This window comes from Felis catus, chromosome X (assembly GCF_018350175.1).
Source record: "Felis catus isolate Fca126 chromosome X, F.catus_Fca126_mat1.0, whole genome shotgun sequence".
NCBI lineage: Eukaryota > Metazoa > Chordata > Mammalia > Carnivora > Felidae > Felis > Felis catus.
Window position 1 is genome coordinate 94,304,728 of NC_058386.1, and position 144,179 is coordinate 94,448,906.

General features: G+C 42.6%; 1 protein-coding gene across 4 annotated transcripts; it reads left to right on the forward strand.

Annotated features, from left to right (window-relative positions):
• The first annotated feature begins 3,165 nt into the window (after positions 1-3,165).
• On the forward strand, positions 3,166-96,497 carry PLS3 (plastin 3). 4 transcript variants are annotated; one of them, XM_006943944.4, is made up of 17 exons: positions 3,166-3,297; positions 48,905-48,989; positions 51,265-51,345; positions 64,666-64,829; positions 71,267-71,396; positions 71,870-72,002; positions 75,281-75,362; positions 76,708-76,873; positions 79,722-79,864; positions 82,506-82,601; positions 86,911-87,106; positions 88,409-88,487; positions 89,857-89,971; positions 90,195-90,328; positions 91,796-91,919; positions 92,141-92,265; positions 95,300-96,497. In XM_006943944.4, exons 3-17 carry the CDS (start codon positions 51,273-51,275, stop codon positions 95,430-95,432), a joined length of 1,893 nt encoding a protein of 630 aa, XP_006944006.1. In that variant the 5' UTR covers positions 3,166-3,297; positions 48,905-48,989; positions 51,265-51,272; the 3' UTR covers positions 95,433-96,497. The 4 variants fall into 4 exon arrangements, with proteins under 4 accessions (XP_006944006.1, XP_044906359.1, XP_044906358.1 ...); XM_045050423.1 differs by lacking the exon at positions 3,166-3,297 and adding an exon at positions 3,820-3,950; XM_045050422.1 differs by lacking the exon at positions 3,166-3,297 and adding an exon at positions 34,016-34,062.
• The last annotated feature ends 47,682 nt before the right edge of the window (positions 96,498-144,179 follow it).

Genomic DNA, 144,179 nt, shown 5'->3' on the forward strand with positions numbered 1-144,179 from the left:
CCTTTCTTAGGGAAGACGCTTGGCTTTGAAGAGACTTTTAAATTTGGGGCAACACAAAGGTAGCTTAGTTACATCGAAATGCCTATTTTAATAATATTGATTAAAATGCACTTCTACTCGGATTATACTATTGAGTTAGGGATCTTAATTAGCATCCAAATAGGTGCTACTGTGTTTAAGGCATCTTTTTTCTGGGGGAGACTTCTGAGACCCTGACTAGTGCCACTGCGTGGGCAACCTTGAGGCTTTGAAACTGTAGACCACTACACTTCTATTAAAGTGACATTTCTCGGGGCGCCTGGGTGGCGCAGTCGGTTAAGCGTCCGACTTCAGCCAGGTCACGATCTCGCGGTCCGGGAGTTCGAGCCCCGCGTCGGGCTCTGTGCTGATGATGGCTCAGAGCCTGGAGCCTGTTTCCGATTCTGTGTCTCCCTCTCTCTCTGCCCCTCCCCCGTTCATGCTCTGTCTCTCTGTCCCAAAAATAAATAAACGTTGAAAAAAAAAAAAGTGACATTTCTCAGGGGTGCCTGGGTGGCTCAGTCGGTTGGGCTTCCGACTTCCTCCACTCAGGTCATGATCTCACCGTAATTTGGTTCAAGCCCCAGGCGGGGAGGGGGGTGCTCTGTGCTGACAGCTTAGAGCCTGGAGCCTAGCCTGCTTCAGCAGGCTCCCTGTCTCTCTGCCCCTCCCCTGATTGCGCTCTCTCTCTCTCTCTCTCTCAAAAATAAATAAACATTAAAAAATTTTAAAAATAAAGTGACATTTCTTGGCAACAAACTCTTGCTGAATTCTGACAACCTCATTGTTAATTAGTGGTGAACAAAGACCTTTATTAAAGTTTCCGATGTAAGCTTTTCTGATTAAGAAACAGGAAAGCAAAAATAGCATATGCATAGGGTTCTTAATATTTTCCCTTACTCCAAATTCTAAAACTTGAGAAGTAAACGGAAGCAGAAAATTAAGTGAAGTAATTGAGACAAATATATCCATACTGGAAAACTTAGCTTGCAGAGTCCCCTCAAGCTATGGCTAAGTCTGTACGTTTAAGTCTAAAAGCACATGGGGGGAGGGGGGGGACACCTGGGTGGCTCAGTCGGCTAAGCGGCCAACTTCGGCTCAGGTCATGATCTCACAGTTCGTGAGTTCAAGCCCCGCGACGGGCTCTGTGCTGACAAGCTCAGAGCCTGGAGCCCGCTTCGGATTCTGTGTCTCCCTCTCTCTGTGCCCCTCCCCCACTCACACTCTGTTCTCTCTCTCTCTCTCTCAAATAAACATTAAAAATAAATCGGGGCGCCTGGGTGGCGCAGTCGGTTAAGCGTCCGACTTCAGCCAGGTCACGATCTTGCGGTTCGTGAGTTCGAGCCCCGCTTCGGGCTCTGGGCTGATGGCTCAGAGCCTGGAGCCTGCTTCCGATTCTGTGTCTCCCTCTCTCTCTGCCCCTCCCCCGTTCATGCTCTGTCTCTCTCTGTCCCAAAAATAAATAAACGTTGAAAAAAAATTAAAAATAAATAAATAAATAAATAAATAAATAAATAAATAAATAAAAGCAGGTGGAAGCTTTTCCGTGGTGACTGACGCAAGGTGGACAACTGAAGTACCATATTCAGTGTGTCTAGAGATTTTGTGCAAAGAATTATAGAAACCATACCAAACCTTGGGCCAATTATTGGAAGCCAGGATTCTCCTTCTGGAGCCTGTTGTAAATGTGTGTGGCATGGTCAATGTAACGGCAACATACTGAAACCAGTATTTTCGTGCTGACCCAAACCTGACCCAGTAAGAAATCTCTCAACAGAAGCTCAAGGTTTCTGAAGGCACGATTGCCCTCTCGTTTCTTTTTCACCTTCCCGTGCCTTTCATAAGTCCTTCTAGTTGGTTAATCATTAATCCCCTTCCAGGTTCCCTCCTCCCCCCTCTCCGTGTCAAGTCCTTCTCTGGTTATGTAGCTTTTAGGGAGTCTATGGACCCCCGTACCTCTTCCCATCTAAGAAGTCCGGGCACTCACTACAGGTTAATTTCTCTAAGCAAATTCATAATAGCAGATCAAGCGGGGGCTTCTTTACAGGAGCATTCAATTTTTGAGGCCACTCCTAATTTAGCATTTTTCCTAAAATGCGTGTAAAATGGGATGCAATTGAACCCATTTTAAATTCGCCAAAAAAAAAAAAAAAAATTCCAAGCACACATTTCCGGAACAAAATGGTTACGACTGGAACGGGAAAGGGCTTAGACTTTCTCCTCCGCAGCTGTCCCACAAGCCAATCCCTTGACCTGACCCTGGAGAATCCCTCCAACTCTGGCCCTCGGAGCTGATTTTGGACCTGCAGCGAGCCAAAGGATTGGAATGCAGATCCGGAGGGGAAACCTCCGCGTCTGTTCTTGCGAGAAGCCAGCTGTGGTAACCTGGCGGCAATCTGCTGGGCAAAGAATAAAGGGTACTCTGGGTAACAGAGAAGGTATTCCGGGAAGCGCGTCTCCCAAGTTTTCTCTGGTGGAAAGAGACGGATGAGAGTTGACATCCATTTCCAGCCAACCGAGCGGAACGAGGTTACTTGCACCATGCCTTCCCACCTCGACTTCTCACCCCTTGCCGCTTGGACAAAGCGGCCACACAAGGTGACTGGGGTCAACGATGTACTTGGCATGAAACCAAAGACCCGAGAGCCGGTCCCGTCCATATTCTGCCCCTTGCACCTCGGAAGGTTAAAGGGGAGATTGCTGAGGTTTCCCCTCTGCGTTGTTTCGCACCTGGGCTGATCCGCACAGGCGAAACTACTAGAAATGTCCCTTTCCGCGCCCAGGCTCTCTTCACCATTCAGGGGAAAAAACTGTACCCTCAGACTTAAGTAGGGGCTTAGTGACTTTCAAACTCCCATTCCCGACATTCACATCTTTACATTGTTTCCACTTTTTTTTTTTTTTTTTTCCTTTTTGCACATTACGCCGAGTCAGGCACTGTGGACTTCTAATCTCTTTTTAGCCGGGGAGGGGGAGAAGCCGGAGCGAGGGACCGGTCTCCGCTCCCCGCCGCAGAGTTAGAGTCCCCATCCCACCGGGGTGTCCACCCAGGCGACTCTTCTCCCAGTTCCCCACCCAGTTGATGTGACAGGCTCGTGGCCCAATCCCCTTCCAGGTTCCCAGGCCGAGGGCTAGCACCACCCGAGCCAATGGCGGCGGCCGAGGGGCGGAGGGAGCGCTGGCTTTAGAACCACTGCCGCAAAGATTCCGAGAGGCAGAAGTTGTCCGGGCGCGTCGGTCGGAGGCTGTCGGGCCAGATCCGGGACTCTGCGACTTTATGTAAGTGCTTTGTGGGCACGGGAGGGCACGACGGGAGCGAGTACCCGGGGCGTGGGCAGGCGCGGGTCCCGGGGAGAGCATCTCCGGGCACCTCTGCCGGAACGTGCCCCGCGCGCGGGGACGCGGGGCGGAGAGGGGGCTGCAAAAATTCCAGTCCCAGCCCTCGGGCGCCAAAGCGATCGTTGGCAACCGCGATGGGTGGGAGTGACAGCGGGCCCCACGACCACCCGCCGCAAACACGTTTTCTGCTCTTAACCGCAGGGATGGTGCTTTCTCGCTAGTTGCTCTTAACTTGTTGCCTACCTGCGGCTGCAGTCCTGGACGCCAACCCTTGCCCTTCTCCCCTTCCGTGGCGGCCGCCCCGAAGTGGAAACCGAGCGCCTAACTTCCCTCCGTCGTCCTTCCCCGGCTACTGCCATCCCCCGCCCCCCGCCCCCTCCCGCCCCGGACTCAGGAAATCCCGGAGCCGGCCGCCTGCGACGCCTCCAGCCCCGGCTCGCCCGCCTCGGCTGACCTCGCGGGCTCACGCCAGTTCCGGGGCGCTGAGCGGCTGCCTTGGCCCAGGGAAATTAGCGGGGCTCCGACTGCCGGCCTCCCGCTCGTTTCCCTGGCCATTCGCGAGAGCGCCGCGATCGCACCGCATCTCCCTATGAGTAAGCACTTTTTTCCTTTCAGTAGCACAACAGCTCCGGGCCAGTAGGGCAGAACCTTTCGGCTCTCGTCTCCCCCGACTCCGCGCCCTCGGGCTGCTCCCTGCTCGGCTCCTCGGGCTCTGTAGCCCCGAGCGCGCGGTCGGGGCAGCGGCAGCCCGGGACCTCCCGGGGCTCCCTGAGAGGCTGAGCGGCGGGGGCAGTGGGAGGGGGTGATGTGCCCTCCCCGCCTCCCCCCCCCCCCCCCCCACAGCTGCACTTGCCGCTGTTTACTTTTTTCCACCCGCGGTACTTAAGCGCTCTAATAAGAGGCCGGGGGACGCTGACCACCCCCTCCCTGGCTTCTTGCCAGTCCCAAAGTTGCCGCCGCCGCTGCTACCGCTCTAGCGTGCTGGCGGCTCCGACGGCCCGGCTCCAGCACCGGAGACGATCCCAGGCTGGGAGGTGGAATGAGGTTAATGCTTTCTGACACTTGCCCGACGCGCTGCCTCTTGCTCCTCACCAGTTCTGCACACCATCCCTAGTGGTGCAGGTTGGGCTTAGAACTAACTGCGTTGGAGAGCCTCGCCGTATAGGATCACCCCGACGGGATGCTGGGGGTGCCTGGCCTGTTTCGAGGGAGGGGGTGGAGTGGGGGCACAGAGCCTGGCTGGCCGCACTGTAGGTAGAAAACGTAAAGCGAAATGACAGACTCCTGAGAGGTAAGCACTTAAACTCGACTTTACCGATGTCACACTGTGTTTGGGAGCCTCAACGTGATCCCGGAGATGCAATTTACAGTGAATTCCACCGAAGCGACCGATGTCCCACACTTGCTGATTGGCATCACGTGCCGCAAATCTCTGATGCCCCTAGGGTAATGGTCACATGACTTCTTTTGCCTTTAAAACTGGAATGTAATGGCTGAAGCCCATTTTCCAAAAACAACCGCGACAAAAAAGCAGAGGGGGAGTGTGAGCTGGCCCGTACTCCAGGGAATTCTGCTTGGATTTGGATGAGGGGAACAGAAAGGGAATTTGGTGCTCAGATTTTACCCAAAATAAAGACAGGAGCTGTTTTTGAAATAAGGGCTTGAACTGTGTTTGTGCTGGGACGTATACCTCCCCAGGGGCCTTTCAATCTACTTAAGGCTTTCCTGAATTCAAAGCATATCTTACTGATTATTTTCTAGGAAAATCGTCCTTCTAATTTACACCCACCTCGTGCCTAAATGATACTTTTGAAGCTGTATTCTGTAAGATGGTGTTAAAAAAAAATTAGCATTTACCCATTTTCCCGGTTCTGGCCTATATTCTGATTGAACTGTTCTCTTTATTAGGCATCTACTTGAAGGTGGTGGATCATTTCTTGACTAAAATTAACCACCAGTTATTTGTGGTTTGGAATTAATTGGATCAGAAATCAGGCACAAAAACTGTGGATTCTAAATTTGATAAGTTGAGCTGGTTGCGACTTTGCCTGTCAGAATCTGTTTTTTAAAAAAGTGTCTCTTTTTTAAAATGATTATTTATTTATTTTGAGAGACAGGGCGCAGGCTCCTACAAGCAGGGAGGGGCAGAGAGAGAGGGAGAAAATCCCAAGCAGGCTCTGCACGGTCGGACCAGAGCCCAAGGCTGAGGCTCAATGTCACCACCAGGAGATCATGACCTGAGCCAAAATCAAGAGTGGGAGGCTTGGGGCGCCCGGGTGGCTCAGTTGGTTGAGCTTCAGACTTTGGCTCAGGTCATGATCTCCGGGTTCGTGAGTGGGAGGGACCTCCTCGTCGGCTGGCTGCTGTCAGCCAAGAGCCCGCTTCTGATCCTCTGTCCCCCTTTTTCTGCCCCTCCCCCGCTTGTGCTCTCTCAAAAATAAAACATTAAAAAAAAAAGTGGGAGGCTCAACCAACTGAGCCACTCGGTATCTTTAGCCGTCAGATTCTTGATGCAGTAATGAGAGGACCCTGAAACGACTCCCATAATGACCATTACCTGCCCAGGTGGCCCAAGTTAAGGTTGCTGTTGGAAAAACGTGGCAGGGCTGATAGAGAATATACCCCAGAGTACTGAAACGGGCAGAGGAAAAAAAAAATAAAAGCGGGCAGTGGGCAGAGGAATCTCTGAGGTCAGGAGTTTAAAAGCTTTCCTTATTTACAAAAATGGATCCAGTTGATACATATTCAGCCTTGAAACTAGGGCAGCTATAAATGAAACTGGGAACAGTTAAGACATTTTGGCTTTGTATGCATTAGCCAAAATAACCCTTCGTCCACTGCAGCAACCTCGGAGCGACTTGAGCACTCTTTTTTTTTTTTTTTTTTGTGCTGTGCTTGGGTTCCTGAGCCTAAAAACAAGAACTCCTCTAAAGCATGTAGTTCTGACCCCAAGGCTAGCCTTGCGGCACAGATTAGCTCAAAGTGGATTTAAGCTACACCTGGGTTATCGGAGTTAACTATGCTGGTTGATAGAACCCCCTAGTGGAGGTGAGGTGATAATAACATTTTAGATTGAACTCCTAATAAATATTTAACCTCAAAAAGAGAGTACAACTATCCAATGAGGTTGAAGTGGAAGGGAGATGAGCCCTTTTCAAAATATTATTAAACCCAAGGCTCCTGGGGGGCTCAGTCAGTTAAGTGTTCGATCCTTGATTTCAGCTCAGGTCATGATCTCGCGGTGGGATCCACCTGCTGACAGCTGGGTTGGGGGCGGTGCGCACACAGTCTCTCAGAATAAATAAATGAACGTAAAAAAACTCATAAAAAATATTATTAACTCATGTCAAAACGGGATCATCTCTAGGCTCTCAGCCTACACAGCATGTCATTTGTCTTCAGATGTGCACTCATTTAAAACCACTGACTTTGTTACTGACTTCATTTGGCGGGTATCGTTTAGTGAACTCAGGTTTTACCATCAGGGGGTTGTGAGTCTCATTCTGAATCTCTGTTAGATCTAGCAAGTTATCAACCTCTTTCTTTATTTGGGGTAGGGAGCCAAATTATGTTCTGCCTTGACTTAGTACAGACACTCCACACTGAAGTCCAGGGTCTCTAGTCTGATACCATCATTTAGATACTATTGCTGAAAATGTCTTGGCTTACGGCATTTTGGGTGGAAGGATTAATTATAATTGGTAAGTAATATTTTGGTTGAGATTACATCTCTTCTACAAATGGTTACATGCACATTAGACCCAACTGTTTATACTGGCAGAACGTCAGTATCCAGAGCACTATCGGCACCAAATGAAATTTTGCTCCTTGGCAAACCACATGAGTGTTACTGAAAAGAAGGGGTAGCTTGGCCATGGTGCCGGAGAACGAAAGTGATTTCTTTTTGGGGAAACTGACCGGGAAATAGGAAGAAAGACCACTTTCCATGATTCCATATTCTGTTTTAGGCATTACTTCCACTTGCCTTTCCAAGAAATTTACTGACATGATATTCTTACCACATATGATAAAGTCATGAATTTCTTACTGTATTTCATGTAGCCCAATCTAGGTGAAACATGACTGCTAAACTCTTTTTTGCTGTTTAGGACAGATTCCAAAAGATGCTGGTATAAAATTGAAAATGAACATCTATCAGTACATGACAACTTGGGTATCTGGTTTTAGAATCATTTCATGTTTGCTCATATAATAAGTTTTCTTTTGGGTAAGAGTAATCCAGAGCGGGAAAAATTTGATCTGTGAAACTAATAAAACACAGTTTAGAAGAAAACAGCCAGATCATGTTTTGAGTCTGTGTGATTATCCTAGAGAATGATATACCCTAGAATGTACCTTCACTGTGTTGGAGGTTTCAAAAGCTTTTCGGATACATTACACTGCTGGAAGCTATTTTAGATACGAATGGTCAGCCCTAGCTGTTTTTAGTTATGATACAGCTTTGGTTATAGTTATGGCTTAAAAATATAAACTGTCTAATCCTGAAATGTCAGTCTTCGAAGGTCATAAAAATTCAATATGCTTAATAATATGTAATTTACCTTCATCTTAGCACTCAAAAGGCAACTGTCAGTATGAAATGTTTTAGGGAGGAAAAAACAATGCCTTTAAGTGAAAATTAAAATACTAGAGGAAAAGTATGTTGGACTTAGCTTCAGAAGAACTCGATTCTAGACATGGCTCTGCTATTGACTCCTACTTTGACCTTGAGAAAGTCACTTAAGCTTATGTTGCTAACTAACATTGAATACATTTTGCATTTTCTCATTTATACGGCTGAGAGCATGACTCCAGGTTTTTGTTTTGCTTGGATTTTTTTTTTTTTTCAGATAGTTATAGTCTGGCTTATTTCAGTTACATTAGTTGATTTAAAAATTTTTAATGCACCTGTATGGAACCAAGCTAAATACCTTGTTGGCAGACCGGTAGCTTCAGGAAAGGTAAGGAGGTAGTGTCGTTTATTGGAAAAGGCACTGAGCATGGAAGGCAGCGGCTTTTCGCTCTCTACGGTTGGGACACACAGGCCAGTGTAGGTAAATCACACAAGTTCTCGGTGTTCATGTTTGGATCTTTATTAAGCCATCTGTTTCCAATCTATGTATTTCCCAGGCATGCTGAAAGGATAAGTGAGATATGGATAAGTGAGCCTTGGTTCTTCAGCAGACAGGTGCTATATAAAATCAAAGTACTGGAACAGTATGTCACTGAAACGCTAAAACGTCAACAAAGTTTTACGGAAATGGTAGAAATCTCATCACTGAGGTCTCGCCCCATTTTAACTTGTCTGTAAATATTCTCCAGCCCTCCAGTTTTACAAGCAAAGGAGAAATAAAGGCAGACCTAATAAAATGAAAACTAAGAGAAATGGTTAATGACAAGAGAATAAAAACCTATATGTAATACTTTCTTATATGTTTTTTTTTTTCCTCTCAAATATTATGCCAGGCAGCCTGGTAAAGCCATTAATGTGATGGGGTTTTTTCCCCCCCTCCTTCTCAAGTAACTACTGAGCAGTATTTTAGTGTTTGTTGGTAATCATTACAGAATCTTTTGGCTTATCCTACTTCATTCTTAGTTTTGTGACTGCCCACAATGGGAGGTCTTGTGTAAAACTGCCCACAGAGAAAGCCAAGTGCTTCTCCCTAAGCAAGTACCCTTTAAAGGAGTGCAGGTTTGGAAAAGTCCTAATGGAGGAGATAATCTGTATATTTAAGTGGAGTGCCATCATTAACACTGAAAAGATGAGAAGTTAGGTAGATCTGTGTCTGAAAAGCAAGTTGGATAGCTGGCTTCTGAGGTGTCCTTTTTACCTCCCACCCTTAAAACGGTTAACACGGAATTAATTTTCAGTGTTTATGGCCACCTTGCCAATTATATGCTGGGGCATTAACCATTGTCATTCCTTGCATTATCATGCATTTTTACTTGGTTGGTTAAAATTATGTTTTTATCTATTAAATGCCAGTATAAGCAAAATACAGTGTTTATATTAGTTTCGGCTGTACGATAATAGCGATTCAACAGTTCTGTACATTTCTCAGTGCTCAGCACCAGAAATGAGCTCTTAATCCCTTTTGCCTATTTCACCCATCCCCCATCTACCACCCCTCTAGCAACCACCAGTCTCTACATTTAAGAGACTTTTTTTTTCTTTGTTCATTTGTTTTGTTTCTTACATTGCACACGAGTGGAATCATACGGTATTCGATAGCATTTGTCAAAATATCATTTGTAAAGTGATAGTACTTAATTAAAATGAAATAAGCGAAAGGCCAGGAGTTAAAGGACTTTTGAAATAACCTGGTACCATGTGACTACTTCTGAAGAGTGGGCTCTTTTTGCTAATAGAAGTCAATGTCTTTTATAAAATCTCATCTCTTATTTCTACTATCTCTGCTTTAAAAGACTGAATAGTGGGGTGCCTGGGTGGCTCAGTCGGTGAAGCGTCGGACTTCAGCTCAGGTGGTGATCTCATTGTTTGTGGGTTCGAGCCCCTCGGGGGCCTCTGTGCTGACAGCTCAGAGCCTGGAACCTGTTTCGGATTCTGTGTCTCCCTCTCTATGTACCCCTCCCCTGCTCACACTCTGTCTCTGTCTCAAAAATAAATAAACGTTAAAAAGTTTTTTTAAGATTCAATAGCAAATTATTTTTTGTAATCTTGTAACCCATTTATTGAAAATCCAACTCTGATTCTTTTAAGCTGTGTATATATGTGTATCTATATATATGTGTGTGTATACACACACACACACACACGTATTATATACATACATTTATATACATTATAGATATAATTTACATATAGCATATATAAAGTTTTTATCTTCTATGAAATAAATTTGTAAAGTCAGTGTAATAGCTTTGAATATTTATTATTGCATTCTTCATTGTATGCTGATTACATAGTATTGCATGCAGATTAACATTCTGTAATTGACACTGAATCTGTAATTGACACTATCTTTCATAGACTAGTGTAATTTTTCAGCATTTTTTTTTCTGTATTTCATAACTAGCTTGTGTATTCCCATTTTTGTCATTTCTTTTTATTCTTTTTGGCATTTTGGGGCTTGTATTTCAGGTGAGAGAGAATTACTATTATAGACTGCAAAGTGTTTTCTAGAACTGCGAATGATGGGAAATGCTATAATAATCCACATGTATGATTTAACTTACTGAAAAAGTATCTTAAGTAGTGCATACTTAAAATTTTTTTAATCACTTTGCGTTAAAAAATACAAAGTCACTGTAAAAATGTTAGAAGAAACTATGAAAGGATTTATAAAAAAGAAAATGAAAATTACTCATAATCGAACCACCTGTTCATATTTTTTATCTTTTTCCAGTGTAGAAAGAAAGTTAGGTATTTTTTTTTCTTTTTAAATTTTTTATTTAAATTCTAGTTAGTTAACATACAGTGCAACGTTGGTTTCAGGAGTAGGATTCGGTGATTCATCACGTACATGCAACACCCAGTGCTCATCGCAAGTGCCCTCAGTACCCATCACCCAGCTAGCCCATCCCTCACCGAGAAAGTTAGATATTTTAAAAATTGGGATCATACTGTGTATACAGTTTGTATTCCACTCTTTCCACTCACTACGTTATGAACATGTTTTCACGTAATCAAATATTTTTGAAAAATTTTTAAATCGCTGTGATCTTCCACATAATGAGCGTCTCATCATTTCTTTTCACTAATTCCAGGTTGCTGCAAGTTTATGTTGCTTCCATTTCTTATAGATAGTGCTTCAGTGAACATCCTTGGGCCAAAACCATTTTTGCAACTCAGATTGTTTCTTTGAGATAAATGTTTAGAAGAGAAATGGCAAAGATTTTTGTTTTTAAAGATGAAGTCCTTTGACAATCTCTGAAATTTAAACATTGGCTTAAGCAAAAAAGAGCTTTGATTGCAAACAGTGTATTCCAAAAACAAAAACAAAAAAGGCTGTTCTTTATATAGTATATGGTATTTGACTCTAAACTGAAGCTGGTTTAGGTAAAGTATATGTCTCGGAAATATTTTGGTTTCCTCTGATCTACTTCACAGGTGCGAAGCAGGATGAAGGAGAATCATGTGGGGTATATACAATCATAGGAAGTTCTATTTTTTAAAACGGAACTGTTAATGGGGGAGGGGAGACAGGTTTATTTTTAAGTTGCCTTTAGATTTCAGGTTGTTCTAAAACTCAGTTCAAGTATACAGAGCTTATTTGTGACCATGTACCTTCCATATCCTAAAGGAACTTTTAATCTTGGAGTTGGTAACATGACTGTGTTTGTCGATAGGCTTTTTTTTTTTTTTTTTTTTTTTTTTTTTTTTTTTTTTTTTTTTTTTTGTCTCAGGCTGTTGGTCCCTTAAATTACCATGATGTCACTCAACAAATTCAAAGTTTTATATTTCATTCATAAGCAGAGTTCCAACCGTGGTAGGAATTCTGATGCTGCCACTTGATTTGTGCCTAGTTTCAGTGTGTGGTGACTCCCCAAATTACAAACACTAGATTTAACAAGTATTTTGTATATTTGCTCTCTCAAAAATAAACAAACATTGGGGCGCCTGGGTGGCTCAGTTGGTTAAGCGTCCGACTTCAGCTCAGGTCATGATCTCACAGTTGGTGAGTTTGAGCCCCGCGTCCAGCTCTGTGCTGACAGCTCGGAGCCTGGAGCCTGCTTCGGATTCTGTGTCTCCCTCTCTCTCTGCCTCTCCCCCGCTCACTGTTTGTCTCTCTCTGTCTCTCTCTCAAAAAGAAATAAAACATTAAAAAATTTTTGTAAGTAAAATACAATTAAAAAATAAATACTAAAAAAAAAAAAGTTTTGAAGGCGGTGGAGTGGGGGGCGCCTGGGTGGCTCAGTCGGTTAAGTATCTGACTTCAGCTCAGGTCACGAACTCATGGCTCCTGAGTTTGAGCCCCGCATTGGGCTCTCTGCGCTTGGGATCCTCTGTTTCTCTCTCTGCCCCTACCCCACGTGTTCTCTTTCTCTCAAAAATAAATAAACATTAAAAAATGGGAAAACACCCAAATATTTTGTATATTTGAATGGCTCATAGTACATACACTGCATGTCCCTCTCTAAATGTATCCCGTGCTGATACACAGACTCTCCCCTGATGTTTCTCTCCTGTCTCCCAGTTCAGCAGTCTCACTAAGTGCCATGCCGGTCTGGACATAGCACGATGACCCAGAAGTAACGTGGAAGATGGGTCTGACCTGACAGCTCAGTCCTACCACCTCCTTGTGTTTTCTTTCCAGAGGGATCATCTCCAACTGTGTTTTATAGTCAGGATGTGTTTTAGCCTTAAATGTGAGTTCCAAGGGCTCTGCTAATTTATATCTCTGTGACACTGGGGAAGTTCTAGTTTCACCATTTACAAAATGGGGCTAATACGACTTGTTTTCAGTGTTGTCCATAAAATCGAATGAGAACATTTATAAAGAAACTAGCGGATAGTAGGTGCTCCATAAATATTTCCCTTTTACAGGTCAATGAATGTTGCCTTAGATGATCTTGTCAGGTGTCTATATATCTACCTGGTCATTTGCCTCAAATTCAAACTGTTTTTCCTTACGTATCACCATTCAGGGTAAATCAGGGAGTTGATTTTTTCTGCTTTACTTAATGGCATTGTGAAAATATTGCTTCCCATTGCTTTTTATTGTACATAGGGAAGATTTTTAACAATGATGTAGGTTGAAGAAGCTTCTTGACTTAAGCTAGGAAAACTGTTTACCATTTAGTGTATCCTTTTGTGAAGTTATGCCATCCAACGGTTTAAAGAGTCTGCCCTCAAAGGACCATTGGAAACACGACTCTATTCATACATTAGAGAGACCATTATGAACTTATTACTACTAACAAATATAATTAGATCAGGAGAAAAGGTAATAATAGGTAATGTTGATGCTTGACCGGGGGAAGAGGGGAAAAAAAGCTTCAAAATCTTCAGTGTTACTACCGTAGGATAAATAGACACGCGAATGTTAAAAAGTTTACCTTGGTAAAAATGCGAGAAAAGAGAAAATAAACTAGTAAAAAAATTCAAGTGCTGGGGAAGGCAGAGGGTTATAAACGAAATCAACTTCTTTCCAAGACGACAGACGTGTGGCCTTTAGAAATGGTTGAATCCAAAAGGTATTAATCTTAGATTTATGATGCCCGTTATTTCCTGTAATGGAAGTTTTCAAAAGCAAAAACCAGGAAATGATGAAGGACACTGACACATTCAACAAATATTTTGAGCAGTTTGTGGGTCTCCAGTTTAAAGCTACAGTTGAATCATTTTTACAAGTGGCTACGTAGAATGAAAAGTGTGTTATTTCGTCTTAGGATAATTAAAAAACAAGTACAGCCAAATGGTCATGACTGTAGATAAGCAAAAAGTAATATTGACAGGTTTACATGTTTAAAAATATAAGCTGACCCATACGTTGGGTGTCTGACCCTGAATCAAAGTGTTCCGGGATTTGTTGGCCCACTGACAAAAAAAAAAAAAAAAGCAAACTAGAGTATATTTATAGGTGCAAGCCAAAGATGGGAAACTTCCCTAACCAGAGATTTGTGTTAAGAGGAAGGGAAGGATGGGGCGCCTGGGTGGCTCAGTTGGTTAAGCATCTGACTCTTGGTTCAGGTTGTGATCTCATAGTTCATGGGCTGGAGCCCTGCATCTCTCTCTCTCTCTCTCTCTCTCTCTCTCTCTCTCTGCCCCTCCCCCACTCGCTCTCTCTGTCTCTCAGATAAATAAATAATCTTTAGAAAAGAAAAGGGGACACAGACAATTCCTCAATTAGCCTGTGGGGTGGTTTCATCATTCAACTAAAATGTTCAATGAAGACTGTTAGGTGCCACGGCCACCGAGGTGGATAAGATACACCTGCAGTCTAGTAGACGAGAAAAAACACAAAATACTGCATTTCATGAAGCCTAAAAATATTCTGACATGCAGAAAATGGGGGCACCGGGGTGGCTCAGTCAGTGGAGTGTCCGACTCTCGGTTTCGGCTCAGGTCAGGATCTCACCGTTCACGGCATCGAGCCCCGCGGCTGGCTCTGCGCTGACCGTTCGGAGCCTGCTTGGGATTCCCTCTCTCCCCCTCTCTCCCTGCCCCTCCCTCGCACTCGCTCTGCCTCAAAATAAATAAATAAACATTAAAAAAAAAAAAAAAGGGAAAATGAACTTAAATATGGCCCTTACTCTCAACGTAAAATATTCCTAAATTTAAACCTTGTGTGAACAAAGACATTCGTTTATAACCCAATGTAATCAAATCTAAACTAAGAACAAATCAAATTTAAACATTGTTATTTCTTTGCAATAATTACTGCATCCTAAAAAAAGTGCCCACTATGAGTTAATTTGACTTAAATAGAACATTGCTCAGCCTATAAATGAAGGTCAGCAGACAGCAGTGTCTTGGAATAAAATAGCCCTTTGGCAAGAAAATGAGCCACACCCCATTTCGTTTTTGCAAAAATAAAATTCTTTCCAGCTTCGCTAAATTGTAGATGTGTGCATGTAGTTCTGCAGTAGATGGTCCTGCAGCTGTGGAAACAGCCATGTGTGCAGAAGCCCTAAGAAACATCGATAAGCCATTATTCATACGTGCAGTTCTCATACTTTCTGGGGTATAGCGTTCTGGTCAGTCTTCTCTGACTCCAGGAAGGTAACAGGTAACTACTCCTTCATTTCCTGCCTTAAACTTCTTGATTGCCACAGGCTTTAAGTTGAGCAGGAGAAGCCAGGATTCGAAGTCTCGTCGTTGTTTCATTTTGGTGGGAGAGCATCGAATGCTCTCTGTACTGTGGACGCACCATGAAAAGAACCGTACTTCTAGGGAGAAAGGAAAAGAAACCCCGAGGGGCAAGCCCCATTCTCCTGGTTCTTTCACCGTACCTGGTACAAGGCAGGTCTCCATATATACATTTGAAAGAGTGAAAAAAATAAACGGCTATGAGTGGCCTTTGCTGATAACGATAAAATTGTGAAAACCTAATCAGCAAATTAGTAACTTATGAAGCACACTTAATAAACTACATAATGATGTGAATCTATAAGAAGACTAAGCAAATGGGTTCCTTGGTTTTCTTTCTCTTTCAGTTGTTTTAAACAAATGGTCAGGAGTGAATGTTATGGATGGCACCTGCATGGTGATAACTGATTAATTTTAGAACCAAAGAGGAAAGTGTGTGTGTGTATATATATATACACACACACACACACTTTTTTATTACATGTTTTTATTTATTTTTGAGACAGAGAGAGACAGAGCATGAGCGGGAGAGGAGCAGAGAGAGAGGGAGACCTAGAATTTGAAGCAGGCTCCAGGCTCTAAGCTGTCAGCACAGAGCCCGATGCGGGGCTCGAACTCACAAACTGTGAGATCGTGACCTGAGCCAAAGTCGGACGCTTAACCGACTGAGCCATCCAGGTGCCCATACACACACACACACACACACACACACACACACATATATACTTTTTGAAGCAGTTTTATTGAGTAAAGTATACAGTTTCAGTGGATTTTAATGTATTGAGATACATATAACCATCACCACAGTCAATTTTCAAACATTTTCATTACCTCAGAAAGAAACCTCATACTCTTTTTTTTTTTTTAAGAGAGAGAGGGAGAGAGAACAGAGAGAGAATCTTAATCAGGCTCCATGCTCAACGCAGAGCCTGACTCTGGGTCTCAATCTCATGAACCATGAGATCATGACTTGGGCCAAAATCAAGAGTCAGACCTTTAACCAACAGAGCCACCCAGGTGCCCCTAAAGATTTTATTTTTGTTTTTTTGTTTTTTAATGTTTATTTATTTATTTTGAGAGAGAGAGAATCCCAAGCAGGTTCTGCGCTGTCAGCCCTATTTGGGGCTCGAACTGACAAACCATGAGATCGCGACCTGAGCCAAAATCGAGAATCGGACTCGTGACCAACTGAGCCACCCAGGTGCCCCATTTTTCTTTTTCTTTTTTTAAAATCAGTTATTTCTTCTTCTTTTTTTTTTTTTTTTATTTTAGAAAGAGGGAGAACGGGGGAGAGGGACAGAGGGAGAGAGGATCTTAAACAGGCTCCATGCTGAGCGTGGGGCTCGATCCTACAACCGTGGGATCATGACCTGAGCCAAAATCAAGCTCAACCGACTAAGCCACCCAGGCATCCCAGGAACCTCATACTCTTAAGCTCTCATTCTCGCCAACCGCCTACCTCCTCAACCTCCCACCTCTCCAACCTTAAGTAACTGTCTTTATAAGTTTCCTCGTTCTGGACTTTCATATAAATGGAACATATAGCCATGTGGTCTTCTGTGACTGGCTTCTTTCACTTAGGATAGTATTTTCAAGGTTCAAGATACATGGTAGCATGTACTTCATTCCTTTTTATGGCCGAATAATATTCCATTGTACCACATTTTATTTGTCCATTTATCTGTTGAGAGACATGTGGATTGTTCCCGCTTTTTGGCTATTAGGAATAATGGGCAATGTTAATATTAAATGTCAGGGCACCTGGGTGGCTCAGTCGGTTAAGCGTCCGACTTCGGCTCAGGTCATGATCTCGCAGTCTGTAGGTTCAAGCCCCACGTCGGACTCTGTACTGACAGCTCGGAGCCTGGAGCCTGCTTCAGATTCTGTCTCCTCCCTCTCAGCCCCTCACCTGCTCCTGCTCTGTCTCTCTCTCGCTCAAAATTAAATAAATATTACAAAATTTTTTTTTAATTTTTTTTAACGTTTATTTATTTTTGAGACAGAGAGAGACAGAGCATGAACAGGGGAGGGTCAGAGAGAGAGGGAGACACAGAATCGGAAGCAGGCCCCAGGCTCTGAGCCATCAGCCCAGAGCCCGACGCGGGGCTTGAACTCGCGGACCGCGAGATCGTGACCTGAGTTGAAGTCGAACGCTTAACCGACTGAGCCACCCAGGCGCCCCACAAAATTTTTTTTTTAATATTAAATGTCTAACCACAGGTCAGCTAATGAGGTTGAGGTGGTATTGACAAGATGACATTTCATTTATTCCAATTCTGCTGTTATTGTAAATCTTTGCTTTGATTGACTCTGAGCAATACTGATTTCTGTGTCTAAATGTAGCTCATTTTTAGTTTCCTAATGTTTAGTAGCTTATTATCAACTTGTTCTTAATTCTTTTTTCCTTAGTAATATGTTTTAAGTTTATTTTGAGAAAGAGAGAGTGCATGCATGAGTGGGGGGGGGGGGTGTGCAGAGAGAGAGGGAGAGAGAGAGAATCCCAAGCAGGCTCCATGTTGTCAACCGTGGAGACCAGCCCGGGGCTCAGCTCCACGAACCATGAGATCATGACCTGAGCCGAAACCAAGAGTGGGACACTTAATTGACTGAGCCACCCAGGTCCCCCTCCTTAGTAATATTTGTACTTGAATAATTGAAAGCCTACAAAAATTGTGTAATCACCTTTGCTAAAAGTTACTATAGTAATATATCTGTACAAAATTTCTTATTTATTCACATTTATTGAACACCTACTATTAAGTATTAAATATTAAGTAGTGCACAACTAAATGTTAAATGCTTTGAAACATAATGGTTTCAGTTGACCTGGAGCATTATTGAGCACATCTAATATTTTTACTTTTTATTTATTTTGGAAGTTTATTTATTTTGAGAGAGAGAGAGCGCACAGCACAAGCAGAGGAAGGGCAGAGAGGGAAGAGAGAATCGCAAGCAGGCTCCCCGCTGTCAGTGCCCAACTTGGAGCTCCATCTCACAAACCGTGAGATCATGACCTGAGCCGAAATCAAGAGTACGATGCTTAACCGACTAAGCCGCCTAGGTGCCCCTAATGTATTTGTTTTTTAATTTACTTCTCAAACATGAAACGTATTCACAGAATCAAATTCAAAAGCTATAAAGGGACGTAAAGAAAAGAAAATGAGTCTCCTGCCCCCGACCCCAATCTCCGATTTCCTTTTCCAGGAGGTGACCATTAGAACTAGTTTCTTGTGTATCCATCCAGAAATAATGTGGAGTACATTTTATTTATTTACTTATGTATGTATTTATTTATATATTTATTTATTTTGAGAGAGAGAGACAGAAAGAGGCAGAAGGGAGGAGAGAATCCCAAGCAGGCTTTGCATGGTCAGTGAAGAGCCCATCACAGGACTCAAACTCACAAACCGTGAGATCATGAGCTGAGCAGAAACCAAGGGTTGGAACACTTAACCTACCGAGCCACCCAGGCACCCCAATATCGAGTACATTTAACGCTTGACATGTTCAGAAGAGCTTGGTGTTTTACATTTAGGAAGTGTGATGTTACGGTTGAGGGATTCTTTACCTTTTGACTTAACTGTGAGAATGAGACATTATCAAAGGAGAATGAAAAGAATCACCTTCAGTTTCAGATCAGAGATTTTCTTTCTAGCACCCTTGACCACCCCAGATTCACCTGCATGGCATCGGGTCAAAATAGCTAATGATACCTAGAAACCACCTCTGCCATTATGTCCTCTAGTCAACCCACAGAGAAGTTCTTGGACCCAGCCTCCTTACTCTTAGGGGCACTGAGTAAGACTAGGCATCCCTGAAGAGGAGGGTTGTAGTTCAGTCAGAAAAGATATTCATTTCCAGGAGAGCCATTTGGAACTTCCTGTATAATTACTTACTTGATTTAACAGGCCTTTATGAATCGTCAACATTGTGCCAGGCAGTGGTATCACCAAGATAAATAAAGCAATGCGCCATATTTGAAGAGCTCAGCGTCTAGTCTGGCCACGGAGTTTTACAGATGAGGTGACCGAATTTGTGCGGTCTTCTCGCTTTAAATGTAAACACCACAGCCAGAAGCCCACTTTGTTTACTAGGAAAACCAATTCCTCTCTGAATTAGCTTATGTTAAATGGTGTTTTCTTTCAGATGTTAACAAAATGGCAGGTGTCAAGTCATTAGTGTTGACATGAACTCTCTGAGACATGCTTCACCTGTAACTTCAGCAGCTTGGTTTAACTGGACCAGATCTTCCGTCGCTAATGGGAATTCATTAGCAATAGCTTTCGAGTGGTAAATTATTTTTCTAGGCCATATATTCAGTCCGGGTGACTCTTAGGCTAACAAAGGTGCAGTTTTAATTACCAGTCTTAAAGAGTTTCTTACACTGTAATGCATGCAGAAGATTTTGAAAACTCTAATGCCAATATATATTGGATATACATTATAGGATTTATCACTCTTGATTTCTTTGAAACTGGATTTTATCAATCTTGGGGAGCCAGTATTTCCTCTTTGTTTTACTCCACACACACACACACGCACACACACGCACACACACACACACACACAAATCCATTTCATTTATTTACTCAAAGATTCACTGAGTGCCTTCTACAGATCAGGTACTACACTGAGACAGACAAAAATTACCACCCTTATGAGGTTTACATCCTACTCGGGAGAGATAAAAAGTAAACAATGGTATAGTGTATTCAATGGTAATGTGTTGTGAAGAAAATTACAGCAAGATTAAGGTTATAGGGACGGGGAAGAGGGCCCCACATTAGGCTCTTCACTTACAGCGCTATAAAATAAATGAACTTTCAAAAAAGACACGAAGGAGACCCAACGAGTGAGCCACATGAATATCTGGGGAGAAGTGGCACTTAAGTAAAAAATTCCAATAACAGATACCTAACTTATCATGCATTGATGTGTTTTAGCCCTGAAATTCTCCTTTATTTCAGCTTTTTATTTTGGTATTGAAGAGGGGAAAAAAAGTATCTTTTACCCAGATCAGATACTCTAATGGAGTCATGGATTGACCATCTATGCTAAGGCTACTATGTTAATGGTTATATCAATAATGTTTTGGAAAGATTAGTGGGAATAATGCTGAAAACAGAATATGGGGGGGCGCCTGGGTGGCTCAGTCATTTAGCATCAGACTCTTTTTAACAATTTTTTTTAGTGTTTCTTTATTTTTATTTTTTTTATTTAAAAAAAAAATTTTTTTAACCTTTATTTATTTTTGAGACAGAGAGAGACAGAGCACGAACGGGGTAGGGTCAGAGAGAGGGAGACACAGAATCTGAAACAGGCTCCAGGCTCCCAGCGGTCAGCACAGAGTCCGGTGCGGGGCTCGAACTCCCGGACCGCAAGATCGTGACCTGAGCCGAAGTCGGACGCTTAACCAACTGAGCCACCCAGGCGCCCCAAGTGTTTCTTTATTTTTAATAGAGAGAGACAGAGCGTGAGCAGGAGAGGGGCAAGAGAAAGAGAGAGAGGGACACACAGAATCCGAAGCAGGCTGCAGGCTCTGAGCTGACAGCACAGAGGCCGTGAGATCGTGGCCTGAGCTGAAGTTGCAACGCTTAACCAACTGAGCCATCCAGGCTCCCCATTGGACTCTTGATTGCAGCTCAGGTCATGACCTCAGGGTCTTGAGATCGATGCTCAAGTCGGGTTACATGCTGACAGCATGGAGCCTGCTTGGAATTCTCGCTCTCCCTCTTTTCTCTGCCCCTCCCCCGCTCTCTCTCTTTCAAAACAAATAAATTTTTTTTTTAATTAGAAAAACAGAATATGGAATTATTGAGAGTAGATTTTCTTCTCTTTTCCTTATCAGTTTAGTTGTACTATAGTCTGTGTTTAAGTCTTAATTAGATTTTTTAAATTTTACTTTGCCATGACCATAGTGCAGTTATCAAAGCCAAGGTGTTGATGCTGATTTAGGCCAAGATGCAGAACAGTCCCATCACTGCCAGACTCCCTTTTGTTACCCTTCTATAACAACACATACCTCCTCCCCCCTCTGCCGTCTCTACCCCTGAGAACCATTAATCTGTTCTGCATTTCTATGATTCTGTCATTTCAAAAATATGATATAAATGAAATCACAGAGTATATAACATCTTGGGTTTTTTTTTTTTTTTTTTCAGTCCGCACAAATTCTCCAGAGACTCATCCAAGCTGTGTATATCAACACTCGCTTCCTTTTTCTTGCTGAGTCGTGTTCCATGGTGTAGATGTTTGGGCCATTTCCGTTTGGAGCTATTACAAATGAAGCCACTGTAAACATTTGTGTATAGGTTTTTGTGTGAATGTAAGCTTTTGTTTCTCTAGGATTAATGCCCAAAGAATGCAGTTTCTGGGTTGTAGGAGAGTTGCATGTTTAGTTTTGTAAGAAACTGCCAAGCTGTTTTTCCAGAATGACGGTGCCATGTATTCTCCCACCAGCAGTTTTTACACATCCTTGCCAGCATTTGGTATCGTCACTGTTTTTTTTATTTTAGCTCTTCTGATAGGTGTGTAGGGATATCTCATTGTGTTTTCATTTTGCTCTTCCCGGTGGTTAATGATGTTGAGCATCTTTTTATGTGTTTATTTCCTATCTGTGTATCCCCGTTGGCATAATATCGGTTCGTGTCTTTAGCTTATTTTTCTAACTGTATATTTTAAATGTTGAGTTTTCAAAAGTCTTTATATATTCTGGATAATAGCCCTTTGTCTAATATGTGGTATACAACTATTTTCTCTTAATCCATCACTTCTCTTTCCATCCTCTGAACCAAGGTCTTTCACGGAACAAAGGTATTTATTTTGACGAGGCCAAATTCATCACTCTTTCTTTTTAGGGATTGTCTTTTTGATGTCCCATCTAACACCTCCTCACCAAACATGGTTCCTGAAGAGTTCTTCAAATTTGTGTTCTAAGGTTCTGTGATGTTATGTTTCACATTTAAGCATGTGTCCCATTTTGAGTTATTATTTTTTTTTTTTATTTGAGGGAGAGCGAGAGTGCCTGTGTGCTTGTGCTCCAGCCGTGGCGGGGGGGGGGGGGTGGGGGTGGGGCGTGAGCAGTGGAGGGGCAGAGAGAGAGAGAGAGGGAGGGAGGGAGAGAGAATCTTAAGCAGGCTCCATGCTCAGTGTGGATGCCCGATGCAGGGCTAGATCCCACGACCCTGGGATTGTGACCTGAGCTGAAATCAAGAGTCGGACGCTGAATCAACCGAGCCACCCAGGCGCCCCTTGAGTTAATTTTTGTATAAAAGTGTGAGGCTCAGGGTAGAGTTCTGTTTTTTTGTGGTTGTCCACTTGCCCCAGCACCACTCGTTCACTGAAGTACTTCCTCACCCTTGTCACAGACCGGTTGAGCATATTCGCGTAAGTCTGGTTCTGGGTTCTGTTGACTATTCCATCGTTCTGCATCTGTTGCTCTATCTTGGTTCCTGCAGCCACGAGGCAGGACTTAACACCAGGCAGAATGATCCCACCCACTTTACTTTTCAAGGTATTTTCCCTACGCTAAGACCTGTTTCTTTCCACATAAATTTTTAGAACAAGCCGGTCTGTGACTCCACAAAACCGTGCTAGGGTGTTGCTAGAAATTCTAATGCCTTAGAATTTTGTGATGGCGTATGTGATGTTAAAGAAGTTAAAAAAGGGTAATTCTAATAAGGAAGACAATTTATTTTCCTCTGTGGTGTCTTGCTGGGTCTCATTTTCTACAGGGATCCCAATTTTTATGGTTTTCATTTCTTATTTGTTCTGTTAAAGATTTATTTATTTATTTATTTATTTATTTATTTATTTATTTATTTACACAATCTCTACACCCAGAGTGGGACTCGAACTCATGGCCGGGAGGTCAAGAGCCACATGCTCCACCGACTGAGCCAGCCAGGCCCCCCAACTGCTATGATTTTTAAAACACTGAATGACTATTAATTGGTCATTTCGCTTCAGATATAACTTGGGTGTCTTTTTTAATTGCGAAAATTACCTTTTTTTCCCCAAAGGATTGCCACATTCTTGATTTACATATATAACTTGCAGGTTCGAAATTATTGATCTATTTTTAAATTTAAAACTTTCTTGAAGGCTTACTTCCAGAATTTTTAAGACCCCCTCCCCCCCGCATCAGATTTTTATGTACAAGATTCCTAAACCTATTGTTCTGCCTTAAGGAAGTTATGGTTTACCTCTCCCGTTGTTTTAAACAAATACATTTCCTCAGCGCAAAAGAGGATATGCCACTAAAGCATCGGGATTTAGGGTATTGCAGTTTGGGATGTGCTTATTATTCTCATGCTTTGATCTTTGATTCTGCAAAAGAAAAACTTAAAAATTACAAAAAGAATCTGGTAAACCTCTTAGTTTAAGTAGGACACTTGGAAACTTACCCGTAGGTGTTAAAAAAAAGGAGGGGGGGGGGACTGTTAAATTGATTAGGGCTTAAGAAGAATGGAAGAGAAAGTGTCACCTTGTTGCTTTTGGGTGAGGGAAAGTGAATGAGGTCATGCTTTCATTTCTGTCTTGCTTTCTCAAGATAAAACTTTTCCACGCTTCTTTCTGCTAAATGATTTAGGGTGGAGGCACCCCCCCCCCAACAACAACAAAAAAACACCCAAACCTCTGGATACCTTTCCTGTCCTGTTTATATTCTAGATTGGCTTTTATTGCTTTAACAAAATATATCGCTGGTGGCCTATAACATTATGAATGTGGTATTAAGTGGTTAGGCTTAGAAAGCAGGAGTTTGAAAAACACAGTCCAATTCTACTACCTTAAATACAGTTAGCAGAATTACTTCTCAATAATGAAAACTTCCCTGGGTTAGAGCCAATGGCTCATCGTTTCAGTGCAATCATTACAGTGAGGATTACTACCGCTAATATCAACCGTAGTTTCTTCCCGCAACAACACCTAACTTTGCCTTCGGTGATGGTCGCAGCTGCACCATAACCTTCCCCATAATTGAACAAAAAAAAAAAAGTGTGATTTAAGGAAGAATGCAGTGTAATGGTACTCATCATAAACAGATATTCCAATTTCTTTTTTCACACATAGGTGATCTGCACTTTTTGGTATTTATTTGGTCTAATGAGGGACTTAATAGTTCATTCTTTAAGGCAGTGAGTTCTCAGAATCAGTAAGCCTATGACAGTCTACCCCATCAAAAGAACACTGCTGATGGCTTTAGCCAGTTTTCAAGGTAGCATAGTACCAGGCAGAGGGATAAACAGGGAGGAAAGAAGTTATCCTTGCGTGGATGACTTTTTGCTAACAATATGATTTTTAGCAAGTGAAGGCCACACAAGCCATTTGATTTGTGGCGGAATTATAATGAGACTTTTTAGCTGTACCAGGTAACAGGTTGCCAAATAAAATATTGAGCGAGCAACACTGGTCAGTTACAATTCAGTCTCTAAAAATGTGAGCCAGCTAAGTATAATGTTTATGGATCCAACTTCATTCTCAAGGAAATAAAAACCGGGGCATCTCAGCAAAAATATAATTAGTAACATTTATGGGGCATCTCCCATATGTTTGAAGAGTAAGGCCCTGTAACACTTTATGACGCCCCAGTATTTTTGTGGCCAATCGTAGGGATAACCCTACATTGTGCTCAGGATTCTGTGTTGGGCTAAATTTAACAAATGACCATTATGCGTGGAAAATAGCAGCCATTGTTGTTGAATTAAACTCTCTCTGGAGATCAAAAAAATCTTTTCATGAAGCTAATAAAAATTAATGGCAACATAACCAAAGAAATTAACATAATCATAAAAGAATGGATAGGAGCTGAAAACCTAGTGCAATTGTGGAATTATACCTAGTAAAGGAACCCTAAGCTGTGTAAAGCTGGGGACTGTTTGTCTAAAGAATTCCAAACGTATACATGCACAAAAAATTGGATTTTTCAGCTAGACCTTTAAGCCAGCTGTTCATGACAAACTCCCAGTGAAATGGAATTAAGTTGTGTTGTGTTCTGAAAACATATATATGTGCTTGCAAGAATTACAGGGAAGAATTAGGCTCCTATGGAGTACTTGGTGATTCTTAAAGTGAATATTGGCAATCTTAGAGACGTTTTATTAGACAACGAGGCAACAATTTTTCTCTGGGAACATGTCTCCACAATAATAGAGGAAGTCAGAAACTATTTCATATGCAAATACATCTGAACCTCTTCATGAATGCATTTAACACTTTGAGGTGATGGCGACATCTGGTAACAAGTAGAAACCAGCGGCTTATAAACTATGGTTTCATGTTACCACTTCATCTGAATTAGTCATTTAAAGGGGTTTTCTATGTCTTCCTAAGAACTGACAAGGTTAATCTTGGACTAGGGCAGGCAGGCAGGCAGGAAATGCAAAAGCCGCTCTTTCTTTTGAAGGTTTCAGCATTCCTCGTGAGGTCCAAAAGTGCTCGTTTTAAAGTTTAGAAAACTAAAGCAGTGGTGTCTTGACAGCTAAGTGAGATTTCTCTTTCTTTGTGTGGTAAGTTTGAGGGAAAACTCGATAGAATTCAGAGTTCTTTATACTTTCCACTCTCCTTCTTTTCTCTGAAGTGCCTTCATTTTCTCAAAGTGGATTCGGGGCCACTGGAAAGACGTAACCTATCATTTGTTTTCCAAATTAGCTCTCAGGAATCATCTTGTTTTGTAGAGTTACCCAATGTGACAAGAGTAGATGCCTTTTACGTTTGTATTTGTTTGGTTTGCATTAAAAGAGCTGTGTTTGCTCTTCGTTATGTAATAAACCACGATAGCAGGTGACTTTCATTCCTTTGATACAATGTCATTAGCATATATTCATTTAACAGATACTTACTGAGTCCCTACTGTGTGCCAGACAGTGTTCTAGATGCTTGAGATACATTGGCAAACGAAGCAGACAAATCACTGCCTTCATGGAGCTTAATAAATATTAAATATTAAAGCAGTAGAGCGATCTTAAATTATTTAATGCCCTCAACTTTTAAAGACTTCCAGGGCATGAGTTTTGAGAACAGTGTTCTACATTTTATCTGAAGTTTGAATAGGGAAAAATTGACAATTTGTTTGGAATATATGGCAATAAACTGGAAACTGATAAGTAAATATTTGACTTTTGGGCTGTCACTTTCGCTTTTCATTAACGAGTGTTCTCATTAGACCCCTTGGGTGACCGAGGAAGGGTACTAGTTTAGCATGGGGATTTATTCTTTAGGATGGGCTTCGTTTGTGTGCAGGGAGGTGCTGAAAAGACTCACTAGCCCTAGAAATTAATGCTAACATGTGGCATTTGTAAATGTTGCCTTCGGTCCTCTGAAGAATTCTAGCATACTTCGTGTTCCCCATGGAAAATGAATGTATTGCTCAGTTATTTTTGCAAGAGCTGACTCAAAGGAGATGACATGATGGTTCCTGTCCTGCAGTGAAATAAGATGATGGCTTGGGGTGGAAAACTGACGAGGTCATGCCCATATTTGCTCACATCCCTTGTTCGTTTCCTTTTATAGAGGAACACCAACGAGACTTTCGTTTCCTAGTTTTTACGTTTCCTCTTCGCATTTTCTTTTCATGCCGGTTTTCCTCTCCCTTTTCTGAAAATTGCATTGATGATTTGGAATTCCATCGGCTCCCACTGTGCTTTGCAGTAGTGTGGGTACCACTTATGGTGGCCATGGCAGAGGCATGATACCCATTTTAGGCAGTCCTTTACATATATGGGCACAGACGCTCTGACTGAGGGGTGTGGAAGGCATGTTTCATAACTTTTATATTTCCTGATGCCATCTAATACACTGCCTTTTACACTGTTTGTCTAAGTGAGTGAATACGAGCCAGGAATTTTGTTTTTGCTTGCCAGTATACTGAATACTTTCTCATAAGCACACGGAATTTTTTAAAACTTATTTTCATGGAAATTTTCAAACATGCAAAGTAAAAATAACGTCATGAACCACCCCCCCCCGCTTCAACAATTATCAATATTTACCGTTCTTATTTCATCTTTTCTCTCCCCTTCCTTTATATTTGTTGTTGGGGTTTGCTCTAAAATACCCCATATGTCGGGGCGCCTGGGTGGCGCAGTCGGTTAAGCGTCCGACTTCAGCCAGGTCACGATCTCGCGGTCCGGGAGTTCGAGCCCCGCGTCGGGCTCTGGGCTGATGGCTCAGAGCCTGGAGCCTGTTTCCGATTCTGTGTCTCCCTCTCTCTCTGCCCCACCCCCGTTCATGCTCTGTCTCTCTCTGTCCCAAAAATAAATAAACGTTGAAAAAAAAATTAAAATACCCCATATGTTACCCATGAATACTACAGCGCACCTGATTTTTAATGTTTCTTTTTCTTTTTCTTTTTTTAAGTAACCTCCAGGCCTAATGTGGGGCTTGAACTCATGACCCCAAGGTCAAGAGTCACATGGTCCACCGACCTAGCCAGCCAGGCACCCCTAGTTTTTAATATTTTAAAATAGTAATAATTTCTGCATTTCACACAGACTTTAGCTTTCAAACCCTTTCTGTTTTAGTTGATGTCAGAGCAACGCGTACTGTTTATCAGAAGGAAAATGGTTTGCCACCTAGGAGCTGGGTATTTTGAAACAACTTTGTAAGAAATATATCGCCATTCTTCATCCTTTAAAAAAATTTATTGGAAGTTTCTAAACTATACCGTCATGATAAATTCACGTCTTACGGGCATTAACCTGATTCTGCAAAATGTGCTATGTCATGGTCCCCTCAGAATTGATACTAATGCATTAATTTTTCTTTTCCTAATTCAACAGCCACAGAACTCCCATTAAAACCTAGAAGTGCACTTTTGGCCATTATATTTTCAGTTTTGAAATTTCTCGTCAAGCCCTACACACCGTACGTGTTTTGTCTCTCTAAAATTTGATGACTCCGTGATACATGTTGCTAAATAAAGCACCAGTTCTCAAAAAAAGTGTTGGCATACAGGCCCTTGGGGATCAAAATTACTTGCATACCGACACTAAGATGTTACCTGCTTCTTCATCCGTGTTAACATTTGCAAGGACGGTTGGGAAAGCAAGGATGGTAAAACTACCGACGCTTTAGCATTTCATTTATGAATGTCCTCAAGGAAGCAAGAAAAATCAATTTTATTAAATCTGAACTCTTGGGCATACGTCTTTTTTTTCTTTTTTTCTTTTTTTTTAAGTAAGCTGCATGCCCAGCATGGAGCCCGACATGGGGCTTGAACTCACGACCCTGAGATCAAGGCCTGAGCTGAGATCTAGAGTCGGTCGCTTAACCGACTTGAGCCACCCAGGCACCCCTGGGCATACATCTTTCACTATAGTGAAAGCTTTCTCACCGGAAAAGTACCTGTGCGGTTGTTAGAGTTGCGAGCTAAATTAGCCGCATTTTTTTTAAAAAAATAGAAAACTTTTTACTTGAAAGATTGAATGGCACGTTAACTGATTATGCAGACCTGAGTATCTGGCAGATACTTTATCAAAAAGGAACCAAGTGAAGGGCGCCCGGCCGGCTCAATCGGAAGAGACTGGTCACTCTTGATCTCGGGGTCGTGATTTTGAGCCCCACGTTGGGTACAGCAATTACTTAAAAACTTTCAAAAATGAACCAGGTGTGCCTGTTACTGCAAGGTAAACAACTGAGCGTATTTGTTGCCAATGGTAAAATGAGAGCTTTCAAGCAAAAATTCAAATTTTTGAAAACTTGCATCAAGTGTCAGTACTTAGATTTTTCTGAGCTCGGTGGTATTTTTAGTTTTTATTTATTTATTTTTTTTGTTTTTTTTAATTTAACTTTCTTTTGCATTTTTTTAAAATTCACATCCAAATTAGTTCGTATATAGTGAAGCCATGATTTCAGTAGATTCCTTAATGCCCCTGACCCATTTAGCCCATCCCCCCTCCCACAACCCCTCCAGCAACCCTCAGTCTGTTCTCCATATTTATGAGTCTCTTCTGTTTTGTCCCCTTCCGTGTTTTTATATGATTTTTGTTTCCCTTCCCTTATGTTCATCTGTTTTGTCTCTCAAAGTCCTCATGTGAGTGAAGTCAGAGTGGTGGTATTTTTAATGAAAGTGGTTGGTTGGGTATTGTAAAATGAAGTGAGACAACATTTGGAAGAGGTGCATTAGTCACACAATATTGTTCCAAATGACCGGTGCATGATGTTACAAAATCAAGCATGGGTAAAAGGTCCATTTAATGTGCAAGGTAGACCAATGGATTTTAATGTAACGGAGTATGAAAAATTCATAGGTTTGGTATCAGATTCCACACTGCAAGTAACATTTACAAAACTCCCACTTCTCAAGTTTTGCTGTAGCATTATAAGGAAGAATATCCATAATTATCTGAAAGGGCTCTTAAAACACTTCTTTCAACAATGTATCTATATGAGGCCGTATTTTCTTCCTTACACTTGAACCTAAAACAACATTGAAGGCAGAAGCATACATGGAAATCCAGCTGTTTTTGTATTTAGTTAAATGATAAAGCAGTTTGCAAAAATGTAAACAATACACTTTTCACTCATATTGGGGGGAATATAGTGATTTGCATTAAAAATGTTATTCGTGTTAACACATAATAGTTTATTGTTATTTTTAAGTAAATATCTTAAGATTTCCCAGTTGTAGTTTCTTTTTTTTTGTAATGTTTATTTATTTTTGAGAGAGACAGAGACAGAGAGAGAGAGAGAGAGAGAGTGCGAGTGGGGGAAGGACAGAGAGAGGGGGAGACACAGAATCCGAAGCAGGATCCAGACCGAGCTGTCAGCACAGAGCCCGATGCAGGGGCTCGAACTCACAGACCGCGAGATCATGATCTGAGCCGAAGTCAGATGCTTAACCGACTGAGCCACTCAAGCACCCCCCAGTTGTAGTTTCTAATATGATAAACGCATTGATAGATCAAACCTACATATGAAAGACCTCTTTGGGGTCCTCAGGTCCTGAGGCCAAAACTTCAGGAAACTCTGAGTTGAGTTTTTGTTGTTTCCAGTCTTTATCTTTCTCCTCTCCCATTTCCTTCTTCTTTTTTTTTTTTTGAGTGAGAGACCCTCAGGATAGAAAAGTGTGAGATGTCTGAGTTGTTCCTTTATATGGTTTTATTAGCTATGAACAGAACACAGATGGCTTCTTTTCCAGTGTTACTGAGATGTAATTGACATTAACATAGCATTAGTTTCAGGCGTACCGCATAATGATTGCATATTTATATACATTGTGAAATGACAACCACAAAAAGGCTGGTTAACCTCCAGCTCCTCACACAGGTAGGCATTTTCTTAGGATGAGACGTTCTGGGTTTACTCTCTTAGCAAACTTCAAATACACAATTCGGTATTGTTAACTGTAGTCCCAACAGATGGCTTTTCAGTCGGCTCCTCGCCCTGTCTGTAGTTCTGCTGACTAGTTTTGGAGGACTCCTACTTATATCTACCTTCTATTTATTTCCATTTTTTTGTTTCAGTGCATTAGGGCAAAGTGTATAATTTAACGTGTAACAAGACACCGCACTTTAAAACCTTGATTACTTTCTGACACAAATGCAGAGCTAATGAATACTACTGAGGAGACATCCCTTGGACTACTGGAATAATTAAGATATATTTGTGGCTTATTTCCCCCTCAGGTATGAAAAGAATGATAACACAAACCAGACACACTTGGTTGTTAAAACGGACACATCCGTGCCGCGGGAAGGTGGCGTGCCTAATACTCCTCCCGGTATAAATTGCCTATACTTTGCAATATAGTCCAAAATACGGTAGCAGTTCCCAGCATGTTAATTGACGTAAGGTCCCTTGGCTTCAATCCTTCACTCACTGTGGGTGTTCTTATTTGTTTGTTTGCTTTGTAAGTCATGAAGATGGGTAAAATCCAATTTCATTAGAGGACAATAGGTCAGTGTTCCTGAGGTGCGTCACCGAGCACAGTGGGAGAGGCCTCCAGCGTGTATGTCACACATGGAAAGAATATACCTGGTACTGGGCGGGGTGGAAAGCATGACGTTTGAATGAAAGTTACCCTTATACGTCTGTGAAAGGCTCAGGCAACTTTGGGTGTGCCTCCTTCCTTCCTTTCCGCCCTTCGGGGTGTGTGTGTGCTCAGAGGTGCATGTGTGTGTGAACTTTTAACTTTATGGATTTGTTTGTACCATCTGAGAGAGAGAGAGAGAGAGAGAGAGAGCTTTACGCGTGCAGATAAAACAGGTTGGTTTCCATTGGCTTTCCTCAGCACTCATCGTGGTGAATTTGGAATGCAGTGTAAAAGTGGTTTTCATTCCGTGGCCTGCTTAGAAACACGTGAAGCGTCTTACACAACCCTTGCCACCGTCTTCTGTTCCCAAACCAGCTTTTGTTGCCCACCGTAAAATCCGAGATGCTGCTCGCAAATAGTCTCAGACGTGCACACGCACAAACGCACTCCACCTCCCCACCCCGACCGTGCACACCCACACATACCCGATGATGAGACATTTAGGTTACCAAATGGGCCACAGACTAAAACTGGCTGAACTACTGATGTGATAGGACAGTCTTTAAGAAAATGTCCTTGTACTGAGGCGCCTGGGTGGTTCAGGCAGTGAAGCGTCCGACTTTGGCTCAGGTCATGGTCTTGTGGTTTGTGAGCTCACAGCCCCGCATCAAGCCTGCCTGGGATTCTCTCTCTCTCTCTCTCTCTCTCTCTCTCTGCCCCTTCTCTACTTGTGTTCTCTCTCTCTCTCAAAATAAATAAGCTTAAAAAAAAAAAAGCCATAGCGTTCAGAAAGCTAGAAAGCATTTGCATTCAATCCAGACGGCCACGGAAGGGAAAGTCCAGGAATCTGATTCCAGGTAGCGTTATCATTGAAGAGGTTAACAGTGCTTGAGACAGACCCATCTGAGTGGTCTGAAGGGACAAGTATGGCACAGCAAAGGTAACACTGGGAAAACCCAACATTTCTGATCCAGCGCTGATACAGTCCTCTTACCTTAGGCAGTTGTCTGCGCCCCCGTTTTCTGTCGGTAAAACGCGTGATAAGGCATGCGTGTGCCTCCTTCCTACCAGTCAGCTCGAAGTGTTGGCGAGTTGCTTTTACAAATGGAGAAACTGAGACTCCAGAAAGTGGAACAGGCTTCACCTAGTGAGTCAGCAACGGAGACGGATGGAAACACACAGCCTCTGGTTCCTTCTGTTCTGCATTTGTTGCCTTTTGATACTTGACGCAGTTTTTGTGACTGATGGAAGGAAGCGCTTCCGTGAAGGAGGCAAATCGTAATCGACTGGTGGCTCGTGGCGGTTCCCGATGAGGACAGGAGAGCACTCTGCCTCGTAGCGTGGACCATCCTGAACCTTGTCACGAGTGAGCGCAGGTTCGAGCTGCCTCCTTGTTTTCGAGAATTCAGGATGTCAGAAAACGCTTCGGGTTGCTTTACATTATTTCAAAAGGACTGGAGTATCCGTTACGCCCCTTTGATTCCTATTAGGTAGATAGGGCAGATGGTATTCTCTGGCTGTTGCATCTCATCGCATCTTTAGAGTAACCCTGTGAAGCATGTGGAATTAGCTCCATTGATACAGGTATGACCCTAGGGCTCAGAGAAGCTAAGGAATTGTTCAAGGTCACACGGAATTCAAGGCTGGCTCGCTCCCGAGACCCTGATGCTTGCACCGTGCTCCATTTCCTTCCAGACGATCCACTTGCCCCGTGTCAGTATTAGAAGTGGTCTCTTGAGCACAGTACCCCTATTGATTTTCTGTTCTCTCCCCTAATGGGCATCCTCAGATACCTGGTGGCTTAATTCAGCAGTTTACTGATTAGATACCGCTTGATTGGCTCTAAAGCAAATTTCAGTAACCAGAATAGCAGGTGTCACATAACCTAACGCCTACCATGCGCCAGGACGTGATCTAAATTTTGAACGTGTCTTAAGGGATTCTTAGGGGAAGTTGTTACTATGACCATCCCTGGAGGAGAAAATAGAGACACAGTAGCTTAAGCAACTTACCCAAGGACTCACATAGCCCTTAACTGCTGGGTGACACTGCCTCTGAATACAAAATTATTCCGTTCAGCCGAGTATTGGCTGTATTCCTTTGTGCTATGCTGGTAGAAGGTATAATCCCTATACTTAATAGCTTACATTTTCGAAAGAAAACAAGACACAGATACTTGGCAATCAATGCCTACAACGCCTATCATAAGGAGCATAAATGTTGTATGAAGGCATGATTAGGTATAGATTGAAACGAACAATGGAGAACATAAGTGGTCTGAGACCGTTCATTGGCCTTTCTGAGTATTGTACTTTCCTATGGACGAGTGACTGGGGCACTGGGGAAAAGCTGGTTCCATGTGGTTCTAAAATAAGCAGGTTACTTGGCTAATGTTCAAGCTCTAAATAGGTATGTGGGTTGTAGCTATTTGACCTGAACCAACTTTTAAATTCCCCGATGCTCTTGCAAGATTTGAGTGAAGCTGGAATTTTAAAAATTAACCTTTCACTGGGGCGCCTGGGTGGCTCAATCGGTTGAGCATCCGACCTTGGCTCGGGCCGTGATCTCACGGTTCGTGAGTTCGAGCCCCACGTCGGGCTCTGTGCTGCCAGCTCAGAGCCCACTTTGGATCCTCTGCCCCGCCCCTACTTACACTGTCTCAAAACTCAATAAAACATTTTTTAAAAAATTACCTTTTTGCCTAATGTCGTAAAGTTAGAGTTTACTAATACTTGGCAAAATACCAGGAGGCTGTCAGGAAGGGGATTCGTAAGTATTGTATCACTCTTTTGTCAGGGTGTTCTCCTTTTCTAGCAGGAAGTGTTATGACTTGCTCTCTAAAGTTGCAATTGTAAGAAGAATGTTGGGTTTCCAGATTGGCGTTTCTGGGCGTGGGAGGTTCCTTCTATTAGTGCTGCCAGAGAGAAAGAAACAGGTTTGCTCTCGCCGTGGTGGAAGGGTAACTATTTTCATATTATTTTGGTAGGCTCTAACTTTTAGATGACTGGATATTTAAGCAGAAATTTCCTTTTAAAAAGTTCGAAATTCTTCCTCTGTGTTTGGGTGGTTCAACATTTGGAGATGCATTTGAAACCTTACTTATTCAAGTAGAATCAACTCGAAGAGAAACATGTTTGAAGTTTGAGAGTCTCCAAATGTCTCTTTATATTCTGTCTTGTCTTCATTTGGGGCATAGTCTAGGGACGTTGTGCTTTTTTAAAAATTGGTCTTGAAATCTTCATTATATCCCCGTATCTGTCAAGTGAGAGGCCCAAAGGCTTAAATGACAGAAACTATTACTTTGTATCTTGTGTGTGTGTATGAGGGGGATGGAATTTCAAATGTCTTTGATGCCTTTGATCCATACATGGTGTTTCAGAATTCTGTGAAGGAGATGAGGTAGCTGTCATGATTAGACCAGTATTCTACTCTTATAAAATGACTTATGACAAACGTTGTGAGAGTATTTGCTTATACTCTACAAGGTACCTGAAAATCAGTGGTGGTGGAATTTTGTGCTGTTACTGTATCGTGGTAGTAATAGAGATTTCGGTGCCCACGTATTCGTCACGGATTTCCATCAGGTGGGGATCGTGTAAGTTTTGTTTCTCCTTATTTCAACAAAGCTAAACCTCTGACTCCGATACCCGTCTGAAGTAAAAAGTGTTTTCTCGGTTAACAAGTACTATATCTGAGAACGTATAAGCAGGGTATGTAACAATGCAGGAGACACGTCCAGTGACGAATAGATAGGCTTTCAGTTTAGCTCAAAGTCAAAGCTAAAATTGTATCGCTTGTGATTTTTGAGTTGTAACATCATAATATTTTGCTTTGAATTGAAGCATGTTAATTAACTAGTCTGATCTTGTGATGTGTGTGTACGTGTGTATATGTGTGTGTATATATATATATATATATATATATATTGCCTCTATGTGTGTGTATATGTGTGTGTGTATATACACACACACATACACACACACACACACACACACACACACACACACACACACACACACCTGAAGGTTGCCCTTGGCTTCAGTGTTAATTTTCACAGGAAAGGACAATGGGAATACCCCTCAGAGGTCAATTAATTTCATCAGCAGCAGAGACATTTTGTCATGAATTATTCAGATATTTTGGGAGTGTTGATGTTTACTTAGGAAATATGGACGGGCTTAGACCTTTGAAAAGGAGAGAAGGCAGTTTCAATCCAAGGAATTAATACAACCTTAGCTTTGTAAAGATGGGAGAAGGAGAGGGGTCACTGTGATGTTTTATCTTTGGCTTTGATAGTATTCTCCGTCACAGGGAAAGGGGCTTTTTGACTATGATAAGGACATATATTAAATATCTGTGGAACCCTTGCCTGGTAAGAATTTAAAGAATGTCTTCAATCTGACTAAATTGAAGTGAATGTTTCCATTATTGGAAAGGTTACTAACCTATTTTTAAATAGCCATTACTTCAAGATCTTATCCCTTTTTTTTTTTTTTTATTAAGTACAAAAAGAAGACAGGCAACGTTTACTTTAAATGGAAGTATTTGATATTCCTCCAGGAAATGACACAGGATTAGCCACCCTTTGGGGTTTAAGTGACTCCTAGATATTGGTACTTGAAAAAAAAGATCAATTCGAATCTAGCCGATGCTAGATTCTAGAATAGAATAGAGGTGTTTCCAGAAAATGAACTCGTTTCTTAAGAGAGCTATGTAGGGCAAAATCATGAGATGTCTGGAGTGATGGGTTCATGGGTGTTTATTGCACTGTTTCCTCTTTTGTGTATATTGAAAAGTTTTCATAATAAGATATTTGAGCATAGCTTTAGTTTGGGGGCAATTGACATTTATTTCCAAACATTAGTTTTACCTAGGAATTGCAGATCTGTCGAAACATGATTTGCCGCATGATGTGTGTCATTGTAAAGGTGAACTGTGCTGCCTGATTGTCAAAATTGTAGCAAGTACAAACGTGTGTGTTGGGGGGGGGGGAACAAAACTTTCTGTTTGACTTTCAGCTCAATTCAAAGGACAGGCTGCAAACATCTTGAGTAGTTTCGTAGTATCTTGAAGCATTAAACAAGAGGAGATAGTTAAAGCATGCTAATAAGGCAATTGCATGTGAAGAATGTGGGAACATTATTATGTCTTGACTACTTTGTTCACAGCTTTTTCTAACAGACTGCATTTTTTAAAACCACAGGAGACAACTATATAGGCTACTTAAGTATGTTCACTTTCCCTACTTGCCTCCATCAAAGTTTATTCAACACACATTTAGTAGGTGCTTATTGTGGGCCAAGATACAAAGTCAAATAAGATACTAACCCTGCTTTCAAGGAGCTCACAGACTAGTGGAAGAAATAGAGAAGGAGATGTTCATACTGAAAGGGGCGAGGCTACGGGAATTGGGGAAGGGGAGTTAGTAGCTAGCAGCTAGAACTCCATGGTGTGCCTCCTTTAAAATTTTTTTTAACGTTTATTTATTATTGAGAGACAGAGAGACACAGAGTGTGAGTAGGGGAGGGGTAGAGAGAGGGGGAAGACACAGAATCTGAAGTAGGCTCCAGGCTCTGAGCGGTCAGCACAGAGCCCAACGTGGGGCTCGAACTCACGAACCGTGAGATCACGACCTGAGCCGAAGTCAGTCGCCTAACCAACCGAGCCACCCAGGCGCCCCAGTGGTGTGCCTCCTTTAAAACAATGCAAACAGGGGCACCTGGGTGGCTGAGTCCTTTGAGCGTCCGACTTTGGCTCAGGTCATGACCTCGCGGTTCGTGGGTTCGAGCCCCGCGTCGGGCTCTGTGCTGACCGCTCAGAGCCTGAAGCCTAGAGGCTGCTTGGGATTCTGTGTCTCCCTCTCTCTCGTCCCTTGCCCCACTCATGCTCTCTCTCTCTCAAAAATAAACACTCATTTAAAAACATTTTTAAAAAGATCAGAGTTAGCCTTGAGTCACTGATGAGCTTTCTACAGGCCATTTCTCAATTGACTTGGAATTTGAAACCTATTTTGTCATGGAGGCAGTAGTTAAGGTTTTTCAGGTCACTTCACAAATGTCCCTGAAATGATATACTGTGTTACCTGAAGTAATATAATTATCTTTTAGGTTTACTTATTTATTTTGAGAGGGAGAGAGAGAGAGAGAGAGCGAGCGAGCACAAGCGGGGGAGGAGTCGAGAGAGAGGGAGAGAGAGAGAGAGAGAGAGAGAGAGAGAGAGAATCCCAAGCAGGCTCCGCGCTGGCTGCACAGAGCCCAGCGCGGGGCTTGAACCCACAAACGGGGAGATCGTGACCTGAGCTGAAACCGGATGCTCAACCAACTGAACCACCCAGGCGCCACAGAAGCAATATATTTTTGTGTTCACACTGTTTTAATCCAAGTGCATTATAGTTCCGTCAGCCAGATTCTTTATTCTCTGTAGTCCTCAGTACTGGATAACCTAACAGAATACACAACAGTGCCTCATGGGAAAATGCTGTCAGTTTCATTTGGGGTCACCTAGCCATGTCCTCTGTTAAGTTTTCCCAATTTGTGGCTGCAATGTCAAGTAGAATTAGCAGAAGATCTAGGCTTGAAAAACAGCTTCACTAAATAAAGTATGCGGTACAAATGCATCGGCATCAGAAGCCGTTTGTAATAATGCTGAAGTGCTGGAGTAGTCGACAGCAAAATCCGTCACCACTTCTTCGTGCTTGAACCTTTCCTGAACTTTCAGATCTAGGAACCTGAGACGTCTGGGGGGCATTTAGAGTTTGGCTCAGTTGTTTTGACTTTCAGAGCAACAAATCCTTAAAGTTTTCTAAAAGTAACTGCAGACAACTTGCTTGCTCCTTGAGAAAAATCAGCTGTTACGTTTAAGAACTAATCGCTAAAACCAAACCAAACGAAACCAAACCAAACAAAACAAAACAAGAAAACAGGGGCTCCTGGGTGGCTCAGTCGGTTGGGCTTTTGACTCTTGGTTTTGGCTCAGGTCATGATCTCCCGGTTCGCAGGTTCGAGCCCTGAATCGGGGAGCCCAGCTTGGGATTCTCTCTCTCCTTCTCTCTCTGCCCCTCCCTTGCTCTCTCAAAAATAAATAAACACTAAAAAAAAAAACCCACAAAAAACTATGGGTGCCATAGTGATGGCTTACGTATGAAAAGAATCCTTAAAAAGTAAATCACACAGATACTTGAGTGTTTGGTTATGTTTGTACTAAGTTATTAGCACCCACCCAGTGGGAGTGGTTCTTCACTGTACTTAGCATTTAAGAGGCTGAAATTAAGTAATATTAAATACGGTGAGGCACAAGCCTGTCACATAGGGGAAACGAATGTGCCACAAGGCGTGGTAAGCAGTTGTGTCCTGATTTTTCAAAAGTACAGCCTGTTTGGGGTGCCTGGGTGGCTCAGTCGGTCGAGCGTCCGACTGTTGATCTCAGCTCAGGCCCTGATCTCAGGGTCGTGAGTTCGAGCCTTGCGTTGGAGCGTGGAGCCTACTTAAAAGAATTTACAGCCTGTTTTAACATTAATGTTTTGAAGAAAGAACTTTTAGAATTCTATAATATACAGTCTTCTGAACCTGTTACCTGTGTTCTGTATATTTTACACAATCCGTTTTAGTGGTTTCAATACAAGAATTAGTGAATCCCTTATCCTTGAAGTAATGAGAACAAGTTAGTATTGGCTACAGGGGACACTATCTACATTTTCTGATAACTGTGCATACTTCTCAATGCCATGGTCACTTTTGTTAGGAGCTTTTCAATGATCTTCCATACGCTCTAATAGGCATGGGCCTTCTTTCCACAAAGCAGTGTTTTTGCTTTTACAGTAAGAGTACTTAATTACCTCCACTCACACACACGCTTTTTTTTTTTTTTCTTCAGTTTATTTCTTTTTGAGAGAGAGCGAGAGCATGAGCGGGGGAGAGGCAGACAGAGAGAATCCCAAGCAGGCTCCACACTGTCAGTGCAGAACCCAGTGCAGGGCTCGAACCCACAAACTGAGATCATGACCCGAGCCAAAGTCGGAGGCTTCACCAACTGAGCCACCCAGGTGCCCCCCCCCCCCACGCTTTAAATTTTACATTTGCTGCACAGCTTTGTGTCTTGGGCGAAATCCTGTAACTACCCTAGGCTCTTGTTTCTTCCCTAATACAGCTTCCATAGTCATTGGATATTGGGCTTGCTGGGAATTAGCACTACCCTCAAAACATTGAGTCGTGCCTCTGCCCGGGACCCGACAACGGATTATAATGGCGGGAGTATAGAAGGGGAAGGCAGAGTTGGAACTCTGTTCTTGAGATACGGACAATCTTGAAACGAGTCTAGCAGAGCAAGTAGCCGGGCAAGTTAACAAGCGTGCTGTTAAGAAAAGAACGAATCTCGGGGTGCCTGGGTGGCGCAGTCGGTTAAGCGTCCGACTTCAGCCAGGTCACGATCTCGCGGTCCGGGAGTTCGAGCCCCGCGTCGGGCTCTGGGCTGATGGCTCGGAGCCTGGAGCCTGTTTCCGATTCTGTGTCTCCCTCTCCCTCTGCCCCTCCCCCGTTCATGCTCTGTCTCTCTCTGTCCCAAAAAATAAATAAACGTTGAAAAAAAAATTTTTAAAGAAAAGAACGAATCTCTTTTATTGGGGAAGATTATTCTCGAACCAAGTGAGGGGCCCCAAGTGAGGGGCTGTGTGGAGGAGGCCAGAATGAAATGCTTTGGTTACGAGAGTCTAAATCCTGCATTAGGAGAGAGTGAGGCTTCTGCTGAACCTTGAAGGGCTAGTAGGATTTGGATAGGGAGAGAAGAAAAAATAGAGGAGAGCGTTATACGCGTGAGAGGTGGATACAGAGAGGAGTCCTTAGTGGGAGAGAGGGAAAGAGGAACGGGGCCGGATAGAACGAAAAGTAGTGATGTGAAGTTAACAGGACATGTTCAGGAGGATGGTTGTGATCCAAAAGCTAATTTTGGGAGTGCCTCAATGGCTCAGTCGGTTAAGCGTCCCACTCTTGATTTCAGCTCAGGTCATGATCTCCGGTTTGTGAGGTCAAGCCCCGCATCGGGCTCTGCGCTGACAGCCTAGAGCCTGCCTGGGATTCTGTCTCTTCCCCCTCCCTTGCTCTCTCACTCTCTCTCTCAAAATAACTAAAAATAAACTTTAAAAAAAAGCCAAGTTTGAGTGTTTGGAAGTGGAAAACTGGTTAGTGTGCCTAGTAGGACCGCTCTAGAGGACATAAATATCAGGCAGAGATTTAGACAAGCCGTTTTAGGCATAAGCAATGATAGCTTCCTTAAAGGGCGACCAACGTGATCGAAATGGTTGTGGGCACTAGCTGTGGGCCACTTTTGACTCAGAAAATATGTATTGAAAATGCACTGTGTGCATTATTCTACGTGCTGTGGCGAGTACAGAGGTAAGTGAGCTGTACCTCCAGTCTGATAAAGGTTATGGTCCTGCTGGGGGGCAAGAAATTCACTCAATAAGCTGTCGTGGAGGAGTCTACAATAGCAAAATGGTTGAGAATCCTGACGGTAGTGGCAGGCAGACCTGGGTTTGAGACCTGGCTCTACCTCTCAATAGCTGTGTGACTTTGGGAAAGTTACACAACTTCTCTGAGCTTACTTGCTCTTCTGTAAAGTGGGAATAACAGTATCACCCAGTTTAGAGACTTTTTTTTCTAAAAACGTCTCTAGAGAGATGTAACTTACATAATATATATATATATACACACACACAGCATTTAGCAGAATGCACGTAAATAATAAGCCTTCTGTAAATGTCAGCTGTAATGTAAGCTTACAATGATATGTTATTACATTATCTTAATGATTATTATTACCTACTCTGTAGGCACTGCGATCGGGGCTGGGAATATGAAGATGAAAATGGGATATGGCCCTTTCCATCAAAGAGCTCTCTTATAAATGCTGTCCTTGTGGTGACAGTATTTTCCCATCCAGACATTGGTACATAGGCTGTGACAGTAAAACAAAATATTTAAAATTGGAGCTGTCCGGGGGTGCCTGGGCAGGCTCAGTGGGTTTAAGCATCCGACTTTGGCCCAGGTCACGATCTCGCGGTTCGTGAGTTCGAGCCCCGCGTCGGGCTCTGTGCTGACAGCTGGGAGCCTGGAGCCGGCTTCGGCTGCTGGGTCTCCCTCTCTCTCTGCCCCTCCCCCACTCGTGCTCTGTCTCTCAAAAATAAATAAACATTTTACAAAATAATAACAAAATAAAACTGGAGCTGTCTGAAAGAAGAAAACACAGCCAGGACCGGGCAGAGGGGCTTGTTACTCTCAGGTGGGCTCAATCTGAAGAGACTCCCTTCAAGGTGCTTTTTGAAGGGCAGATGGGAGATGGGTGGAGAACATTCCACCGGAGAGAAGCACAGAGGAGAAGGAATGGGAACGGGAAGCTCCGTGGCCTGCTTGGGAAACGGTATCTTTCTCGAGTGAGTCGAGGGTGCCGGGCACGTGATGGGAAGTGACATCGCAAAGACACGCAGGGATCGGTACAGAAGCGTGTGGGGCCTTGAGTGTCGTGCATAAACGGTGGGACTTTGTTTCGTGTAGAACAGGTCGTAGATCATCTCTCCAGGGAGCCGGCAGTGTAAAGATGGCATTGGAGGGACACGAGGGGCGATAGACCAGCTAAAAGGCTTTTGGAACGGGCCGGACCTGAGGTAATAAAGGGGGTATGCTGGGAGAACCCGGACCGCTTAATTATTTACTTCACCCTCCCTCTGTTTCTTGTGGCCCAACTTCGGCCTCAGATTTGGAACCCTGGAGACGGAGGAAAGTGGGCAACTTGAAAGGGAAAGCTGAGGCGGCAGGAGAGGTGGTTGAAGAGGAACTAAGGGGGCAGCGAATTCAACGTAGACGCTTTGGCTTTCCTGACTGGGATCCTCCTCACTGACCTTCCTTCTCCCCTGGCTAGAGGGTCAAGTCCATGTTTTGAGCGGAGCCCTTCTAAAGTGGACCCTGACCTTTTTCTGCTCCCAGTTGTGTCTGTCATAATCCCCAGGCACTGTGCTCCGACCACACTGTCTCCAGCTCCAGCGTATAATCTTCTCTTTATGTCTGTGTGTCTAGAATGCCTTCACCAGTGATGTGTCGCTGGGGAATTCTACGCCACAGTTCCCAAGTCGTCTTTGGGGGTGCCTGGGTGGCTCAGCCGGTCGAGCGGCCGACTCTCGGTTTCCGCTCAGGTCATGATCTCGTGGTTCGTGGGTTCGAGCCCCCCATCGGGCTCCTGGCTGACAGTGCGGAGCCTGCTTCGGATTCTCTCTCTCTCTGCCCCTCCCCTGTTCATGCTCGCTCGCTCACTCTCAAAAATAAATAAATAAAGAAACTTAGAAAATCAAAGGTCTTCTTTGGAAAACCTTTCCTGACCCTCCCCACTCAGGAAATACTAATAGCATGGTAGCACCAATATCATGTGTCTGTTTTTCTATTTCTGCCACTAGACAGTAAGCCCTTCAAGAGAAGGGGACTTGGGGTCCTAATTCTCTTCATATGCAGCACCCAACCCAAGCCTGGTGCCTGCCAAGCCTTCAATGAAGGCTGGGATGTGAACGGAGGAGTGAGTGACTGTGGTGGACGGACAGTCAAGTTGAAATCTAGAAAGCCACTGGGAAATACAGGTTTGGAGCTTGAGTAATCCTAGTAAGAGCAGCGGGGCTTTTAGCTCAGGGTCGAGCACCCGCGTGACCTGGAGACCGGTGCTGTTGACTTGCCCAACTCGGGAGGAGGCAGGGCGGCGGTTTCTGTGGGCACAGGTATGTGAAGTGTGGGTGTCCCAAAGCGCTGCCTGGTGTGGACAAAGGAAGGTGACCGCTCTCGGATTATTCCTACATCGCAGAGGCCCTGGAGGTTTCTTCCCTTCACTTATTGTGAAATAGTGTCTCCTTCCATGTTTTCTGGCCACCCTTTGTTGCCTCGCCTTCCCAGTTGTGTTTCCCTGGCACGCTAGTGTGGCCGAGTCTAGGGTTGAATCGCCTCCCCCCACCCCCCCAGCCCCCACTTTTATCCCGTAGTTCCCTTTCGGCTTCGAGAAAAAGAAATCCAGAGTTCATCAGCGACTCCTGATTATCCACGGGTGAGTTTCCCAGTGCGGGCGCCGGGCCTCCTGCCCCACGTGGTCCCGGATGACCAAGATCAGTAAATAGATTATTCCGTCAGCTGCATTCCTCCAGTGAATCGCTTTAGGGAATGAAAACAGGCACCCCTCCTCATCTCCGCCACATACCTTTCAGAATTTGAGTAATAGTTTCAGGTAGCTCCTGGTCGGTACGCCTTTCTCAGCAAAGATTTGTGTTCAGGGTTGAAGTGTAGTTAAACGAGCCAGTGGAGTGGTTTCATAATTGCCGCATTGTTAGTCAAACTCTGTAATTAGGGATGACTTCATAGGCCTAAGATTCCTCTATGGGTGACGCCCTGAATTCAGGCCCGGTTGTACACCATATCCTTTTATGAAAAACACAAACAAACAAGGTTTTGTTTGCTTTTTCTTTTATTCCCCTTTTTGAAAATCTGTTGTCCTTTGTCTCAGATGTTTAGGGAGAGAGAGGATTTGTTTTTGCTTTGTTGTTGTTTTGGGTTTGTTTGTGTTTGTGTTTTTGTTTTGTTTTGTGTGTTTTTTTGGTCCCAGGGGAGGCAGGCATAGGAGCAAGGGAGGAGACAGAATTTGGGACAGTGAGAGAACTCAGAAAAATGCAGAGACCCTGGGAGCCTTTACTTTTGATTGGGATTTCATTTGGCTACATTTAAATGGAAGGAAAATATAGATCTTTTTTTTTTAAACAGCACACTCTCTCTCTCTCTCTCTCTCTCTCTCTCTCTCTCTCTCTCTCTCTCTCGCTCACTCACTCTCTCCCTCCCTTGTAAAATAAAGTTCAGTTCGTTGGTAAGATAGACTCGGGAGGAAGACCTGTTTCAAAAGTCACCCTTTTCTTTTGGCCTGGCAACCGCATACCGAGAACCTCAGGTTAAAGTTCAGCAAGTAAATTTACTTTTTACCTCTTGACCTTTCATTTTTCAGTGTTGATGGGGGGGGGGGGGCGCGGAAATGGGCAGATTGGGAGGAAAATGGCAATATTGACAAGCTCTTAGGTGTCTTTTAAAGTGGTCCTGAGGGGCGCCTGGGTGGCTCAGTCGGTTGAGCCTCCGGCTTCGGCTCAGGTCATGATCTCACGGTTCGTGAGTTCAAGCCCCGCGTCGGGCTCTGGGCTGACAGCTCAGAGCCTGGAGCCTGTTTCAGATTCTGTCTCCCTCTCGCTCTGCCCTGACCCTGCTTGTGCTCTGTCTCTCTGTCTCTAAAATAAATAAACATTAAAAAAAAATTTAAAAAAAATAATAATAAATAAATAAATAAAGTGGTCCTGAAATACTTAAAGTAAAATTTGCATTTTTTAAAAATGTCTCCTGGCCACTCTTCAAGTTGTATTTGGAAACTGGCCTTAATGAAGGAGTTAAATTGAGTCATGGGTGAAAAGTGGCTGACGGGTTTTCTTTAGGCCCCTCCTTCTGAAATGATATTGACTAAAGGCTTAGAATTTTTAGGTATGAAGGACATCTTTAGACGCTGTAGACAATACTTATTAGGGAAAATGGAATAACTTTTCATAGATCCCATTTAAAAGGTTCTTACTGGAACTTAGGCCTATTTTTATATAGCCTCTCACAATGATCTAGATATTTATTCCCTGTTTTCTTTCATCAAGGATCTGAAGTTACTGTAGAATAATTTATATATTACAGTGTGTCTTCACATATGCCCTCCTTTTTCTTTTTTTTTTTTTTGTATTTTTTAAGTTTATTTTGAGAGAGCGAGAGAACCCCAAGCAGGCTCTGCACTAACTGATGTAGGGCTTGAACTCACGAACCATGAGATTAACCGCCTGACCCACCCAGGCGCCCCCTACATATGCCATTCTTAATCTTCATGAGGACCTGAGGGAAGTAGGTATTATTATCGCTGTCTTCAAATGAGGAGACTGAGGGTCCGATTAAATAATCTTGCTCATGGACACACTGCTAGGAAACAGCAGAACTGGGACACTGACCTTTTCGGATTCCACATCCAAGTCTTCCCGTATTTCAAGGAATGCCCCGTGAAGAGAAACGGAGCTGCTGTCATTTTAATTTGTAAGATTTTAATTTTTAAAACCTTAATGTTAAATACCTACCTGGCAGCCCCCCTCTCTCTCTCTCAATTTCTCAGAATAAATAAATAAACTGGAAAGAAAGATACCATCAGGGGCAGCTGGGTGGCTCAGTCGGTTAGGTGGCCGACATCAGCTCAGGTCATGATCTCACAGTTCATGAGTTCGAGCCTCACGTCAGGCTCTGGGCTGACAGCTCGGAGCCTGGAACCTGCTTCAGACTGAGTGTCTCCCTTTCTCTCTGTCCCTCCCCTGCTCGCTCATGCGGGCTCTCTCTCTCTCTCTCTCAAAAATAAATAAACATTTAAAAAAATAAAATAAAAATTGTGACTTTTATCGGGCGCCTGGGTGGCTCGGTTGGTTAAGCATCAGACTCTCGGTTTCAGCTCAGGTCACGATCTCACGGTTTCGTGGGTTCGAGCCCTGCGTCGGGTTCTGTGCTGGCAGTTCAGAGCCTGCTTGAGATGACCTTTCTCTCCCACTCCTTCTGCCCCTCCCCTGCTCACACTATCTCTGTCTCTCACAAAAGTAAATAAATAAAAATTATTTTAAAAATTGTGACTTTTATCAACTAAAGCATATATGGCAAGGCTTTTAAATTTGACTTTGTATTTAGTAGTAGCTCGGGTGCCTCAGGGTAGCAGTTATTTCATGTAATTATAAATAAACGAAACTGAGTTCATTTAAGCGAGAAACTCCTAAACTATTCTGTTTTCCTGGACCATCTTGCCTGGAAATGTTGTTTTGGGGACATTTGCATGTTCCAATTCTTTTCATTCTTATTCAGATGTGCCTCCCGACGTCTCCTGTGAGCTGTAGGTGTTGTTGGGGAGAAAAAAAAGTCTTCTTCCGCCCTTCTAGGTTCTTTGGCTGGTCTAATTAAATTGACATGATAAAGATCAACAGGAGACATATAGAAGTTTAATAACATAGGGGCGCTGGGTGGCTCAGTCGCTTGAGCATCCAGCTGCGGCTCAGGTCATGATGTCACGGTTGGTGGGTTCGAGCCCCTTGTCGGGCTCTGCGCCGACAGCTCAGAGCCTGGAGGCTGCTTTGGATTCTGTGTCTCCCTCTCTGTCTGCCCCTCCCCCGCTCATGCTCTGTCTCTCTGTCTCTCAAAAATAAATAAACATTTAAAAAAATTTTTTAAATAAAAAAAAGAAGTTTAATAACATATATACCTCCTGCATCCATGGGAGAGACCCTGGAAAACTGAGCACCTCTCTGAAATGGCTGCAGCTACCACCTGAAATACCACTTCTAGGCTAAACACAAAAGAAGCTGCTGGGGGTGGGGAGTCAGTCATGGGAGGTAACCAGGAAAAGCGCAGTAAACAACCGTAAGCTTGTCATGCGGATTTAAGACTGTGCCTTCCTCCATTAATAAGAGTTTCTAGAGATTTCAATATTCTCTTCCTGTTACAGCCGGGAGATGCCAGGACACATGGAGAGTTCCCTTACGAATGTAAATATTTTGTACAAAAGGTTAACTTCTCAGTTTCCAGAGCCCCACCAGTGTTCGCTATTAAAAATAACCAGCTGAAAATAATATGCCAAAGAGGCATATTTTGGGGTGGTATATTTGCTCCCCTACAGTGTAAAAGAAATCACTTTAGGCTTTCATTGAGATAATGAGACAAGAATAAGAAATTAGAGGGGCGCCTGGGTGGCGCAGTCGGTTGAGTGTCCGACTTCAGCCAGGTCACGATCTCGCGGTCCGTGAGTTTGAGTCCCGCGTCAGGCTCTGGGCTGATGGCTCGGAGCCTGGAGCCTGTTTCCGATTCTGTGTCTCCCTCTCTCTCTGCCCCTCCCCCGTTCATGCTCTGTCTCTCTCTGTCCCACAAATAAATAAACGTTAAAAAAAAAATTAAAAAGACAAGAATAAGAAATTAGAAAACCTGAAAGTAGGGGTGCCTGGGTAGCTTAGCTGGTTAAGCACCTGACTTCAGCTCGGGTCGTGATCTCACAGTTCATGAGTTCAAGCCCCGAGTCGGGATCTGTGCTGACAGCTCAGAGCCTGGAGCCTGCTTCGGATTCTGTGTCTCCCTCTCTTGCTGTCCCTCCCCTGCTCACGCTCTGTCACTCTCTCTCAAAAATAATATTAAAAAAAATTAAAACCTGAAAATATATTCTGGTGTCTTTTTTTAATGCTGAGTCATATTGATTTTTTAAAATTTTTATTATTGAAGTGTAGTTGACATAATGATTCATTTCAGGTAGATTGCTTAGTGATTCAACAATTCTATACATTGCTCAATGCTCACCACCGTAAGTGTAGTTTCCAACTGTATTAATATTTTCATAAAATTTACCCATTTTATTTCTGAGAGAGAGCGAGCACATGTAAGGGAGAAGCAGAGAAAGAGAGAGGAATCCCAAGCAGGCTTCGTGCTATCAATGCAGAGCCTGCTGCGGGGCTCAAACCCAAGAACTGAGAGATCATGACCTGAACCAAAATCAAGAGTCAGGCGCTGAACTGAACTGAGCCACCCAGGCACCCCTCTGTTAATATTCGTTTGTAAGTAAATGGTTGCCTTGAAGTCCTTTCTGTGAGATCTAAGTATTTCCTAATTTTGCAGGAAGAACAAAACTACCTCTTTCCTGGCCTATCTGAAAAGAAATGAATATTCTTCCAAGTCTCCAGAGCCTTTTCCCTTCTATCTCTTTATTGCAGCCACTAATTTCCTTTGTGTCCAATTATAATTATTTATATGTTGCCCTCCCCAGACTGTAAATTCCTTGAGGGCAGGAACTAGACATACAACTGATGCCTGAAATGTTGGTAAAAGTGTGTGAGGATAGATGTGTTTGCGTTGGGGAGGAGCGTGAAGGAGAGGGAAAGAGATTTCTGCCCTGTTCAGCCTTGCGGACCCGCAAAGGGGAGAAACCATGGGGGTGGGGGAGAAGGGTTTAGTCAGCAGGGATGAAGCGTGGGGCAGGAGAGGGAGCTATGTCTAGAACCCTCTTTATCTAATGTTCCCTTTCGTAAGGGAGTGATAGGGTAGTATGAGAATAAATCACTTGTCTTTGTTTCTTTAACTCAAATACTTTAGATCATTACTGATGCCCAAACTGCCCAAACTGGAAAGGACCTTCAGAGATAAGGAGAAGCCGCGTGTTTTGGATTTCCTGAGACAGTCTCACTTTCAAACTTTCTGTGCCCTTGTTCTACATGGTGAAGTTCACGGAGATGGTTAATGATTTCGTATTGAAAACTTGACTGTGTAAAACTTGTGTAAAGAAACTTGGAGGGCGCCTGGGTCGTTCAGTTGGGTGAGCGCCATACTCTTGGTTTCAGCTCAGGTCACGATCTCACGGTTTGTGCGTTCGAGCCCCACATCGGGCTCTGTGCCGACAGCGCGGAACCTGCTTGGGATTCTCTCTCTCTCTCTCTCTCTCTCTCTCTCTCTCTCTCACTCTACTTGTGCTCTCTCTCTCTCTCTCAAAATAAATAAATAACCTTATTTTTAAACAGAAAAGAAAATTGGAGTAAATCCTATATAGTATTTTTGTAATCAGAAGTGTTAAATATCATAATAGTAAAATAAAGGATACTTTTTAAAAGTACCGTCATTTCGTTATAGCTTAACATGAAAAATCGCTGTTTACTCTTAACTTTTTAAAATGCCTACCTCATCTCTAACTGAAGATCTTTCTTTACCTTATAGAGCCTCAGACTACTCTGAAAGGTGTTTTTACCCAACTTATCTACTGAGACATTTGTCCCTCTTTCGTGACATTTTAACATCCTAGGTAAGAAAAGTTTATAAAGAAGCAAGTTCTGTTTTCTGTTTTTTAAAAGTCTGTTTTTCTAACAAAGGAGCCACCTGTGGTGGGGGATGTTGATAATGGTGTTGGCTGTGCATGTGACTGCTGAAGGATTGCACGAGGCCTGAAATCTCTGTGCTCCCTGTTCAATTTTGCTACGAACCTAAAAGTCTGCTATAAAAATAAAGTCCTTAAAAAAGACTGAGAAAAAATAAATCCCCCTCCCCCCCCCAAATAAACAAACCCAGAGCAAGACATAATTATTTTTATTCCTCTCTGTCCAAAAATTGTGGACAGGTTTGTATTTGGGGATTACCCATTGTGATACAGACCTCCTTCCTCTGTTGCGGAGCTCGAGAAGATTTTTCTATAAAGGTCCAGATCATAAGTGTTATGGGCCAAGAGGCAAAATCAAAAATATTATGTTATTAATATCAAGGATGTAATAATATTATTTCCATGAATTTTTGCTGACAAAATTCAAACTATACTACTACTACTAATAATAGAGTACTATTTTGTAATACACATCTACTGCTGAGAAAAATAGAATTCGCTCTTGGAGGGGGATAACCTTTCCCTTAATTAGGGCTCAAAGTTAACGTGCCTTATCAAAACTGACTGCAAATGTTTTTCTTTCTTCACAAACCATATTTAGCTTGGGGGAAGTGCAGAAATAGGCAGTAGTCCAGATGTGGCCCACAGGCCACAGTTTGTCAACCCCCAGCTCTGTTGGTTAAGTAGGTAAAATCAGGCCCAGTCAGAACGCAAATTATGTATTTGGAACCCAATTATGTATTAAACCCAAATAATGTAAGTTATATGAACGCTCCTTTAATGGGAGTGATTGATAGGTGTTAGTATCCTATATGAAAACCAGTGTTTTCACAAGGAATGATTTTATTTATTCATTTATTTATTTTAAATGCTTATTTATTTTTGAGAGCAAGAGAGAGACAGTGCAAGGGGGGGGGGGCAGAGAGAGAGGGAGACACAGAATCCGAAGCAGGCCCCAGGTTCCCAGCTGTCAGCACAGAGCCCGACGCGGGGCTCGAACTCACAAACGGCGAGATCGTGACCCGAGCAGAAGCTGGACTCTCAACGAACTGAGCCACCCAGGCGCCCTTATTTATTTATTTATTTTTAATGTTTATCTATTTTGAGAGAAAGAGCACGAGTGAGGGAGGGGCAGAGAGAGAGGGAGAGAGGGAGAATCCCAAGCAGGCTCCGTGCTGTCAGCCCAGAGCCCGACGCAGGGCTTCATCCCGCAAACTGTGGGATTACGATCTTAGCTGACACCAAGAGCCGGATGCTTAACCAGCTAAGACACCCAGATGCCCCCGCAATGAATGATTTTAAAGTGACTTAATGGAAAAAATGGTAACTGTGTGAGGTGCTGGATGTGCTAATTAACCTTGTTGTAGTAATCATTTCACAGTATGTTAGTATATCCAATCATCGTGGTATACACCTGAAACGTACACGATATTACATGCCAGTTATCTCTCAATAAAGCCGGAAAAAAATGTAAAGAGCCAGTAAGAAAGAAAGAGAGATAAAGGCTTAATCGAACAGTTACATTGTATGTGAGTCTTTGGTCAGGCGATTTTGACTTTTAGTTTTGGCATGAATAACCAAGAATTTCTAGGATGTATCTCTTTCCTGTCATTGCTGGGTACCTTGGCCCTTCCTTACACTTAGGAGCGTAAGATTTTGTTCTTGAAAGGAAGATTCAGAGACTTTTTTGGTCTGAATAACTTTTGGTAAATCATGACTTCTCATGTGTTTGTTTTCTTCATGATGGCTTTAGCTATAAATATGGGAACGCATTCAGATGCTTTTAGCAGTTGGCAATTCTGTTTAAATTCTAAGATGAGGGGCGCCTGGGTGGCGCAGTCGGTTAAGCGTCGGACTTCAGCCAGGTCACGATCTCGCGGTCCGTGAGTTTGAGCCCCGCGTCAGGCTCTGGGCTGATGGCTCGGAGCCTGGAGCCTGTTTCCGGTTCTGTGTCTCCCTCTCTCTCTGCCCCTCCCCCGTTCATGCTCTGTCTCTCTCTGTCCCCAAAATAAATAAACGTTGAAAAAATAAATAAATAAATAAATATTATTTCCTCCGCCTCTTTGTAAATTAGAACCCTCACCTTATTCTTAAAAAAAAAAAAATAAATAAATAAATTCTAAGATGAGAATTTCACAGGAATGCTTATCATATATTCATCACAAACATCGCTCAGTCGTAAACCTTTCTGGTTTCTCTTTAGACCTTTAAATGGACGAGATGGCTACCACTCAGATTTCCAAAGATGAGCTTGATGAACTGAAAGAGGCCTTTGCAAAAGTTGGTGAGTAGTTTTTACAGCGTTACCTATAGTAAAGCAATAATTATGTGGCCCTGATAAAAGTTATTTCTCTAAAAAATTATATGAATGGTTAATCGTGAACCGTAGGGCAAGGTAGTTAAAACCAACGGGATAAAGTTTTAGGAGCAACACGTTAAACTATTATTTCTAATTACGTCTATTATCTAATATGGTCAAGGGCCGGCTGAATGGCTCCGTTAGTAGAGCGTGTGACTCTTGATCTTGGGGTCATGAGTTCAAGCACCATGTTGTACGCAGAGATTACTTAACAATAAATAAATAAATAACAAACAGGGTGATGTACTTCTTTGTAAAAAAAAAAAAAAAGTGGTCCTATGAAATAAATTCCACAGCATACCAATAAGAAAAATAAAAAAGGTAGATTATCTAATATGGTCAAAGGTTTTTAGTCCTGGGTACCAGTCCTTCGCTGGGGGCCACTGTGGCTCCTGAAATTCTTAGACAAATCTTTGGTTGTTAACCGTATTATATAGCATATATTTCTTAGGAGAGTATTGGAGCCTTCATATTCTCAGAGGGACGTGTGACCCCTGAAAACATTAGGTGATTCCTTCAATTAGCTGATGCTTTGCCTTTCCCTGATGAGCTTGGCTTTGTGGCCTTTTTCATGGAGCTTCTGTGCCTTTGGATAACACAGTCTGTTCAACCTTCTCACGTTAAGCTGTAGTATCAGCATAAGATGGGAAGACGTAGCATGCCATTCGGTTTTTCCTTAAACATCACAGAACATGTCTTAGAATTTCGCAGCTCTGGAAGCAGTTGATAGTATTTACATTCCAAATTTCAGTGCTCATGTCCTATCAGTAGAAGATAGTGAGAAAACAGGGTAAGAACTGATGATTGATGTATGTACTCACGTGAGTCAACATGGGCCTAAAGAGGTAAGCTACTAGTATGTGGTATCTCCTTGATCAAAGGGTGTCAAGTTAGATCATAATGATTTGTTATTTAAATCAGAACTGACTCGGGGCGCCTGGGTGGCGCAGTCGGTTAAGCGTCCGACTTCAGCCAGGTCACGATCTCGCGGTCCGTGAGTTCGAGCCCCGCGTCGGGCTCTGGGCTGATGGCTCAGAGCCTGGAGCCTGTTTCCGATTCTGTGTCTCCCTCTCTCTCTGCCCCTCCCCCGTTCATGCTCTGTCTCTCTCTGTCCCAAAAATAAATAAACATTGAAAAAAAAATTGTTTAAAAAAAATCAGAACTGACTCTCTGACCTATGTTACAAACCTCATTAATGAAAAGCCAGGACATGTACATCTCTATTTCCGTACATTTCGGAACAGCATTTTCTGCGAAGGCGTTTAAGGCTAACAGCAGGCCTTGGGAAGAATAATGATGCCTCACCAGGGTGACTATTCATAATCTCCTCAGAATTCTAAGCAGAGGTGCCCCTCTGCTCAGTCTGTTAAGCTTCCGACTCTTGTTTTCTGCTCAGGTGATTTCGGCTCTCGAGCTCATGGTTCGTGGGATCGAGCCCCGCTTCGGGCTCTGCTCTGACAGTGTGGAGCCTGCTTGGGATTCTCTCTGTCCCTCTCTCTCTGTCCCTCCCCAACTCACGTGTGTGCACACGCTTTCTCTGTCTCAAAATAAGCATTAAAAAAAATAACTCTTAAGTGGAAAAAATTGGGTAGGCCTGAATCGAACATAATTTTCTGGGTGTCTATGAGAAAAAAAAAAAAGGAGTCTGTTAACTGGCCATAGTTACTACTTACCGTAAGGAGAGTATTATCTGGTACTCTCCTGATGTTCGACTGATTGCAAGAAAATGACAGGTGAATTCCTGGCTGCAAGATTTTTTAAATCTCATTATTCTATAGAAATATCCTTGTCATAATTGTTTTAGCATTGCATATCCTTTGAACCTTCTTTTTTTTCTTATGTTCGTCTTTCAGTTTGAGGGACGGCCTAATTTCTGTCTTTATGAATAGAATCTTGGGGTAAGGACCATGACTTATTATTGCCATTATTGAATCTTAAAGGCCTCGTTTCCTCAAATACATGTTTATTGTTTAATACAGGCCTTGTTCTCGTGTGCAGCACCTTGGAAACAATTGTGTGCAATTTCGTTTTAAAATTAAAGCTCTTCAAATATGTTTTACTTGAGGGCACTGAAATACTCTCATCCGTAAAAGAGCTTAACTGCTCCTCGAAAGCTTTAAAGACACAAAGAGGGTTGACCAGTTATCTCCACATAGGAACCAGGGTTAAGTACAAAACAAGAGGGATCAGTTAGAGCTTAGACTGAAGGAAAGAGTCACTGTAGAACTACCGTCTATTTTAAATCCTGCACCTTGGGGCGCCTGGGTGGCTCAGTCGGTTGAGCGTCTGACTTCGGCTCGGGTCATGATCTCACAGCTTGTGAGTTCGAGCCCCGCGTCGGGCTCTGTGCTGACAGCTCAGAACCTGGAGCCTGCTTTGGATTCTGTGTCTCACTCTCTCTCTGTCCCTAACCCACTCGCATTGTCTCTGTCTCTCTCAAAAATAAATAAATATTTAAAATCAATCAATCAATCAATCAGTCAATCCTGCAGGGGTTAGGGTGGACGAGGAGTTTCCCAAAGACAGCAGATTGGATCATACGTCCTACTGATGTCCCTAATAGACATATATTTATTTCGAATAGGGGTGCCTGGGTGGCTCAGTCGGTTAAGCATCTGACTTTGGTTCGGGTCATGATCTCACGGTTCATAGGTTCGAGCCCCTTGTCGGGCTCCGTGCTGACAGCTCCGAGCCTGGAGCCTGCTTTGGATCCTGTGTCTCCCTCTCTCCCTGCCCCTCCCCCACTCACACTCTGTCTCTCTCTGTCTCTTTCTCTCTCTCCAAAATAAACACCAAAAAAAAATTTTTTTTAATTCCTAAGATACGCAGACCCTTATTACTCTATGTGCTGTAAATGGAAGTTCCGGAGTCCACAATTCCTGCCTCTTCTGCATATTATTCTTTTGCATTCCCCGCTCTGTATCTAGCTCAGTGTTGCATACACGTCAGGTTCTCAATAAATATTTAATTGACTGAATCCCAAGGAATTATACATAATCTTTTCTTGCCCTGAGATTTTGTCACTATCAACTGTAAACTAAAAGGGCCTTTGTTACGAAGATTTTCATCATGGTGGAATTCATTACTAAAGGTTTTGGCCATCACATTGTAGCATGTAAAATTTATATATTTTTTTCAGCATAATAAAGGCTTGTAAGTAGTGTGTCTTTTAGAATAGTGTTTAAAGACCCAGCTGAATCGTTTGATTTTCCTTTAAAACCTCTGTAGTTTTTAGTTATTAGTTACGGAGCCCTCAGGCAACTGTCAAAGGTGTTATGGAAATCTTTTTTTTTTGTTTGTTTTTCATTCAGGGAAACGTGATTTGAAATTTTTTTTAATATTTATTTTTATTTTTGAGAGAGAGAGAGAGAGAGAGAGAGAGAGAGAGCAGAGCAGGGGCAGAGAGAGAGAGGGAGACACAGAATCCAAAGCAGGCTCCAGGCTCTTGCCTGTGGGCACAGAGCCCGATGCGGGGCTTGAACTCACAAACCTCAAGATAATGACCTGGGCTGGAGTGGGACACTTAACCGACCGAGCCAACCAGGTGCCCCAGGGAAACGTGATTTTAAAAACAAGCTCTAGAACTGATTTTCCTGTCAAGCACAATTTTTCTTATTGGTGGGGGGACGGCAGGGAGGACTACTCTGTTCGGTTGTGACAAAATATGGAAATCATTATGTGATTTTTTTCCCCCATCTATTAACAATAATAGCCTTGATTATCTCTTTAGAAATTCAGCAAAATCATAGTGTGTGAAGAAACGCTCTGTAATTACTGCTAATCGTAGGTTTTGTCCAATCAATTAATAGTGCTTTGAAATTCTCTTTACTAGCAATACATTGCGTATTAAGATTTAAAGTCCTTCTTTCATTTTCTGCACCTGCTTAGTGTTACACTCCAAGCAGTACATTTTCATTTAATTATTTCAATTTTCTCAACGTTTGTTTCCAGGATTTCCCACTGGGATAGCAGAAGCCGTGGTGCTGGTTGTTTTTGTTTTGTTTTTTTCCTACTTCATAATGTTTCCGTTTTAATTTAAACGCCTAGAAGTTCTTTCTAAAAAAAAAAAAAAAACACAAGAATAAATAAAACTTTCAGAGCTAGAAGTCCTTTGGGTGATTAGTTGTCATAAAGATAAATGTGCATAATGTGAATCTTTTCAGATTGGCTTTACCTTGCAAACACTGACATCTGACTTCTTTCTCTCCTAAGCACGCTACTGAGCTTAAAAAAAACACACAAATTCAGCATTTTTGCAATAAAAGAATAACGGGGTTTTGTAAATGACTAGGAATACTGTGGGTATATTCCCTTGTGGCTGCCCACCACACTAAGTCAAAAAATTTTGGTTATGGTGATTTTCTCCTCCCAGGAAGCTGAGTTGTTTCAAGTTACTCGGTTTTCTGTAGTACATAAAAACCACATCACGATGATGACTTAAAAAATAAAAACTATAGCCCAACCCCCCCCCCCCCAGAAAATAAACTTAACCTGGGCTGTTTCCCTGAGCCATCTGGTTAATTATCGGGGGAATATTAGAAATGAAGGTCTTGGGAGAGGCTGCAAACCATGTTTCGATGGTGTGGAAGGTAGACGCACAAATATGTGGACGGGCAAGGTGAGGAGCAAGAGCACACGTGCGTGAGAACGTGCTCTGGGAGCATGGGTGGAGGCGCATATGTGTTTTTAAAGTGGGAGAGTGGCGGCAGGTGGCAAATGATGGCCAAACCGCTGGAAATTTTGAGGTGGAAAAGGATCAATAGACAACATTTTTGATCGCTTGGTCTCAGCCTTCTAATCTTGCCCAGCCTTCAGCTATACTTGACCTCCACCTTTGAGGATCCACTATTAGGATGAACTCTTAGGTAGCGACCTCTCTTCTGCCCTTAGCTGGGACTCATTAAACTGCCTCTTCTATTTGCTGGACTGAGCTACCTCAATAGATAAAAGCTGTGAGAGGCAAAACTCACGTTTAGTTAAGCATCTGGAGATGTTTAGCAGCTGCCTTTTCTAAAGTTTTAATGCCTAATGAAAGCTCGACTTTACTGCTTAGATCCGAGGATGGAATATAATCTAAATTCTTCGGCACAAGCCTTTTGGCCAAGTCTTTTAAATCAACATTGCATGTGCTTCCATGGGCATTCAGGATCGCGCGTGTGTGCGCGCGCACGTGTGCAAATGCGTTATCGTTAGACACATAGGTTCCTTTTATCATTTTGTTAGTGCGAAAAATTTTGTGGCATATGTTGGCTCAACTAAATGGAACTTTTAAACCCAGCTTTTCTGAAAGGATGTGCATCTGTACTTGATTGGTTTTTCTTCTTCAAGTCCTAATGAGCACTGTCCGGGAAGGGTTAGTTGGTAAAGACGTTGAATATGTGTTGCAGATGAGGACACACATATGCAACCTCTTTATAGAGAAAGACACTAGATTTAGACGGATTCAAGGATGGTTAAAGCAACACACACACACACACACACACACACACACACAACCTGGGGGTCAAAGGAAATCCCACTCTTTCTTACTGTCAGATTTATAAGACGACGTAGCACCACAAAAGATGCGTTTGAAGTGATAAATTGCACCACATAGCACCTGGACATGGGCAGTGTAAAACAGCAGCTAAAATCAAAACCACTTGAATTCTGGCTCAGCTTTCTCCAGACAAGTACTTAAAATAGCTTAAATAACAGGATGCAAGGGGAGGGAAAACATTTCCTTTTAAGGATATGCATTCTTGGTGTGATTCAAACTTCTGCAGGAACATGGCCGTATAATAAGTTTATTTACTTTAAGGTTGCTTGGGGGAGGGCGTTGAGTTAACGGGCCTTTAAGATAATACATAGTACGAGAGCGTAAGGGGGTTTCTATTAAAGCAGACTGCAGATGTGAACCTACATGTGTCATCAGAGAGAGAGAGAGAGACAGAGAGAGAGCGACAGACAGAATCTGTTGTTACAAACAGTTGGTTCCTGTCTGATGAACTCAGCAGCATTGGGAACCTGTTAGTGATTTCCTTTAAGTATAGTGATCTTTCTTTAAAAATAGGAACACTTTGTCAATTTATTGAGATTTAGCTGCTCGCTTTCTGCAAGAACTTTGTTCAGCGGGTAGATGCGTAGGTTTTTTTTTCCCTGCCATTCATTAATGTCAACTCGCACCGATCATATTTTCTGAACCCAAAAGTTGAGACTTGCTTGCAGAAACATTAAGAATGTTCTGGATAGGGGCGCCTGGGTGGCTCAGTCGGTTAAGCGTCCAACTTCGGCTCAGGTCACAATCTCACGGTCATGGGTTCAAGCCCCGTGTCGGACTCTATGCTGACAAGCTCAGAGCCTGGAGCCTGCTTCAGATTCTGTGTCTCCTTTTCCCTCTGCCCCACCCCAACTCCTTCTCTCTCTGACTCTCTCTCTCTTTCTCAAAAATAAATCAAAATAAATCTCTCTCAAAAATTAAATTTTAATTTAAAGAATTAAAAAAAAAGAAAAAAAAGGGGGCGCCTGGGTGGCGCAGTCGGTTAAGCGTCCAACATCAGCCAGGTCACGATCTCGTGGTCCGGGAGTTCGAGCCCGCGTCGGGCTCTGGGCTGATGGCTCAGAGCCTGGAGCCTGTTTCCGATTCTGTGTCTCCCTCTCTCTCTGCCCCTCCCCCGTTCATGCTCTGTCTCTCTCTGTCCCAAAAATAAATAAACGTTGAAAAAAAAAATTAAAAAAAAAAAAAAAAAAAAAAAGAATGCTCCAGGGACACCTGGGTGGCTCAGTCAGTTGAGCATCCAACTCTTGATTTTGGCTCAGGTCATGATTTCACAGTTTGTGAGTTTGAGCCCTGCATCAGGCTCTGCACTGACAGTGTGGAGCCTGCTTAGGATTCTCTTCTGTCCCTCTCTCTCTCTGTCTGCCCCTCTTTGCCTCTTTCTCTCTCTCAAAATAAACAAATAAACTTAAATTAAAAAAATAAAAAGAATGTTCTGGATAATATAGGCTGTATGATAGTATCTACCTTATCAGATGGTTGAAAATAGGGTGCTAGGGGCTCCCGGGTGGCTCAGTCGGTTAAGCATCCGACTTTGGCTCAGGTCACGATCTCACAGTCCGTGAGTTCAAGCCCCGTGTCAGGCTCTGTGCTGACAGCTCAGAGCCTGGAGCCTGCTTCGGATTCTGTGTGTCCCTCTCTCTCTGCCCCTCCCCTGCTCATGCTCTGTCTCTCTCTGTCTCAAAAACAAATAAAAACATTAACAAAAATTAAAAAAAAAAAAAAAAAAGAAAACAGGGTGCTAGAACAGAAGAGTCTTCTAAGTGCAGAACCTGGCCAACTCCATGCCAATGTGTAGGTAATGAGGAAGTGACAAATGAGCCAGAAAGGGGTTCCAGAATATCGGCAGCTTTAATGAGAAAATAAAGGGCCACCATTATGCCAGCAGGTTGTGATGTTAGTTTCCAGTTGTTAAAACTGTTTCTGATCTAGGTCTCTGTTTTGGGGGGTCAGTTTATTATTAAATTCTCATGTTTGTATCAAAATGCAGAATAGAAAAAGTTCGCTATCAAACATAGTTTTGAGATCCTGATTAATAATGTCACTAATGAGATAGAAGCTTTCTAAAATGCTATTGTGTGATCTCATTTTGTGGCTTTCTAAAGCACAGCATATTAGTTAGATCTCTGATAATAGTTTAAGGGTGTGTGTGTGTGTGCATGCATGTGCGTGTGCGTGTGTGTGTGTGTGTGTGTTGGCAAGGGATTGGAAATAAAATTAGCATAAAACTCTTTAAAAATAATTGCACCCTATTTTGTCTTTCAAGTACTTTTCCAGCTGGGAGATTTTGTAAAATTAATTGCAAGCTGCCTTTTTATTGAAATTGAAATTGTTGTCTTCAAAAGATATGATTTAGGACTTCTAAGAAAGGCTTGCGATAATTTACTAGTACTAACACTAAAATGTCTTTGATTACGGGAGGTAGTAAAAGCTAGATCTGCTGATAAAATATGGAAAGATAGCAGAGTAGGTTAAACTTTTAAAATATGTCAAACTAGATGCATATGTTCAATGATTCTTTTCCCATCTCCGGAAAGATAAAGGATAGCTAGATATTCCAAGTACTTCGTATTTTCACAAGGATTTTTTTTTAACTTTTTTAATGTTTACTTATTTACTTTGAGAGAGAGAGAGAGAGAGAGAGAGAGAGAGAGAGAGAATCCCAAGCAGGCACCACACTGTCAGTGCAGAGCCCGATGGGGGGCTCAGACTCACGAACTGTGAGATCATGACCTGAGCGGAAATCAAGAGTCGGAAGCTTAACCGACTGAGCCACCCAGGCGCCCCTTCACAAGGATTTTAAAGGCACAGTTTCAAGTAAGAGCCAAAGAGATTCTGTCGGATTAATTTCTGTATCTTTGGTATCTAGCTCAGTGCCTGCCACAGAGTAGGTACTCAGCTTTCTCTGGAGGTCGACTTCTGCCCAAACAAGTTCACATGGTATTTCTTAATACAGCCAAAGCAGGTTTCTACATTTAGAACAGGAGAAGTCCCAACCTGACAACCATCACTGGTTGTCTACTTGGGTACTCGTTGGTGGGTGTGTTCACTTAGAAAACCAAATTACAGATCTGAAGGCTGCCGGGTGGGGACAGGATTAGAACAAAGGGAATGAGACTGAATGTTATTTAAGAGATATTTCTGTCGTTATGGTTTCCTGGTGAATTGCCATTCAGTCTTCTAGTGCTATTTCTGTATTTTTTTGTTATTGTTTAATTCTGTTGTTAAAATGCTCATTAGATTAGAGCATTATTTTCCTAGTTAACACTTGAGAATCAACAGTTCTACAAAAACTAGTTTTCACATTGCTTGTCATGTGCAAGGTACTGTGCTACATATTGGGGTGGAGATAAAAAGATTCAAAAGAATTTTACCCAAGAGGTTTGCAACCTAATAAGGAAGATGGCTCCGGAATGACCAAGTCGTATTCCTCCAACCCCCTTTTCAAATGCTCCTGTCAGTTACTAACAGCATCTGTTATTACTACTGTTACTTCAAAATGGAGTTTCTGCATGTGGTTATTGTATGTTAGTTATATTTCAGGGTGAGTACGCTTCCTCGCATCTTTTAATCACATCAGTGAGCTGTCTTCTAATTAATGCCCGACAGAGGTTATTTCACAGAGGGCTCTCGCGCAAATGCTCATTCTCCGCATTGCCTACACCTCGAGTCTACCTAAGGCCAATAAACCGCCAGGTAGATCAGACTCTCCGGGCTTTGGTCAGTTTCCTGTAGTTTTGCATTTACAGTTCTCTGATATTTATTTTAAAACCTCTCTACCTTCTGCTTCTATTGCACCACTGAGAACACAAAGGGAACAATGAAGCGCCTGTTGTATGCTAGGTCGGAACTGGAATCAATCACAGGTTAAATTATGCTCAGATACGTCCTTTCAGAAGTCAAGGTAAAGGCGAATACATTTAAAAATACTTCTCGCTCAGAAATTGCCAAGTGGACTTTTTGATAGTTGCAAGGAATAAGCTATCTCTTTCTAAAAGATCGAAAAACGAAGGAGTGTTGTATTTAGATAATGTGATATAGTAGTGATCAGAATGTTTATTACTGTAGGGGCACTTGGGTGGCTCAGTGGCTTAAGCGTCTGGCTCTGGATTTCTGCTCAAGTCATGATCTTGCAGTTGATGAGATAGAGCCCCATGTCAGGCGCTGCGCTGACAGCACAGAGCCTGCTTGGGATCCCCCCCCCCGCCCCTCCCCTACCTCTCTCAAAATAATAAACATTTTAAATAAGAATGTTATTACTGTATATTTGTTTTTAAGAGGCATTATGATTTTACCTCCAATATCTTTTTAAAGTGTGTGTGTGTGTGTGTGTGTGTGTGGTTTGTGAAGTCTTAGCTACTCAAATTTAGAATCAGAGTGTTAGTGGGGCGCCTGGGTGGCTCAGTCGGTTAAGCGTCCGACTTCAACTCAGGTCACCATCTCGTGGTCCGTGAGTTCGAGCCCCGCGTCGGGCTCTGGGCTGACGGCTCAGAGCCTGGAGCCTGCTTCAGATTCTGTGTCTCCCTCTCTCTCTGCCCCTCCTCCGTTCATGCTCTGTCTCTCTCTGTCTCAAAAAAATAAACGTTAAAAAAAAATTTAGAATCAGAGCGTTAGAGTCAGCAAGGGACCTTGGAGGTCATTTGATCCAAAGGACTCCTTTACACATGGGTAAACAAAGACCTACAGAGGTGACTTATGCAAATCCTATGTCACAATACTCCCACTTGTCCTTCAACTATGCTGTATATCTTTCACTGTGCCACACTTACACCCTAGAACTGAGCTCTATTTGTTTTTAATTTTTCTATTTTAACATTTTTTAAAGTTTATTTGTTTATTATGAGAGAGGGAGAGAGAGAGAGCAGGGGAGGGGCAGAGAAAGAGGGAGAAGGAGAGAGAATCCCAAGCAGGCTCTGCACTGTCAGCGCGGAGCCCGATGCGGGGCTCGAACCCACGAACCGTGAGATCACGACCTGAGCCGAAACCAAGAATCAGACATTTAACTGACTCAGCTACCCAGGTCTCCCTCTATTTTAACTTTTTAAAGAAAATGGGAGAAAGAGATTGATATATGCATGGGAGGAGGTCTATTTAAACTCAAGAATTTCATTCATCAAAAATTGCTAAAACCCTGCCACAAAGTACCATGTGGATTACTTTGTTCTTCTTAGCAACTGCAGATGTTGCTGCTGGACTGACTTCTACATATAAACACTTTACTAATAAAGTGTTGGATGTATGGCCTTTCATCAATTCAAAGCAAAGAACGTAAAGATGTGCCCTAGGGACATTGAGTGCCCTTTGTGGAAGGAAATAATCACGATTTTCAGAAGTTTTGGGTAGTTTGAGGATGACGTTTCGGAAGTATACATACTCTCGGTGATGGATTTAAACGTACTAGTTATGTTTAAGAGTCATTTGCTTACTCTAGAAGTACACTTCATTAAAATGCTCAACTCACACTGGATCCTCACTGTTCTCTCAACATACCAGACATTCTTCCGCATCACCGATGTCGCATGTGCTCTTTCCTCTGCCTGAAATCTCTTCCCCCAGATACCCACGTGATGCGCTCCCTTACCTCACAGAGGTCTTCATCCAGATGTAACCTCAGCAAAGTGGCTGTCCTTGACCACTGACCTTTTGAGCTGCATAATTCTGGATCGTGAGTGGGGGTCATGGGCATTGTAGGATATTTGGCGGCTGTGTACACTGGATGCCAGGAGCACCCTCACACTACCCCTCCCCCTGCCCCCCAACCCCCCCGCGTTGTAGCAACCAAAAACGTCTCCAGACATTTCTCAAGTTTCCCCGAGGGGCAAAATAGCCCCCAGTCTGCGACCCCTTACCCTGCTTTATTTACATTGCGTGATTTTACAGTTCTACCTCACGATATATGTTATTTGCTGTTTAGTTGCCATTAGAATGTGAGCCCTTGGACAGCAGGACTTTCTTTCATTGGTGGTGATGGCCCCAATTCCCAGAACTGTACCTGGTACAGGTTTTTTTTTTTTTTTTTTAATTTTTTTTTTTAACGTTTATTTATTTCTGGGACAGAGAGAGACAGAGCATGAACGGGGGAGGGGCAGAGAGAGAGGGAGACACAGAATCGGAAACAGGCTCCAGGCTCCGAGCCATCAGCCCAGAGCCCGACGCGGGGCTCGAACTCACGGACTGCGAGATCGTGACCTGGTTGAAGTCGGACGCTTAACCGACTGCGCCACCCAGGCGCCCCATGTACCTGGTACAGTTTTAAAGTGACGTGTCAGATAGAGGGGCGCCTGGGTGGCTCAGATGGTTAAGCGTCCGACTTTGGCTCAGGTCATGATCTCATGGTTTGAGAGTTCGAGCCCCGCTAACGGCATAGAGCCTGCTTCTGATCCTCTGTCTCCCTCTCTCTGCCCCTCCCCTGCTCTCCCTCTCTTGCTCTCTCAAACATCAATAAGCATTAACAAAATTTTTTAATAAAGTCACATATCAAGTAAATTAACTGCCCAATATATTTTCTTGAACAGTGCTGTGGTCATCTTGAGTCATTTCTCTATTGAGATCGTATCCTTTTATTAGAATAATTAAATTTACATATGAAATTCAATGGGGACCTAAGGAATAAGAAGGATTGTTGAACAGGAGGTGTTTGAAATTGCTGGTGAAAGTCCAATTTTTTTTTTAGTTAAAAAAAAATATGCCCGAGTGATTACAACACCCAGGACATTAGCCCTCTTTCCCAGCAAATTAACTTTTGGTCATTCATCAGTCCTCCCCCCCACTCCCTTTTTTTTTTTTTTTTTTTTTGAGAGAGAGAGAGAGTATGAGCTGGGGAGAGGGGCAGAGGGAGAGAGAGAGAGGGAGAATCTCAAGCAAGCTCCTTGCTCAGCACAGAGCCCCATGTGGGACTCAATCCCACAACCCTGGGATCATGATGCAAGCGGAAATCAAGTGTTGGACACTCAACCGACTGAGCCACCCAGGCACCTCAGGTTTTTTTTTTCACATTTTTAACAGTTTCAGACTAAAGATACATATTTTCGGCACTGAAGATATATACTGTTAGAATTGTCCTAGCACAAAGATAAAAAGATTATTTCTAGAATCGTGGTAAATACTTGCATTACTTTAGGACTGCATTTATTTTTATGAGCTCTATATTTGTCTTGGATTAATGTTTATTTACATTAACTCTTGAAAAAAAATTGGCACTGGAGAGGGTAGCTGAATTTCAGGTGTGCTGTGTAAGTAATATAATCAGCATCAATTCATAAAAAATTCTATTGGACCGATGGAAGAATGAGGGGCATAAAAGTTTTAAGTAGGTACCGTAGAAATTGTTTTATGCCATGGCAGCGTTTTCTTGGTGTAGAGTCTATTAATTTTTTTTGTAAGTCCTGTCAGCTTCATGATTTAAAAATAAGTTTATGAGACAACTATGCTTTGTTAATATTAGGGCTACTATTTGTAAGTGAAGCTACTTATACACTGTTTAAAATACAGGAAACATGATGTAAACCCATGCCCTTTGAGTTAAAAGTTGCATTTCCCTTTTAAACAACCGTAGATAACAAACAGTAACGAGAACAAACACTATATTTAGGCAAGCTTGTGAACCAAGTCTCAAATGAAGAAAAACACTCTGATCGTAAAAATACTCACAGATTAATTTATTTCTCCTAATTTTTCTCCTTCCTCGCCTGCCCTCCCTTCGTCCAAAGATCTCAACAGCAACGGATTCATCTGTGACTATGAACTTCATGAACTTTTCAAGGAAGCCAATATGCCGTTACCGGGATACAAAGTGAGAGAAATAATTCAAAAACTCATGCTGGATGGTGACAGGAATAAAGATGGGAAGATAAGTTTTGATGAATTTGTTTATGTAAGTATGTGAAAATTCCCCATTATTCAGAGTACTGATTGTTCCTTTGTCTAGAGGGATTTTCTGGTAATAAGTCCTCCCAAGTCCCTAAATATACCGTATTCGTCTTGTTACAACTAATGCAATTTCTCTCACCCCACCAAATCGAGTTAGTTCTTTTAGCCATCGGAGTTATCTTAAACCGATCGAGAAGAAGAACACGGACAGAATCAAAGGCAGAACTCACGACTCGCTGTGAAATGCGAACCGTTTCCTTTGGGGGCATCATTAAAGGGCATTTTCCAAGGTGCTACGTGCCACCCTTGAGATGCTCCGTCTCCCGTGGGGAACGGTGTGCTCCCAAATCTTAACGCTACACCCTGACTCACAGTCTTGGAAGCTTCCTGAGTTGAACTTTCTGATTAAAAAGATGTTTCGTTCTCTTGCGGTGGTAGTATTTAAGCGTGCCATTTTCTCGAGGATGATAATTTGGCTAATTAAAAGTTAGAAGCGTATCTTTTGAGTCCCAAGCACGTAGTTTCTAGCTCTGTACTCCGTGCTTGGAGAGTGTATGCGTAGCTCTTCTGATGTGGGCGAGGTTACCCAGGCCATTTTCCATCCATATTCATTGGCAGAGTATTTGAGATGTATATTAAAGAATAGCGGTTGCCTCTTCCCTCAATTAAGAACGCCATTAAGATTTTATTGGTTTTAGGGGCGCCTGGGTGGCTCAGTCGGTTGAACGTCCGTCCGACTGGCTCAGGTCATGATCTCATGATTCGTGGGTTCGAGCCCCGCATCGGGCTCTGTGCTGACAGCTCAGAGCCTGGAGTCTGCTTCAGACTCTCTCTCTTGGTCTCTCTCTCTGCTCCTCCCCCACTCACACACTGCGTCTCTCTCTCAAAAATAAATAAGCATAAAAAAAATTTTTTTTAAGATTTTATTGGTTTTATTTATTATTACTTGAAGGCTGAGTTTGACTAGACCTAATTAGGCATTCTTTTCACTGTATCACAAACAGGGAATTCGTGCCTCCTGGTTATCACAAAACTTCCTAGCACTCTTATCCTCTTACCATGGTAACTGAGGCTCAGTGTAGCCAGTGAAATTCTGGTATATTTTCTCCCATTAGAACGAACCCCTTTAGAACACTGTCAGTGTTCCAGAAGGAAATTGACTAAGTAATGATGTCTACTGAGCTGATAGCATTTTGTGGGGGTGCTGCTGTTTTAAAAATGTAGACGTGCGTCATAATTATAATGGTATGGTTCGTGCAGACTTCTTTTGAAATGCTGATTTCCTCCCCACTGTTTTTGTCCTCAGTTATTGCCAAAGCCTTTTGTTTTGAATTCTGTGTTCAATAGTAAGTTGCATGTCCTCTGATGTGTAACGTGCTCCCCTTACAACTGCATGTTGAATTGTGAATTTAAAGCAGCATAGAGCAGTAGTAGTTAACTGTGATCGGTTATTTTCTGATAGAATTTACTGCTTAGAATTTTGATCTACTAGAAAGAGCAGACCTAAATCATTAAGATTTGCAGCGTGCCGGTATTATTAAGGATAGAATTATGAAAGTGTCTTTGAAAAAAATGACCTCGGGGAAATATTTAATTTTGTATATTTTGAAATGTGGCAGATTCTGCACAGCTGTTTGAGGCTTTTAAAGTGAGGAGGTTTGATTACCTTACTATATCCTTAAAAAGTAAATGATATGCATCATAATTCTGGCATCACTAGGAATTTTTTAAAAATATTAATGAGCGCATTTTATGTTCGTATGTACATTTTAAAATTGGAAGGAATCAATATGCTTATACGCCTTCATTTTTCAAATTAAAAACCAAAGCCTGGATTCCTGAAAAAAAGGAAGTAGCTTCCCGGACTTTACACAGGGGACCAATGCTTTTTCCAGTTAGCTCCCTTCTGTTGAAGAAATTTGAAATATGAAGGACAGTAAAATAACTTGCCCGAAGTTTCAGAATGATACCAGCATGACCGTACTGAAAGATCGATGTCCCATCCAATATCTATCCATTTCCATCTGCTTTGTCACCAGTGAGACATCTTAAAAATTGTCAAAATATGGGTAGATCTTAGTTCTCCATGAAAAAGGAGGCGAGTTATTCCTGGCAGGTATTAACATAAAGCAGTAGAAATAAACATGTTCGTGCATCTTAGGGTGTTTTTAAATTACTGCATAAGAGGTATTAATTGCAAACCAGCCTACAGATAAAATCAGTTTATGTTAATTTCAGAGAAGAATATGCAGAAAAGAGTCCCTAGATTATATGTAAACTTCACACATTCAAGTTAAATTTAATACTCTGATTTTGTTTCTTCTAAGTATTTCAAAACTAAGTTACTGGATTTTTATACCTACAAGGTTATAGTGGGGTTTTTCCCTGCATCTTTAAAAAGACTGGCATGGCAGTTTCTTTCAGCAGAGATGTCTGCATTAGACTCTTATTTTCACAGTGAGAAACTTGGTCTTGCATAATGGTAATAAGTTGTTGACCTGTTTTAGGACTTTTGCTAATAGCGCTGACCTCGCCAGATTAAATAACTTTACCTAAGTGCTTAGAACAGTGCCAGGCATATAGCAAATGTTATGTAGGTATTACTTGTTGGGGGTTGCTATTTCTATTTTAAAAAAAAACAAAAAACAACCAGTGTTCTTTTCCTATTATTACTAAGTTTAGGCTTACAACAGATCCCCGCCCCCCCCCCCCCCCACACACACACACACAAAGGGGAAAATTCAAACGTATTACTTTGGAAACACTTTGGAAGCAAGCCTCAAACCCTGGAAGCCAGTCAATATTTTGCAATTCTTTCTGAAATCTTTCCTTCCGCTTCAGTCATTATGCCTCTGGATTGCTTTCGTCTGGCCACTCACTAGTCCCGCACTGAGCTAGAAAGGTGACGAAACTTTTAAAAAGGAATCAGACACAGTTATACAGTCCATAAGAGACCCGCAAAGACGGATAGGAGCAGAGCAGGCAGCTTATACCCAGAGCTTCTGCGCGCATGACAAAGCCCATCCCTCCTCAGCAAGGGAAAACAGCTCGAAACAGTGAGCTCATTAGTATCACAACAGGCAGCTTTGAAAAGATTCATTGAGAAGACAGTAGCTGGCCTTGTGTTATCTCTGATTTCTGAGATTCTTGTTAAACCAGGGCTTCTACTCAAATAGCGTTATCACCTCCTGCAGTGAAGCAGTGTAAGATACGTAAATCTTCAATTATCCCTTTAAAGTTTTTTGTTTTTTTTTTTTTCTCGAAGGCACAGAAGAAAATACCGTGAACCTGAAAATTTGAGCTTGGCTAGGATAATTTATTTAAAAATATTTAGAAGATGAAGGTCATATAACCTTTGTAAGGCAATTAGAAAGTTTAATTTTTAATCGCAGCTTTGCTTTCATTCCCAAGCGTGAGCTTAACTAGAGCTAAAGCAGGCATTCTTTTTGTTAACTCATTATTTATATTATTCCTCTTTTCCGCGATGTATATAAATTCGGATTTATTTATTTTTCAGCTGCAAGTGTGATCATGGAAATCAGCCTAATTTTTATATTTATTTTTTATTGTTTTATTTTAGAGAGAGTGCGAGTGGGAGAGTGGGGCAGAGAGAGAATCTTAAGCAGGCTCCGTGCACGGGGCTTGATCCCACAACCCTGAGATCCCACAACCTGAGCTGAAATCAAGAGTCAGACACTCAAACGACTGAGCCACCCAGGCGCCCCTCAACCGAATTTTTAGAAGCAGATGATCCTTGAGGCAAAAATAGTTACAATAAAAAAAATAAATAACTCTTCGACGGTCATTTCTGAGGCAGTACCATTTTGGATTTGGATGTTTTCTTGTCATGCCAGTGATTTATGTCATGAGGAAAAGCACACATTTCAGATTTTAATTTACTAGATAGTGTTTTACTAAATGAAGTAGAGTTCAGAATGAGGTAGAATAGTGAACATTGGGTTTTTTTTCTATTTTCTTAATATTTGTTTATTTTTGAGAGAGAGAGGAGAGTGAGTAGGGGAGGGAAAGAGGGAGAGGGAGTCACAGAATCCGAAGCAGGCTCCACACTCTGAGCTCTCAGCACAGAGCTCGATGCGGGGCTCAAACTCACCAACGGTGAGATCATGGCCGGAGCCGAAGTCAGACGTTTAAGCAACTGAGCCACTCAGGTGCCCCAAATATTATGTTTTTGCTGAGTAGATATATTGTTATCAAAGGGGGTCGGTCGCCCTTTGATAATGGCTGGTCGCCATTTTGTTGTATGATCTTGGCTGCGAAATTGAGGTAAATGAAATTAAAGTTGGACTTAAAAAATTAGATTGTACATAAAAATAACTTCAATAATTCAGAAATTATCCAGAGTGCATTGAGTAATCAGCTCTATGCTACTGGTACTTAGTAGGAGTCAGTATAATGGCCAGAAAAGAGGAAAAGTGATTTTGTTGGTTGTGTGCATACTCGTTCTAAAATTCTATGTCGAGAGGGGTGCCTGTTTGGCTCACTCGGCAGAACATGCGACTCTTGATCTTAGGATTGTGAGTTGGAGCCCCATGTTGGGTGTAGAGATTTCTTAATAAATAAAATCTTTAAAAACGTAAAAATAGGGACGCCTGGATGGCTCAGTCGGTTAAGCATCCGACTCTTGATTTCGGCTCAGGTTGTGATCTCAGGGTTCACGAGATTGAGCCCCTTGTGGGACTCCAGGCATGGAGCCTGCTAAAATTCTCTTCCCCCTCTCCCTCCCTCTCTGTCCCTCCCCTGCTCACATGTGCGCTCTCTCTCTGTCTCTCAAAAAAAAAAAAATTGATTACAAATTTTTAAATTAAAGAAATAACAAAACTCTACCTCAAGAAATTACAGTTATAGCAAAAAAAAAAAAAAAACAAAACCTCACAGCTGTGGAAACTGAGTAAGCTTGATTTTGTGGAACTTAACTGCTTCCTAACTATTTTCCTAACTAAAATTGGGTTTGTAAGTCCAAGGAGAGTCAGGATCTTAGAAAGGTTAAGAGGAAAGCATGACGTTGTGACAGGCCCACCAACAATACCTACAACATTTACACCAGTTACAAAAAAGTCACTCTCTCCGATTTGGATTAATAGATTAGTGAATTAATGACAAAAAGGTGCCCTTCTGGAAAATCTAAATATCAAAAGGCCTGAACTGCTAGATATCGTGATCCTGGTCTATGAACTTCAAACACAGGCTGTACCTCCTGAGATGTGCTGTGTGTATGTATGTGTGTGTGTGTGTGTGTGTGTGTGTGTGTGTGTACTTGTCAATAATGCCAAAGGCCTTTGACTTCTTTTCTGTTTGTTGAGCAACTTTTCCATTAGGGTCATACGTTTCTTTCTGTAAGTCCACTTAACGTGTTGTAAACACCTTTTAAAGAAATTTTTATGAAGATACTACGTCTTGCTCTCCTTTTATTGGAGGTGGCTACTTGAGCCATGTGCATTGGTAGATCAGGAACAAATTTGGGCCTAGGGGAGTTCCAGTCTTTAAAAATATACAGATAGTCCTGGGCACCTGGATGGCTCAATCCACTGAGTGTCCGACTCTTGATTTCCGCTCAGGTCCTGATCTCGCGGCTCGTGGGATCGCGCCCCATGTCGGGCTCTGTGCTGGCAGCGTGGAGCCTGCTTGGGATTCTCTCTCTCTCCCTCTTCGCCTCTCCCCCACTAGTTCACTATCTCTTTCTCAAAATAAATAAACACTTAAAAATAAATAAATAGACATATACAGGTAGTCCTTTAGAATGTCCATTCAATCAGGCGATTAGGGTAGGGTGTGAAATTAAGCTTTGTTACTACCTGCTCTTGTATAATTAGAATGTACACGTTAATTTTGTTAGCCATGCTCCTTATTTTGAAGAGAAACTGGATTTTGTGTTCATTCTCCATAGTCGTCTCTTTGCTGCCAACTGAATGCATTCTTTCACCTTATTACTCTGTAAACTTTGATTGAACAAGCCCTTACCATTGTATCCAAAAAGGTGTGTGTGTGTGTGTGTTTTTTTTGGGGGGGGGGGTTGAGTCCTAAAAACTTCACCTTTCTTTGCACTAAGAATTGTGGTTAAAGAAGGGAGATAGATCCCTCAGCCTTTTCTCTCCAGGGAACGAACAAAGGCTCACTTGTTGGTAGAAAATTAACAGATTTATGTATGCTTTTGAACCACGCCAGTTTTCGGCTTAAAGCGGATTCAATGCATGTGGCACTTAACGTTTTCCACAAGTGTGTGCAATTGCCTCTGGCTTCATTTTCAGTATCGTAGTACTCATTTACCGCTTCAAAACTCGAGCGCGGTGTTCCGTGGCCTTTAACACTCGGCACCTGGGTGGGACCATGCAGCTGATCGCAGTGTGAAAGAAGAGGGATGGGCTTCTCCTCGTGCCTAATTTAAAATGAATCGCGAATTAACGATGTTATTTTCATTAATAGATTTTCCAAGAGGTAAAAAGCAGTGATATTGCCAAAACCTTCCGCAAAGCGATCAACAGGAAAGAAGGGATTTGTGCTCTGGGAGGCACTTCAGAGCTTTCCAGTGAAGGAACACAGCATTCTTACTCAGGTAATAGTAATACTTTCGCCCGTGTTAGGCTAACACAATGAACTAAGTAGAATGCATGCTATAATGTCAAGGAGGGGACCGAGAAAAACATTGCCTCCTAATTAAGAATACAGTAGAAGAGGGGCGCCTGGGTGGCGCAGTCGGTTAAGCGTCCGACTTCAGCCAGGTCACGATCTCGCGGTCTGTGAGTTCGAGCCCCGCGTCGGGCTCTGGGCTGATGGCTCAGAGCCTGGAGCCTGTTTCCGATTCTGTGTCTCCCTCTCTCTCTGCCCCTCCCCCGTTCATGCTCTGTCTCTCTCTGTCCCAAAAATAAATAAACGTTGAAAAAAAAAAAAAAAAGAATACAGTAGAAGCACTTTGTGGCCTGTATTCAACTCGGGATCAATTCTTGCCATAAAGGCATTATGACTATTTACTGTAGCTTGCGAGAGATGCTATAAGTAATAATTTCTTGTTATTCAACATAATTCTAGAGGAAGAAAAATACGCTTTTGTTAACTGGATAAACAAAGCTTTGGAAAATGATCCCGATTGCAGACACGTTATACCAATGAACCCAAACACCGACGACCTGTTCAAAGCTGTTGGTGACGGAATTGTGCTTTGGTAAGATGTTGGTTGATTTGATATCCAGGTTTCCCAAACAGTCTTCCACATGATTGATATATCTGTTTCTGGATGCTTGACATTGGGAAATAACTAGAATTGACAGTTGTCTCGGCTCAGGGGCGCCTGGGTGGCTCAGTCGGTTAAGGGTCCGACTCTTGATTTCGACTCAGGTCACAGTCTCCTGGTTTTTGGGTTCGAGCCTCATTTCGGGCTCTGGTCATTAGCGCAGAGCCTGCTTGGGATTCTCTCTCTCCCTGTCTTTCTGCCTCTTCCCCACGCATGCTCCCTCTCTCTTTCTCTCTCTCTCTCTAAAGAAAGAAAGAAAGAAACTTAAAAAAGTGATTAAAAACATTGTCAGGGCTCTCCCCACTTCATCTCTGAGCGTGTCTGAGAAAGGACCACCAAAATATGAACCTAAAACTCAGTCATTTAGAGTGGGGACCACTTTATAAAGAAGCCGTCAGCTTCCAGCTCCTTCTCATCACTTGAGCAAGCAGACCATGACCAGCTTTGCTGGACTTCAGTATGTCGGTGTCCACTTATTTCTAAAGTACCGTGGCTTCGAAAAAAAGAAGCGACACTCCTCTTCAGTTCTCACTCTCCAATTACTTACTTCTGAAAAATGTGGGTGTTCTTCCTGCTGCCCCAGAGGCAGCAGTATCTTGGCAGAAAGGATGTAAGATTACCAACACTTTGTCGGTTGAGGGACTCTTGTTGAAGCAGTGAGGCATGATGGCTAAGAGCCTGCTCCAGGGGGCGCCCGGGTGGCTCAGTCAGTTAACCCTCTGACTTTGGCTCAGGTCATGATCTCATGGTTCATGGGTGTGAGCCCTGCTTCAGATTCTGTGTCTCCCTCTCTCTCTCTGCCCCTCCCCTGTTCATGCTCTGTCTCTCTCTGTCTCAAAAATAAATAAACGTGGGGCGCCTGGGTGGCGCAGTCGGTTAAGCGTCCGACTTCAGCCAGGTCACGATCTCGCGGTCCGGGAGTTCGAGCCCCGCGTCAGGCTCTGGGCTGATGGCTCAGAGCCTGGAGCCTGTTTCCGAGTCTGTGTCTCCCTCTCTCTCTGCCCCTCCCCCGTTCATGCTCTGTCTCTCTCTGTCCCAAAAATAAATAAACGTTGAAAAAAAAAAAAATTAAAAATAAATAAATAAATAAATAAACGTTAATAAATAAATAAATAAATAAATAAATAAATAAATAAATAAATAAAATAAAAAAGTAAGAAGGGGCACCTGGGTGGCTCAGTCGGTGGAGCATGGGACTCTTGCTTTCGGCTCAGGTCATGATCTCAGGGTTGGGAGATCAAGCCCCACCTCGGGCTCTGTGCTGGGCATGGAACCTGCTTAAGATTCTCTCTCTCTCGGCCCCTTCCCCGCTCGCACTCCCTCTCTCAAATATAAATAAGTAAATAAAGAAATGTTTTTAAAAACCATAAGAGATCCCCTCTTCTGTCTATATATAGGCACTAAAGAAATAATGCCCCCCTGTGTTTTAATACAGAGAAATAATCACGTGATGCTATTTATTTCATATTGAAATTTTACATGGAAAGAAGCATGGTTTTTCCCTGTGCAGAATAACATGTTTTAAGGCAGTGTTTATAAACATCTAAAATGTTAGCATCTCAGTCCAAATTTTGCCAGATGAGATTCTTCCAAACAAGTCCTAGATTCTTGTCTAAGTAGCAGAACCTTCCTTTCTCTCACCACTGAATTAGCACCAAATGTAGTGCCTAACTCATCATTAAGGCGCTCAGTAAATATGGTGAATGAAAGAATCTCATGCTCAACAAATTTACCTCCTTTGTGAATAAATGGTCATTTTTTCAAATTATTGTTTTAATCTTTTTAAACGTTTATTTAGGGGCGCCTGGGTGGCTCGGTTGGTAAGCGTCCGACTTCGGCTCAGGTCACGATCTCACGGTCCGTGAGTTCAAGCCCCGCGTCGGGCTCTGGGCTGACGGCTCAGAGCCTGGAGCCTGTTTCGGATTCTGTATCTCCCTCTCTCTCTGCTCCTCCCCTGTTCCTCCCCTGTTCATGCTCTGTCTCTCTTTGTCTCAAAAATAAATAAACGTTAAAAAAAAAATTAAAAAAAAAATAAACGTTTATTTATCATTGAGAGACAGAGAGACACAGAGCCTGAACAGGGAAGGGGTAGAGAGAGGGGGAGACACAGAATCTGAAGCAGGCTTCAGGCTCTGAGCTGTCAGCACAGAGCCGGACGCGGGGCTCGAACTCACACAAACTGTGAGATCATGACCTGAGCCGTAGTCAGTCGCTTAACTGACTGAGCCACCCAGGTGCCCCAATAAATGGTCATTTTTAATTGTGAATTACACAATCTAGAAGAGACAGAATTTCAGTGTGGGGTTTTATCTGTTTTTAAAATTTATTCAGGGGGTGCCTGGGTGGCTCAGTCAGTTAAGAGTACGACTTCGGCTCAGGTCATGATGTCACAGCTCATGGGTTCAAGCCCCGCATCGGGCTCTGTGCCGACAGATCAGAGCCTGGATCCTGCTTTGGATCCTGTGTCTCCCTCTCTCTCTGCCTCTCCGCCCCCCTCAAAAACAACAGATAAATTCTAATACATAGTCAAGAGTTGAGAAACGCTAGTCTAGATGATCCAAGAGTTCGTCTATTTTAAATGATCTAGTATTCTGTGCTATGTCTAATTAATTTTTTAAATATTAGTAAAAGCTACTTGTATGTAAAATGCAATTAAAAATGCTTATGGGGGTGCCTGGGTGGCTCAGCCGGTGGGGCATCCAACTTTGGCTCAGGTCATGAGCTCGTGGTGCATGGGTTCGAACCCTGCGTCGGGCTCTGTGCTGACCGCTCAGAGCCTGGAGCCTGTTTCAGATTCTGTGTCTCCTTCTCTCTCTCACCCCCTCCCACTTGTGCTCTGTCTCTTTTTCTCTCAAAAATAAATGAACATTAAAAATTTTTTTAAAGTTATTTAGTAAGGTTTTTTTCACTATCCAAATTATTTATTCTTATAAAATAATGTGGGAAATACAAAAAATTTAAATGAGAGAGTATGCCCCCATGCCCAGCTCAGAAATACCCAGCTACTGGACCAAACACGTTGGTCTTTTGTTTCAACTTGAGTTTTTCACATGTATAGTTTTTCTTGTGTGATCAACATGATGAAAGTCACATATTGCATGTACCGTTTTCAGATTACATGAGTGGCGTTTTGGGATAAGCCTTAAAATATTGTGATGTTTACAGGCTCTTTAAAAGTAAACCAACTCCTTGTTTAATTTTTGTTTCAGTAAAATGATCAACCTTTCAGTTCCTGATACAATTGATGAAAGGGCCATCAACAAGAAGAAACTTACGCCCTTCATCATTCAGGTGCGCATTGGTCTTCCTGTCCTCTTCAGGGAAACTGCCATGTGAGGACCTATTCTGTAGACCATAGGTTCTGCCCTGTGTATCTTCCCATGTAATTCTTATAACAACTCTTGAGGACCATTATCCAGATTTGACAGAGGAGAGCTGGGACTCTGAAAGGCTTCTGAGCTTGTCCAAGCTTAATGTTGGAACTGAAGTTCAAATCCAGGTCCAACTCCAAAGCCCTATGTTCTTTTCATTACATACTGTGTGCAAGCATGTAGAAATAAAGAAAAAATATTTAAGCTCTTAGTCAATTAGCATGCTTAAGGAATGGAACATTTTCCCTTTCCATCAAGTGAGTATTACCCTGTTAGATAACAAAATTCCCTCAGGCAAGAGCACCTCTTGGGATGTGGAGCTTGAAACCTCTAGAACTTTTGCAGGTACGTGGGATAGACCTTGTTTAGGTAATTTGAGAAACCCAACAGTTGGGACACCTGGCTGGCTCAGTCGGTAGAGCATGCTATTGATCTTGGGGTTGTAAGTTTCAGCCCCGTGTTGAGTGTTGAGATTCCTTAAAAATACAATCTTAAAAGCCCAAATGTCCATCGGTGCATGAATGGATAAAGAAGATGTGGTATATATATACAGTGGAGTATTACTCAGCAATCAAAAAGAATGAAATCTTGCCATTTGCAACTACGTGGATGGATCTAGAGGGGATTATGCTAAGCGGAATTAGAGAAAGACAAATATCATATGACTCCACTCATATGAGGACTTTAAGATACAAAACAGACGAACATAAGGGAAGGGAAGCAAAACTAATCTAAAAACGGGGGGGGGGGACAAAACAGAAGAGACTCTTAAATATGGAGAACAAACAGAGGGTTACTGGAGGGGGGATGGGCTAAATGGGTAAGGGGCATTAAGGAGTCTACCCCTCAAATCATTGTTGCACTATATGCTAACTAACTTGGATGTAAATTTAAAAAATAAATTAAGTAAAAAAATTTAAAAAATACAGTCTTAAAAAAAATGCAACACTTAACCCACATGGATATACTGACTCTACGTCTCTCGTCCATTTCCTTTTGTGAGAAAGGACCAAATAAGAGACCAAATTAAAATACCACGTTAACTTCCCATAGAATTCTGGAAAGGACAATAACTATAAGGATGAGATTTGTTGTAGCTAGGCTTTTAACGCCAAAGCCTGGAATTTGTTGTCTGGAGTTTGTTTTCTATGGATCCTGTATGGCTGAAACTCATTTCCTCGTTGAGCATTATTTTCAGTGAAGGGTGTAGACTCCTAAAAGATGGAAAGGTCAAGAAGCAAATGTGTAAACTGGCTGTCTTGCAGGAAAACTTGAACTTGGCACTGAACTCTGCTTCTGCCATTGGGTGTCACGTTGTGAACATCGGTGCAGAGGATTTGCGGGCTGGGAAACCCCATCTGGTTTTGGGACTGCTCTGGCAGATCATTAAGATCGGTTTGTTCGCCGACATTGAATTAAGCAGGAATGAAGGTAATGGAACATCGTCACTATTTTGAAAGTTGTTTATTGGTTATTTTGTTCCTAGTCACGCAGACCGTTGTGCCTTCACTTAATTGAGGTGATTCGACGATAACTAGAATTAACAGAAGGTAATGCTATAGTGTTATCCAGGAAAACAGCCTGATTACAACTTTTCTTCTTTAGTATTATTTTTGGTGCTTTTTCTATTCTCTCGCTGATTTAGATCTCTTCAGAACTATGCCAGCCTGCCCTTGATGGTCGCGTATGTCCTGAACCAGCAGAAGCATCATCCTTCTTACACATTACCCCCTTCCTGTAAGGCTAAATTAAAATATGAAGCACCACTCCAAATATTCCTATTTTATGCCAGAAATCAGTCTCTCAATCCTAGTGACTTCTGGGGAATATATATTTGGGGTTCTCAGCAGTTTGAAAGTCCCAGACTGTCTGTCGGCCGTCTCGTTTTGCACATTCATCCATCGTAAGACGTTTTGGCCACTTTGGACACCATTACACTTTCTCTTTTGGTCCACTCCAAGGTACCTGTATTTGAACAAATATAATTCCTCGTGTTGCTAGCCACCTTCACGGTGGTGTTTGTCTTATTAAAGGAGTTGAAGTCTGTTCAAAAAGGAAAAGAGGGGGCGCCTGGGTGGTGCAGTCGGTTAAGCGTCCGACTTCAGCCAGGTCACGAGCTCGCGGCCCGTGAGTTCGGGCCCCGCGTCGGGCTCTGGGCTGATGGCTCAGAGCCTGGATCCTGTTTCCGATTCTGTGTCTCCCTCTCTCTCTGCCCCTCCCCCGTTCATGCTCTGTCTCTCTCTGTCCCAAAAATAAATAAACGTTGAAAAAAAAATTTAAAAAAAAAAAAAAAAAGGAAAAGAGGACAACAAAATAAAATTACATTGGCTTGTGTAATAGATCAAATGACTCTTCTTTGCCAAGGTCTCAGGTGCATAGATGTCATGGTGTTTAATCCTTTCTAGCCTTTGACTTGGTGGAGATGGGGAGCCAACGGAGGGTCCTGGACAAGTGACCATGCTGCCTCTGCCCTTGCGTCAATCCCTCAGGGTCAAAGTGACATGGCATGAAGCAGAGTCCGTGAAAGATGAAACTGGCCTGATAAAAGCATTACTTAGGGGCGCCTGGGTGGCTCAGTCGGTTGCGCATCCAACTTCAGCTCAGGTCACGATCTCACGGTCCGTGAGTTCGAGCCCCGCGTCGGGCTCTGGGCTGATAATGGCTCAGAGCCTGGAGCCTGTTTCCGATTCTGTGTCTCCCTCTCTCTCTGCCCCTCCCCCGTTCATGCTCTGTCTCTGTCTCAAAAATAAATAAACATTAAAAAAAATTTAAAAAAAAAAAAAAGCATTACTTAGACCTCTTCAGAAATCAGGCAATTTCAGTCTTCTTGTTCAATATAAACCTCCTTTTATCTTATGGGAGGTAATAATTGCATTAGGACTGTATGACTTACTCCTAAAACAATGCTAAAATTTCGATGGTTCTCTATGCAGACACCCGTGCTTCTCTGTGTTACCTGAGGGAATATTTACCAAAAACCTTTGGCTTCTTCTACACATTCCATTCAACAACAAAAAATAATTGAGCGGTGGGGTGCCTGGGTGGCTCAGTCGGTTGGGCATCCGACTTTGGCTCAGGTCATGATCTCACAGTTCGTGGGTTCAAGCCCCACATCGGGCTCTATGCTGACAGCTCAGGGCCTGGAGCCTGCTTTGGATTCTGTGTCTCCCTCTCTCTGCCCCTCCGTTCTCTCTCTCTCTCTCTCTCTCTCTCTCTCTCTCTCTCTCTAAAATAAATAGGCATAAAAAAACACCCATTCATCTCAAAAAAAATAATAATTAAGGGGCTTTTACATGTTACGTACTATAGAAAATGTAAAGTTGAATTATATCCCATTAAAAATAGATTTAACCCAGGCACCTGGCTGGCTCAGTCTGTAGAGCATACAAGTCTTGATTTGGGGGTTGTGAGTTTGAGCCCCATGTTGGGTGCAGAGATTACCTTTTTTAAAAAGTAAAAATATTTTTTAAAAACCGTATTTAACCCTTCAGGAGTAAGTTAACTATACTTAAATATGAATACCAGGACGCCTGGGTGGCTCAAGTCAGTTAAGTGTCCGACTTCAGCTCAGGTCATGATCTCACAGTTGATGAGTTCGAGCCCCACGTCGGTCTCTGTGCTGACAGCTCAGAGCCTGGAGCCTGCTTTGGGTTCTGTGTCTCCCCCTCTCTCCACCCCTCCCCCACTCGCACTCTGTCTCTCTCTCTCTCAAAAATAAACACTAAAAAAATAAAAAATAAATATGAATACTGTAGTGTTCCTGTACTCCTGCAGTCAAAAGGTTAAGTATAAAGGCTCCAATATTTTTAACATCCTTCCCCGATCTCTGATTTTAATATTATTAAACAAGGACAATTTAGGTAAGTATATGACATAATGTAAAAATGTTTCAAAAACTAACTTGGGGTGCCTGGGTGGCTGAGTGCACAGCCTGCTTGGGATTCTCTCTCTCTCTCTCTCTCCCTCTCTAAATTAAATAAAGAAGCATTTACAAAAACCTGTAACTTATTTGCCATTTGGAATGTGAAGAATAATAAAAACAATACGTTATAGTATTGTATATTTGCTGTGTATCTTCATAACACAGTATCTTTATATCATTGCATAATTATCTACTTCTGTATTTATCTTTTATTAGACTCTCCGTACCTAAAACTGAGGACCTAGGTCATGCTAGTTTTTGCACGTCCATTACTTCACAGAGCGTCAGAAGACCATATGAACTTACAATGACCATTGTCAGATAACATATTGATTGTGGGGTTTTTTTTCCTTATAGCCTTGGCTGCCTTACTTCGAGACGGGGAGACTTTGGAGGAGCTCATGAAACTGTCTCCAGAAGAGCTTCTGCTTAGATGGGCCAACTTTCATTTGGAAAACTCGGGCTGGCAAAAAATCAACAACTTTAGTGCTGACATCAAGGTAACGGTGCAGAGAACGATCACACTCTTGGGCGACGTGATGAGCAGCGAGGGAATTCTGCCAGTATATCACCAGGCCTTGTTGGCCCTTGGCCCCGATGGTAGTTTTCAGTAAGAGACAAAACCTAGGAACGAGCACTAGCCCCAAGTCTAGCTCTGCTTCTGTGAAAAAGGGTACAAGTATTCTAGTCCTAACTTCTACGTTCTTCCTACTGTTAAACATGGAGTATAGAAGGGGGGGCCATGACTAGCCTCTTCCTAACTGCCTTTCCCAGACCTCAGTGTATCTGTTAGTATCGCTCTAGAAGAGAGAGAAAGGGCCCCGAGATTCCCCTTCATCTTTCATGTTTGGCTGCTCTTCTGTCATGTGCTCCCACCATTAGACACTGAGTTCCGGAGGGTAGTGATGAGCTCTTAACATATGTCTGTGTCTCCTACCTCAGCCCCTGCTCTAGGGCCCTCCTGCTAAATCCCACCTCTAACACGATACCTGGCACATAACAGACCTGCAAAGTGGCGCCTGGGTGGCTCAGTCAGTTAAGGGTCCGACTGCGGCTCAGGTCGTGATCTCGCGGTTTGTGAGATCGAGCCCCGCGTCGGGCTCTGTGCTGACGGGACGGAGCCTGCTTCTGGTCCTCTGTCCCCCTCTCTTTCTGTCCCTCCCCGGCTTGTGTGCTCTGTCTCTGTCTCTCTCTCTCTCTCTCTCTCTCTCTCCCAAAAATAAATAAATAAACTTAAAAAAAAAAAAAAAAGAAAAAGAAAATCAAGTCCTTGACCACATGTTGCTTTGGCTTCCCAGAGAGAGGGGGCCACAATTACCATAGCGAATATCACAGAGTCCTCATTAATTGCCTCGACTCTCTGCAAAATCCAGACGTTGGGACACAGGGAACAAACTCAAGGATCTTCACCAGATGTCACTGACCCACAGGGCTATGAAAACAATAGTCTGTGGTCACATCAATGCGTTCAGCGGTGAGAGAAGTGATGGGATATTGGCAATACTGATTTCATCAGTGAAACTTCAGGATAGCTCCAAAATTGTAAGACCAGCTGGTTCCCCATCCCTTCTTTTAACTCACACAACATGTTTGGCCAGGTGTATTTTTGCCGTATGCATTAGATGTGTTCTCAAAAACCACTTGGAAATGGGGTTTCTGTTCTGGGATGTATTTTAAATGTACAAAAGGAAATCCTGTTTAAAAGCAAATAAATAAAGCCTGCCTTGAATCTTTTTAAAAAGCAAAGCATTGTTTGGTAATGTGAAAAAGGGCTTCCGACTTATCCGTATTCAAGTTCAATTTTCACGTGCGAAGCCCTTTTCAGGATAGTACATACAATGCTGGGCCCGCTCTTTACCTGTTCTCAAGTGCATAGGATTTGATCATGAATTGTTTATGCACCTTTAGAAAGAAATTGTGAGCAAACACATTTTTGCAACAGTAAATATCCTATTACAGGGAGGCAAATCCTATGCCCACTAATGGTAGCATCTGGGTTTGCATTTCATGAATTGGTCTGAAATGGATTTCACTCACCTGATTCTCCCCGTTCTTGGCATCATTTATGGCATTATGCGTCAAACTCACTTGCCTTAGCTCATCTAAGACGCAGCTCTGGGTAACTCCCAGGGGTTCATATTTGGTAGGTCTGGGTTTTGATCCAGTAATCTGCATATTGGACAGCTTCCCCCAGGGGATTAAGGTGCACATAATCTACAGAACTTACTAGGAGGAACTTTCCTTTAGAGCCTGTCTGGACGTCAAGGGTCAGTAATCCTCTAGTTTACTATCATGATGTTTAACACTTCTGATTACAAAAATATTATATAGGAATTCCAAGTCCTGCTATATTGAAGGATCACCTTCCTAGCGGTGAGCAGTTTCTGTCCCCTGAAGGCAGTTTACTTGACAGGTGTGTTGGGGACCCTTATTGATTGTTTGCGGTGGTACTGTGGTTTTCAAGTTGTATTCTGTGGTGTGTCCACACAGCCCGAAGTCACGCAGCCCACCCCCATATGAGCAACACCGCTTTAATTATTGGAATTCCAAGCAAAAACATTCAAACAATAAATGAGTTCAGGAGCTTAAAAAGAAAAATCGTGTTTGGCTGAGTATATTCAGGTCACAAAGTGTTAAATGTGTTATTTCACCCACTCAAGTGTTACTCATTTAAGAATGGTCATTTAAGTCTACAACTAAATACATCTTTAACACAGCTAATCTCTTCTCCGTAGGTTATGGTATATATCGTGTTTTGTAATGATGTAACCTGTTTATTTTCTCTTTCCCTATGCTTCCTGGATTTCTGCTCCTACTTTCTTTTCTTGCTTGTTTTGTCTACCAAGCTTATTGACTTCAGTAATTCAGTGAAGGTACAGAACTAGTTATGTGTTTACTAGTATTATGGGTAATGTTAATCAATTGTGAAGTCATGATAAAATCTAGTTATCCATATTCAAGGCAGACGTTAGGCCAGATAGATGGACTTTTCTGGGGGAAAGATCCGTTAGCTTTGAAGGCAGAGATTTCTGCCATCCGTTCTCCCCAAATCCAATGCAAATATCCTTTCAAACATGGGACAAGAGGATACATTCATTCTTTGTAAATGTGATCTCACTGAAACTTTCAATTCACTTGTAGGATTCCAAAGCCTATTTCCATCTTCTCAATCAAATTGCACCAAAAGGACAAAAAGAAGGGGAACCACGGATAGATATTAACATGTCGGGTTTCAACGTAAGTATTGAAATTCTACAGTCTTACAAAATCATTGTCCATTTCTTCTAAATAGCAAGAATTGTTATAATTGCATGTGGTGGTGTTGACAGTTTCAAGCGTTACTTTAAAATGTATTGCTGTGGGTGTAATTCAAAGGCAGAAAGATTAGCTTTGGTTTATTTTGACAGTTTATTAGTGAGCGCCACAGTGATGGCGCTGTTGGTTTATATGGATTGCATAAAATATTCAAAGCGAGGGTGAGGAAATAAGTGTTAGAAACTAACGTTTTCCAGGTGTTTGGATTGTAATCACAGTAAGACATTTAGTGACTCTATGTTCATATATGCATCTGTAATATTCCTGTGTTGAGGGTAATGTGACTGTGTTTACAAACTGCTGATCCCTGAAATCCAATATGGGGAATCATTCACGGAACGTGTTCCCTGCTTACGTCATTGATTTGTCCAGTGACCTTGGACACATTTCTTCCCCATACTGGATCTCACTTAGCTCATCCATAAAGTAAGGAGTTGGACTAGACTAGTCTCAAGTTTCTACGTTCGCCTAATTTATTCTTTGTACCTATTAGATATAGGATGCACTGTACTAATTTGGGGGCACCTGGGTGGCTCGGTCAGTTAAGCGCCCGACTCTTGGTTTCAGCTCAGGTCATGATCTCACGGTTTGTGAGTTCAAGCCCCGCGTTGGGCTCCATGCTGGGCATGAAGCCTACTTAAAAAAAAAAAAAAAAAAAAAAGGAGAAGAAGAAGGAAAGAAAATCCACATTTCTACCCTATTATGCAGTGGGATTGAGTGGATTATACTGTCTAAACCATTTACACTGCCCTTATCAGAACTGAACTTGTAACTGACTTGTGTACGTGTATTTCTGTCTGTATGTTAGATGTGAGACTCTTTGGTTCAGTCACTTGGTATGGATGAGGGGCTGTCCTGTGCACTAGGGAGCTGTCTGGGAAGGCTAACCAGATGACCTTATGCCTGTGTAAATGGCACCAGGATACTAACTGATTCTGATTCTGATTCTGATACAGCTCTTCTCCATTCAGTCTTCCCTGATTGATCTGAAAACACTCCTTTGTCTCTTCCCTCCTCAGAGTCTGTCAAGGATTCCCATTGACTGTAGTCTTTAGTCCGAAATGTTCTGCTTAGCACTTAAGGCCCTACAGTCTTGTTCCAGCTCTCCTATCCAGCGATGTTTCCCACTAGTTTTATCTCTGAGCCCGTGCTCACGCTTTTCCCTTGTTGTTCCGTGACCTTCTTCATCTTTTTCAGTCTTATACCTTCTTTAGGGCCTCATTGATGACTGATTTTTTTAAATCCATTATCACATCAGGGTTGCTCGTGATCCTTTATAGTTCCTTCCTGCCACTTTCCCCTACTCCCCCTTCCCAGGCAACCGCTCATTTGCTTTCTTTCACTTTACATTAGTTTGAATATTTGCAAATTTTATATAAATGGACCCCTGTAGTATGTATTCTTTTTTTGTGTAGCTCCTTTCGCTTGGCATGATTATTTTGAGACTCATTCATGTTGTCACATGTATCATAAATTCATTCCTTCTTAAAGGCTGAATTGTATTCCGATGAATGGATATACCACAGTTTGTTAACCCACGCACTTGTTGAACATTTGGATTGTTTCCAGTTTGGGGCTATTACAACTACAGCTGCTATGAACATTCATATAGAAGTCTCTGTGTAAATATGTGCATTCATTTCTCTTTGGGAAGTACCCGGGAGTGAAATGGCTGAGTGATGGGGTATGGTTATTGGTGACGGTTAACTTTTTGAAGAAGCTGCCAATTCATTTGCCCAAGTGGTTGTACCATTTTACATTGCCACCAGCAGTGTATGAAAGTTCCAGTTCATCCACATCCTCGCTAACACTTCAGTGTGGTTAGCCCTTTTAACTTGGCTCATTCTAACAGGTGTTGAAAGATCTGTCATTGTGGTTTTAATTTGTATTTCCCTAGTGACCTGTGATGTTGAACATTTTTATGTGACTATTTACCATCCGTGTATCGTCATTGTTCAAACATTTTGTCCATTTTTAATTGCATTGTTTGTTTTCTTATTAGCAAGTTTTGAGTGTTTTTTATGTATTTTGGATACAAATCCTTTATCGGATATGTGATTTGCAAATGTTTTCTCCCAACGTTCGTCAAAGAACAGACGTTCTTAATTTTAGCCAAGTCAAATTTAGTCATTTTTCTTTTACGGATCATGCTTTTGATGTTGTATCTGAGAAATTTTAGCATAATACAAGGTCACAAGTATTTCCTCCTATGTTTTCTCCTAGAGGTTTTTAGAGTTTGGCTTTTTGCATTTAGAAATATATGTTTGGAGTTAATTTTGAATATAGTGTGAGATAGGAGCTGAAGTTATTTTTGCATACATATTTTTTTGGATTTGATTATTTTTATTTCACTATTGTATATTTGACTATTTAAGTTTTTGGTTGTCATCTATTTTAAAGCTTCCTTCTGTTCCAATATTATGTCAATGCTTCATTAAGAATGCCAGGATGATCAATGAAGAAGGGATTTTAAGATAAAGCTGGTAAATAGCATAAATCAAACAATATTAAAGTAATAACTGACAGGTTACGAGAAATAGAAAAGGCTCTGAGAGGAACTCACTATATGCTCACAGAGAATCCTGAAGAAACGTTGAATCCCGCTCAATTGCCAATCTTCTGGTGGTTACTGGCTGCAGAAGGTTACAAGGGTAACACAATAAACACACATTGTTCTGGAGTCCTACACAGTCAAGGTATCGCACTGGAGGTTAAAAAACTAAGGAGCATCACCCATTAAAGACAAAGTTAAGGGGCGCCTGGGTGGCTCCGTCGGTTGAGTGGCCGACTTCGGCTCAGGTCACGATCTCGCGGTCCGTGAGTTCGAGCCCCGCGTCGGGCTCTGTGCTGACAGCTCAGAGCCTGGAGCCTGTTTCGGATTCTGTGTCTCCCTCTCTCTGACCCTCTCCCGTTCATGCTCTGTCTCTCTCTGTCTCAAAAATAAATCAACGTTAAAAAAAAAAATTTAAAGACAAAGTTAAAACCCTCAAATTACACATTCTGGGCAGCGTTAGTTTAAAAGTAACATTCCTCAAGCTTCCTTTAGCTTTATCTCTTCTTTTCCCACCAATTGTAAAACCTTTTTATAGGGGACACTGTTGTCCAGAAGTGCCACATTTGCCCTGGGACAAACTGTAGTGTACAGATATAGGAACTTCTCAGAGTGTTGCTGTGTTCTTTTCCAAACATAGGTCACGAGACACAGAAAATCCCAAAGCAACTGTGCCTCCTGTAGCTCCCGGTTTTTTTACTTGTAGCATTGGGAGGCGGGAATACTGGGTGTCTGAGAAACTAATTTTGACACTGGTCTGAAATGATTGGGTAACTCACATTCTTCACCAAACCCTATGTTGATCAAGAGCTCAGCATGCATCTTTCCAGGGGGGAAAAGAAAAGGGGAAAAAAATAGAATGGGGTGGGCACCTGGGTGGCTCAGTTGGTTGAGCTTCTGACTCTTGGTTTCGGCTCAGGTCATCTCAGATTTTCTGGGTTCGAGCCCCGCATTGGGCTCTGCGCTGACAGTGCAGAGCCTGCTTGAGATTCTCTGTCTCCCTCTCTCTCTACCCCTCCCCGACTCACCCTAGTGCTCTCGCTCTGTCTCTCTCTCTCTCTCTCAAAATAAAAAACGAACATTAAAAAAAATAGAATGGGGAAGAAGGTAACAAGTTGGGAGCCATAGGAATTAGTCGAAAGTAAGTATTCTTTGCAGAAATGCACAACATTGCTTCTTCGTGGGTGGAAAAGTTAAGCAAAGCAAACCGTAAACAAATAAAATAGACTAAAATAAAAATCCCTGAAGAGAAAAACTACAATTTGAAATGCACAATTTAAACCTGAAATCAAATCATTGGAAACTGCGATTCTTGATTATTATTTTTAAATTATTTTCTCATAATTATTTTCTCTTTTTCAGTCTTACACCTCCCTTAGGGCCCAACTGAAAAATCTGAGCAGTTTTTGCTTTTTTCTTGATGAGTTTTAGCAGATGTAATCCCAGTGGAATTAAATGTATTATCCTTAGATAAATCATCTGGTGCCACCTAGGGTATTTTTAAGGTACTGCAATCAAATACAGCCAACTTTCTGTTGCATTCCACAAACAATTTTATAATAAATACCATGTGTTGGCTAAGAGAAAGTAGAATTGTATATCCAGCCTATCATTGTAGGGAAACGTTTCTATATTTTTAGTATTTTTAGCCTTTTACAATATGTCTTCTTACTTCAACAGGAAACAGATGATTTGAAGAGAGCAGAGAGTATGCTTCAACAAGCAGACAAGTTAGGTTGCAGACAGTTTGTTACCCCTGCTGATGTTGTCAGTGGAAACCCCAAACTGAACTTGGCCTTTGTGGCTAACCTGTTCAATAAATACCCAGCACTAACGAAGCCAGAGAACCAGGATATTGACTGGACTCTATTGGAAGGTAACTGAAGGTTTCTCACATTCTAATGTGCAGGACTACAGAGTGGAAATATGTTACGTAGGCCACGATGATTTCAGGATCTTGACTTAATACGTTTCCTTATCCACTTTCCCTTAGCAAATATCTGCTGGAAGTAGACCCAAAGGCTGAGTAAAAAGTGGCAGCTGATAGAAAAGGATGATACAAGGAAACTTGTAAAGGAGTCACGGATCACTTAGCTTAAGGCCACTTAGTAAACCCGTGCTTTATTTTAATATTTTAGAATTAGATCACTTTTTAAACCTCTCCCCCCGCAAATATACATATGCATTAAATTTGACCTATAAATTTACAGTATTATTTCATTCATCCATGGTTGAACTGACCAGAACTATCCCCGATTCCTTTTCTACTCCCCTACTCAAAAAATACTAGGGGCGCCCAGCAGGCTCAGTCAGTTGAGCATGCTAGTCTCAATCTCGGGATTTTGAATTTGATCCCCACGTAGGGTATAGAGATTACTTAAAAATAAAATCTTTAAGGGGCACCTGGGTGGTTCAGGCAGTTGAGCCCGACTCTTGATTTCAGCTCAGGTCGTGATCCCAGGGTCGTGGGGTCAAGCCCTGCGTCACGCTCCGTGCTGAGCGTGGAACCTGCTTGAGATTCTCTTTCTCTCTCCTCTGCCCTTCTTCCCTGCTCACATGCTGTCTCTCTTAGCTTAGGTTGTATAAATGTGTAGAAGAAGTAAATTCATGAGTATAGAGGGTTCATATAACCACAAAAGTTTTTTTAATGTAAAACTGATCACATCAGTTACTTCTGGGAGATATTGGGGAAGGATTACAAGGGACAGAAGATTATTAAAACTTCATAAACCTCTAAATTGCTTAACTGATTATAAATTTGCATTCTTTAATTTTAAAATAAAATGAATAGATTTTTAAAAACAGGCATGTATCTGGGGGCACCTGGGTAACTCAGTTGGTTAAGTGTCCGACTCTCGATCTTGGCTCAGGTCATGATCTCATGGTTTGTGAGACTGAGCCCCACATTGAAGCTTTGCACTGACAGCATGGAGCCTGCTTAGGATTCTCTCTCTCTCTCTCTCTCTCTCTCAATATAAAGAAATGAACTTTAAAAAAATAAAAACAATAAAAAGCGTGTATCTAGAGAGAAAGTAGAGAGAACGTTTGGAGATTCATATTGGAGAAAACTTCTAGATCTGTACAGAGGAAACGAAATAATCTTACATATGCTTTCATATTATATGCACATATACAAGGTGTTGCATTAATATATAAACTTTGTGAATATTCTTAATAGGAGAAACTCGTGAAGAAAGAACCTTCCGTAACTGGATGAACTCTCTTGGTGTTAATCCCCATGTAAACCATCTCTATGCGTAAGCTTTTCTACTTTTCTTATAAACAATTAGGAACGTCATGAGTGGATGCCTGGTGGAGTGTCTGACTCCTAATTCAGCTCAAGATCGAACCCCGTGTTGGGCTCCGCACTGAGCATAGAGGCTGCCTAAGATTCTGTCTCTCCCCTGCCTCCCTCTGCCCCTTTCCCCATTTGCACGCACTCTCTCCCTCTTTCTCAAAAAAAGTTAGTTTACAGTGGTCATTTATAGTGGAAAATGCTTAGTGGTGACATCCATCATTATTTTCCAAATATGCAGAAGCCCAGATTATTTCTCTGTATGATCATTAAGTGAAAGAATGTAAGGATGTCTTTCTAACACCCTAGGGAACAGATAGTTAATATTTTGAAACAGAGACCAAGAAATGCCTTAGCTAGACCATCCATGATGTCTTGAGGCCTTCGTGTTCACTGTTCTCTCAGCATGGAATGTTCTTTTCTGCCTCTAATGCCTTACTCCCTTACTATATTCAAACCACGAATTCAGACCCAGCCCAGCACCTAACGCTCCTTAACCCTAACCCTAGTTCTCTTTTATCTCCATAGCAGTTATATACACCCCCAAATCAAATGATATGTTTATCCATATACTTGTTTTTAGTCTCTCTCTCTAACTCTAAAGTAAGGCCAGGGATTTTTGTCCTATTGCCCAGCTTCTAGAATAGTCCCTTGCAAAAAGTAAGCTCTCAATAAAAATTTCCAGTGAGCAAGATGATGTTACCTTTGTTTTGGGGACAGACTGATAGAAAATAGGAGCCTGGGGTATTATCTGTGGTTTTCTAGGTTTTATTTACTTTTTTAATTTAAATCCCATTTAGTTAATATAGTTGTAATAACGATTTCAGGAGTAGAATTTAGTGGTTCATCAGTTACATACAACACCCAGCGCTCATCCCGACAAGTGCCCTCCTTAATGCCTATCACCCATTTTCCCCCTCCCACTCCCCCATCAACCCTCAGTTTGTTCTCTGTATTTCAGAGTCTCTTATGGTTTGCATCCCTCTCTGTTTTTATCTTATTTTTCCTTCCCTTCCCCTATGTTCATCTGTTTTGTTTCTTAAATTCCACATATGAGTGAAATCATATGGTATTTGTCTTTCTCTGCCTGACTTATTTCGCTTAGCAACATACACTCTAGTTCCATCCCTGTTGATGCAAATGGCAAGATTTCATTCTTTTTGATGGCTGAGTAATATTCCATTGTGTATATATACCACAGCTTCTTCAGCTATTCTTCCATCGTTGGTCAGGTTTTCTATGTTTTAGTCACCCCTGTACTGTTTACTGCTTTTCATGAAACCAAGTCTGGCTGTCTGAAAACACTGATTGCATTCTTTTTAAATCTTTAGTGACCTACAAGACGCCTTGGTAATCTTACAGTTGTACGAACGAATTAAAGTTCCTGTTGACTGGAGTAAGGTCAATAAACCTCCATACCCAAAACTCGGAGCCAACATGAAAAAGGTAGATCATTCAGTCGCCACACAGATTTGTTACGGGCTGTTTTTATTCTCCGTGTGTTTCTTTCGTTTAGAACACCCTTGAGTCTGAGCTTCTTGAGCACAGGAACTGTGTCTTGACTTCTTTTGATGCGTGGAGCACCCCGCGTCGCAAACACGTACTCACCTATGTGCGCGGAGTAAGCAGATGAGAAATCTTTGACCGTTTACCTTCTGTGCGTTTACAGCTGGAAAACTGCAACTATGCTGTTGAACTGGGGAAGCATCCTGCCAAATTCTCCCTGGTCGGTATTGGAGGGCAGGACCTGAATGATGGAAACCAAACTCTGACTTTAGCTTTGGTCTGGCAGCTGATGAGAAGGTACGGTACGCAGTTCGCGCTGTTCGCGCTTCACTGCAGTACTGGTCTGTGATCTGCTTCTTGTTAGTTTCAGGCAGACGTGTCAGTGACTGTGTCTTTGAAATGTTTGCGTTTAGACTCTTAAGTGGGCTTAAGTAACGAATACATGCTGGGTGTTCAGTGGGAGAGGCCTCCTTGAAAGCCAGGCAGCAGAACTGTGAATATTTCCTGGTTTTATTTTTTTTAAGTTTTTTGCATTTATTTTGAGAGAGAGGAGCATGAGTCGGGGAGGGGCAGAGAGAGAGAATCCCACACAGGCTGTCAGCACATAGATCTGACGTGGGGCTCGATCTCACGAACCATGAGATCGTGACCTGAGCGGAAATCAAGATGCTTAACCAACTGAGCCACCCAGGTACCCCTGGTCACCTGTTTTACTAGGAAGCCTGGCATGCAGCCTTGAACTTCATTTAGGGTCAGTGAATTAAAAAAAAAAAATTATGAAGAGTCCCTGGATCCATTTGAAAAAGAAGATCTCATAATTATAATGCTTAAAAGCATTCTTTATGACTGAGCACCAGCCAAAGCACAGCTTCTTTTAGGTCATGGCCACTGTGGGACTGGTATAAAAGGTGCCTGCAGTAGACTGTTGGGCTTGCTCTGGAAAGCACTGAAATCCCCCCCCCACCCCCGCCAGCACCACTTACAAAGGGTAGATCAGTGGTGAGCCACTACTACTCGAATTTTTTTTTTCATATAATACGAATTTCCTTCCGTGAAATCTTTAGTCTTTCAAGCCTAAGGGATAAAAGAAATAGAAGACAGAGCACCTTTCTATTGTTTGCATATTTTTCCCTAAAATAGATTGGGACCTAGGGCGCCTGGGTGGCCCGGTCAGTTAAGCATCGGACTCTTTTCTTTTTGAAGTGTTATTTATTTTGAGAGACAGAGAGAGAGAGTGCAAGTGGGGAAAGCACAGAGAAAGAAGGAGAGAGGGAATCCCAAGTAGGCTCCACACCATCGGCACAGAGCCTGATACAGGGCTCAAACCTACGAACCATGAGCTCATGACCCGAGTCAAACAGCTGAGCCACCCAGGCGCCCCAAGCATCTGACTCTTGATTCCGGCTCGGGTCATGATCTCAAGGTTTGTGAGTTCAAGCCCCACGTCCGGCTGTGTGCTGACGGTGTGGCGCCTGCTTGGGATTCTCTCTCTCTCTCTCTCTCTCTCTCTCTCTCTCTCTCTCTCTCAAAATAAATAATTTTTTTAAGTAGATTAGGACCTTTTCTTCCACCTCTTTTATTTTTGTTTTCCTTATTATTAGTTTATGTTACAGTTCTAAGTTACATAGGCTCCCCCCCCATTTCATGTTTTTCTTTTCAAATTTTTATTTAAATTCTAGTGCGTTAACATATACAGTGCAATATTGGCGTCAGCAGTAGAATTCGGTGATTCATCACTTACAACAACACTGCTTCTTCTTTTAGATATACCCTCAATGTTCTGGAAGACCTTGGAGACGGGCAGAAAGCTAATGACGACATCATCGTAAGCTGGGTGAACAGAACATTGAGTGAAGCTGGAAAATCAACTTCCATTCAGAGTTTTAAGGCAAGAATTCCACATTTGACTCTTAGACGTTATGTTTGCCGGAAAGTGCCAGTAATTTGGAAGGGCAGCCGTTGGGTTTCTTCGTCAGTGTGAATTAGTGCTGGGCTAATGGCAAGACTCTCTTAATTCACTGGGCTTTGTTTATGGCAGCTTTCTATAAGTCATCACGTGTTAATTTGTGCATACTGAAACTCTCAGGTTCATTGTCCTTTTTACACTAGGACAAGACGATCAGCTCCAGCTTGGCGGTTGTGGATTTAATTGATGCCATCCAGCCGGGCTGCATAAACTATGACCTTGTTAAGAGTGGCAATCTGACAGAAGATGACAAGCATAATAACGCCAAGTAAGAGATACCAATGATAGTAGTGATTAATATCCTGGCAAGAGCACAGGCTTTGGAGCCGGGCACGTCCGCATTCTTGCTCAGATTCTGCCGCTGAACAGTGGCGTTATCTGAGGGGCGCCCAGGTGGGTGGCTCAGTCAGTGAAGCGTCCGACCCTTGGTTTCAGCTCAGGGAACGATCTCATGTTTCGTGAGTTCGAGCCCTGCATTGGGCTCTGCGTTGGCCGCGTGGAGCCTGCTTGGGATTCTCTCTTTCCTCTCTCCTGCCCTTCCCCTGCTTGTTCTCTCTCTGTCTCTCTCAAAGTAAATGAAAATAAACTTTAAAGGGGCGCCTGGGTGGCGCATTCAGTTCAGGGTCCCTCCGACTCTTGATATCGGCTCAGGTCATGATGTCACAGTTTGTGAGTTCAAGCCCCGCATCGGGCTCTGCACTGATGGTGTGGGGCCTACTTGGGATTCTGTCTCTCCTTCTCTCTGCCCCTCCCCTGCTTGTGATCTCTCTCTCTCTGTCTCTCTCTCTCTCTCTGTCTCTCTCTGTCTCTCAAAATAAATAAACTTAAAAAAAATAGAGGTGCCTGAGTGGCTCAGTTGGTTGAGTGCCCAAATTTGGCTCAGGTCATGATCTCACAGCTCTGAGTTCGAGCCCTGCGTCAGTCTCTGTGCTGACAGCACAGAGTCTGGAGCCTGCTTCGAGTTCTGTGTCTCCCTCTCTCTCTGCCCCTCCCCTGCTCATGCTCGCTCACTCTCTCTGTCTCTCTCTCAAAAACAAACATTAAAAAAGAATTTTTTTTAATAATAAGCTTTTAAAAAAGGAAGAATGGTGTCACCTGAGGATACCTCTTTGAGCCTCAGACTCATCAGTAGATTGGGAACAAATAATACTTAGAGATTTTGAAATGAATAAAATATATATGAGCCTAGCATTATGCCTGACATAGTAGGTGCCCAATCAGTTGTGGCTTTGGGGAATTACCGAAATAATATACTTTGGGTTTTAACGTGACTCAGCTACAGACTTACAAGAGGAAAATGAGCTAAGAACATTCATGCCAGGGTGCCTGGGTGGCTCAGTCGGTTAAGCGTCCGACTTCAGCTCAGGTCATGATCTTGCAGTCCGTGAGTTCAAGCCCTGCGTTGGGCTTTGTGCTGACAGCTCGGAGCCTGGGGCCTGTTTCGGATTCTGTGTCTCCCTCTCTCTCCCCCTCCCCCGTTCGTGCTCTGTCTCTCTCTGTCTCAAAAATAAATAAACATTAAAAAAAAAAAAGAACATTCATGCCATAGATAAGAGTAGATAGAAATATTCTTTTTTGAAACACATTGTTTACTGATGTCTTTTTTACTGGGCATAGAGCACCTTTACTACATATGTTGAGTTTATTATCTTGGTCCCTAAATGAGCAGGATGCTTAACCCTCCACTGAAACTACCTATGCCTTGAAAATTTTCTGCAAGCCAACGATATTGACAAGGGCTTTTCCACCTGTCACTTCCCTTCCCCACCAAAGACCTAGACTGTGACTTGCTTTTACAGGTGACCCATGAAAGCCTGACTAACATACACTGAAAACGAGCCCACCGAAAAACTTTCCTTTTTCAGTGACTTGGTCCTCTTCAAAGATTTGTGTCACAAAACACCTAGAAATGTCTCATGGATTAATTGAAGTGTGCTCTTGCAAATTTCCTCCACTGGACACATCAGACATCAGTTCTTTCTTCCCGTACTTTGTGTACCTTTTCCGTTCCTTGTTCTGACCACTCCGTTCATGTACCGTGTAGACTCCCCGCCCTGGACTTTTTGGAAGTATTCATTGTATCCACCAAAGCAGCTTGGATTTGACATGTGACACAGATTTCCACCCCCTTTTTCTAAGATCACATGAGATCTTAGAGTGTCTGTTATCCTATTACGTGTTCAATGAAACTGTCAACATTGATTATATAGCCAGTCTGGATAATTATATATTTTTATATATATAATATATATTTTATATACACATATTTTTTCATTGCCAGGTCATGTCAGTGTTCCAGAATTAATTCTCATTGCATATTGGAGAAATGGAGTGGATAAAATCTGTCCCAAATAGTAGAGCTTAAAAATCTGGTGTCACTTAAGAGTGACATCAAAAAAACAAAACAAAAGAAAACCAGGGGCGCCTGGGTGGTTCAGTTGATTAAGCGTCTGAAAAAAAAAACTGTGACACACACCATAAACTAAATACTAAGTTTTGAAAATTTTTTGCATGAAAAAGAAGAGACAAGGGCTGAACTTATAATAGATTCTGAAAAATAAGTATTTAAAGACAAACATCCTAATGAAAAATAGGACGTGTGGATAGATCAGACTCCTTATAGAAAAGGAAATAAGCTATAAATACATAAATCGATGTTTCACCTGGCTGGTGTTTATAGGTATGCCTTTAAAAAGTGGCACCGAGGGGCACCTGGGTGGCTCAGTCTGTTGAGCGTCGGACTTTGGCTCGGGTCATGATCTCGCAATTCGTGAGTTCGAGCCCCGCGTCAGGCTCTGTGCTGACAGCTCAGAGCCTGGAGCCTGCTTCACATTCTGTCTCCCTCTCCTCTCTCCCCCAGCCCCGCTTGCAATCTCTCTCTCTCTCATATAAATAAACGTTTAAAAAAAAAAAAAAGTGGCACCGAGGGGCGCCTGGGTGGCTCAGTCGGTTAAGCGTCCATCTCTCAATTCGGGCTCAGGTCATGATCTTGCAGTTCGTGAGATCGAGCCCCACATCAGGCTCTGGCTGACAGTGCAGAGCCTGCTTAGAATTCTGTCTCCCTCTCTCTCTGCCCCTCTCCCACACATGCATGCACTCTCTCTTTCTCTCTCTCTCTCAAAATAAATAGAAATAAACTTCAAAACAAAACAGAGAACAAAAAAAGCAAAATGTTCCCATCCGAACTCCCACACTATGAAAGTTTTGCATCCCAGCCAAATGATAAGAGGAAACCGACGTCTCCTCTCCTGTCCTTCGCTAAACAAGAAGTTCATCTGAATTTCTGTTTCCTCCAAAAACAGGTACGCGGTGTCCATGGCTAGAAGAATTGGAGCCCGGGTGTATGCTCTCCCCGAAGACCTTGTGGAAGTAAAGCCCAAGATGGTCATGACCGTGTTTGCATGCTTGATGGGCAGGGGAATGAAGAGAGTGTAAAATAACCAATTTGAATACAAACAGCCTTGCTCCCAGGTGCATGGTTACCAGGTCAGCTATTTCCAGGTGATGTGCTCATGGCTTAAGGAACTGTTGGTCATCCTGAGAGCCCACGGGGGAAAGAGGTTGAAGGAAAACGACTCCGCTTTCCCATCGCCGAAGTTGGATTTGTCAGGCACCCCTGAAATGTGCTCACGGCCAACTCATTTACTCTCTCCTCCTAGATTGCTGCCCTGGATACTTCCCATTGCTGTATGTTATGTCTGTGTATCTTTTTCCCTCCTAGAACATCCACATCTTGAGACGTGCTTAGATGATTGGATATGAATATTCTTAGGCCATAATTTTGCTTTCCATCCAGTATGCTCGTTCTCATTCGAGAACTGTGGTCGGAGGGTGTTTGGATAGGAGTACCTTTTGCTTTCTCTTCGTAGTACTGAAAATTGGCAGAAGTAACTGGCTGTGCAGAATGTAATAGAAGCTTTTCGTATTCTTTTATTCTGAAAATCAGTATCTTTTTACAGTATTCTTTCTACATGATCTTTTTTGTACATTTAAGAATATTTTGATTACATTAAATAAGACTGCTGATTTTGCTACTTTTTTTAAGGGGTCTTCGAGTAAGTAAAAACCATACATTATAGGTAGAGGAACAAAACGGACCTTCCAATTTGCATACCCTGGCCTCTCACACCCAAGCTGTAAACAATTGACGCATCTTATCTTAAAACACTTGGTTCAGTATACGCTTCTTTGTGTTACAACCTGTATCCTCAGACTCTCTCTCTCTGGATTTAAAAATGTTGTTGAATGACACTTTTGAGGAGAGAGTGTGCTCGGACCGTAGACAGGATATGCTAAGTGTACCATCGAATTTCCAATTTTACACCTAAGACAAGGAGATGTGGTCACTAGAGAATAAAAATATGTATGTAGGACTTAATGTACTCTTGCTTTGTCCAGCTATTTGCTATAGTTTTCAAGATCATAATGTTACTCTAACTCTGAAAAGTGATGTAATCTGGTAGCAATGTATTAGTTCAAATAAAGGCATTTACATAATAATTAGTCTCTTCATGTTTTCTGGCACACTATATAAAATGATGTTTGTGGGGGCGCCTGCGTGGCTCACTTGGTTAAGCGTCCGACTTCGGCTCAGGTCATGATCTTGCGGTTCGTGGGTTCGAGCCCCGCGTCGGGCTCTGTGCTGACAGCTGGGAGCCTGGAGCCTGCTTCGGATTCCGTGTCTCCCTCTTTCCGCCCCTCCCTCACTCACACTGTGTCTCTCTTGCTCTCTCAAAAATAAAGAAACATTAAAAAAATTTTTTTTTAAAAACGGCTTTAAGGAATAACTACAAGCTTCCTGCAAACATACCGGAGTAACTGATAAGGACAATCACATCTTACGACCTGTCTTCTGCTAAAGAAAAAGCTCCATTAGAAAAATGGGCAGGGGCACCTGGCTGGCTCAGTTGGGGGAACATGCAAGTCTTGATCTCAGGGGGCTGTGAGTTTGAGCCCCATGTTGGGTGTCGAGATTATTTAAAAATAAAATCTTTAGGGGCTCCTGGGTGGCTCAGTTAAGCATCTGACTTCAGCTCAGGTCACGATCGCACAGTTCATGAGTTCGAGCCCCGAGTCGGGCTCTGTGCTGACCGCTCAGAGCCCAGAGCCTGCTTCAAGTTCCGTGTCTCCCTCTCTCTGCTTCCCCCCCAACTCACAGTCTCTCTCTCTCTCTCAAAAATAAACATTAAAAAAACAATGATAAATGATCTGTTGGTGGAGGTATGCAAATACAGGCTTTCTCTAAAGCCCAGATGGAAGAATGATCAGTTTACGGCTGGTTGAAGGCAATTTGGTAACTACAGCCAAACTGCAAAACGGTCGTATTTTTCCACTCTGCAGCCAGCAAATACAGCAATGTGCTATGATACATCTTGTAATGAAATAAGTTGTAGTCCAGCTACGTTATGCAATACTTTTGTAGTCATTAAAAACACTGCTGTGGGGGGCAGGGGGTGCCTGGGTGGCTCAGTCGGTTGAGCATCTGACTCGATTTCGGTTCAGGTCATGATCTCACAGTTTGTGAGATCAAACCCTGCGTCAGGCTCTGGCTGACAGTGTAGAGCCTGCTTGGGATTCTCTGTCTCCCTCTCTCTGCCCCTCCCCTGCCCGTGCACACACACACACACACACACACACACACACTCTCTCAAACTTTAAAAAATAAAAATAAAAAGTAAATTTAAAAACTATTATGACTATGTAAGGAAAGATGTCTCATTCTACCCCACTTTTAAAAATAAATGGTAGTCTGTACAAATATACTTCTACTTGGGGAAGTGGAGTGGAACATCAAGGATTTTTTACTTGTTTTGGAAACCGTTCACTGCATCGTTTTGAAGTTTTTATTTCAATTCCACTTAGTTAACATACAGTGTAAAATTAGTAAAATTAGTTGAATCACGATAGAGTGATTCAAGACTTCCATGCAACACCCCGTGCTCATCACAAGTGCCCTCCTTCATCCCCATCACCCATTTAAAAAAATTCTTTAAGGTTTTATTTAGGTAACCTCCGCACCCAACAGGAAATTAAACAACATAGAGAGCTGCATGAAGCCCATTCTTTTTCTTGAGTGCTATAGTTGCTTATCTGGGACACACTCATCATAACGTCAAATGGAACAAGGGAAGTTTGTATCAGGCAGGGGCACAAAGTCAGAAAGTATAGATTTTTACAGTGGTAGGGACGCCTGGGTGCCTCGGTCGGTTAAGGATTTCCAACAGCATGGAACCAGCTTGGGTTTCTCTCCCTCCCTCTCTCTCTGTCCCTCCCCTGCTTGTACGCTCTCTCTCAAAATATAATGTTTACAGTGGCAGACAGAATGTGTAGGGGTTAGAGGTGGTGGCGATCAGTAAAATCCCCAATGCGACGTGATGCTTTGGCTGGTTCTTCATTTCTTACAAGTTTGACGGGTGATAAAAAGGGCCAGGTAGGTTTTTCAGGTGTTTTGTTTTGTTTTTTAATCCTGCAGGTTCCTTTTTGAGGTCCAGATTTGACCCATCCTTGTTTCCTGGTTTCAAAATCCTATTTCAAAACTGCTGCATTCAGATTTCACAGAAGGGGCTCCTCCTAAGGCTGGACACCTTAGACACATACGTAAGACAGCCTTCTCACAGTCCAAAATCACTAATGCAAAATGGAAATAGCCCCTGACGTATGGGAACTGGCCTGGCACTCACAGCTATGCCTTGTTCTGTGAGCATAAATGCCTTCGTAGAACACCAGCATCCTCTGTGTTGGTGATGAAGGCAGACAAAATAGGAACGCTAGCCAACTCTCAGAAATGAACAAACATCTCCCTCTCCTGGCTGATATGAGATATTGCTGCTGCTTTTTCTTCATTCCCAGTACAGCTTGAGCCTGGGTATAATCTAGTATGGTTTTGCAATGTTGATTGTAAATATTTCTTGTCTTTAGTCACTTACGACTTAAACCGTGTCTCTAGCAACTTTTTTTAATAATTTTTAAAAAGTTTATTATTGAGAGAGAGAGAGAGAGAGCACAAATTGGGAAGAGGCAGAGAGAATCCAAAGCAGGCTCCAGGCTCTGAGCGCTCCGCACAGAGCCCGACGCGGGGCTCGAACCCACAGACTGTAAGATCATGACCTGAGCCGAAGTCAGACACTTAACCGACTGAGCCACCCAGGCACCCCTCTGACAACTATTCTTGATTTCACCTTTCCCAAATGCAGGCTTCAAATTCAGACTACATAATAAAATTATTAAGAGGTCTTTTATGCTTCAAATATCTTTGGGTTTCCTGAAATGGCCATTAGAGAATACAAAGATTGCTCCTGTAAAAGAAAGGGCAATTCTGGAGCACCTGGGTGGCCGGTCAGTTGAGCAGCTGACTCTTGATTTTGGCTGAGGTCCAGATCCTAGGGTTATGGGATTGAGCCCTGCAGCAGGCTCCACACTGACCGTGCAGCCTGCTTAAGATTGTCTCTCCCTCTGCCCCCTCCCTTGCTTGCGTGCTTGCTTTCTCTCAAATTAAGAAAGGAAAATTTTTTTTAATGTTTATTTATTCGTGAGAGAGAGAGAGAGAGAGAGAGAGTGTGCAAGCAAGGGAGGGGCAGAGGGAGAGGGAGACACAGAATCCGAAGCAGGCTTCAGGCTCCGAGCTGTCAGCACAGAGCCCGACGCGGGGCTCGAACTCACGAACCGTGAGATCATGACCTGAGCTGAAATCAAGAGTAGGATGCTTAATGGACTGAGCCACCCAGGTGCCCCTTAGGAGATTATCTATGCCCTAGACAGACCTTCTAAAGACTCTCCGATGATGAAGCTTTAGTCGTAGTTGTTAACGGTTCGAACACAAAAAAAGGAAAGCTAAAAATTGCTGAACAGGATATGCTATGGCAGTCTTAAATTTCTCCTTAAAATATAAGCTTCTCATGGAAATTAAATTGGTTCAGATGGCTCAATGAATTCCCCTTGCTCAGACTTACCATCTGACAAAATATAAAAAGAGGATACTTTACATGGATAGTAAGTATGTGATTTTAGGTTAGTCCACGGTGTCAACATGGTTTAGAAACAAAGAGATTTCCTGACCTCTCCAGGAACCCCTATAAAATAAATGCTGAGTTAAAAGACCTTGAGATGTTGGGGTGCCTGCCTCAGTCGGTTGGGCAGCCAACTTCGGCTCAGGTCATGATCTCACGCTTCATGAGTTTGAGCCCCACATCAGGCTCTGCACTGTCAGCACGGAGCCTCCTTGGGATCCTCTCTCTCTCTCTCTCTCTCTCTGTCTCTCTCTCCTGAAAATAAACTTTTTTTTAAGTATATTGTTACTTGGTATTGGTCAACAACTGGAATTATCAGTAAAACCCCAAGACATTGATACTTGAGTTTTTGTAAGTATATAAAACTTTTAATACATATGCCTCACTTCCTCCCACTCCTCTGGAATCCATTCGATCAGAACACCTTCAACAGAAGGTTCTTAGGAATCCTCCAGAAGCTGCTGACAGCAGAAGTGGATGACTTACGCCCGACAACAAAACAAGCCGTTGACATCAGAAGTGGAGAGGTTCCAGCCAAGGTGACAGAATGAGATTAATTTTCTGACTTTTCTTTATGCCCTCTAGCACGTTAATGTGACCTCCTTTATCTTCATCGTATTGTTTTGAACCCCCCAGTGGTCTTCCTCTGGCACTTGAGGGAAAACGAAATTCTCCTATACGTTTTCTTCCCAGGTCGTAGCAACTGCTCTGAATTTAACTAATGGCTGGACCTAACATCCTCCAGCAGACCCCGCTGACCGTGATTTAATACCCATTCCTTTCAACATCGCAGAAGGTAGATTCCCTTTTATAGGCCCCTTCTGGTATGTAATAAACTTCCCTCCTATCATTAGTCCTGACCTTCAGCCTTATGAAAATAGACCTTGACCTCACATTATCAGAATGCTTCTGCTAAGGCTGTATGATAATACTATCAGCAAAACCAAGCCACTCGGGAGTAGACCGTACTATTGACACTCTCCTGACCACGAAAGTCAGTAAATTACTTCCAGGAAAACACATCCTTCCCTGCTTTGCTGAATTTTTTCTAGCTTCACTCAAGAAATCTACCACCAGGGGGTGCCTGGGTTGGTCGGTTGAGCATCTGACTTCAGCTCAGGTCAAGATCTCAAGGCTCAAGAGCTCGAGCCCCCCATGGGGCTCTCTGCTGTCAGCACAGAGCACGCTTTGGGTCCTCTGTTTCCTTCTCTGTCTGCTCCCCACCCCCCTGATCATGCTCTCTCTTAAAAATAAAAAACATCGGGGCGCCTGGGTGGCTTCGTCAGTTACAAGTCCGACTTTGGCTCAGGTCACGATCTCACAGTTGGTTTGTTGAGTTCGAGCCCCGCGTTGGACTCTGTGCTGACAGCTCGGAGCTTGGAGCCTGCTTCGGATTCTGTGTCTCCCTCTCTCTTTCTGCCCCTCCCCTGCCCACACTCTGTCTCTCTCTCTGTCAAAAATAATAAACATTACAAAAAAATGTTTTAATAAAATAACCATTAAAAAAGATTACCACTAAGGACAGCAAACTGGCTTACTTGTTGTGATAAATGATACTTATATTCCCAATACAGTTTACCCCCAACTGGGGTACTACATTTTATATGGATAGGCTTATACTGCTCAGCCATACACTAATTTATCCTGTGTATTCAGGATAATTGTGATATTAGATACTTGGCAGATTTTCATATAATTGTGGATTTTTAGATATTAAAATGTACCACCGCTCCAGGGGAACATGTTCCTCTGGAAAAAATACTACCAGAAACTTCCAAGCACACAAGCTTATTTAAAAAAAACAAGAACATGGGGTGCCTGGGTGGCGCAGTCGGTTAAGCGTCCGACTTCAGCCAGGTCACGATCTCGCGGTCCGGGAGTTCGAGCCCCGCGTCGGGCTCTGGGCTGATGGCTCAGAGCCTGGAGCCTGTTTCCGATTCTGTGTCTCCCTCTCTCTCTGCCCCTCCCCCGTTCATGCTCTGTCTCTCTCCCAAAAATAAATAAACGTTGAAAAAAAAATTAAAAAATAAAATAAAATAAAAAAATAAAAAAAAAAACAAGAACAAAAACAAGACAAAACGGGGGCACCTGGGTGGCTCAGCCAGTTGAGCATCTGACTTCGGCCCAGGTCGTGATCTCACAGTGCGTGGGTTCCAGCCCCGTGTCAGGCTCTGTGCTGACAGCTCGGAGCCTGGAGCCTGTTTTGGATTCTGTGTCTCCCACTCTCTCTCTCTGCCCCTCCCCCGCTCGCGCTCTGTCTGTCTCAAAAATAGATAAGCATTAAAAATCAATAAATAAAATAAAATAACAACAACCACAAACTCCCAGAAGGCATACCTGACTCTGGCTTTAGGCATACCATACAAGTTGCAATCACCCTGTTAGGGCAAACGTGGCCCCAAACTTGCCTCGGCCCTGACAAAAATCCTAAGTAACACAACTTCAACTCTGAAAGACAAATTAGCCTAATCTCATTAGCTAGGATTGTTATGGGCAATCACGTGGTCCTCAATGACCTCTTACCTGGTCAAGGGGAAATTGATGCTGTAGCAAACACTGCTTGCTGTACTACGTACCGATAAAGTTCATTTGTACATCAGGACCCACAAGAAGGAAGTTGTCCCAGTGGTCTGGCCACATCACAAATCTAAACCTAAGTCAGCCCGCACTTATGGGAAACACCTGTCCAGGAAGCCAAACATACCCCAGCCACCATCCTCCAACTAAGCTTTAACTACTTGCCCTTCACCCCAGAAAATAACACCTGCTAGCTTTTATAGGGAAATCCCCCACCTCCTACCCAATCCTGGCCTGTTTCCGAGCTGCCTCTTGTAATGCTCTCTGTAAAATTTGCTCTTGCCCCAAATCCTCAGGGAGAGCTCCCAACTGTTTGTGAGGAGCGTATGCCCCCAAGCCATGGATTGTTTTCCTTTGAATAAGGGATATCAGACTCATTGCTAAATCGCTTTAGTTTTGTCGTTTGACAGTTTTGGCAATGAGATGGAACCTGGGGAGAGGCGCTGAAGATTCCAGGGATGGCTCCAAGATGGCGGTGAAGATACCCACGGAGCCCTTTTGGTTTGCTGACTCTTCAGCTGCTCTGCGGGATCTCTGGTAAGCTTCTCTCGGATCAAGTTCTGCTCATTCTGCATCCTGAGCTCTTCCAGTTTGTTTGTCCTAATCATTCTGGGTGGGAGATTGGGGGTGTCAGAAGCGCCGGATTTTTCCAGGTGGGACTTAGTGAGCCACAACATCTGGGTTTGTGGCTGGCCTCACCTACATGGTAAAAAGCTTTGGAAGGTCCTTACAACTGTCAGGAATTCTGCACAGGCAGCCAGAAACAGTAAGTCTGGTTGAATAAGGAAGGATTATTTCAATAAGGGAAAATAATGGGTAGCCCTCAATCTAAGAAAGCAAGATGGCAGCCATCAGGGGATTCACAACACCTTGAGCTAAATCCACAGCATAAACTGTTGGGGGACTTGGGGAAACAAATTAAGACAAGAAATTCAGACTGTTTTCACCAAAGGCACATCAAAATCTAAGTAGGCACAACTTAACTAGTAAAAACCATAGGACACCTGCCACTATAAAGAAATCTTTCCGGGGGGCGCCTGGGTGGCGCAGTCGGTTAAGCGTCTGACTTCTGCTCAAGTCACGAACTCATGGTTTGTGAGTTCAAGCTCCGCATAGGGCTCTCTGCTGTCAACACAGAACTTGCTTCGGATCCTCTGTCTCCCTCTCTCTCTGCCCTTCCCCTGCTCTCTCACTCTCTCTCAAAAATAAATAAAATAAGCATTAAAAAAAGAAGAACAACAGTGCCTGGAAGCCATAGATATTTACAAAAATGGCAAAATTCTACTAATACAACCAAGAACCACAACAGCCATCATGGGGAAACGTTCCAATTAGACAAGATTGTACATTTAAGAAGTGCATTTGAAAGTAAATCAAACAAACAGAATGGGTTACCTATTTTAATTGGCATTAAAAAGCCTCTAAAAGGCTTCAAAATGCCAAAAGAGCGTCTTTGGAAGATTCGTGGCAAAAGGCTAATGAAAAATCAGAGATACAAGAGGCCCCTAAAACAAGACTGTGAGACTTTTACCGCTCCCTTCCGTCCTCCCTTACCTGAGTACTCACGGTCTACTGATCCTCTAACTGAATCGCATTTCCACTCTGCGGAGACTACAATATCGTTACCTCCTAGAGTTGGAAGGCCCAAGAAACAGAAGCTTTGATATCTGAAGGCATGATTAGATGGATATCCTACCTCAAGAAGAAAGAGCGAGAATTCGCATTCCTCTGCCTTTTGGTTCTATTCAGGTTCTCCCCGGATGGGATGATGCCAGGTCACTCCTCAGAGTGACTGAATGCACCTTCCAGTAGGTTTCCCCTCCCTGGAAGTCAGAGGATGGGGCTGCAAGGTTCAACTCTCTACTTCAGGCTTTGGTCTTTCTGGGACCAGCCCCTGTCAGGAAGTTCATTGGAGGCTCCCACATCCTGTCATCTCATTAGCATATAAAAGACAGTCATCACCCAGGAGATTCCAACGGTTGTAGGAACAGTGTGCCAGCAACCAAAGACCAAATATTTATTTCTTAATAGATCACAGCATCCAAGCAAGGGCAAAGCACTAATTCTTTAAGCTCTCTATGAAGCCATTTCATACAAATTCTAATCCTAAATTAAGTCCCTTCTTTATCTAAAAAAATTTTTAATGCTTATTTATTTAAAAAAAATTTTTTTTTTCAACGTTTATTTATTTTTGAGACAGAGCATGAACGGTGGAGGGGCAGAGAGAGAGGGAGACACAGAATCGGAAACAGGCTCCAGGCTCTGAGCCATCAGCCCAGAGCCCGATGCGGGGCTCGAACTCCCGGACCGCGAGATGGTGACCTGGCTGAAGTCGGACGCTTAACCGACTGCGCCACCCAGGTGCCCCGCTTATTTATTTTTTAGAGAGAGAGAGAGAGAGAGAGACCGAGTGTGAGCGGGGAGGGGCAGAGAGAGACACAGAGTCTTAAGCAGGTTCCAAGCTTCGAGCTGTCAGCACAGAACCTGATGTGGGGCTTGAACCCACGAACTGTGAGATCCTGACCTGAGCCAAAATCAGACGCTTAACCAACTGAGCCACCCAGGTGCCCCCTAAGTTAAGTCCTTTCAAACACCCTTCTATGGAGGCAGTTCATGGTTTCTCCAATAAGCAATAATTCCCGTATGTTTCACTACAGACCCTGGAAACCACTGCCTGCATCTCCAGGTGGTTTGTAAGGAACGCAATGAGAAAATGCACTCACATTTTACCCCCTTCCCAAGAGCCCAGAACTGGTCTCCTTGTCTCCAGTTTTCCTTCAGCCCACTCCTGTCTCCTCTGGCTTTATTTTCTAAAAAGAGGTAAATAATTTTGCAACCCATCCACTTCACCTTGGAAAGAGTTTGAAGAACTTACCGTGAATTTTTTTTTAAGTAGGCTCCAGGCCCAGTTCGGGCCCCAGTGTGGGGCTTGAACTCACAACCCTAAGATCAAGACCTGAGCTGACTGAGGTCTTGACGCTTAACTGACTGAGCCACCCAGGTGCTCTGAAACTAATGATTTTAAAGATCTAACTGGGGGGCACCTGGCTGGCTCCCATGTGTGACTCTTGTGACTCTTGATCACATGTGTGACTCTTGATCTCGGGGTTGTGAGTTCGAGGCCCATGTGGGATGTAGAGATTACTTGAATGAATGAATGAATGAATGAATGAATGAATGAATGAGAATGGATTCTCTGTAAAACAAACAAACCAACCAACCTGTGAGTAATTGCTCTGAATGAAATTTGAATCAGTTCCTCATGACTGAATTCACATGTGCTCAGGGAATTTGCTTAACAATTCGTGGAGACTTCCTTGGAAACACATTTTTGCACAAAAGGGGAGCCTCTGGGTTTGCCCTGTTTCCATAAAAAGTCTCAGATTTTTTTTTCTGATAAAAGTGGTTTTTCTTAGAAGGGTTCTTAAATATGGAGACGTGTGGAAACAATCTAGATCAGAATTATACTTGCTAACATCATTATCAACATAAGGATAAACTTGGGAAGACCCACATATGAAGAATGCCTTTCATCAAAACTTGGTTAATTCCTCTTGCTTTGTCTGGGACTCGCGCTGGTGACCACTTGGGGGTGTTGTGAGCCATTTTCACGTTATAATTTGATGACTCCTGCCATCTAGTGGCCAAATTACAGGGTGCTACTTTTATACCTAAAATGGAGCCAAAGATTTAACAGAGCCCCGCAAGTTCACCACGCTCCTGGTGCTTGGATGAAACAATAACAAAGCCTTGTCTATTTCAAGGTGCAAGGAACATTTTAAACCTTTGGATATAGTCTTCCTTTAGCGGGAAAACAAAAGGCTTCGTCTGGGAAAGTTTTTGATTTGGCCTTGAAGTTGAGGTCCCTTTGACCACAACCATGGGTGTGTATTTGTCCTGAAATACCCATCTGCCTGCCTACAACAGGTGAGCATGCAGACTTCAGGAACATTCTGCCAGACTAGCCCTACTCCTCCTCTCCCCCCAACCCCACAAGGGTGCAGCCAAGCCTGTGGGGGTCAGGATTTGTGTCCCAGAAGGCCAGACAGAACTGTGGAGTTAAGGGGGATGCAGAGTCCAGGGGAGTGAACTTGGTGCACTGAGTATTGAACTTGAAAATCAGAATGTGTCCACATGATGCAGGGTCACCAAGCGTAATGGTCAAGAAAAATTCTTGAGACGTTTTATGGTAGAAAAAGGTGCTTTTATTATGGCAGAGGCATAGGACCTGTGGGCAGAAAGAGCTTCACTGGGATTGGAGATCCCAGTGAAGGATATACTGATTATATACCCTTTTCAGTTTGTGGAGGATGAGGGGTTAGAGATAACGTAAGTTTCTAAGGAATTTCTCTGTGCTGAAAAGTGAGGTTTACAGGACCTTGGAGGTCTGGCTATTGTCAAGATAAGGTTGCTTTTAGTCTCTACTGAAAGAAACCGCAACATTAAGGCAGCCATGAGTTCCTCGAGGAAGGTCACGCTCAGGTGTCTGTCAGTGGGCTGCAAGTTGTAAGGGGATTTAATTTCAGCTACCATTTCCCTTGCTTTAGTTCTCGTCATTTTCCCCCGTAAACAATTTTGACCCTTCAGTCTTTGAGGTTGCTGAGTGTGGAAGGTCTTCTCTTCTGTTAACTTCTTCCTGCCGAAGAGGGACTTAGAGGTGTCCCTACCGGTGGATCAACATTGGTCAGCTGGGGATGCAGGAGTTTTGAAAGGCAGAGGCAGCTGAATCCAAGGTAGGCAACAAACCAGAATCTCCTCATGTAGAAAGGATCATCTGTCAGCTTGAGGTTACGGCAGTGAGGGAGTCTCGGCAACAGGCAGAGAGACATTGGAGAAGACAACATAACAAGATAAATATTATTATGAGACAAAGAGGCCCAGTGAAAAGATCCTGGAGAGTTGACCAAAATCCTCCTCCAGTCCAACCAATCATTAAAGGAGAGGGGGGGATGGTTTAAAGCACCAATTTGAGGGGGGCCTGGGTGGCTCGGTCGGTCAAGCATCTGAGGCTTGAACTCAGATTGGGTCTTGATCTCAGAGTTGCAAGTTTAAGCTCCACGCTGGGCTCCATGACAAAAATGTAACAGGATTGCTAAAAGATATGGCTACTCAGATTGGTGCTTTATTCACTCTATTTTATGTTATGCAATCCTGTTACATTTTTGTCATATAGTGACACATGTTCCTCCTCGTGCAGCTGTCCAGACCTCCAATGCCATTCCGTTTTTCAGAGCTGCTTTACACATTTGAGTTATTTTCCACATACAACAACGTAATGCTATTTTGAGAGTCGTGTAAGGCCTTAATTGTGTAGCAGGTGATGTTAGCCATCATACAGACTCTATTTTGTTTAGCACGTAATCAGGTAATAATAGGCACTTTTATGGAAACAAAAGAAAAATATAGGTTAACGTTTGGAGCAACATACAAACCCAGTGTCTGAGCCTCAAGTGCTGCCAGTGGGAAAAATTTTGGCAGGTGGTGGGGGTGGGGAGGAGGGCAGAGGGAGAGGGAGAGAGAGAGTCTCAATCAGGCTCCGTGCCAGCCAGGAGCCTGACACACGGGGCTGGATCCTGAGATCATGACCTGAGCCAAAATCAGGAGTCGGAAGATTGACTGAGCCACCCAGGCGCCCCTATAAGGAATCTCTAGATTGAAATTTTAAAACCCTCTCAGGGCAGGAACCAAGCCAAATACTAGTCACCAGACTTGCCTGCAATCTGTAGATTTGGGCAAATTCCTCTTCGCGAGGTCCCCAAAATATCCTGAGGTTCCTGCACCTGCCAGGAAGTGACATTCTTTATGCACCTGCTAAGCCTGCTGGGAACCCTGTGAGCAAGGGATCAGGCCAACGTTTCCAAGGGGCTTTATGGCTCCGGGTTTCATAAAGTCAACCTTAGTTCCTTAGAGCCGTAGGGTCATATCTGAGTCTATGCGTGTGTCTCAAATATGATATTCCAGTCAAAGTCTTGATAAATGTAACCGATGTTTCCAATGGTGCCCTGTTACAGGGAGAACAGATTCTCCCTGAACTTACGCAGACACAATTGCCATGAGAGAAAGAATGCACTGAGAGTGTCTGAATTTCAGAGACTTCAGGAAGGGAGAAAAGTTAAATGCTTCAATTTGTTCACAAAGGGATATTTTATCATATTTCTGCATATCATAGCTATCTGAACAGAAAGATTCTGTAATCTAGAAGAGCAAACATTAGGGAACCCATAATGTTTCAAACACGAGTCATGAAAACTATACTCATCTTCTCAGTTCTTTCAGTTCCACATTTCTTAAATTCTTATTCTGTTTGAATGCAGCTTTTCCATCAGTTCAGGAAATTCTTACCCAGTTTAATGATCTTAAAGACCATAAACTTGTATTTGTCAGAAGTCCTTTTCATGACTCTCCGTGAGGACAAAACACCTGTTGCAGAGCAATAACTATAAATGACAAAAGACTTTTAATTTTTTTTTTCAACGTTTATTTATTTTGGGGACAGAGAGAGACAGAGCATGAACGGGGGAGGGGCAGAGAGAGAGAGGGAGACACAGAATCGGAAACAGGCTCCAGGCTCCGAGCCATCAGCCCAGAGCCGGACGCGGGGCTCGAACTCACGGGCCGCGAGATCGTGACCTGGCTGAAGTCGGACGCTTAACCGACTGCGCCACCCAGGCGCCCCAGAAAACTAATTCTTTAGTTTTCCTCTGCCAATTCCTACCTGTGTTGTGTGAGACAAAAAGCTAACCTCGCTGGAGTTAAGTGTCTTTACCTCTAAACTAACATGGCTGGACTGGACTCTACTCAGGGCTCTTCTCCACTTCTATCCTTTTTTTTGTTTTGTTTTCAGCGTTTTTAACATACTACATTGCACACATTTCTTTTTTTTTTTTTAATTTTTTTTTCAACGTTTATTTATTTTTGGGACAGAGAGAGACAGAGCATGAACGGGGGAGGGGCAGAGAGAGAGGGAGACACAGAATCGGAAACAGGCTCCAGGCTCCGAGCCATCAGCCCAGAGCCCGACGCGGGGCTCGAACTCACGGACCGCGAGATCGTGACCTGGCTGAAGTCGGACGCTTAACCGACTGTGCCACCCAGGCGCCCCACAAAAGACTTTTAAAAATGGCCACAGTTAGAAACCTGGTACGAGAGTTCATTATAATATAGCTGACAAGGAGGTCCGGTTATTTCTGTGACACATAACACTTCCATAATTAAAATGTCAAGTGACGACCTCACACCAAAATTTATTAAAACTTTAGGAATTTCGGGGCACCTGGCTGGCTCACTCAGTGCAGCATGTGACTCTTGATTTCGGCTCAGGTCATGATCTCACTGGTTCGTGGGTTCGAGCCCTGTGCTGACAGTGTGAAGCCTGCTTGGGATTCCCTCTCTCACCTTCTCTCTCCGCCCTTTCATGCTCTCTCTCTCCCTCAAAATAAATAAACTTAAAAAAAAAAAAAAACCTTAGGAATATCGTATCATGTCTCGAACAGTTACAGCATTTATCCAAAAAATACAACCTAAGGTTTATTATTTGTTTGACAGTGCTTCCAAAGTAACTTAACACACCAAATAAACCAGCCTAATGAGTCAAAAAGACTTTACAATTCAAATATCAGGAAAGTTTGTTAAAACCTTCAGACAGTTTTAAAGCACATGCCTAAATAGCATTATGGATCATTATAACTTTAATATTTACATTAAACCAAAGTGGCAATAAGGGAGTCTACAGGAAGCTATATAGTTGTTAGCAAAACTTGGCCCCTTTAACAATGAGAAGTTTTAACTTTCTCATGTAATCAAAGACCTGATAAAGACAAAACATAGAAGCTTTGGTTTTCTGGGCAAATAAAGGAAAGAGAAAAAAAACTTACATTTTCTTATCAAGAGCAGACCAACAATCCGAGAAAATTTTGTCTTTTTATCGGAGAGAAATGCAGAATTTGAATTTTGTATCAGTGTACTTTATTTTTAAAAAATTCTTTAACTAGGTCAACACCCAAAGTGGGGTTTGAGCTCATGACCTTGAGATCAACAGTTGCGCCCTTTACTGACTGAGCCAGCCAGGAGGCCCTGTATCTTTATAGTTTAAAAATCCATTCATTTCTTTAAAAAAAAAATTTTTTTTAACGTTTATTTATTTTTGAGACAGAGAGAGACAGAGCATGAATGGGGGAGGGTCAGAGAGAGGGAGACACAGAATCTGAAACAGGCTCCAGGCTCTGAGCTGTCAGCACACAGCCTGACGCGGGGCTCGAACTAACGGACAGTGAGATCATGACCTGAGCCGAAGTTGGCCGCTCAACCGACTGAGCCACCCAGGCGCCCCTAAAAATCCATTTATTTCAACCTTTTTTATTTACTCAATCTACTTGGTTTTTTAAATTTTTTTAATGTTTATTTATTATTTTTGAGAGGGGGGAGGGACAGGCAGACAGAGGGGGAGACACAGAATCCGAAGCAGGGTCCAGGCTCTGGGCTGTCAGCACAGAGTTCAATGCAGGGCTTGAACTCACCATAAAATCATGAACTGAGCCAAAGTCAGACGCTCAACCAACTGAGCCATCCAGGTGCTCCGCCTCCCTTTGTTTTTATTTTCCTTTCCTTCCCCTATGTTCATCTGTTGTGTTTCTCAAACTCCACATATGAGTGAAATCATGTGATATCTGTCTTTCTCTGACTGACTTATTTCACTTAGCATAATACCCTCCAGTTCCATCCATGTTGTTGCAAATGGCAAGATTTCATTCCTTTTCATCGCCGAGTAGTATCCCATTGTCAATTTTTAACTGGGGCACCAAAGGGAGAATCTGAAGTGGGCAGTGTAAGTCCAGGGAGGGGTGCTCTTTGCTCTTTGATAGCAAGGATAGGAGGAGCCAGAGCCAATGGCGGAGGCACAGAGGATCGTTTAGGAGCCGCTTATTCAAGCTGTACCCATGACGGTGCAGAAACAGGGGGAGGGCAAGGCAGAAGAGGTGAGGTGCCACCAGCAAGGCTGGAGGCAGATAGAAGCCCAGACAGAAGAAAGGGGACTCCCATTCCTAAAGCTTATCAGCTTGGACAGATGAACAGATGCACGTTTTTTTCCCACCAAGAAAAAAGTGAAAATAGGCAGTCCCTGTTGGGCTGGAGAAGATGGGGAAGTTCCCCCAAACAAAAGGGGTTTCAGCAGTTGCTTGGGAATATTCCTTAAAGTCCCCATCCCGATGTGGACTAACCAGACAATTAGCTCCAATGCTCAAAGCCGTTAACCTGGGAAATGAATGAGGGAGAAGACCCCTCCATACAACAAGAGTCCGGCCACGCTGATTCGGTCCTTTCAAGATATATTCCGGATCTGACACACAAAAGAAGCAAACAAAGAAGAGATGAGTAATTCCAGAGAAAGAGGGAGGCAAGTATAGGATCTTGGCAGAAATAGTATTGAAATTTAAGGCCCCATTAATGGGCCATTTTTCCTCGTCTCCTAAGGAGTACTCAGTCCATGCATTATTGCAGAAGATGAATCTTTTCTTCTTTAAATCTTGGAATCCAAGTTGGCTCCAATGGGTTAAGAGACACCCTAAGGGGGAATTCTTGGGGACCAAAGAAGAAAAGTCCATTACCATAATCCCACCCCCTTACCCCTGCACCTGTGTGGTATCCCACTCAGGTTAATGTCAAAGGTTCCCAGTGTTCAAAGTGACCAGAAGTGTCCCTCAAAAAGTAGTTATGAACACTGAGCTGTCCTACTGAAGGGATGTGGATGTCCCTTAACTTCCCTGTTTTTTCCTGGACACAATAGGTACCAGTAGGGGCGCCTGGGTGGCTCAGTCGGTTAAGCATCCAACTTCGGCTCAGGCCATGATCTCACGTTCTGTGAGTTTGAGCCCCACGTCCGGCTCTGTGCTTGGAGCCTGCTTTGGATTCTGTGTCTCCGTCTCTCTCTGCCCCTCCCCTGCTCATGCTCTGTCTCTCTCGCTCTTAAATATAAATAAACATGAAAAAATTAGGTACCAGTAGATGGACCAAGAGAGCCCGCTGTTTTAACTCATGGAGACACTAAGAATTTGCAGGGTGATATACCTAATGTTACAATTAAGTAGTCAGTAGGGGACATTGACAAATCCAACACATGTAGTCTTTATAGTGGACTTCCCCAGGAAATGGTTTTAATTCAATCAGCTACTGGTTTCAGCGGGCTCCCAGGGGAGGTCTTACGCCAGAAGTGGCTGGAGCAGGGACGTGGAGGGGCTCGCCTTGGACCAATGAGAAGGAAACCTAACACCGGAGTCTTAAGGTTGGTAACCGTCCTAGTAACTTAAGTGGCTGTCTTGTGCCCAAGAAAGCCAAAGTCCTAGCCTCCAGTCAAAAGGTAGGCTTTTGTTCCTCCCTGCAGAACAGCCGTGGGGACAAGGGGATTGCAGCCTGTGCAATAGACACGAAAGTGATGCAATAAGACTGGTACTCCTTGAAAAGCTCTTTAAAATGAAAGTAAAGGGAGTGGAGGGAGTAGCTTACCAAGTTTGCACAAGGCTTGAAGTCCGGAAGCAGGAAGATGCAGATACCCCGCCTGCACTGGCCACCAAAAATGATGCAGGATTGCTGAACACAGCAGTCAGGAAAGAATTCGCGAGACGTTTTATGGTGCAAAAAGGTGATTTTGTTATAGCATGGGACGGGACCCGTGGGCAGAAAGAGCTGCACTGGGGTTGTGAGAAGTGACTGATTACATACTTTGAAGTTTGTGGAGGAGAGGTGGGGCACAGATAACGTAAGTTTCTAAGGGAGTTCTCCATGCCAAAAGTGAGGTTTACAGGCCCCCAGAGGTCTGGCTGTTGTCAAGATAAGATTGCTTTTAGTCTAATAAAACATCCACATTAAGGTACGCGGGGCAGCCCACATGGGTAGAGGCCAGAGGCGCAGGGAGTGAAAGAATTCACCCAAGGCAGAACAAAGGAGACAGAAGTTTGGGCACCGACAGCAAAGGAGAGACTGTCTATCAGAAGGCAGTGGTGGGGGGCTGTAGTTAAGGGGAGGAAGGTGTGGAGGTATGGGAATGTACAGAATCTTCCTTTTTTTGTTTTTTTTTTTTAATTTTTTTTAACGTTTATTTTTGAGACAGAGACAGAGCATGAACAGGGGAGGGTCAGAGAGAGGGAGACACAGAATCTGAAGCAGGCTCCAGGCTCTGAGCTGTCAGTACAGAGCCCGACGCGGGGCTCGAACCCACGGACCGTGAGATCATGACCTGAGCCGAAGTCAGACGCTTAACCTACTGAGCCACCCAGGCGCCCCCAGAATCTTCCTTTTTTGGTGCCTGTGTCCAGGTGTAAGGAGTCCATTGGCCAGCTAGGACTTAGGGATATTTGGAGCTGGGCGAATTGATCGCTCAGTACCTGAGCACAGGCAAAACTGGAGCAAAACTCAACTTGACCTGTGGCTGAGAAAGAAATTGGAGGATACTGACCTTGCCTTTATTAGTATTGAAATAGGACAGTGTTCGGAGGCTTGCAGGTCAAAGTGGTCTCCACCCTAAGGTGAAATCAAATGTCCACTTATTGCAAGGAGAGAGCAATGGATTTTGCAGCCTGAGAGCCCCGTGTGTATGGCTCACAACGGCAGAGCCATTTAGACCTCGGTTTCCTGGTACAGTGAGTACTGAGTAGTTAGTGAACTGGTCTCTGCCCGGAGAATGGGAATAGAAAAAGGCTTTGGCTTGGATCTCTGCATGAGGAAATGACCCCCACTCCCTAACGTGAAGGACAAGAAACACAGGGAGGAATCCAGAGGCGCAGCTGAGACCCAGAGCCCAGGGGCTGGTCAGGTAATCCCACCAGGGGAGGAGGTGGAAACGCTTTCATTTACCACTCTGCCAGGTGGGGAGAGTGAGGCAGGGAATGAACCCCTCCCTTCACCCCTGGGAGTGGAAGGCAGCGGGGTTTTGTGAGATTTCCGGTGTTGACCTGAAATGCAAAAAGGCTGCTGCCTGGAGCACCTGGGTGGCTCAGTCGGGTTAAACATCCGACTTCGGCTCAGGTCATGATCTCACAGCTCATGAATTCGAGCTCCACATTCACAGAGCCCGCTTCAGATTCTCTGTCTCCCTCTCTCTCTGCCCCTCCCCCACTGGCACTCTCTCCCTCTCTCTCTCAAAAAAAAAAAAAAAACAAACAAAAAAAAAAAAAAACCACACCAAAAAACAAAGAAACAGCTGCCTGGCCAGGACACAGCCCTTCAGCGTAGTTATTGTCCTCCTTCCTTCTGGCCCTAGAAATTCCCACCCACCTCGACCCAAACAGCAAGGGAAAGGGTGAGAAAAAGGGTCTGTGAGTCAGAGCTTGAGTCAGGCTGGGAGCAGCCTGGACAGCACTGGTCTTAAAGGTGTGATGACTTCAAGGTCTCCCTTGAAACACATCCGTATTCATGAAAATGTTTTCTTTTGAAAAGCAATCAGGCAAAGATTGCATTTGTCAATGAATATAAAAAGAGTCGGGGCGGCCAGTGGTTGAGCGGCCAACTTCGGCTCAGGTCATGATCTCGCAGTCGTGAGTTCAAGCCCCGCGTCAGGCTCTGTGCTGACAGCTCGGAGCCTGCAGCCTGCTTCAGATTCTGTGTCTCCCTCACTCTGGCCCTCCCCCGTTCATGCTCTGTCTCTCTCTGTCTCAAAAATAAATAAACACCAAAAAAAATTTTTTTTAAATAAAATAAAAAGAGTCAACAAAGATATCAGCACAGTCCATTGTTTAGTAACCAAATAGCCGAGGTTACCCAAAGGCCTATGGAGCTCTTTAGAAGAATGTTTTAAAAGATATTGGGGCACCTGGGTGGCTTAGTCAGTTGAGCATCCCACTTCGGCTCAAGGCTTGATCTCGTAGTTTGTGAGTTCGAGCCCCTCGTCAGGACATCAGCCTGTCAGCGTAGAGCCCATTTCAGATTTTCTCTCTCCCTCACTCTCTGCCTCGCCCCCACTCATGCACGTGTGCTCTCTCTCTCAAAAATAACAAAAAAAAAGATCTTTAGGGGCCCCTGGGTGGCTCAGCCGGTTAAGCATCCAACTTCGTGGCTCAGGTCATGATATCACTGTTCATGAATTCAAGCCCCAGGTCGGGCTCTGTGCTGATGGCTCAGAGCTTGGAGCCTGCTTCTGGGTTCTGTCTCCCTCTCTCTCTGCCCCTCCCCCACTCACACTCTGTCTTTCTCTCTCTCAAAAATAAACCTTACAAAAATAAATTCAAAAATTAAAATAAAGATCTGTATATGCATCTCTCTCTCAAAAACAAACATTAAGACAAGAAATCAGGTCACGATGTCATGGTTTGTGGGTCCAAGTCCCGCATCGGGCTCTGTGCTGTCAGCTCAGAGCCTGCAGCTGCTTCAGATTCTGTGTCTCCCTCTCTTTCTCCCCTCCCTTGCTTGCTCTCTCTTTCTCTCTCTCCCTCTCTCAAAAATAAATAAACATTAAAAAAAAAATAAATGTCAATGGACTAAACACTCCTATCAAAAGATATAGGGTATCAGAATGGGTAAGAAAATAGGACCCATCTATATGCTGCTTACAAGAGATTCATTTTACACCTAAAGACACCCGAAGATTGAAAGTGAGGCGATGGAGAACCGTCTATCATGCTAATGGACGTCCAAAGAAAGCTGGAGTAGCCATACTTATATCAGACAAACTAGGTTTTAAGATGAAGAAGGGCATTATATCATAATTCAGGGGTCTATCCACCAAGAAGTTCTAATAATTATAAATATTTATGCCCCCAACATGAAATCACCCAAATATATAAACCAATTAATCACAAACATAAAGAAATTCATTGGCAATAATACCATAATAGCAGGGGACTTCAACCCTCCACTTATAGCAATGAACATATCACCTAAGCATAAAATCAACAAGGAAACAATGGCTTTGAATGACACACTAGACTGGATGGACTTAACAGATACATACAGAACATTTCATCCTAAGTCAGCAGAATACACATTCTTCTCGAGTGCACATGGAACATTCTTTAGAATAGAACACATAGTGGGACACAAATCAGCCCTCAACAAGTACAAGATCGAGATCATACCTTGCATACTTTCAGACCACAACACTATGAAACTCAAAATCAACCACAAGAAAAAATTTGGAAAGACGATATATACTTGGACATTAAAGAACGTCCTACTACAGAATGAATGGGTTAACCAAGAAATTAAAGAGGAAATTAAAAAGTACATGAAAGCCAATGCAAATGAAAACACGACAGCCCAAAACCTCTGGGATGCACTAAAGGCAGTCATAAGAGGGAAGTATATAGCAATCCAGGCCTTTCTAAAGAAGGAGGAAAGTTCTCAAATACACAACCTAATCTTATGCCTTAAAGGGCTGGAAAAAGAACAGCAAATAAAGCCCAAAACAGGCAGGAGGGTAATAATAAAGATTAGAGCAGAAATCAATGATATCAAAATCAAGGAAACAGTATTAAAGATCAACGAAACCAGGAGCTGATTCTTCGAAAGAATTAACAAAATTGATAATCCCCTGGACAGACTGATCAAAAAGAAAAAGGAAAGGACCCAAATAAATAAAATCACAAATGAAAGAGGAGAGATCACAACCAACACAGCAGAAATAAAAACAAGGGGATATTATAAGCAATTATATGCCAATAACATGGCAATCTGGAAGAAATGGACAAATTCCTAGAAACATAAGAACTACCAAAACTGAAACAGGAAGAGATAGAAAATTTGAATATACCCATAACCAGTAAAGAAATTGAATCAGTAATCAAAATCTCCCAACACACAAGAGTCCAGGGCTGGATGGCTTTCCAGGGAAATTCTACCAAACATTTAAAGAAGAGTTAACACCTATTCTTTTGAAGCTGTTCCAAAAAATAAAAATGGAAGGAAAACTCCCAAACTCATTCTATGAGGCCAGCATTACCTTGATTCCAAAACCAGACAAAGACCCCAGTAAAAAGAACTACAGACCAATTTCCCTGATGAACTTGGATGCAAAAATTCTCAACAAGATACTAGCAAACCGGATCCAACAATACATTAGAAGAATTATTCACCACAATCAAGTGGGATTTATCCCTGGGATGCAGGGCTGGTTTAATATCCATAAACCAATCAATGTGATACATCACATTAATAAAAGAAAAGATAAGAACCACATGATCCTCTCAATAGATGCTGAAAAAGAATTTGACAAATTACAGGATCCTTTCTTGATTAAAAAAAAAAAAACCTCAGGAAAGTTGGGATAGAAGGATCAAACCTCGAGATGATAAATGCCATATAGGAAAGACCCACTGCTAATATCATCCTCAATGGGGAAAAACTGAGAGCTTTCCTCGTAAGGTCAGGAACACGAGAAGGATGTCCACTCTTACCACTGTTATTCAACATAGTGTTGGAAGTCCTAGCCTCAGCAATCAGACAACAAAAAGAAATAAAAGACATCCAAATCGGGAAGAAAGAAATCGAACTTTCACTCTTCACAAATGGCATGATACTCTATGTGGGAAACCCAAAGACTCCACCAAAAAACTGTTAGGATTGGTGCGTGAATTCAGCAAAGTCGCAAGATACAAAATCAACGCACAGAAATCAGTTGCATATGTATACACCAATAATGAAGCGGCAGAAAGAGAAATCAAGGAATCAATCCCATTTACAATTGCACCAAAACCTATAAAGTACCTAGGAAAAAACCGAACCAAAGAGGTGAAAAAAATCTATATACTGAAAACTATAGAAACCTAACGAAAGGAATTGAAGAAGACACAAAGAAACGGAAAAAGATTCCATGCTCCTGGATAGGAAGAACAAATATCGTTGAAATGTCAATACTACCCAAAGTAATCTACATATTCAATGCAATCCCTATCAAAATAACACCAGCATTCATCACAGAGCTAGAACAAACAATCCTAAAATTTGTATGGAACCAGAAAAGACCCCAAATAGCCAAAGCAATCTTGAATAAGAAAACCAAAGCAGAAGGCATCACAATCCCAGACTTCAAGCTGTATTACAAAGTTGTAATCATCAAATCAGTATGGTACTGGCACAAGAACAGACACTCAGATCAATGGAACAGAATAGAGAACAAGAAATGGACCCACAAATGTATGGCCAACTAATCTTTGACAAAGCAGGAAAGAATATCCAGTGGGAAAAAAACAGTCTCCTCAGCAAATGGTGTTGGGAAAACTGGACAGCGACATGGAGAAGAATGAACCTGGACCACTTTCTTACACCATACACAAAAATAAACTCAAAATGGATGAAACACCTAAACGTAAGACAGAAAGCCATCAAAATCCTACAGTATAAAACAGGCAACAACCTCTTTGACCTCAGCTGCAGCAACTTCTTACTTGACCTGTGACTGAGACAAGGTAAACAAAAGCAAAACTATACAATTGGGACCTCATCAAGATAAAAAGCTTCTGCACAACAAAGGAAACAATCAGCAAAACTAAAATGCAACCGATGGAATGGGAGATATTTGCAAATGACATATCAGATAAAGGGCTAGTATCCAAATCGATAAAGGATTTCTCAAACTCAACACCCCCAAAACAAATAATCCAGTGAAGAAATGGGCAAAACACACAAATAGGCTCTTTTCCAAAGATGGCATCCAGATGGCTAACAGACACATGAAAAAATGTTCAACATCACTCATCATCAGGGAAATACAAATCAAAACCAGAATGAGATATCACCTTACGCCTGTCAGAATAGCCAAAATTAACAACTCAGGCAACAACAGATGTTGGTGAGGATGCAGAGAAAGAGGATCTCTTTTGCATTGTTGGTGGGAATGCAAACTGGTGCAGCCGCTCTGGAAAACAGTATGGAGGTTCCTCAAACAATTAAAAATAGAACTACTCTATGACCCAGCAATTGCACTACTAGGTATTTATCCAAGGGATACAGGAGTGCTGTTTCAAAGGGGCACATGCACCCCAATGTTTATAGCAGCGGTAGCAACAATAGCCAAAGTATGGAAAGAGCCCAAATGTCCATTGATTGATGAATGGATAAAGATGTGGTATATATATGCAATGGAATATTAGTGATCAAAAAGAATGAAATCTTGCCATTTGCAACAATGTGGATGGAACTGGAAGGTATTATGCTAAGTGAAATAAGTCAGTCAGAGAAAGACAAATATATAATTTCACTCTTATGTGGAATTTAATATACAAAACAGATGACCATAAAGGAAGGGAAGTAAATATAATATAAAAACAGAGAGGGAGACAAACCATAAGAGACTCTTTTTTTTTTAATGTTTATTTATTTTTGAGAGAGAGAGTGGATGAGCAGGGGAGGGGCAAAGAGAGAGGGAGACACAGAATCCGAAACAGGCTCCAGGCTCCCAGCTGTCAGCACAGAGTCCGATGCGGGGCTTGAACCCATGGACCACGCGACCATGACCTGAGCCGAAGTCGGATGCCCAACTGACTAAGCCACCCAGGTGCCCCAACTATAAGAGACTCTTAAATATAGAGAACAAACTGAATATTGCTGGTGAGGTATTGGGTGGGGGCATGGGGCTAAAAGGGCATTAAGGAGGACACTTGTTGGGATGAGCACTGGGTGTCATATGTAAGTGATGAGTCACTAAATACTATTTCTGAAATTATTATTACACTACATGTTAACTAACCTGGATTTAAATTAAAAAAATAATAAATATTTTAAAAAGTAGGCAGACTATATATTCATATTTTCTTATATATGCATTCTAGAAGAGTACATGAAAATAAAAGTAGTTGGAAGGCACTGAGTGAAAACGGAGCAGATGGGGGATAGATGTTTCCAGAAACTTTTTACTGTATATCTTTTTGCTCTTTGATCTGAGAATCCTACGAATATATTACCTCTTGAAAATTAAATAAAAATTTATATAGGACAAAGTTAAAGAGTAAAATGACAAGATGTCTGAGAAGGGTCTAGATAAATAACAATGGCAGATGTTACTGGTAATGTTGAAGCTGGTTGATGGGTCTCTGGGAGTTCAACACATGTTTGGAATTTTTGATAATAAATTGTTAACAATTTTAAAGTTTTTATAATAATCAAAAGGTAGAAACAATCTAAATGTCCATCAAGTGATGAATGAATGAACAAAATGTCATGTCTCCATACAATGGAGTGCACTCATTAATAAAAAGGAACAATCTACTGGTACAAACTACAACATAGATTAACCTCAAAAGCATCATGGGAAATGAAAGGAGCCAGATACATGAGCACATATTGTATGATGCCATTTATATGAAATGTCCAAAAACGGCAAATCCATAGAGGCAGAGAGTAGATTAGTGATTCCCTAGGTCTGGGGCTGGGACAGGGTAGTGACAGCAAACAGGCAGGAGGGATCTTTTAGGGATCATAGAAATGTTCTAAACTGTTTTTTTTTTATTTTATTTATTTATTTTAAGAGAGAGAGCCCTCCAGAGAGTGCACAAGTGAGGGAGGGGCAGAGAGAGAGAGAGAGGGAGAATCCCAAGCAGGCTCCACACTGTCAAGTGCAGAGTCTAACATGGGACTTGAACTCACAAACTGTGAGATCATGACCTGAGCCGAAATCAAGAGTTGGATGCTTAACCGACTGAACCACCTAGGTGCCCCGATCATAGAAATGTTATCAACTTGATTATGATGATGGCTGTACAACTCTGTAAATTTAGTAAACCATTGAAATATACACTTAAGAAGAGTGAATTTTATGGTGTGCAAGTTATGTCACAATACACTGAGGACACGGAGCCTGAACCCACGAACCATGAGATAATCACCTGGGCCAAAGTTGGAGGCTTAACCAACCGAGACACCCAGATGCCCCTATGATTCCATTTTATTTATTTTAAAAAAAATTTTTTTTAACGTTTATTTATTTTGAGACAGAGAAAGACAGAGCATGAACGGGGGAGGGGCAGAGAGAGAGCCCCTCTATGATTCCATTTTAATAACATGTTTAGAATAGGCAAACCTATAGAGACAAAGAGTTAATTAGTGGTTGCTTAGGGTCAACAGAAGCATGAGGTTTGGGGAGTAGTAACTAAAGGGTACAGGGTTGCTTTTTGATTTGACGACAATGTTCTACAACTGAGTCTGGTGATAATTTCACATGTCTGTGACTACACTAAAAACCATGCAACTATATGATTTAAATGCATGAGTTGTATGGTATATGTATTGTAATGCATAACGTTGTTATTTAAAATGTCTATGGACCCGGGATGCCTGGCTGGCTCAGTCCATAGAGCACACGACTCTTGATCTTGAGGTTGGAAGTTCAAGCCCCGCGTTAGACCCAGAGCCTGTTTGAAAACATAACTAAAAAATACGATACAATTTCAAAAAAAATAGTACTGAGTAGAAGCATGTTTAGTGCTTAATCTGAAAGTCAGATTTGTTAGTGAGACCAGTCCTCTGTCAGCTAAGTATTATTATGCCCATTTTACAAAGAAGACAACTAGTGTAAGGAGTGATTAAGAAACTTGCCTAAGATCATGCCCATATCAAGTGGCAGAGCCAGATTTCACATCGTATCTGCCTGATTGTAAGCTTGTATGTGTAACTCCTGTGTTGACTGGCTATCTGTCCTCAACAGGCTCCTAAGCCTCACCCAAAGCCCTGCATTAATAAGAGTTTGGTGGGTGCCTGGATGGCTCAGTTGGTTGAGTGGCCACTTCGGCTCAGGTCATGATCCCATGGTTCATGGGTTCAAGCCCCGCATCGGGCTCTCTTCTGTGAGGGCGGAGCCTGCTTTGGATCCTCTGTCCCCCTCTGTCTCTGCACCTCCCCGCTCACCCTCTCTCTCAAAAATAAATAAAGATTAAAAAAAAGAGTTTGGCAAATTTGATTAGATGAAAAAAACTGTGACACATGCCATAAACTAGATACTAAATTTTGAGAAATTTAAAAAGAAGAGACAAAAGCTGAATGTATTTAATGATAGATTCTGAAAAATAAGTATTTAAAGACAAACATCCTGATGAAAAATAGGACATAGATATGATCAGGCACCTCATAGAAAAGGAAATAGGGGCTCCTGGGTGGCTCAGTCAGTTAAGTGTCTGACTTCAGCTTGGGCTCACATCATGAGCTTGCGGTTCGTGAGTTCGAGCCCCACTGTTGCGCCCTGTGCTGACAGCTCAGAGACTGGAGTCTGCTTTGGATCCTGTGTCTCCCTCTCTCTCTGCCCCTCCCCCGCTAGGTTGCACTCTCTCTTTCTCTCTCTGTCAAAAATAAACAATGAACATTTAAAAACTTTAAAAAGAAAAGGAAATAGAATAAACTATAAATACATAAATCGATGTTTCATCTGGCTAGTGTTTATATGTATGCCTTTAGGAAACAACACTGAGGGGCATCTGGGTGGCTCTGTTGGTTAAGTGTCCAACTCTTGATTTCGGCTCAGGTCATGATCTCACGGGTTTGTGAGTTTGAGCCCCATGTAGGGCTCTGCACAGACAACATGGAGTCTGCTTGGGATTCATTCTCTCTCTCTCTCTCTCTCTCTCTGCCCCTCCCCCATCTCAAAAATAGAAAAGAAAACAATACTGAAATCTGGTGGTTCACTTATCAGACTAGCCAAAGCTACAACCAGATAATTCTTATTGTTTGTGAGGCTGTAAACAAATGGGAGCTTTTTTATAAATGAAAGAAGTTACTTCGTTTTTTTTTTTTTAAACATACAACGTACAACACCTGGTGCTCATCAAGACAAGTGCCCTCTTTAATCCTCATCATCTATTTCACCCACCCCCCACCCACCTCCCTTCTGGTAACCATCAGTTTGTTCTCTATCGTTAAGAGTCTGTTTCTTGAGATGGTTTCTCTCTCTCTCCCCTCTTCCTCCCATTTGCTCATTTGCTTGTTTCTTACATTCTCCGTGTGAGTGAAATCATAGGACATTTATCTTTCTCTAACCGCCTTATTTTGCTCAGCATTGTACTCTCTAGCTCCATCCATATAGCTGCAAGTGGCAAGATTTCATTTATTTTTAGGGCTGAATGATGCTCAATTGCCCATGTATACCACATCTTCTTTATCCATTCATCTATCGGTGGACACTTGGGCAGCTTCAATAGTTTGACTATTCTGAATAATGCTGCTTATATACATAGGGGTGCGTGTATCCCTTTGAATTAGTGTTTCTGTATTCTCTGGGTAAATGCAAGGTGGTGCAATCGCTCGGTCTCGGGGTAGTTCTATTTTTAACCAGCATTGCAGGAGGGTTCCTTTTTCTCCAGATCCTCACCAGCACTTGTTTCTTGTGTTGTTGATTTTAGTCACTCTGACTGGTGTGAGGTGGTATCTCATTTTAGTTTTGATTTGCATTTCCCTGATGGTAAGTCATGATGAACATCTTTTTAGGTGTTTATTGGCCATCTGGATGTCTTGAGAAATGTCTGTTCGCATCTTCTGTCCGTTTTTAATTGAATTATTTGTTTTCAGGGTGTTGAGTCGTGTAAGTTCTTTATATATTTTGGATACTAACATTTTATTGGATATGTCATTTGCAAATATCTTCTCCCATTCCGTAGGTTGCCTTTTAGTTTTGTTGATTGTTTCTTTCACTGTGCAACAGCTTATTTGGATGTACTCCCACTAGTTTATTTTTGGTTTTTTGTCCCTTGCCTCAGAAGACATATGTAGAAAAACATTGCTACAGCCAATGTCAAAGAAGTTCCTGCCTGTGTTCTCTAGGATTTTTATGGTTTCACATGTCACATGTAGGTCTTTAATCCACTTTGAATTTATGTCTGTGTATGGTATAAGAAAGTGGCCTAGTTTCATTCTTTTGCATGTTGCAAATGATTTGAGCTAGGCTCAAATCTCAACACTATTTTCTTTAATGTTTATTTTACTTTTGAGAGAGAGAGAGAGAGAGGGAGAATGAGTGGGGGAGGGGCAGAAAGAGAAGGACAGAGGATCTGAAGCAGGCTCTGTGCGGACAGCAGAGAGCCCTATACGGGGCCTTGAACCCATGAACCAGAAGATCATGACCTGAGCTGAAGTCAGATGCTTAACCAACTGAGCCACCAGGCGCCCCTCCCAACGCTATTTGTTGAAGAGAAAGTCTTTCCTATTGGATATTTACTGTTTCTCAGAGACTAAATAAATGACCACATAGTTGTGGGTTTATTTCTGGCTGTTCTATTCTGTTCTATTGATCTATGTGTCTATTTTGTGCTAGTATCATACTGTCTTGATTACTACAGCATTGTAATATAACTCGAAGTCCAAAGTTGTGATGTCTCCAGCTTTGCTTTACTTTTTTCAAGATTGCTTAGGCTATTTGGGGTCTATGTGTAACTCACACATGTTCCTTTGTCCCCGGAGGAGTCTCTCCAAGAATGCTGCCTCTCCAGGACGCGCTCTGAAGTGAGCAAATCACCTCCCCAGTGTGCTGCACGTCTGCAGGTTGTTTGCCTTCTCTCCAAGAATAGTGCAGTTCCCTCTGGGCTCTATCTCAGTCAAGCTCGCTGACCTTTTTTATTTATTTATCTTTTATTTTTCATTATTTTTTAAATAGAATTTATTGTCAACTTGGTTTCCATACAACACCCAGTGTTCATCCCAACAGGTGCCCTCCTCCATGCCCATCACCCATCCACCCCTCCCTCCCACCCCCATCAACCCTCAGTTTGTTCTCAGTATCCAAGAGTCTCTTATGGTTTGCCTCCCTCCTTCTCTGTAACTTTTTTTTCCCCCCTTCCCTTCCTCCCATGGTCTTCTGTTCAGTTTCTCAAGATCCACATATGAATGAAAACATAGGATATCTGCCCTTCTCTGACTGACTTATTTCGCTCAGCATAATACCTTCCAATTCCATCCATGTTGCTGCAAAGGGCCAGATTTCATTCTTTCTCATTGCCAAGTAGTATTCCATCGTATATATAAACCACATCTTCGCTGACCTTTTTGAAAACCAGGCTTTGAACCCCACTGGTTGTCAGAAGTCAAGAAATTCATCCCTGCTTGCTTTCCAAGCCAATTGCTGTGGGGATTCATTTTCACCGTGCTCCCTGTGTGTTCATCTCTTACCTTTCTCCGTGACTGCAACTCACCCCCCCACCCCCCGCCACAGCAGCCATGATCCATTTCTCTCCCAAACTGCATCTCCACACTTCTTATCTTCTTTGGTTTGGCCTCTTCTCTCCCTTTAGTTGTGGACTTTGTTCTCAGTCTTCAGATCAATTTCTAGGGTATTGAGGATTATTATATCTAGGTGTATTGGTGAAACCGAGGCAACTTTCATCCAGCGTTGGGGAGAATGTACATTGTGAACAAATATTTATACTACATTTTGGCAATTCTCTATGACACCTGTGACTGGTTCAAGACTAGTTTGTAGATCACACTGGATCCTCAGCCCCCGATGATGATTATAATCATAATTATAGCAAACACATGTAGCACATGTAGTGATTCCTGTGTGCAAGCTAATATTCTTAGTACTTTTCAAAAAAATTTTTTTTAACGTTTATTTTTGAGGCAGAGAGAGACAGAGCATGAACGGGGGAGGGGCAGAGAGAGAGGGAGACACAGAATTGGAAGCAGGCTCCAGGCTCCGAGCCATCAACCCAGAGCCCAACGCGGGGCTTGAACTCACGGACCGTGAGATCATGACCTGAGCTGAAGTCGGACACTTAACTGACTGAGCCACCTAGGCGCTCCTCTTAGTACTTTATATATCAGTTTAATCATGCGATATCCCAACAAGGTATGACAAGGTAGAAAAAACTGTCATCATCCTTTTCTTTCTTTCTTTCTTTCTTTCTTTCTTTCTTTCTTTCTTTCTTTACAAATGAAACTGAGGAACGGGGAGCTCAAGTGATTTCTTGATGTTCCCACAGATAGTAAATGGCAGATCTGGATTTCAACTCCCCAAATGTGGGCTCATAGCCACTTTTTACATTGCCTCTCAAGTTTTGTTCTGTATTTCTGAGCACTGCTGTGTACTGTATTATGTAACTATCATGGCCTAGAGAAAATCTAAAGAAATACTGTTGAGGTCATGAATAAAGAAAATTACACAATCTCAGTGATGTTGACAGTAAACCTAGTTTTTGCTCATGCATTTGCAGATTGCCTGGTGGTTGGATGATTTGAGTTAGGCTCAGCCGGGTGGCTAGGCACAGAACTGGCTATCGTCACTTCTCACATGGCTTTGGCAAATGCCAACCCTATTTCTGAGACAAAACTGGAAACTGTGGAAATATACTCTCACTCTCCTGAGAGAAACGGCAAGGTCACATGACAAAGGGTGTGGATGCGCAAGGGAGTGAAGATTGGGACCAGTGATCCCATTGACCACAGACATCATCATGATTGTTTTCGTTTCTGACTTACTCAAGCTTGCTTTCCTATGGCATGACATCATACCAGGTGAGGTGCATGGGGCAATGGGTGAAAGAGGTGAAGGGGTTTAAGAGCACTCTCATTTTGTACTATACAGAATTGGTGAATCATTATACTATGCATCTGAAGCTAATATAACACTGTATGTTAACTATACTGGAATTAAAAGTAAAAAAAAATTTTTACAGCATTGGGTCTTATAGTGGATTATCTGAATGGGCTCTAAATTCAATCACATGTATCTTTTTTGAATGTTTATTTATTTAAACGTATAAGAGACTCTTGGATACTGAGAACACACTGAGGGTTGATGGGGGGTGGGGGAGAGGGGAAAGTGGGTGATGGGGAGGGGCAGAGAGAGAGGGAAACAGAGAGAATCCCAGGCAGGCTTCACTGCCAGCCCAGAGCCCGACGCAGGGCTTGAACCCGTGAACCTGGGAGATCATGACCTGAGCAGAAACCAAGAGTTGGACCCTTAAGTGACTGAGCCACCCAGGCGCCCCCAAACCACATGTATCTTTTTTTTTTAAACCACATGTATCTTCATAAGAGAGAGGAAGGAAGAGTTTACAAACAGACGCTGAGGGGGATGGCCCTGTGAACACCGAGCTTTCGGAATTGACAGAAAAGATTTTGTTTTTAAAAGCCATCCGGTTTGTAGGAATTTATTATGGCAGCCTTAGAAAAGAATATATTTATCCCTACACCACTTCATTTATTTATTTATTTAAAATTTTTTAATGTTTATTTATTTTTGAGAAAGAGAGAGAGAGAGAGAGAGACAAGGGGAAGGGCAGAGAGAGAGGGAGACACAGAATCCAAAGCAGGCTCCAGGCTCCGAGCTGTCAGCACAGAGCCTGATGCGGGGCTTGAACCCACAAGCTGCAAGATCATGACCTGAGCCGAAGTCGGACCCTTAAGCAACTGAGCCACTCAAGCGCCCCTCTCTATACCACCTTATTAATTCTCCTTTCCTTTCTATATCAATTTTATATTCTCAAGTTGATTCCTACAAAGGAGAACCAACTCATGCAATTCAAGAATTAATACACGGAATTGAGATTTACACATTTATTTCTGTTCTATTCCATAAGAGACAGCAAGTGGTGATATCGGAGGAGGAGGTTCCCCAACAAAGGTGATGGTGGTGGTGATGGTTTACCACTTGTTCTAGGTAAAGAAGCTGGAAGAGAAGGAGCAACTCCTCAGGATAGAGGGGGCAGGTGCAGAGGTGGCTGTGGACGTGGCTCTCCATCTGCCTGTGAATGTGGTCAAAGAGGTCCTGAAATTTATGGGCAACCCGAGGGTCCAGGTTCCTGTAATATAAATAATCCAGTGTTTAAATGCTTGCAGTAAAATATGTAGCAAATAGGGGTGCCTGGGTGGCTCAGTCGGGTAAGCGTCTTGACTGCGGCTCAGGTGATGATTGCACGGTTTGTGAGTTCGAGCCCCGCGTCGGGCTCTGTGCTGACAGCCTGGAGCCTGTTTCGGATTCTGTGTCCTTTATTCTCTGCCCCTCCCCTACTAGTGTCCTCTCTCTCTAAAATAAATGTACAAAAAAAGTTTTTTTCATATGTAGCAAATAATTCATAATGGTAGACATTTGTGTTTTCTTACACATTCAAGGTGATGCAAGTATTTTATTGTGCTTTTTGTTATTTGTCACCATTCAAGGTATTTAGCAACAGTATATGCAAACGACTTCTATAGATAGTTGATAAGCATTTTAAGCTCTGCAGGATGCCTACTTCTGCTAACAGTAGTGCTAGAAGAGTTGGCACCCTGATCAAAAGCTTTGTGAAATAGTATTCCAAAATAATGCAAAATTAGATTTCACGATGAACAACTATAAAGAAGAATTAATCTATATGGCTTGGGCCTGTTAGACTAGTTGGTTCAATTATGGATAATTAATATAGGGTCATGGTTTGATTCCCCTGGGAGCCAATTAGCTTTAAACAGTGTGCTTCGGGGCGCCTGGGTGGCTCAGTCGGTTAGGCGTCCGACTTCGGCTCAGGTCATGATCTCGGGGTCGGTGAGTTCAAGCCCCGCGTCAGGCTCTGTGCTGACAGCTCAGAGCCTGGAGCCTGTTTCAGATTCTGTGTCTCCCTCTCTCTCTGACCCTCCCCCGTTCATGCTCTGTCTCTCTCTGTCTCAAAAATAAATAAAAACGTTAAAAAAAAATTTAAACAGTGTGCTTCACAGCACCAGCGACCCAGCTGTCTTCTAATAACATAAATAATACCCATTTGTATAGTAATATATGCTTATCAAAGTTTTCACATCTGTTATCCCCTTTGATCCTCATTATAACTTTGAATAATTTTTGAAAGTTTATTTTTATTTATTTTTGAGAGAGAGAGAGAGAGAGAGAGAAAGAAGCCACAATCAAGAGTAGGATGCTCGGGGCGCCTTGGTGGCGCAGTCGGTTAAGCATCTGACTTCAGCCAGGTCACGATCTCGCGGTCTGTGAGTTCGAGCCCCGCGTCGGGCTCTGTGCTGACAGCTCAGAGCCTGGAGCCTGTTTCAGACTCTGTGTCTCCCTCTCTCTCTGCCCCTCCCCTGTTCATGCTCTGTCTCTCTGTGTCTCAAAAATAAATAAACGTTAAAAAAATTAAAAAAAAAAAAAAAGAGTAGGATGCTCAACTGACTGAGCCACCCAGGTGCCCTATTTATTTATTTAAAAATTTTTTTAAAGTAGCTCCATGCCCAACGTGGGGCTTGAAATCACAACTCCGAGATCAAGAGTCGCATGCTCTACCCATGGAGCCCGTCAGGCGCCTCTCATTTGAAATGTTTAAATTAGATTCTTCAAGAAAGCCAAGAACCGTCACTCTAAGCAGAGAGAGAAAGAAAGAGAGATTACATCATTTTGTGGCTATGGAGAGGAGTGACATTAGAGACCACAGCAGACAGAAGTGAGTTAGTATCTTGCAGTTCTACAAAGAACTACCTGTTGAAAGGAAGTGAAACCTGAAGGAATGCCACGTGGTTTAGCCACAACAGCAGGGCACACACAGGAGACACCCCTGAAGTGCCTAGTTCTGGTGAACAGGGGACATTGCACCACAGGAGAGGGCACTCCAGGACCTCTCCTTCACAAGGCCGTTGCTTTCAAGATCAGACAAAGTGAGAAGACCACATTCTTCCATCTTCTCATTGTGTCCCAAATGAAAGAACGGGACAAAACCACAACAAAAGAGCAAAATGAAACGGAATGAGAAATTCAGATAAACAAAAGCTGATGGGAGTTCATGACCGCTACATCTGCCCTGTAAGAAATGCGAAAGGAAACCCTTTAGGTTGAAATAAAAAGGATTCTAGACTGGAACTCAAACCCATATGAAGATCTGAAGTTCTCCCTTATATCTGGGCTTTTCAGAAACCCCGAATCCTGGAAATGATTTAAATGTCCAGCAACTGGTGATTAGATAAAATATATCCATACAACGAGACACTCAACAATAAAATGAGTGAATGAACCACTGATATAGGAAGCACCATGCATGAATCTCAGAAGCGTTGTGCTAGGTGAATGGAGCCAGAAACAAAAGGATTATTGCTCTGTGATTCCATGTATATGACTTTTAAAAACTATATGGACAGAAATTAGATCAATAGTTGCCAAGGGCTGGAAGTAGATGAGATCACAGACAACAAAGGAACCTGAGAACACTTTCTGGAGTCATATAGAAATATTCCACATCTCGATTGTGATGGTGGATGCATGACTATATACCTTTGCCAAACTTGTACAATTTTGTACACTTTGCAAATGAATTTTACCATAGGTATATCTCAGTAGAAATTAAGGCATATGAAATGAATGTTTACACAGTGACCCACGCACATAGGTATCTAGCTTTATTTTGGTTTAGGTCGTGATCTCAGGGGTTCGTGCGTAGGATTCTCTCTCTCTCCGTCTCTCCCCCTCCCCTACTTGCAGTCTCTCTCTCCCTCTCTCTCCCCCCTTCCTCAAAATAAATAAGTAAACTTTAAAAAAATATTTAAAAAAATAAAAGGGCAGAGAAAAAAGAGCACACAGTCTATGATGCCATTTATATAAAACTCCAGAAAATGTAGAATTTTGAATAGTGATATACAGCAGATCAGTGACTTTCCAGGAGTGGTTAGGGGACAGGAATGTGTGAGGGGAGGATGACAGAGTGGAAAAGGGAATTTCAGGGGACAGTGAATATGTTCCTTATGTTGATTTAGTGATGTTATCACAGATGTGCATATACATCAGCATTTATTAAATTATATATGTTATTTTCATGATGTATTAATACTTATAATTCCGAATTATAAAGCTACAGATAAATAGCTTCATATTTCATGGTTGGTAAGATTTCTCATTTATTTCTTATCATTATTGCCGTTGATAGATATTTCACTTGTTTACAGTGCTTACCTATCATGCTACCAAAAAAATAAGCAGTATCTGTGGTTATGTTTTGAATCCACAAAGGTGAAGCACTGTATAACTGAAATAACATTTAAAAAGTGTCACAAAAGATGGGGTGCCCGGGTGGCTCAGTTGGTTAGGTGTCCGACGTCGGCTCAGGTCATGATCTCAGTTTGTGAGTTCAAGCCCCACATCAGGCTCTGTGCTGATATCCTGGAGCCTGCTTCTGATTCTGTGTCTCTCTCTCTCTGTCCCTCCCCTGCTCATGCTCTGTCTCTCTCTGTGTGTCTCTCTCTCTCAAAAATAAGAATAAGCATTAAAAAAAAAGAAATTAGGGGCGCCTGGGTGGCTCAGTCGGTTAAGCGTCCGACTTCAGCCAGGTCACGATCTCGCGGTCCGTGAGTTCGAGCCCCGCGTCAGGCTCTGGGCTGATGGCTCGGAGCCTGGAGCCTGTTTCCGATTCTGTGTCTCCCTCTCTCTCTGCCCCTCCCCCGTTCATGCTCTGTCTCCCTCTGTCTCAAAAATAAATAAACGTTAAAAAAAATTTTTTTTTTAAAAAGAAATTATTGTATCAGACACCTCAGGCAAAAGGTGGCTGCCAGTCTATACTTCTATTCAGACAGTCACTTTCCCAATTGCCATTAAAGAGAAATTGAGCCATACCACACATAATACATACTACATACATAATACATACATAATACATAATACATAATACATAATACAATACCTACTGTTTCCTTAGCTGACTTACTGAGTTGAACATGAGGCTTCTCCAGGACCATAACCAAGCATCCATGAATATATATTGACCAGGTTCTTGCTATTTTTAAGAAACTCCAAATAATTTCAACTTTTCTGATTACAGAATTCTATAAAATTTCTTTCATAATGTATTTATTTTTATTTTTTAAATGTTTATTTTAGAGAGAGAGAGAGAGAGAGAGAGAGAGCGTGAGCAGGGCAGGGGCAGAGAGAGAAGGAGACAGAACTCAAAGCGGGCTCCAGGCTCCGAGCTGTCAGCACAGAGCCCAGCGCGGGGCTCGAACTCACAAACTGTGAGATCATGAACTGAGCCAACGTCGGACACTCAGCCGACTGAGCCACCCAGGCGCCCCTCTTTCATAATTTCTTATGGTTGAAACTATGTCAAAGAGTCTATATTTACAACAATTAATTCTCAAAGTACCCTTAAACCAAAATCAGTGATAGGACATACAATAACGCTCATTAATTCAGGATTTTTATGAAAGGATTACTTAAATAAAATTTGATCTATGGCAGAAAGTGCCAAGTACATAAGAAATTTCTCAGGTGCATTCAAATACACCAGGTGCATGTTTTTAAAGTATATATGTAATTGTGTTAATAATAACTTATCCCTGGTTAAGCAAGAAGTAAATAAATAAATCACCTCTTTGGAACAACAGTGTAGTCCTCCTTACTATATGGTCCAAAGGATTATGAAGCATGATGTAATGCATGTGTTTGTTACTTTGATTATGGCGATCATTTCTCAGGTGTAACATATGCTGGTTTTATACATTGTACACTCTATTTTTTTAAGTTTATTTTATTTTGAGAGGGAGAGAGCTGTCCCACATAAACGGGGGAGGGGCAGAGAGAGGGAGAGAGAGAATCCTGACGTTGGGCTCAATCTCACGAACCATGAGATCATGACCTGAGCTGAAATCAAGAGTTGGACGCTCAACCAACGGAGCCACCCATAAACTGTACGCCTTAAATGGGGCAGTTTATGTTCTGTCAGTTATATTTCTATTAATAAAGCTTTTTTAAGAAACCCAAAAGTTGTGTGTTTGAGGCAAAGCAATCAGGGAAAAATGTGGTTAAGTAATCAGGGCAAAAAGTATCCCGATTTTGTGTTTTGCTGGCCATCCTTAGAAATTATTATTATGCTAATTCAAATTATGCCTATATGATTTGAATGATGGAAGATACTAGAATCACAGATGAGCAAAATTGGAAAAGACATGGAGCTCCCTAAGTCCAGGTGCTCTTAAGAATGATTTCAAAGTTTTCCTGAAATTTCCTGAAAGATCTGCTAATTTGTGTATGTATGTGCACATTGTGTGTTTAAATTTTTTTACTGAAGTGTAATTAACATATGATATTATATTAGTTTCTGGTACCCAACATATTGGTTGGACAGTTCTATACATTACTCACAGCTCACCATTATAAGTACAGCCACTGTCACTATACAATATTATCGACTACATTTTCTATGCTGTACTTTATATCTCCATGACTTATTTACTTAGTGACTGGAAGTTTTTTTTTTAAGTTTATTTATTTATTTTGAGAAAGAGTACGTGCACAGGAGGGGCAGAGAGGGAGAGAGAGAGAATCGCAATTAGGTTCTGCACTTTCAGCCGGGAGCCTGATGAGGGGCTTGAATGTACAAACCGTCAGATTATGACCTAAGCTGAAACCAAGAGTCGAAGCTTAACTGACTGAGTCACCCAGGAACCCTTAGTAACTGGAAGGTTTTACCTTTTCATCCTCTTTATCTTTTTGCCTATCCCTTCACCCACCTCCACTCTAGCAATTGATAGTTTGTTCTCTGTATTTAAGAGTCTATTTTATTGTTTATTCATTTGTTTTTTAGATTCCTTGGGGTGCCTAGGTGCCTCAGTTGGTTAAGCCTCCAACTCTTGATTTCAGCTCAGTTCATGATCTCATGGTTCATGAGATCGAGCCTGATGTAGGGCTCTGTGCTGACAGCGTGGAGCCTGCTTGGGATTCTCTCTCTCCTTCTCTGTCCCTAGCTCACTCATGTATGTACGTGCTCGCTCTCTCTCTCTCTCTCAAAATAAATGAATAAACATTTTTTAAAAATGATTCCACATATAAGTGAAATCCTATGGTATTTGTCTTTCTCTGGCTTACTTCACTTAGCATGATACCCTCTAGGTCCATCCATGTTGTTGCAAATGCCAAGATCTCATTCTTTTTATGGCTGAGTAACATTCCAGTGTGTGTGTGTGTGTGTGTATACCACATATTCTTTATTCATCCACTGATGGACACTTAGGTTGCTTCCATATCTTAGCTATTGTAAATAATGCTGCAGTAAACATAGAGATGTATATATCTTTTTGAATTAGGGTTTTCATTTTCTTTGGGAATGACTGGATCTTATGGTAGTTGTATTTTCAACTTTTTGAGGACCCTCTATATTGTTTTCCATAGTGGTTGTATCTATTTGCATTTCCAAGTGTACAAGGGTTCCCTTTTCTCCACATCCTTGCCAATACTTGCTATTTGTTGTCTTTTTTATTTTAGCCATTCTGACAGGCATGAGGAGATATTTCATTGTGGTTTTGATTTGCATTTTCCTGATGATTTTTCTTTCCTACAGCAAAGAAAATCATCAACAAAACAAAAAGGCAGCCTACTGAATGGGAGAAGATGTTTACAAATAATATGACCAATAAGGGGTAAAACCCAAAATATATAAAGAACTTATACAACTCAACACAGAAAAAATGAATAATCTGATTGAAAATTGGGTAGAGGACCTGAATGGACATTTTTCCAAAGAAGACATACAGATGGCCAAGGGACACATAAAAAGATGCGTAACATGCATGTTTTCTAAATTTAATTTCCACGCTATTCTTCAGCTTCTCAGAAAGGTCCTTGGCCATACGTTTTTAAGACCTTTTCGTTTAATTGACCCACATATTAGCTGAAGATCAAAACCCAGAGAAGTAAAGAGATTTGTTCCAAATCAGAGACGGCAGGCTGATGGGATCACAGGGGTTGTTCGGTACTGCCTATCCTCTTTCCCCACGTGCCCTCCTCTCTCCCCACTCCCACTGCTGACTCACAGAACTTCGGAGCTGACACGGGGCACAGAAAGCCAACGTCTGCTGAACCCTGACCCACTCACCCATGTCAGCAAGAGAGAGAGCGCCAGGGGTATGGCCCAGAAGAGGTCATAAGCCACGACAACCATCAGAAAACGGTCTCTTAGGGCTCCATCATCAAACGTGTATAACGCTCTAAACCACCTACATGTGTATTACTATTAAACTCACAAAAGAATACATCGTGATAATAAGCTAGTCATCTTTCACTATTACTCAGAGCCTGCCCTGTGCTACAGACCAAAAGAACAGCACAGAATTGGCATCCGACAGGTAGAGTTTTCTTCTTCTAAAGAAATGACAAGTGAGTTTATGGTCGATCTTCCCCAACAGAGATTCTGATTATGTATAAATAAAACTGCTGACTAGAAGGCCCCAGAGCAGACTACATTTCACAAGGGAAGTTCCAATGTCATCCTCTAGATCTGGTACAGGACAGGACAGGAGGGTCCTCCTTTCCTTCGCGCTCTAGGGAGACAAACAGGATCGCCTCACATCTTTGCTGGTGCTAGAGGTAATAAATATATCAGGCTACCCTGACAGCCTGAAAAGGTCTCAAGTTACTGAAGTTAACTGCCTTTCTTTGCTCAACCTCGGGCACTAAGCACATAGCTATAATACTCCTTGAAACCTAACGGACACAGGATTTCTGCAAAACCTCTGTGGCACCGGTATAAGCCGGATTAAAACATTTCAGAAAGTCATGCTTGCAAACATCAAGGAGATAAAACACAAGGCACAACTTCTATTCCATCCCTACCACATCCACAACATCAACGCTAGTCAAATAATGGCCTTTGCTGGGCTTTGAGTTTGGAACTCACCAGGTACGTTACTATTTCCAGTTCCCCACGCAGAACCCTCATAATCACCATCATTATCGCATTATTATCGCTATTACTGACCTTCTTACACCATGTCGGAAGGAGCATCTGTTTCTGAACTACAGTCGTCTGTAACAAACTGTAGAAAATGAAATCATTGATAAAGGGGGGATCACTGTACTTAAAATCACCTAGGGGCACCTGGTTGATTCAGTCAGTGGGGCGTGCAACTCTTGATCTCCGGGTTGTGATCTCCACATGTGGTGTGGAGTTTACTTAAAATTTAAAAAAAAAACTTTTTTTAAAATCATCTGTCTTCAGTCTTAACCGGAAATACAACGAATCACAGATCTGTAAATATAACCATAATCAACTCTTTCAGTTTGGTATTTTATCCATATATCTCAATAACATACGCAAAATATGATTATTTTATCAGTTTTGGTTGGCATAATTGTTTTGTAGGTCTTGTTAGCTCTGTAACATGGATCAATTCAAACAAAGCAGATGTAACATAACAAAAATTCTGGTTACCAACCAGCTTCAACAAGGACTAATATTTTCCCAATTATTTTTATTTATTTAATTTTTTGCTGGCACATGTCAAAGCATATTACAGATTTCATACATCTTCATGCATAAATTCAAGGAAGGTATTTCCTCCACTACTCAACTGTACCATAAACTTTAACAAATAGTTTTTTTTTATTTTAAATTTTTTCTTAATGTTTATTTTTGAGAAAGAGAGAGAGTTAGAACACGAGCAGGGGAGGGGCAGAGAGAGAGGGAGACACAGAATCCGAAGCAGGCTCCAGGCCCTGTGCCGTCAGCACAGGGCTCCAACACACGAACTGCGAGATCATCACCTGAGCCGAAGTTGGACGTTTAACCAAGTGAGCCACCCAGATGCCCCAAATAGGGCTTTTAAAAAACGTAGCCAAAATACCACCATTACATCTAACAAAAATTACAATTACTCCCTGATGCCGCATGAAAACATCCATGTGCAATGAACCTGCTGGGCCTGAATGTGTGTCTTAAATTTGATTTGTTCTTACTGGTATGCCAACAAGGATCATACACAGCACTGACTGAACTATGACTTTTTATAGTGGACACTTTGCACTCCTATCACACTATATCAGAATGCACATGATATCTGTTGCTCACATTTTTGGTGATGTAAACATTGATCAGTGGATTGCAGAATTCTTACTTTGATTCACCCATACCGCAAAATTTTCCATCAATCTTTTACCTAAATTTTATTACATTGATGTGCTGGCTTACATTTTTTTTTTTTTTTTGGATTGATAGACCATTTACATAGCATGTAACTCACCACATTAAAATGTACCAGTCACTGTTTTTTAGTATACACAGAAAATTGTCCAGCAATCATCGTAATACATTTTTGGACATTGTCATCGCCCCGAAAAGAAAGTCCATACTATCAGTCATTCCCCATTCTCTTGATGGGACTGGTAACCCAACTGAATGGTATAAAGATAGCTTCAAAGTGAAAACATCTGAGATACAAGCGAGCCAGAAGTCTTGTCTGAATTTCTCTTATCGAACTAAAGCAGAGTTTTATAAGCGACAGCTGCCACGACCGGGGTCTCTAATCAGCAGGCCTGATCTTGAGCATCAGAACATTTCAAAAGATTGTGAAAGCAAATCTCATAAGAACTTTCCATCCTTTGAAGTCCGCCCCCCACCTTCCCCACCTTGTGAAGTTGGTATATAACTCCTATCTCAAGCTGTTTAGGGAGCCTCTTCATCTAAAAGCTCTCACACAGTAAAGGAAATTTTCTCTTGTTAGTTTTCTGTTACTTAATTCACAGGCCCCCAGGCCCTGAACTAAGATGGTAAAATTTTTCCCCCAACATCTCCTGCCCATGAGCCCTTGGCAACCACTAATGACTTTCCAGTTCTGTAGATTTGCCTGTTCTAGTCATTTCTAGTGAATGAGATCTTACAGTGTGTGTTCTTTGGTGTCTATTTTTTTCGTGTATCATGTTTTCAAGTTTCGTCCATGTTTTAGCATGTGTCAGTACTTTGTTCCACATTATGCCTAAATAATAATCCATGGTATGGATATAGCACCTTGTGTTTAAACATTCGTCAATTGATGGCATTTGGGTGGTTTCCCCCTTTGGGGTTTATGAATAATGTTGCCATAAATATTTATGTACAGTTTTTGTTTGAATATCTATTTTCACTTCTCTGTTACAAATAACTAGGAGTGGAATTGGTGATCTTGTGGTCACTCTATGTTTAACTTTCGGTGGAAGTGCTTTCCACAGTCCCTGTACAATTTTATATTCTCACCAGCAGTGTATGAGGGTCCCAATTTCTTCACACTTGTTATTTTCCATTTTTTTCATTCTAGCTCTCCTGGTAGGTGAGAAGTGGTGTCTCCTGTGATTTTGATTTTCCCGAATGATGTGGAGAATCTTTTTCGTGTGCTTATTGGCCATTTGCAAGGAGAGAGCAACGGATTTTGCACCTTGCGAGCCCCGTGTGCATGGTTGACAGTAAGAGAGTCATTTAGACCTCGGTTTCCTGGTACAATGAGTAGTTAGTAGTTACTGAATCTGTGTCTGTCCAAGGAATGGGGACAGAAAAAAAGGCTTTGACTTGCACATCGGCGTGAGGAAATGACCCCTACTCCCTAATGTGAAGGGACGAATCCAGAGGCTCAGCCGAGACCCAGAGCCCTGGGGCTGGTCAGGTAATCCCACCAGGGGAGGAGGTGGAAACGCTTTCATTTACCACTCTGCCCGGTGGGGAGAGTGAGGCAGGGAATGAACCCCTCCCTTCACCCCTGGGAGTGGAAGGCAGCTGGGTTTTGTGAGATTTCCGGTGTTGACCTGAAATGCAAAAAGGCCGCCGCCGGCCAGGACAAAGCCCCTCGGGGTCTTCTTTGTCCTCCTTCCTTCCGCCCTAGAAATTCCCACCCACTTCTGCCCAAACAGCCTAGGGAATGGGTGAGAAAAAGGGGCTGTGAGTCCCAGCTTGAACCAGGCTGGAAGCAGCCGGACAGCAGGTGGTCTTGAGGGTGTTGGGCAGGTGTGGGCAGGGGTGACTTCAATTCTCTCTTGAAACAGGTCTGTATTCCCGTATTTGTGAAGATTTTCTTCTTTAAAAATAAGAAAGGATTGCGTTTGTCAATGGAGAGAGAAAAAGTACACAAACGTATCTTCACAGATATAGATTACAACCTGCTGGGAGGATACACGCACCAAATTAACACCCCTCATCTCTTGACTAGTAGCATCACCTGTTAGGTTCCTTCTTCTCTCGTAATCTACACGTGTCTTCCGTTGATGGTAACATTATTTTGCAAGAGGAACGTGGTCCCTTCTCAATAGTTAGGAAAAAATAAATCAAGACACCACTCAGGTAGAAGAAACCTGCCAGTCGCTGTGAGATTCCTTCTGACCCAGCACATCCCCATCCACCTGGAGGGTGTGGACACCACCTGCAGCAGCCCCGGAAAGGCCACACAGGGACGCTGGCTTCCTAGCAGGTCCTGGGCAAAGAGCGGGCGGTGATGGGGCGCAAAGAGCGCCTGCTCTTCCGATCCCGACTCTCACCCGGGGAGGGAGCAATTCAAGTTTCCATTACCTCAGGCGTATGAATGATGCAAACGTGTAACCTCGTCTGAAAGTGTACGTATTGAAACTTCTTTCCGCCTAAATAGTTTTGCTACTGCGGAACGGTACATTTTCGGCTTTATTGGACCAGCCCATTCATCATTTACTTTCTCGCCGGCAGGGACCCTACGAAGGAGAAGTTGGTTCTCCTTTGCAAATGGCAGTAGGTGGGTTTCCCCCTCAGACTTGCTCCCGCCCGCCTCGCCCCGCCCCTTCTTGCACCTGGGATCTTCTGAGGACGTCCCACCCCTCCCTTGGGCGGGGCCGGCAGTAGAGATACTAGAATTCTCCTACGCCTTTGGCTGCCAGATTTTCAACCCTCACCCAGTCTCAGGAACGATGAAGTGAAGCGCAGGTTTGAGGGCAAGTGGTGGCTGCCTATTCCGGATCAGAGGTGCGGCGGCCCCGAGGTGGCCCAAGACTGCACCAGGGCGCGCGGCCTCCGCCAGGTGGGTCCCTCGGCTTTCGTCCCTTTGCCGTTCCTTTCCCTTCTCAGGCGCGAGGGGACCGGGGGGGCGGGGGGCCGGGCTAGAGCGGCCCTTCCGGGCCCGAGGACCTTCCCTGTCCTCCAGAATGTGGACAGCCTGTCCCCGGCGTGCGACGTAGGCCAGCGGTGGCTGCTGCCCGGCCGGCTTGGAGGGACAGGAGGGGACTGGCCGAGGCGGGGCGAGCGCGGGCTCCGGGATTGTACCGCCGTCTAAGTTCTGTGCCCAGGCGCGTGTAGGGGGAGCCTCCCAGGAGCGCCTTCTCGGGTGGGCCTGGGAGTGTTTCCCCAGCGGTGGCTGCGGGGTGGGGGTAGGGGGGGGCGCGGATTCCTTGTCCCCAATCCCTACTCTGGCCCCTCGCCTTCTTCCCCATTTACGTGGCCCCAAGAGGTTCTGCTCGGTCGGTTTGGATGGAGGGCTCCTCGGAAAGTATCCCTAGAGAAGTGACATTTCCTGTAATGAATTTTTGACCTAAAAAAAATTACAGCTCCATTTCCACGTGTGCATTTAACCACGTTGGGGGGAAAGCCCCTAGATTTTCAGGGGGTTCTCCTCAACTGATGGAAGTGCTGGTAGTTCACTGTTTTCATCTAGTTACAGTTTTGTAAAGTTAGAGGAGTTATCTGTAAGGAGGATGCCTTCTATGAATGAAAGAAACAGTGAAGCTTTTTAAAAAATAGTTTCAGGTTAGTAAAGATAATAAAATTTAATGGTTGTACAAACCACGAGTAAGGCGAACAAATTATGTGTGCATTTAAAAAGTCCAAAAGTAAAACAACCTAGTTACTTTCAGGCCCCATTGTTAAGGGGGCTGGGGGCGGGGCAGGGTGTGCGTGCGCGCACGCGAGCTGCACGCACATTTGTTTCCGGTTGCGGAGAGTGAGGGGGAAGGAATTTTGGCCATATTTCCAAAATTTAAAAATTCAAATTGTGATGGCAAGAGAGGCCTATCGAGATAGAAAGGTCAGAGATTTTCGTATAAAGGACAGTACGTTGTTTACAGTGGGATTGTTATCATTTCATGGGTAAAGGGGACTTTGGGGCCACTTGTAACAATTCAGATCCAAGAGAGGTCCGGGAAATGGCAGATCGGGCAGGACTTGGTTGGGAACTTATTATATGTAAGAAGTTATACGGAAGTTAGGTTTTGTTTGTGTTTCTCTTATATGAGTGAGGAATCTTTTTGTGTATTTAAGAGCATTTTATGTTTCTGTTTCTGTGAACTGTTAATATATTTTTCTATTTGCTAGTTGCTAATCTTTCTCTTAAATGAAAGTTGGAAGCTCGCCCTACGTATTAGAAAGACTACTAATGTGAATTGAAGTTTTTTTCCTTTTTATCAATGCTTTTCTAACTTTGATTACGGTTTTTCTTCCTTAACATGGCGAATTTTACATGGTCACAATTGTCCATTTTAAAGATTTTTTTAATGTTTATTTTTGAGAGAGAGAGAGAGACAGAGTGCAAACGGGGGAGGGACAGAGAGAGACAGGGAGACAGAATCCGAAGCAGGCTCCAGGCTCTGAGCTGTCAGCACAGAGCCCGCCCCAGGGCCTGACCTCACCAACTGGGAGATTATGACTGAGCCACCCAGGCGCCCTCACCCATTTTTTTTTTTAAAGGATCTTTGACTCAAAAGGCTTTTCCTTCTCCAGGGTTATAAAGGAATCTGCCCATTATTTCTTACAGGAGTTCTACAGCTTATAGTTCTTTACTCCATGTAGAGTTTATACTGTTTTATTGTAAGGTTTGTGAAACTAAGAGCCCATTATACATGACTACCCCTTTGTCCCAAGGCAGACCACTATTACTGATTTGGGAGGCTGCCTCATTGTATATGAAATTCTTGTATGACTTCAGGTCTGTTCTTGGATTTTGTGTTCTATATATTTGCACATGTGGTAAGACTACTTCTCACACAACATGGCTGTTAATTGTCATAACTCTCCAAGATATTCCTGCCTATTTATTTTCCTTTGCAAACACTGGAACATAACAAAGCATTCAAAAGTCTTGGATTTTCCTTAGTATTAGAATAGATTGATGAATTAACTGATGCAGAGTGGAAATGTTCATGAGGTTAAGTGTCTTTACTCAATAATACAGTATATCCTTACTCTTGTTAAAGTCTACTAGCATTTAGGAATTTTAAAGTTGTCCTTGAGTACATATTCATGTAACTTTTATGCCTAAGCATGTAATATTTGATTATTGGTACCTTAAAATCTTGTATTTTATTTTTTTAAGTTTCTTGATTTAATTTGAGAGAGACAGAAAGCACAAGAAGGGGAGGGGCAGAGAGGGAGAGAGAATCCCAAGCAGGCTCCATACTGTCAGTGCAGAGCCCAATGTGGGGCTCGAACTCAGGAACCCTGATATCATGACCTGAGCTAAAGTCAGACACTTAATGGACTGAGCCACCAGGGGCCCCTTTTATTTTTAACTGGATGTTGATTGATGAAATTGGCTTCTAAAAATTGGTAATGCCCCTGATTACCAAGAAACTGGTTAACATTTTCAGTATTGGTGAATAGTATATTCTCTATAATCTAACCACCCCTTCGAGAGGTTAAAATGTGTTCACATATCCCTCTGAGTATGGGATTTTTGAGCATTGGCTGGGTAACGTTCTGGGAAAAATAAGTTATAAATCAATGTCTTTCAAATGTTTTGCCTCCTAATACACATTGTTGCATAGTTGAAATATTACTACAGTTTGGGACACCTGGGTGGCTCAGTCCCTTGAGCGTGCAACTCTTGATTTCGGCTCAGGTCTTGGGATTGAGCCTCATGTTAGCCTATGTGCTAAGCATGGAATCTGTTTAAGATTGTCTCTTTGTCCCCATATGCTCCCTCCCCCGCTTGCTTGTGTTCTCTCTCTAAAATAAAAAGAATTAAAATATCACCACATTTTTAAACACCTCATTGGAGGTGTACTGAAAACTTTGAATCTCTCATTTTTCATACCCATCTATGACTGTAAAATTTTGAAAGTTAGGGGCAGTTAAGTGGCTTAGTCGGTTAAGATTCCCAATTCAGCCCAGGTCATGACTTTGAGTTTCAGCCCTGAATCGAGATCTGCCCTGACATTGCAGAACCTGCTTGGGATTATGTCTCTCTCTCATCCTTTCCTTCTGTCTACCCCTGTCCCCAATTGCGCATAAGTGCTCTCTCACAAAATAAATACATAAACTTAAAAAAAAATGTTTTGAATGCTAATATTAAGTGGGAATGATGTTGAGACCTTATTTATTAAGCTAGTGACGAGTTCATCAACCAATTGAACTTGTGGTCCATACCCAGCGCTGTGGCTAGATGTTCTCAAGTGTGTACTTTTCACCAAAATTAACAACAGGGTATTATGAAGATACAGACAATAGACTACATGCCTGAGGTTCCCAGGTAAATTTCTAAACAGGAGAAAATTGAAATAGACTGGAACCAACGAAATAGGAGCTAAACAAGCCGTTTCGGAAAAGAAAGGTGTTCAACAGACTTCGATATAAGGACTCCAGAATTGGATTACATAAATTCATAGTGAAAGACAGTACATACTTTTATTAATACCTAACAAGATGAATTTTAGAACTGTAAACTATGGCCCAGACTGTATTCAAGAGGATCACCAAAAAACAAACTTTAATACACTTCTAACACTGTTCCTTTTCATAACCTAATTAATTATAGAGATATATTTTCTACTGAAAAAACTTAATCAGTAAAAAACATTCTCTTGTTCATTGTTTTCAAGTAGTATTATTGGCTTTATTGTAAACACGTCACTGGTAAGAGAAAATGTTTACGATTTTTTTCTTTTTTAAGAAACAGATTCTTTTGCCTAAAGAGTAGGGTGTTTTACAGGGAGTAAGAAGTATTTATATTAAATTGCAGAAATAAGTTAAAAAGACAGAGACTCTCAGCCCATACTGGCCACCTTTGTGTCTAT

What these genes read in the sequence shown, in the direction of transcription:
- PLS3 (XM_006943944.4), top strand. Translation starts at nt 51,273, where the DNA reads ATGGACGAGATGGCTACCACTCAGATTTCCAAAGATGAGCTTGATGAA. An exon ending in GTTTTGATGAATTTGTTTAT is followed by an intron (nt 64,830 to 71,266) that starts GTAAGTATGTGA and finishes TTTCATTAATAG; the next exon opens with ATTTTCCAAGAGGTAAAAAG. An exon ending in GTCTGGCAGCTGATGAGAAG is followed by an intron (nt 90,329 to 91,795) that starts GTACGGTACGCA and finishes TTCTTCTTTTAG; the next exon opens with ATATACCCTCAATGTTCTGG.